Source organism: Triturus cristatus, chromosome 8 (genome assembly GCF_964204655.1).
Source record: "Triturus cristatus chromosome 8, aTriCri1.1, whole genome shotgun sequence".
Classification (NCBI taxonomy): Eukaryota; Metazoa; Chordata; class Amphibia; order Caudata; family Salamandridae; genus Triturus; species Triturus cristatus.
This window is the reverse complement of record NC_140591.1, coordinates 1,281,442,320-1,281,586,498: the sequence shown is the minus strand read 5'-3', so window position 1 is coordinate 1,281,586,498 and position 144,179 is coordinate 1,281,442,320. Positions and strand designations below refer to the sequence as shown.

The window sequence follows — 144,179 nt, the reverse complement described above, 5'->3', positions numbered from 1 at the left end:
TGTGCACAGCGCCCGTGCTTTAGGCGCCCAACTTCTCAAAACCATTCATTGTTCAGACAGACGCTGCAGAGCATGGTGTGGGGGCTGTTCTTTCACGGATGAATGAGGAGGGCCTAGACTAACCCGTAGCCTTCATCAGTAGGAGGTTACTTCCACAGGAACAGAGGTGGAGTGCAATTGAGCGTGAGGTATTTGCTGTGGTCTGGGCACTGAAGAAGTTGAGACCAAACTTGTTTGGCACTCACTTCCTGGTTCAGACCGACCACAGGCCCCTCAGATGGTTGATGCAGATGAGGGGTGAGAATCCAAAGTTGTTGAGGTGGTCCATTTCTCTACAGGGGATGGACTTCACGGTGGAACACCGCCCTGGTACAGAACACGCCAAGGCTGATGGTCTATCCAGATTGTTTCTCCTTAGTGAAGAGAACTCCCAAGGGGTTCTCCCCACACTTCAGCTGAAGGGGACACGTGTTAGACCTAGCACCATTGGCGTGGGTCTGCCTTCCATTTTTCGCTGTTGTCTCCTCTGTTTTTGATATGTTTTGCTGGTTTAGATGCGTTGGGCACTATGCCACTGCTATTCAGTGCCAAAGTGCAAGTGCTCCCTATTTTAAATTGTTGTAATGGATTAATGACTCCATGATTGGCTTATTTGATTTACTTGTCAGACCCCAGTACAGTGCACCATGTGTGCCCAGGGCCTGTAGATCAAATGCTGCTAGTGGGTTTGCAGCACTGATTGTGCCACCCACAGAAGCCACTTGTAAAGTGTGTCTCAGGCCTGCCTGTGTGCAGTCTAGTACTGCCATGTCAACTTGGTAAGTGCACCCACTTACCAGTCCCTAAACCTTCCCTTTTCTACATGTTAGCCACCACTAGTGTAAGCCCAAGGGTAGGGTCCATTGTAAGTAAAAGATAGGACATGCCCTGGTGTGTGTGGCATGTCCTGATAGTGAATTACAGCCAATTTCGTGTTTCACTATTGCAAGGCTACCTGTCCCCATAGGCAAGAATGGGCAGTTTGATTATAACATCTTATAATCCTAACAGACCCAGGAAACATGGTAGAAAAACAAATTTTGTATGCCTGAACTCAGAATGTTAAAATACATCTTTTAGTGCAGGTGATTTTTACATTCTGTGTTTGAAAATACCACTTTTAGAAAGTAGGTATTTTCTTACCTAACCATCCAGCCTGCCTCTGCTAGGTTGTGTATTGCATGTCTGGTTTGTGAATGACAGGAGGGCTTGGGCTCCAGCAGTCTGATGAGTCAGGGCTGGGCTGAATAATGACCTTGGCTGCATAGAGAGTGGGGGGTGGAGATTTCCTTTCACTCCCATGAGTCCTCATAGTATAGAGTGTAAGGGGAGGAGATTTCCTTTCAGCTACCTGGGCCAGGTCTCCTTTCAACAATGCTGTCTCCACCTCCTTCTAGGAAGCTGCACAGAACTGGTTTTGGCCAGGTACAGGCACCCTCTGCCTTCAGAGGACAAAGGATTTACTAGTATAAATATTGGGGCTCAGACCCCAAGACTTTAGATCACTTCTGGGATACAAGACAAACCTTTGCCAAGGAGAGGAACCAAAAGAAGCTGAAGGAGTTGACTGCCCCTGTGCCAGTGTGCTATTTTCTGGGGTTGCCCTGCAGTGGTTGCTTATTTGCCAAGGAAAGGAGAAGGAACTGTTATTGAACTTTCATCATCTTGAAGAAGAATCTCCAAGGGCTTGAATTTTGCTCGCCTCCTGCTGAAGTCTCAGGGATACAAGACTTCACCACCAGGTCCCCCTGAATTTCCTTGCTGGGAATTCTGTCTGCAGAAGCCTGCGTATTGTTGAGAGCTGGAAGTGCGGCTCAACGAGAAGAAGCGTGTCGCATACGCAGCTGTTGCCAACGCATCATCGGAGAAGCATGTCGCCACCGCATGGGTCGCCGTCACATCACCGGAGAGGCGTGTCTCCGTCGCAGCTGTTTGTCGTCGCATCACCAGAGAAGCGTGTTGCCACCGTAAGGGTCGCGGTTGCATCACCGGAGCACTGTTTCGCAGGGCCTGTCGTGGCTCAGAAGTTTCAGAGTCGCCGCGCGGCCGTCGGGCGTGCACGCATCACCTTCACGTCGTCGCATCACATCAAAGACGCCATCTTGTCGCATCGCACCAGATCTTTGAATCGCATCGAAGCGCCATCTTGTCGCATCGCATCCGTGAACAGACGCATCGCCTCCCCCCGAAGCAAGGAACCAATGCATCGTTCTCCCTGCGAACCTTTTGTTTAACTTGCGTGATGCAGCCAAAGGTACTTTGTGAGAAACGTGTCGCATTTACCATCATCTTTGAGCTAAGCTATTTCTACCATCTAAATGTAATTTTTCTCAATACTGTATTGTGGATTTTTGTCGTTTGGGTCTTGTGTTAAGTCTATATAAAGAATAATTATTATATAAAACCTGTGTGGTGTCCATCTGTAGTGTTTTCACTGTATTACTGTATGTGTTCACAAATGCTTTACACACTGCCTCTGAGATAAGCCTTCCTGCTCATGCCAATCTACCACAGGGTTGAGCAGGGGTTATTTTAGGAGTGTAGCCCCTTTACCCTGACTAGAAGCAAGGGTCCCTATTTGGTCAAAGGTGCAAACCATTTCCAACTAGGGACCCCCATTTCTAACAGGGGTCATATATCACCTATATAGACACTCTGTAGTTTCTGCCTCAGTTGTCTAACCAAATGTGTTTCAACTTTATTGCCACACAATTTCATGACTTTACATTTTAGAGTTCTGGTAGGGTTCTCCTAATGCCATTTTCAACTTGTTTGTGCTCTTCTTCTAACTGTTCTAGTTATTTGTCTCTTAATGCTGTAAGGTTTGCCATGATTCTTGTATTTAACTTCTTTTTATGGGCATTTAGTTAGAGCTGGGTGAAAAGCTTATGTATTTGGTTTCAAAACAATGTCATTAGGTGTATTAGCGGAGATTGCTATTTAGAGTATTTGGATGTTGTGGACTAATGACATAATGGCGTTATTCACCAGATTTTAATCTTTTCTAGAATATGTTCTTTGGGTGTCAAAGAAGAAGGAGAAGTCTATCAGGTGCACATGTTGTTCTCTCCAGGGGTGATTTAATCCCAATTCACACAGTGTGCATTTAGGGGCAGATTTGCAAGCCCCGTGCGCCTCTTTTCCGCCGCCGTTGCGTCACTTTTGTGACGCAGCGGCGGCGCAAAGCTAGCGCCATGCTGCGACAGATTTACAATGTGATGCATCTAGGGAGATGCGTCACGTTGTAAAAGCCCTGCGCCACATTAAACCTGCGTCAGGTTTAATGTGTGCAGGGTGGGCGCTACGTCGGAAAAAGCCTCGGAAAAGTGACGCAGTGAAATCTACAAGATTTCACTCAGTCACCTTTCCGACGCTAGTGCGTCAAATCCTTACGCCTGCTTCAAGCAGGCGTAAGGCGTGATGCACCATGTCAGGGATAGGGCAGGTTGGAACAGTGCTGGAGTTGCATCGCGCTTGCGACACAACTTCAGCACTGCGCCAAGCTTACGCCGGCAGATGCATCACGCATCTGCTTGTCCTTGCGCCATGATGCACCGCATTGTAAATGCGGCACATCTGCGGTGGCGCAAGGGCAAACTTGTGTGATGCATCTTCCCTGGCGCATCCCTGCTGATTTGCAGGGATGCGCCAGGGAACATAAATCTGCCCCAAAGTCTTGTGGAAGAAGGCTCGAGAGAGTGCTGTCTCTCTCCCCCACACCCGATCTGTCTTTAATATGATCACATATCATGTTCATATCACATGCAATTGTGTCTTTAATCGCAAAGGGCCCAATTCACAAAGGTAAACTGAGATGAAAGTATAACTGTTCGACTTTCCTTATTCACAAAGGGCATTTACGAGTAGTAAAGTTAGACTTTTGTCTCAGTTAAACTTAAGTTTTGTTCTTAAGAATAACTGAGATCTAAACTGAGACAGATGTCTAACTTTACTACTCGTAAATGCCTTTTGTGAATACCGAAAGTCTTAAAATTAGACTTTCATCTCAGTTTACTTTTGTGAATCGGGCCCAAAGTGTCCTAGCTTATTGCAAAAGGAGATTAAAAAAGAGTATTATCCTATGCCAAGCGTGTAGACCCAGGACAGTATCAGACAAGTAGATGACAATTAATTTTAATGTGCCTTCCTTTTTATCTGATTTCCAGGCAATAGGTTTAAAGACCAGTGACTGGTGGAACAATAGGGTTATCCCATTAACCTTTTCTTGCAGATGAGTAGAATATTTCAAGATAGTGTTTGTGTCATACCCTGCATTCACCTTGCAAGTACAAAAGAGTTTCCTGCAATGCTTGTCATGCTATTATATCATGTTTCTTTTGCAATAAGAACCGCCATATTTTAGTAGTCTTGTTGAGAAAATTAAGCCATTTAGTGCTAAGTGACGCTAATCTGAGATTCATGAGTACTTGCTTAATGTAAAAGGGTGATTAGTTACATCTACAGAAAATAAAGTTTCTCAACTTTTAATGTCATGTGGTTGAATAATAATACTTTCAATTAGCCATAGATCCCCTTTGTATATGTCATTCCTTTTTACCCGTTAACCAATATTCTATGGAAAAATGAACAGCATACTATATGAATCGATAAACATGAAGTGTAAGTGATTAGTGAGATCTGTAAACCTCCTTCCATCAGGGAGGAGCCATAGTGGGCCATTACAACAAGGAGGATCACTGGGGCCCCCAAGCTAGATACAAATACAGAGGGAACGCCTCTCTGTGGTGGTTGAACCTGGCTGAAAATATAATCTCACATATCAATTAGATTAGTTATGAATTTATTCATTTTTGTTGACTCTCCAGACAACTGATTAACTGTATGTTGTACACAAATTGTAGAGCAATTAAGAGTTTTCATTTTTATTTCCTGCTTGCCTCTCATGTTGTCTTTCTTCTTTTCATAATTGGGCTCTGGGTCTGAGCCAGGGTTAAGGAAATATTATCTCTTCAATGTTGTCTGTATTGTGGTGCTTTGACCCCAGGTGCTGTCTAATTCTTGTAGATGTGTGGTAAGCAGGTGTACTACTTTGTATGAGAAATGGTGCATTCCATGTTGATATGAGAAACTTATGTCAAAGGGACACGTCCTATTATATCTTATGCATTCTAATCTAAAATTGTTAGCGATAAACTGAAATTGCTGTTGTCACTGTAGGGTGGCAGACACAATGTCCTGAAATAATAAGCACTCATGGTTCCAAAACATGATATTATCTTTTCTCTTAGCTGCTTGCAGGGTTCTCCTTTTTGAGGTTGAATTTTGGTAGTACGTCTCTGGGCCTGCTCATGTGTCTTCCTTGTCTGGGTCCTACTCTGTGGATCATTTCAATCAAATTTCCATCTGTTCCTTTACTTGGGTGGGTGTTAAGAGACCTATAACAACATATTCTAGATCAGTTCTCTCTGCAACCTCAGTTAGACTCTTGATGCGGATATTGTCCCTTCTAGAACTCTTTTTAGGTCCTCCTATTTTACTATTTCTGCTTCCACTTGCGCTGTCAGGTCGACTATTTAGTATTGCAGAGATCCTGGCTTCTGTGTCTACAATCTTGCTCCTTGTTGAATCAAGTTCTTTTCTGAGGTCTGCTGGCTAAGTGCCAAGGTCTCCCTTCAGATCTGTCACTATCTTGACCAAATCTGTTTTTATTTTTTCCCTAAGTTTGAATTTAAGCCTTTGCTATGGAAGCAAGCCATATTGTTGACAATCCTGTTAGACCTGGAATCCTTGGTGTGGTTTTCCCCTTAACGTTTTACCTTCAGACCTCCTATTTTTGCTGACTTTGTTTTTGCTGGCCTTAGGACTCTGCACACTTTACTTCTGCTAAAGTGTTTGTGCTCTCTCGTTAAAACATGGTAGATCGGTTTATTTAATTTACTTGTACGTCTCTAGTAAAGTGGCACTAGCTGTGCTCATGGTCTGTAGATTAAATGCTTCTAGTGGGCTTTCAGCACTGATTGTGCCACCCACTTAAGTAGCACTTTAAACATGTCTCAGGACTGACATTGCAGTGTGTGGGTGTCTGTGTGTATGTGTGTGTGTAGTTTTAAACTGCCATTTTGACCTGGCAAAGTAAACATTTTGCGAGGCCCAAACCTTCTTTGTTAATACCTATAAGTCACCCCTAGGTCAGGCGTTAGACAGCTCAGGGGCAGACTAGAATGTGTTTAAAAATTGGGACACCTACTTTTAAGTTTTACATGTCCTGGTAATGAAAAGCTCTTCAATTTATGTTTTACTACTGCAAGGTCTACCTCTCGCATAGGACAACATTAGAGTTACCTTATTTTATTTTATAAATGTAATTTCCAAATGGAAACAGGTAATCAGCTTATGCTTGGTGTCTCTGAAATTGTATTAAAAAATCATAACTTCTGCTGAAGTCAGATTTTAAATTACAATTTTGAAAATGCATCTATTCCTCCTAGACAGCCACACATGATGGGGAGCTTAGGTGTGACTGTATGGGCCGTCACTATGAGGATGGGACGGAGAAACTGGGCCCAGCCCCACCTACACTTGAATGGGATATGTCCTGTAGCCACACAAAGGGCTGCATACCCCTTGTAGTTAGTCTGAAGCCAGGGCCAGGAAGTCTGGACACTAATGTACTTCAAAGGCATGCCTCTAGAAGCTTCTCCTCACTTCAAAGGACCAACTGGATATACATTTTTGACTTCATCAGTGGCCGCTTCTCCCCTATGGTGGAGGAGCATTGCCCCACTGCTTTTGAGCCCTGTAAAGGAAAGGAAATATAAAATGATAATAACTTTAAGGTATTATCATTTTATGTTTACTTTGCAGGTGGACGGGTGGGCGGGGCTGCTCTGCCAACATAGCAGGGCAGGGGAGGAGTGGTGTGCCCACTCCAAAGTGCGCAATGACTGTTTGGTTGGCCCTATCTGGCCACCCAAATCAGTCAGGTATTGTTTCCCCGTACTCCATTCAGGCTGCATTACAGCCTGCATGGAGAACAAGACCAGGCCCCCATTCCCTGGCTGAGTGTCGAACCAGGATGTTCAAAACCAATCACAACGCTGGATTGCAGTGTTGTGATTGGTCAGGGGAGCCTGGGTGCTTACCAATCACAATGCTGCATTGCAGCGTTTTGATCGGTCAGGGGAGCCTGGCTGTTTTTCCTGTCCCACGAGGAGAGCAGGAGCAAGAAGCAGACCTGGGACCCGGCGCAGGCAGAAAGGTAAGTATATAATAATATTTTTTTTGTTTTAAATTGTTCAACCTCACCCCATGCCTCTCCTCACCCCTGCCCCCGTGAGTCATGCTGGCCTCCGGTGGACTTTTGCCATCATTCAGTACACTTATGGACCTGTGGATACTCTACCAAGAAGAAGGATGGCTGTGCTGCTGAATGGACTTCCACTATGCTGGACTGCTGCTCTGAAGGACTGCTGACCTGCTCTGCTGACCTGCTGTCTCTTGCCTGGGTGAGAAGGACTGGACCTGCATCTCTTGTACCCAGAACCCAGGAGTGACTCCAAGGGATTGTTGGCTGATCTACTGATCTGAAGCTGCAGCGACTCAAAAGGCTTCCAACAAACATACACAAGGACTCTGCCATCTGTGAGTCTACCCTGCCAAGTGATGCCGCCCCAGTCCTGGACCCTTGGAAGTGGGATTATGGTGGTCTGCCAGCCGCTGTGGATCCAATGGAACTGTCCTATCACCTCTGCTGCGTGGCATAAACCTGAGTAGAAATGAAGCATCCCAGCTGCTTCGTGAATTGGACTTGTTGCAAAAATCTGCTTCGCAGCCCATCTGAACTGCCGCTGCATGACACATCATTGGTGCAGGCCCTCTCATCCCTGGTCGAATGCACCCTCGATAATGACGTCAGACTCTGCATCGCAGCCTCACAACTCTTTGGAACTGATGCCTCGCCCGACTGCATCTGCATCCTCGATGCCGGACTTCTCATCGCAAGCCTCATCGATGGGATTCTCAACAATGAGGCAGGGTCTTGTATTGTAGCCTCACCACCTCTTGGAATCGATGCATTGCTTCGGTTGCATGACGCATCTTTGATGCGGATCCTTGCAACACTCCTCAAACCAGGATTTATGGTAGTTTGTTCAGCGGGCCTAACTGGACCCCTGTAGCCGGCCGCACTCCATCGTTGTCGGCCTGTTAGTTTGTCCAAGCCGTGCAAGACCAGATGTTTGTCATTTTGGTCTTGTTTTATTTGTCAAAAGAAGTTCTGCTCTTCTAACTTGATGTGAGATCCTTTCGTGTGGTGTTTTCACTTTATTACTGTTTGAAATGTTGCAAAGCTACACTGCCTCTAAGTTAAGCCTTACTGCTCTGTGCCAAGCTACCAGAGGGTTGATAGCAGGTTAATTTAGGGTTGGCTTGTGCCTCACCCTGAAAAGATTGTGGTTGCTGCTTCCCCAGGGCTCACACCCCAATCAGCCAACAACCCAATTTCTTACACATCCCATTTAAACATTCATTATATTTGGAAGGATACAGTCCTCCTTGCACAATTGCCATGTTTCAGAGAATTGAGTTTCAAGGATGGACAGACTTTAAACCACACACCACATGCTTGTTAGTTGTTCCATGAAAAGATTTCACTTGTCTCTCAGAAGAATTGCTCCAGTAATGCCAACTCAACTAAGCACAGACCCCTCACAGGAGCGTCCTGTAGATTTCAGTCAAACAGCAGCTGCTCACATTCTGGTTGTTCACTCTGTTCCTGTGTACTTGCACTATATTTGTGTCATGAACAGCACATAAGTATGTGGTGTAATGACGGAATTTTGCTTAACATGAGTAACTCGAAATTACTCAACACCATCCCTATGTATTGGAAATCTGGCTTAGTCATAAACTTTAGTGCTAACACAAAATTGAAATGAAGGCTTCCGCTGACAGTATCCTTTCATCTACATGTCATGTTAGTGGTTACATCTCATGTGATTTTACCAGTTACGTCATTGATGATATATTTTGTGATGTGTGAGTTCAGTAGCAATGCATGGTGAAAGCTATTTTGTGTAGCTGAACATTGTTGGTGACTTTCATTGATTTTCAGGTTTTAAATTATAAACTAAGAGGAATATTTACAAAGAAATGTCAGAGCGCGGAGCTGCGCTAAATTTGGCAGTGCCATTCTCCGACATTTGCAAAATGCAGGGATGCACCGTATTTATAACAATATGGTGCATCCCTGTGTTTTCCCTAGAGCTGGTGCTAAAATTAGCTGCCTACCATCAAAGGAAGACTGCATACAAACAGTAACTTCCTGCAACATAGGCACCCTTGCACTATGGTGCAGGGGTGCCTGCGTTGAGGCTAGGCAGCTAATGGTAGCACCAGCAATAGGAAAACACAGGGCTGCACCATATTTTTATAAATTCGTTGCATCCCTGCATTTTGGAAATGTCAGAGCACGGCACTGCCAAATTTAGCGCAGCTCAGCACTTTGACACTTCTTTGTAAATATTCCTCTTAGTTTATTTAAAACCTGCAAATCAATTAAAGTCACCAGCAATGTTCAGCTACACAAAATAGCTTCCACCATGCATTGCTATTGAATGAACAATGAACATTTATGTGCAGGAAGGTGTCCCTTCCTGCACATAAACAATCCACAATGGCAATTTGCTACTTCTATGTGTGCTGCATTCTGCAGCGCACATAGAAGTAGCAAATCGTCATTATTTAATGATTGTTTATGTGCAGAAAAGAACACCTTCATGCACATAAACAATCATTAATGGCATTTTGCTCTATCCACACATAGAAAAAGCACAAATGATGAGAAATAAAAGTATTTCGCCTCATTGCTGCATTTTAACGCCTGCTATTTCATGGCATTCGTTTTTGGCACCTACTCAGATTTACACCTCCTTTTAAATCTGGGGCAGCGTCAAAAAGCAATGGGTGTTGCAGTGGAACACTCACAGCAACACCCATTGCACGCCCCTTTCATGCAGATACCTGTGTGAAAGGCTTGCATATTTATAAAGCGGCATTAAGCTACAAAAAGTGGTTTAACGCCACTTTTTAAATATGGTGGAGGGCATAGTGCTAAGCGATTGTACAGATGCCCCCTAATGTCTCTTTAACTTCATATGTTTCAGAGAATGTATTTTATTTCCTATAGTGTTTAGAATTTACAACTTATAGTATCTTGCCACAATGTTCTCTAAAATATGTTTTTTCGGTGTATTACCATATTGCTCTACGTATCTGCTTTGAGGCCCAGCATCCCTATTCCTAGTTTCCACTGGTCACAGGTTTAAAACATGTTGTTCGACTACTTGGTCCCAAAAGAGCATCTGATTCTAGCACATGGATCCAGTTGGATAATTCAATCAATGTACAAGATAAAACACTTTTGAATGATACAATGATTGGATCCTTGTCTTAGTGTCAGGTGCTCTTTTGTGATCATTGCATGCAAGGGATGGCATACCCTAACACTGCAAGGGTTTTACTCATCTCGTGCCCCACTTATGTTTCTGAATTTGGGTACTTGCCACAGAGTGTAGCCTCTCAGCCAGCCTTGCTCCCAATACCCAGTCAACTGAACACATTGAGCATGGTAATTGGCTATGACAAGCATATATAGCTCATATAGTGTGCTCTTTTGACATACCCAGTATGCACCTCCTTCCCCAGGACACTCTAGGAATGGGTTTTGGATTTGTACTAACTGCACAAGGTGTGGACTTAAACCATGACCTACATCCAACACTCTAACCCCAATGCCCAATGTAGACAACCTGATGTTGTGTTCTGCAGGTTGTAGGTGTGGGCATTGGCCGTAAGCTTTACACTATGCCACGTCATCTGTTAACAATTTCTACGGAGCACAACCTCCAGCTGTGCCAAATGGACACTTACTATAGGCCATGACATTTAGACTTTCCCAATTGAAAGGTAAAAAAAAATTGCAAACCTGCCAGGGTGAAAGGCAGTGTAAGTGTGGGTTCTTGTAGAAAATCTTTGGTCTAGGGGAGAGTTTTGTTAAAACTCTAGTCATTGGATGGAAAATGTTCAATGCTGTGGAGGGTGTTGCTCAAAAAAGAGGGTTTTGTTTTCCAAGTTAATGATGAATGTCTAATCATCCCTTGATTCTGATATGCAATCGAACTGGAAACTCATTAAGAATGTGTTACCCATGTTGACACAGTGAAGAATGGGGAAAAGAGAAGAAACTGAAACTTGTAATAATCATTGTATTCTATGGAGCCCAATTTATAAAGGTAAATATACCCATGTATATTTAGTGCTACAATAACTTGTAACTTTCCATTTTTTTGCTCTTCCCCATTTCCGAATTAAGATTTCCACCTATGTGAATAGTTGCATGTGTCTCCCCCCTCAAATGAAGTGTGGAGCCTCCTATAACATAATTTATTAGTGTAAAGGTACTACTAGTAACTTTTCATATGTTGGTGAAGCTCTCCATCACCAGAGCGGAGATCCCCTATGAGAAAGTATAGGTAAATGTAATACAAATATTTTAATGTGCAATATAAATGTAAAATTATTGAAAATATTGAACATTAACCTGGAAATACTACAATAAAAAATGACAGTACATTATCTCTGAAATGTGTATTAAATATTACAATATGTAATTATAATACATGGGGTTCTGTAATCCTTGTATAAACGCCTGTATCTATTTTCTTTATAAACGGCGATGTGTGATTCACCCAGCCGCTGATTATAAAGAAAAGATACTAGAACTTGACTATTATAAGTTATTACAGTTAAGTTCTGGTGTTACAATGCCTGCTGCCATCAGCTGAGGTGAAAGGCAGGTCAGGTCATGGATCATAATTGTAGCAGCTGTTTAAAGCAATGAAAAACTGAATGTTGCTTTTCATTCTTCTGCTCTCATTTTTAGTTTACAATGACAAGCGGAGAGAACATGTTTATTTTCTGTACTCCTTAGATAGTTGGAGAATAGCTAGAATCTTTCTGCATGTTTCTACACTTTCCGAGCTAATGCTGCTTCTGTTTGAAAAAGAAAAACTAACTTGTTTTGAACTGTTTCTAATATCTGTTTGCAATAAATAACTAACAGGTTTTTGATGTGTTTAATTTTGCACCAGAGGTTCTATTTTTGTTCTTCGTGTTTTCAAACATGCTGCTTTTTAATATGAAAGTGCTGAGGTCCAATGTTTTAAGTGGTTTGTGGGAAAGGTGATGGTGCAACCATGAGATAAAGTACCCACTGCCGTACATTATAAGGTTATTGTAAGTCACCTTGGAGTTCCATAACCTTATAAAGGAACTCTGCCTTCAGCCTTGTTCCTCATATGGGTATGGCAATTCTTGGTGACTTGGGGGTACTTTATCCCTTGTATACTAAGTTAATTTATAAATATTACATTTCAAATTATTTTTTAAAAAGATTACTCTCGCTAACGTTTTTATTTTTACTTTTTTTTCAAAATTATATATTTACCAATTTGTTCCTATAAAGATATTATTTTAATTCCCTGCCTCAATTGTTTTCTACGGGAGTGTTTCATACCCGGTGCTTTGCCATGACTTGTGCTTGATTTACTCCAACACTGGGCTGTGGTATATTTAAGCCTGTTTTATACATTTAAGGCTGCGGTGTATTTTTAGAAATACAATTATCTTATTCTTTTTGTGTGTGTATTTGGTATTAGCATGTCCCGCCCACCGCCCACCATATATTTCCCTGAACCACTCCCATTTAGTAGGAATAATTCTCCATTATCCAACAACTCTTTTGGTCCCTCCATATTTATGACTAATTTGCATACCTACATGTGCAGAGACATCACCACTACCATGGTGAAGATCACTGCACAGAAAATAACAGCAAGGCGGAGGCAGTGGAATATGTTTGCAGTGCCCCTGACCTTACTCGGGCACCACTTTCCTGAATATATATATATGTTTTTCGCTGCATAGTAGCCAGCTGAATCGTCTGCCACAAACTGGTGATTTTTTGCCTTTTTAGTTCTGTTTTAATATTTTTTTCATATATAACCCATTAACACATACTTTACATCTTATCAGGTATCTCTGCCTTTTCTGTGTGGCACACTGTTCTTTGGAGCACAAGTCTGCTTGGCTTGGCTGTTTTCCTATCCACCACACAGTGTTTGTGTTCTGGCACAGGCACTAGCTGCCTTCTAGTGGGAACCATTTGTAATGTGTGCTTCCCACTCCAAACAGGGAGTGGTAGTGGTGTTCAGCAGCCATAGCTCTCCCCAGGAGCTTTTCGAATATGAAATGTGGCAGCACTCCACAGTACCCTTGGGGCAATTGAATGGTTGGGGAATGGGGAGAGCTAAACAACTGGGTGTGTGTTTTACCCCTGGGGCCCAGGACCTCCCTGGGGATATCTAACCATCACAGGATGTACTTCCTAGGCCCGTCATCATGGAGAACACATCAGCAGGTACACAAATAAGGGACACAAAAGCTAGTTTTGCCAAACAATCTGCCTATTTCGATGTTGAGAAACTTCATTTTGCTCCTGGTAGTGTGCTCCATCCGCCACGAGTGTGTTATTTCAGCCTTCTATCCGCAACACATTTAGGTTTTCAGGTGGGGCTGAATTTGGACTGCCCTCCTGATGAATAGGTAGAACTCAGGCCCCGCCCTCCTATCTCAGCACAGCCTGCTGGTCAAGTACCCTTTACAACATCCACTGCTTGCTCCTTAGTCTGGGCTCCTAATAATCTCTTTTGTCTTAATTCTGTATCTTCCTCAGCAGCATCCTGTGGCCCTCACGGCAGGTTGCACTCCCTGACTGCACTCTCTACACACTACTTCACTGTTATTTCACTGGGAAGTGCATGCGCAGGCTTGTCAGGTAGTGTGAATGTATTTAGCCAATGCAGGTTCTCCGCCGTCTTCTCTCCAAGAGACAGGCATAATCCTCCCTCAAGGGAAACGGCCTTTATTACGCAGGCTGATCCACGCATGTCGTTTCCCCACAAGCTAAACCACGCTTGCCTTAACCATGCATATATGCGCAGTCTAGCTGACGGGATGGGTGGGGAGACCAAGAGTATGCGTCGGGAGAGGAAGCATTGGAACAGAAAGTTCCGGAAGCGGACAGGTCAGTGGGGCAGAGTCAGTTTTAAAGGGTAGGGGGTCGGTTGGAAAGGCTCAGGGTAATTTTTGGAAGGGTTTCAGGGCTCAGAGCGGGGGTGGGGGGTCGGGGAAATTTTTGGAAGGGTTTCAGGGCTTAGGGCCGGGGGGTGGGTCAATTTCTGAAAGGGTTTGGGGGCTCAGGGCAAGGGAGGGGGTCGGGGTAATTTTTGGAAGGGTTTTAGGGCTCAGGGAGGGGTTCGCAGTAATTTTTTAAAGGGTTTTAGGGCTCAGGGCAGGGAGAGGGGCTCAGGTAATTTTAAACGCTGGGGCTGGGTTTGGAGGGTTTAGGGGTAAGGGTAGGTTTTATGTCTCAGGGAGAGGGGGCTCGGTCGTTTTTTTAAAGGGGGAAGGTTTTCGGTCTCAGGGCGAGGGAGGGGTTGGGGTAATTTTTTTAATGGTTTTAGGGCTCAGGTAGGGGCAATTTCTGGAAGGGTTTTAGTGTTCAGGGCGTGGGTGGGGGTCAGGGTAGTTTTTGGAAGCGTTTTAGGCTTCAGGCTGGGGGGTCGGGGTAATTTTTGGAAGGGTTTAGGGGGTTTAGAGGTGAGGGTAGTTTTAGGGCACAGGGTGAGGGGGTTGGTTCATTTTTTTAAAGGGGGAAGGGTTTAAGGCCTCCGGGTGGGGGAAGGGGTGGGGTAATTAGGTTTTAGACCTCAGGAGGATGGGTGATAGAATTTTAGGGCTTAGGGCAGGAGGGGGGTAGGGGTAGTAGTAATCCCAAACACGCATATCTCCTTACCAATCATGCCTTAACCACAAAATTGCATGGTAAAGGCATGCGTGGTAAAGGAATGCGTGGTTAAGATGCATTCGTGGTTTGGGATGTGTTGTAGAGGCATGCGTGGTTTAGCCATGCCTGCCTCTGTCATACAACCCTCCCTCAAATGGGCCTATTTTATGGACGAAGGCTTTGATCTGCTTAATTAACTTAGCGGAGAAGGGTTGTTCAAAACCAGAATCTAATTTACTGCTAATTTATTGAAATATGATAAAAAATTAAAGGTATGAGAATGAGTGCAAATATGGCCAAATTAATATTATATTTCACTGGACCTTTATGAACCTAGGGAAACATATGTTAAAGTATACCTAGGTGGAGGCATATTGAAGCAATATGAAGCATTACAAACTCACACCATAGCCAAAGAGAACAGATATTTTCTTTTAGCATACTGAATTAAATGTTAAGCTCATAAGCTATTTATTAACAGCAATTTGATAAAGGTTCCATCTGTAACCTCTGCACAGGTACTGTGAGCTGTGTTAGACAGTAGTCGTATTCATTCAGTTTGCACAAATGGTGAAAACGTTATCATGTGTAATCTGAGCTGTGTTTTGGAGAGTCTGGAGTCTTTGCGTGAGTTTCTTGGAGATGCCAATGTGGAGCACGTTGCTGCAGTCGTGTCTGCTGGTTATGGGGGCATGGGTGACCATGTGTCTTGTGTGCGTTGGGAGCCATTTGAAATTCTTGAAAAGCATTCTAAGGATATGGCAGCAGCATGTGATCATAGCGTTGACCTGTATGCTCATCGCAAGTTTGTCATCTAGGATTATGCCGAGGTTTATGGTGAGGAATGTGAGTGTGGGTGTGGGACCCAGGTTGGGTGGCCACCAGGAGGAGTCCCAGGGGAAAATCTTACTTCTGAAGATAAGGATCTCCATTTTGTCCGTGTTGTGTTTGAGGCAGTTCTCATGCATCCAGTTGGCCATGCTGGACAAACAAGTGGTGAAATTGGTGTTGGTGGTGTTGTTCATGTCGGTGAGGGAGAGGATGGGCTGAGTGTCATCAGTGTATGAGGCAATGTTGATACCGTGAGTTCTAATGATGCAGGCAAGAGGTGCCATGTGCACGTTGAGCAGGGTTGGGCTGAGGGAGGAGCCCTCGGAGACTCCACAGATAATATTCTTGTGTTTGGAGGTGAAAGCGAAGCGTCTGATTCATTGTGTCCTGGTGGAGAAGATGGAGCCGATCAGACTCAGGGTGGGCCATTGGATACCTGAGTCCTGGAGTCTGGTGAGGAGGATTCAATGGGAGACGGTATTGAACGCCACGGAGGGGTTGAGCAGGATGAGAGACGTGGTTACTCCTCTGTCAATGATTGACTGGATGTCATCTGTTGCTGTCAGGATGGCAGTCTACATGCTGTGTTTGTTGCAGAACACTGACTGGGTGGAGTCCAGGAGGTGGTGCTGCTCAAGATAGGCAGAGAGCTGCTTTTTGATCTCTTTCTGGCCGGGGAGGTCAGAAGCAAGATGGGCCTTTAGTTGCTGAGATTTTTTGGGTTGGCTGAGGGTTTCTTCAGGAGAACTGTGATCTCTAACTGCTTCCAGCTGTCAAGGAAGATTCCACTGAGGATAGAAGAGTTGATGGTGATAGTGAGTTTGGCACTGATTCCAAGTTTTACATGTGGTGTGGGTAAGGGTCTGTGGGAGAACCTCATTGGATGGTCTACATGATCTCAGTGCTGTCTTCTGTGGTGAAGGGGCTCCAGTCCATTCGGAGGTGGGTGCTCCTGGTGGTGGTGTGGGTTGCTTGATGATGTCCTCTATGGTGGGTTGGGGTACAACGTTAATCTAGACCTTGAGTATTTTTGTTGTGGAAAAAGTCAGAAAGGTTGTTGCAGATGGTCTTTGGGGGAATGTTGCTGATGGATGTTGCTGTTTGGTTGGTGAATTCTTTGATGATGTTGAAGACTTATTTGCTGGAGTTGGAGCAGGATATGACTCTGAACACATGGGCCACTTTCCCGGCTTATTTGATCTGTCTGGGGTTCCTTTTAAGTGTGGATTTGTAGGGGTCTCTGGAAGTCTTGTTGCAGCTGGTTCTCCATCTTCTTTCCCGTTGTTTGTAATAGCGTTTGGAGTCTCTTAGGTCTTCTGTGTACAAACATGCTTGAACTTGAGTTCTTGTATGTTTGATCCTATTCATGAGGGCCAGGGTGTTGACACAATCTGCGATCCAATTGTTGAAGATGGGTAGGTTGTTTTGTAGGTTGCCGGTGAGAATAGGCGGGTTGGCTCTGAGGTGGTGTGTCCAGACAGCTTCTATTATGTTGTTCAAGTAACGGATGAAGTTGATGGTAGGTGTTGGCATGCTGGGGTGGGGTGTGATGATGTTAAAGTGTCCAATAGCGTGGTCTGTCCATGTGAACAGGGTGAAGTCACTGAAGGTAATCTTGTTGCTGGCTGTGAAGACTGGGTCAAGTCTGTGTCTAGGAATTTAAGTTGAGCCGTGTATGAACTGCTTAAGTCTGATGTTGTTGAGGCTCTATAGGAGGCTGGTGGGGGTGCGGTCTGTTTGGTGATCGAGATGACTGTTGAGTTCACCGAGCAGGGGAAGTTGGATCTAATGACGATGGGAGTGATGAAGTTGGAGAGGAGGTTGCTGAAGGAGGTGCTGGGTCCTGGCGGTTGACAAGCGAGAGTGCCTGAGAGGGTTGTGGAGTGGCTGAGACACAGTTGAAAGTGCAAGTGTTCCCTGAGCATGGTTGGTTCATCTGTTGAGGTAGTGCAGGTGATGGTGTATTTGTGGATGCTTGTGAGGCCTCCTCCAGGATTGTGGAGGCTGTCACAGCAGATGAACTTATAGCCGGGAGGATGGCCACTGCAATGGTGGGGGTACCGAATGGCCTGAGCCAGGTTTCGGAGAGGAAGAGGATGTCCAGGGAGTGAGTCTTGATCAGGTCCCAGACTTCGGTAGAGTGTTAGCAGAGAGACTCTGTGTTGAATAGCATGCAAACAATGTGGAGTGAGGTGTTTGTGGAGGGTGGCATGGGGAGAGGTTGCAGGAAAGCAGCAGTGAGTGCATGTAATGGGTCCAGCCATGTGAGATGGCATGGTGTGGGGACAGCAGTTGAGTTGGAGTCTGGTGTTGAATTCTAGCGGAGGTATAGTGTTGGCGGTCAGACAGACCGTGGACTGTGGCACTGGGCATGGTCCAGGCACTGATGTGCTTGCCTTTTGGGGCACCAGCGGCGTGGTTGTGCAGCGGCCACCATTAAGTTGGTCCTAGGAGGGGAGTAGCATAGGGGGCTGAGGTTAGGGAGAGGCAGGAAAACACAGCAGGCGAAGGCATGCAAGAGAAGCAGGTAAGGGGGGAGCCAGGAAAAGCCTGGGAGGGGGTGGGGGAGTCAGCAGAAATGAGTCGAACCAACAGAATTATGGGCACAAAGAGACAAGAGAGGGCAAAAAATGCAGGTACAGGGAAAGGGCACAGCAGACAAAATGGGCGCAAAAAGATTGAGCAGGGCAAACAAAATGGTCAACAGAGTACAAGCAACAAATGAATACAGAAGCCAAAGCAAATGGGCACAGAAGCCATGCACAAAAGACAGAGCACAGGTCAAAGCCAAGAGGAGGAGAGGAGGAGTGCAGCGAGGCAGGGCATGGAGGCAACGGTCAGGTCCAGAAGGCCCTTTGACTGGTCAGAGGACCAGTCCATGGTAAGTGGGAGTTGGGGCCTAGGCACTTGCTCAATGGGGTCACGCAGCAACTGCCATTAAGTATTTTCTAGAAGGGGGGAGTGCGAAGGGCAGGGCTAGGGAGAGACAGAAACCGCAGCAGGAGAAGCAGGTAAGAAGAGGGGAACGGGTGTGGAGGGAGGCGGGAAAAGCATGGGGCAGAGAAGTCAGCAGAAATTAATCAAACAAGCACGATTACGGGCACAAAGAGAGGAAAGAGGACACAAAAATTGGGCAAAAAGACAGGGCAGAGCAGACAAAAAGGGCACAGAAAGACTGGACAGAACAAAACAAACAGACACAAAAAGACTCAGCTGAGCAAAAAGTCAGGCACAAAATGACTGGGCAGAGCAAACAAACAAGCATAAAATTACGAGACAGAGCAAGCAAAAAGGGCAACAAAGTCCAAAAGACAAACGGATAGACAAGCCAAAATACAGGTCAAAACAGAGAGGAGGACCACAGCCAGGCCTTGAGGCAGACATCTGGGTCCAGAAGGACCTTAGACTAGTCAGAGGACCTGTCCAAGGTAAGTCAGAGCTGGGACCTAGGCACCTAATGTGCAGCAGTGAACATCTATTTTAATTCAAACACAAGGAGATGATGGACGGAGCGCTGAAACTTTTCAGACACTCTGTTGTATTTAGCTTCCTTGTTTTGGTTCCTTCCGCCCACCCCTCACCATTGGAACGCTAGTGGAATGTTGCGAGCGTTCTACGTGCACTCCCTGGAAATCAGTTGTTCTGTTACTGCTGTGGTAATGGATGTTTGTTTATGATCTGCTATTAAATTTCTTCACACATCAACGAGAGTGGATTATTTCATTGGCGACGAGTGTTCGTGAGGAGGACGAAGTACTTACATCCCCTCCGCGTGTGGCCGCAGCGGGAATAAAAGGAAGAAATAAAGGAAGAAATAATACGAAGTGATTGGAGTTTCGGAACAAGTTGATAAGGGGACTCACCGTAAACATAACTGAATGGTGACGCAAGGTACAGAGGTAATCTCGGAAGTATGTGCGGTGAGGAAGGCGCAGTGAATTCTGAGGTGAATCTTGGAGGAGGAGAGGAGAAATAACGAAGGAGAAATTGCCGGGACGTGAGTGCACAGAGAACTTCTCGGATGTGCAGCGCGTTTTGTGGTGACGGGAACTGAAGTGATCTCGTTGAAAGGCACGTAGGGAGGAAGTTGCGTGGAGAACAGTGTGAGGAGCGGGCACATGCACGGTGAAGTTGAGGAGAGGAATCAATTTCAGGCAGCCTTGCGCAGTGCATTAACGGAGCTGACTGGAAGGGGCGACTGCGCGTGAGGAACACGAAGAGAGTAGTGTATTTTTGTCAGCCATGCGCAGTGTGTGATACCCAGCTGACAGGGAAGACGGTTTACTACGTCTGTGCGAGGAGGAATCCAGGTGCGGACTGGAAGAGTGATGGCGTGAGGAGCGAGCAGTCAAAGGAAGCCTTGACGGAGACAGCGGGTGAATCTGGAATAAATAAAAACTCTGCCAGAAGAGGTCGTGGGTGCGAACTGAATTGGGAGGAAGTACGGTGAGACAGATTATCGCCGGTAGTGGGAAGAATAGTGGAGGATGTGTAGTTAGGACGGAATCTGTATTGACTGGAATCTAGTGACTGCAAAGTGACACTTATAACTTTGTGTGAAACAAATTGTGGAAAAGAAGCCAATTTCAAAATTACATTATAAAAGGAGTAAAGTGAGGTAATTGAGGTAGTGCATGGGGTTGGAGACCTTACGCGAGGAAAGAATAAAAGCAGTTATGGGGGATAAATCATTATGGCAGCGGCTAGTATGTTACAGCCTACACCCTTCCTATCTGAAGCAGGGGAACCCTTGGTCACATGGAAAGACTGGAAGAAAAGTTTTGAATCTTACCTCATCGCTATAGGGGCAAGTGGGTTTTCCGCAATAAGGAGACAGCATATTCTGCTTCATAATTTAGGGGCAGAGGGAAGGAAGATCTTTGCTAGCTTGCCAGAGGTAGAGGTTGAGGAGGCGGATGAAGAAGGGGGAGATGTGTATGATTGCAGTATGAAGAAATTAGAACTTCAATTTGCAGACAAAATTAATGTAGTTCTAGAAAGACATACATTTTTTGGAAGGGTTCAAGGGAAGAATGAGAAAGTAGGAAACTACATTGCTAGTTTAAGAGGGCTTGCAAACACGTGTGAGTTTAATGAGCTTACGGAATCCTTGATACGTGACCAACTTGTACGCTGTACGAATAATAAGAAAATTCAGGGAAAGTTACTAGTTGGGAATCCTGATTTAAAAATGGCAATTGATATTGCCAAGAGCGTTGAGCATATTGTGGAATGCATGAAGGAAATGAACACAACGGGTGATAACAGTGTGAGTGAGATAAGTGAAGAACTAAAAGAGGTTTGTGCTATAAAGAATGCAAGGAAAAAAGACGGAAAGGAAGTGGTTAACAAGGAGAGGATGTACAATAAAAACAGGTTGAAATGTTTCAGATGTGGGAGTAGTGTTCATTTGGCAAATAGTATCAATTGTTTAGCAAGAACAGCTACGTGCAGAAATTGCTATCGCAAGGGACATTTTGCGCGAGCGTGCAAAGATATGTCTGGTAGAACAGTGAACAGTGTAGAGAATGGTGAAGGATACAAAAGGAATTTTGTGTTACAAGTGAAGGCCTTGGGGGGAAGCAGTGTAAATCACATTGAGCTACCTAAATGTGAAATAGGGTTGGATGGAGAAAAACTGGAAATGTTTGCTGATTCCTGTTCACCATTTACTTTCATGAATAGTGAGACATTTTGGAAGAAATTCAAAGAGGGGAAAGTTGAACTACACACTCCAGATGTAATACCTGTAGGGTATAACAAGGATCCGATTCCTTTAGATGGAGTAGCCATTATGAGGATATCATTCAAGGATAGGAGCACAGTTGGAAAAGTTTATATTGCAAAGAAAGGGGCAAACCTGCTAGGATGGGGGCACCAGAGAGACCTTGGAATGAAATTGGATCCCAGTGCAGATACTCCTGTTATGTTGGTGGGAAGAGGTGTGTGCGGGGCAGAGATCTTTGATGAGTTCCCAGAAATTTTTACAGATAAACTGGGGTGCATGAAAGAATACCAACATAAAATAAAATTGAAGGTGGGGGCAAAGCCAGTAGCCCATAAATGTAGGAATATTCCAATCATGATGAGAGAACCTCTGAAGGCGGAACTCGACAGACTTCTTAGTCAAGGGGTCATAGAGTCGGTGGAGTGTGCTGAGTGGGTTGCACCCATTGTTATCACAGCTAAAGGGAATACAAACAGTATCAGATTGTGCATTGATTTAAGAGAGTTAAACAAGAACATATGGATTGATAGGCACCCTTTGCCTAACATCAATGATATGCTGAATCAGATATGTGGAGCTGAATTCTTCTCAGTAATAGATTTGTCATCAGCCTACTACCAAATAAGACTTCATCCGGAAAGTAAGGCATTGACAATGTTCATAACGCCGTTTGGTGCATTCAGATTTTGTAAAATGCCATTTGGTTTAGCCTCAGCTGCGGAAGTTTCCAAAGGGCAATGCAGAATATTTTAGAAGGGTTGGAACAAGTTTTATGTTTCCAGGATGACTTGTTAGTGTACGGTAAGAATGAAGATGATCATAATGGGAAGCTACGTTTGGTTCTGAGTAGTTTGAAGGAAGCTGGTCTTACTTTGAAGAAGAAAAGGTTCCAGATAGGAGTCCGTTCAGTTACTTACTTAGGGCATGTCATTTCCCAAGAGGGAATCAAGCCTAAAACGAATCTGGTAGATGCTATAAAGTTAGCGCCATGTCCCACCAACAAGGAAGAGATCAAGTCATTCTTGGGGCTGTCAGAGTATTACTCCAAATTTATAAAGAACTTTGCTGACTCTACTTACCCTTTGAGGTGCTTACTGAAGAAAGGTACAAAATTTGAATGGGATGAACAATGTAGCGAGGCATTCAGGATGATCAAAGACAGTATATCAGAGGCACCATTCCTAGGATGTTTTGACACTAGTAAACGCACCATCATTACAACAGATGCTAGTTTAAAAGGGATTGGAGCTACTCTCAGTCAAGTGACAGAAAATGGAGAAAGGATAGTGGCGTTTGCATCAAAAGCTCTGACTGCAGCTGAATCGCGCTATTCAGTAATTGAAAGGGAGGCATTAGCATGTTATTGGGCTACATTGCATTTCAGGACATTTGTGTGGGGCATACCCTTTATGGTAAGGACAGATCACAAGCCCTTAGTAAGCATTTTTTCATCAAAGAATCTAGGAAGGTCCACACCTAGGATATCAAGATGGTTTCTAGGTCTTCAAGGTTACAATTTTGAAGTGGTGTACATACCTGGACAAAAGAATCAGGCAGCTGATTGCTTGTAAAGGTTACCGCTAAGGAATCAGGAATTTGAGGAGGATCCTGGGGACGAAATTGTGGTGTCTACAGTTTTTGATGGGTTGGACAAACCAGAATGGGAAGAAGCATTATCTAACGATGAGTTGTTCCCAAGGGTGAAACAGCTTATTTGTGAGGGATGGCCGTGCAGTTCTAATTTGTTGAAAAATGGAGAGGAGGTGTTTTGGGAAGTGATAAATGAGTTACATGTACAAGGTAATAACCTATATCGAGGGAACAAGCTGGTACCTCCTGAGGGCATAAGAGAAAAGTTATTACATTTGGCACATGAGGGCCATTTAGGTTGCAGTAAGACCAAGAGTAAAATTCGGTTACATTATTGGTGGCCGAAAATGGACACCATGGTGGAGAGGGAAGTAAGAGAATGCATACCTTGTACCATGAGTGACAAGAGTAAGGTTGTGAGCAAAGGGAAAATCTCTCCAGTGGAAGTTCCTACTGCTCCTTGGGTCAAAGTGGCCATGGACATTGTCGGTCCTCTAAATGTAAGAGGACTGGGTGGGAGATTTATCATCACATTAGTAGATTATCATTCGAAATGGATAATCGTCAAGGTAGTAGAAACTACTGATAGTGTAATGAGTTTCCTTCAAGGGGTTTTCCGTACAGAAGGGGTACCACAGATTTTGGTCACGGATAATGGGGTCCAATTTACCTCTGCATGTATGAAAGAGTTCCTGCGCAAGTTTTCGGTTGAACATCAACTTACGCCACTGTATTGCCCTAGGGCAAATGGGTTGGTAGAGCGCTTAAATCGCATGATCAAGGACTGCATTCAGCTCAATGTACAAAACAGCAGCAACGTAGGGAAAGCACTGGAGGACATGGTTTGGTCCTATCTTATCCCTCCTCACTTAGTCACCGGCGTGTCACCATTTAAGTCTCTTAAAGGGAGAGAGCCGGGTACTAAGTTAAGCCCTTTGTGGCTTGTAGGTAGAAGAGAAGAGGAAGTGAATAGAGATATGATCATGGAAAAGATACACATAAACCAAAGGAAATATGTGGATAGGTACAATGAAAGAATACAGAGGTCGCCTAGAGTCTTTGAGGTAGGTGACGCAGTGAAAGTGAAATTACCTAATTTTGTAATGTCTGGCTGTTCCAAGTGAAAAAAGTGGTAAGCAAAGTATTTCAGAATGTTGTAAAGTTGGACGATGGCCAGTATTGGAGTGTTGACAGAATAGTTCATGATAGGAGTGATGTTTCTATCCAAAATGATTGTAATGTAAGACCTAGCAGCAACAACCAGGATACCAATCCTGATGGAAAGATGTACCTGAGGAAGGTGCACCTCAAACCGAGTTGGCAAAAAGACTATTTCACGTACTGACTTTATTGTGTTCCCAAAATTGTATTGGAAGGAAGATGTGTTGTATTTAGCTTCCTTGTTTTGGTTCCTTCCGCCCACCCCTCACCATTGGAACGCTCGTGGAATGTTGCGAGCGTTCTAACCTACACTCCCTGGAAATCAGTTGTTCTGTTACTGCTGTGGTAATGGATGTTTGTTTATGATCTGCTATTAAATTTCTTCACACATCAACGAGAGTGGATTATTTCACACTCACCCCCAGTCACAGATATGGGTTGAATCGATCATCGTTCTTTACTTCATTTCACCCCAGTTCAGACAGAGCTATATGCAATTCAGTCTTCTTGACCCTGTGCGTCATGGGAACAGTCCATCCCGAACTGCCAATCCATGTCTTTCCTGGACCGGAAACAAGCATCCTGGGATCGGTTTTGGGCTAACAGCCCTCAACAGCCAGGCTAGCTTGAATCCAGTGGCAAAGTGAGCAAAGGGACCCAAGTCTGGCAATACCCTGCCAACTTAGGGTGAAGTGGGCTAAAGAATGATGATGGATTCAACTTAGATCTGGGGGTGAGTGTCAGAAAAGTTTCAGCGCTCCGTCCATCATCTCCTTGTGTTTGCTTTGTTCGCCCTAAGTTGGCAGAGTATGCCCAGACGTGGGTCCCTTGCTTACTTTGCCACAGCACTGAAATAGCATTGGATTCTGTAACATGAAAGCCCTGATAATGTATGCAAATTGGATATGACAGGGCGGCAATCACTCAAACACCCCTATAATTGCACGCAAGCCAGCAGTAGTTCGATCTGACTTTGTATGGAATTTAGTGACAAATTAAACCAGGCCCTTCTGAAAATAGTGTGATATTTTGACTTGGAACATGTATTTCTGAATAATTACACATTTTACACATTTCACCTTTAAGCGGTTACCTACATATTAAAATGTGCACTGAAATACAACTCACACATGGAATGATTTACATTAGTAGCTAATACTCCTACAATGCCTTTCACTCAATATCCGTGCTCCAAGTAGTAGACTGGTACAAATACCCTGGGGCCAACTACTAAAAGTCACAATCCTGTTGTCTTGGCAGCAATACGCGTTCATTATTTATCCATTTTAGTTTGCACTTAGTATATTGGAAACAATTTTACAAATCACTCTTTCAAAAGAGACAAATCCTAAGTATTTGCAAGAATCTTTGTAAGAAGTGGGGTTATTGGTTGAGGGGGATGGAAGCCCCATTCAGTCAACAACCAAAATCCTAATCAGGGTGAACCACAAAAGTCACTACATTAAACTCTGCTTACATTTTTGGTAGCTTAGCACAAAGCAGCCAAGCTTAAATTAAAGACACAGTGTAAAGTATTTATGCAGCACACAGACAGTGATAACGTGAAAGTACAGCAAAAGAAGATTTCTAAATTGATTCAGAACAATAGAGTAAAAATTCATAAATAAAATGATACCAGGATGACAAAAATGCAGTCAGTAGAACCGGAAATAACCAATTTCAAAATTTTAGGTTGATATAGCGCCTAATGGCATAAAGTGCCACTCCTAGTCATCTGGTCATGCTACACTGTGGAAAAGTCACAAGTTCAGGCTGACCAAGGTGGAGCGTGAGCTGGATACAGGGATCAGGTTAGTCCTGCTGAAAAAGTTACCTTCTCAAAGACCAGCGCATTGGAGGAGGCCATAAGGATCAGGGAGAGCGTCACGTATGGTTGTTGCTGAAGTTTTGCGTTGATGGTTACCGCAAGCTGTCGTTTCTGTAGCTTGAATTGCAGATTTCACATTGCCCTTGGACGCTAGCGGTTACTATAACTTGAAGAGTTGGGATCAGCGGAGCTTCACGTTGGTGGTCTCAGCCCGAATGTGCCCACAACTTTAAGGTTTCACTCTTTCTTGTAGAGGAGGGCACTCTGATCCCAGCCAAGTGTCCCAGGCCCGGGGAGGCACCTCTTGTTGATCAAGGATTCACTCTAGCAGAGGGCAGCAGGGTTCAGGCAGGTCAAATTGCAGGTCCTGTGCAGCAGGTCAGCTGGGCATTTGTAGGGAGTCCTCTGGAGCTTGTTTTATCCCTGTAGCTCAGAACAAAAGGAGTCGCTCAGGTAGTCTGGGATGACCTTCTCAGAAATTTGGGCAGGCCTCAAGCAGCAGGACAGTCCTTTGGGAAACAAGGGAGGCCTCAAGCAGCAGGCGAGCCTCTAGGGAATAAGGCACTCCTTCCTCTTGTAATGTCTTCAGGTCCAGGAGTGTACTTATGAATGTCTCTTGAGGTCCAATATTTATACATGGTGTCAGAATCTTAAGTGGGGGAATTTCCTATACTGCCACCCCATCTGTTTCTGAAATGGTCTTCCCTTCCCTTATCAAGACTCCAAGATGTCTGAGGTAAAAAAAAGACTAGCTTCAGGTTCTTTTTTGTGTGTGCACCGGAGGCAAGCCCTCAGAAGTGTAATTGGGCATGGCACAGCTGCACCCTCGGCCACACTGGCAGGATGACCCATCCTCCCCACACCTAGTTCTCTTTTGTGTCACTCTCTGGGAGGAATACAAAACCTCAACAGCAGAGCCATTCACAGTCGTCAACCAGGACACTGACAGAAGGCACAAATATTTAGGGCAAAAGAATGCCAACTTTCTGAAAATGTCATTTTCAGAACTGTGACTTAAAAATCTATTTTACCATCACATAGGGATTCAAATTAGAATTAATTTGAGTAAACAACACACATCTATCGGCTCCCAATCAAATGTTATGACTTATTAAATGTAATAATTTAACCCAGTGTTAATTAATAGGACAGATGGGCCCTACAGCAGTGAAAAATAACTTTAGGAGTTTTTCACTACCAGGACATGTAAAACTTAACTACACATTTCCTCCTCTTTAAATACAAGGCACCCTGCCCTGTGAGCATTTCAAGCCTACATCGGGGATGACTAATAAGTATTAAAAAGGATTGGGCATGTCTGATTAATGTATGTATGGTGGAGAAGACCCCTTCCCAGAATCGTGCCACCCCGGCATACTCCCAAGAGAGATGTAAGAATGTGGCCTGGGGTGAGCTGCACCTCAGGCAATGGGCCTCTTCCACAAGTCCCATTTTAAAATTTGTTGTGATTGGGGTTCGGAGGTGCATAGAGGCAAGAGATCCCTGCACGCTTCTGCAAACCATCCCATGCCCAACGCAGACACTCTACCATGTCTATCTCCTTCACTGGCACCTTATATGGCAGGTAGACAGCAGTGGTTAAAGGCCAAGGCATGGCACGGTCCGCCACTTTGGCAACAAAGTCTGGTACAGTGTTGGATTTATCCAGTAATACAGGTATGTCGTCTGGGCACACATTGCGTATAATGGCATATCAGGCACACCCAAGCCACACTGGGAGAGTGGTAGAGTGAGGAATTCCCATTTGATTATGGGTCGTTTACCAGCCCAAGTCAGAGCTACAAGGTTGGAACTGAGACAGCGTAGGAAGTGTGCTGTGAAGGGAAGGGGCATGTTTAACAAGGGATATGAGAACTTTACTAAAACGACCATTTTTGCAATACTATCCATCAGAAAATGGACAGTGGATGCCGGGACCAAAACAGAATTCTGTCCTCCAGCCACGGAATGGAATGGCCGTATTTGGTCGCCCAAAGCTCGTCAAGATGTTGACTGAGCCTAATTACCAGTTAGCAAACCGGTTCACTGGCCCATTGGAATGGTTAATCCTGCGGAAATGGCTGAGTGACGTCCGTGAGAAAAGATAGGATGAATTTAAACCAGTTTACTTGTATGCCTAACAAAATGCCAAAACGGATGATCTCTCTGGTGAGTGGGGCAAGGTTTTCTTGGGGTTCCCTGATGTCAAGCATGACGCCGTCTACATATAAGGAGATAACCAGCCCCTGTGATGTAAAACGCAGACCATGGTGTGCGTAGTGATGCCAAAGGCATACCGCAGAGGGCTCCATCGTGATGGCGAAAAGAATGGGTGACAGTGGACACTCCTGGTGCGTCCTACCGGTAATAGAGAAGGGCTCGGATATCATACCATTGAGTTTAATGCGGGCAGTGGGCAGGGTGTAAGAAATTGTATCTGGTGAAGGAAAAGGGTGCTCAGGCCAATGCGCATAAGGAGTTGGAACAGATATGGCCACTCAAGAGAGCCAAATGCCTTGGTGGCATCCAAGAGGGTGGCCACCACTGAGCTCTGAGAGTGTAAATGGTGAATGATAGCAAATATGGTACAGAGGTTGTGGGATGAGGAGCGACCAATGATAAACCCCGGATTAGTCGGGCCACACTATCTTGGGTAACAATGGGAGAAGGCGGTTCACTAAAATTTTAGCGAAGATTTTGTTGTCCACGTTGATAATGGACAGCGGACGATAGGAGTCGCAGAGGTATGCAGGCTTGTCTGGCTTTAGAAACATCACTATGACTGTCCCTCTGAGAGATAGAGGGAGGGAGCCCTTGACAAAGAATTTCTTGAACTTCGATAACATGTGAGGAGCCACGAGAGAAGCAAATTCGTTCTAAAAAGCGGTAGTGAGGCCATCAAGACTGGGCACTTTATCACTTGGAAGACTGAGTATGACCTGAATGAGCTCCTCTGTATAAGAAACCCTTGGGTTGGCCGAGTGTTTCTTCAGGAGAACTGTGACCTCTACGTGTTTCCAGCTGTCTAGGAAGATTCCACTGAGTATAGAAGAGTTGATGGTGATGGTGAGTTTGGCACTGATCTCAAGTTTTACATGTGTTGTGGGTAAGGATCTTTCAGGGAACCTGATTAGATGGTCTACATGATCTCGGCAGTGTCTTCTGTGGTGAAAGGGCTCCATCCGTTAGGTGGTGGGTGCTCCTGGTAGTGGTGGGGGGTGCTTGATGATGTCCTCTACGGTGGGTTGGAGTACAACATTAATTTAGACCTTGAGCATTTTTGTTATGGAAAAAGTCCGAAAAGTTGTTGCAGAGGGTCTTTGAGGGGATGTTACTGTTGGATGTTGCCGTTTGATTGGTGAATTCTTTGATGATGTTGAAGACTTATTTGCCGGACCTGGAGCAGGATATGGCTCTGAACACAAAGGCCACTTTCTAGGCTTCTTTAATCTGTCTGTGGTTCCTTTTAAGTGTGGATTTGTAGGAGTCTCTAGAAGTGTTGTTGCAGCTGGTTCTCCGTCTTCTTTCCAGTTGTTTGTTATAGCATTTGGAGTCTCTTAGGTCTTCTGTGTACAAGCATGCTTGAGCTTGAGTTCTTGAATATCTGATCCTATTCATGAGGGCCAGAGTGTTGACACAAATCTTCGATCCAATTGTTGAAGGTGGGTAGGTTGTTCTGTAGGTTGCCGGTGAGAATAGGCGGGCTGGCTCTGAGGTGGTGTGTCCAGACAGCTTCTATTATGTTGTTCAAGTGACTGCTGAAGTTGATGGTAGGTGTTGGCATGCTGGGGTGGGGTGCAATGATGTAAAAGTGCACAATGGCGTGGTCTGTCCATGTGAACGGGGTGAGGTCACTGAAGGTAATCTTGTTGCTGGCTGTGAAGACTGGGTCGAGTCTGTGTCTAGGGATCTGAGTTGAGCCGTGTATGAGCTGCTTAAGTCTAATATTGTTGAGGCTCTATAGGAGGTTGGTGGGGGTGCGGTCTGTTTGGTGATCAAGATGACTGTTAAGTTTGCCGAGCAAGGGAAGTTGGATCTAATGTCGATGGGAGTGATGAAGTTGGTGAGGAGGTTGCTGAAGGAGGTGCTGGGTCCTGGCGGTCGATAAGCAAGAGTGCCTGAGATGGTTGTGGAGTGGCTGAGACACAGTTGAAACTGCAAGTGTTCCCTGAGCATGGTTGGTTCATCCATTGAGGTAGTGCAGGTGATGGTATCTTTGTGGATGATTGTGAGGCCTCCTCCAGGATTGTGTAGCCTGTCACAGTAGATGATCTTGTAGCCAGGGGATGGCCATTGCAATGGTGGGGGTGGTGAATGGCCTGAGCAAGGATTCAGGGAGGAAGAGGATGTCCGGGGAGTGAGTCTTGATCAGGTCCCAGACCTCGGTGGAGTGTTAGCAGAGAGATCTTGTGTTGAATAGCATGCAAACAATGTGGAGTGAGATGTTTGTTGAGGGTGACGTGGGGGAGAGGTTGCAGGAAAGCAGCAGTGAGCGCATGTAATGGGTCCAGCCATGTGAGACGGTTTGGTGTGGGGACAGAAGTTGTGTTGGTGTCTGGTGTTGAACTCTAGCAAGTTAGCAGAGGTATGGTGTTGGGGGTCAGACAGACCGGGGTCTGTGGTTCTGGACACGGTTCAGGCACAGATCTGCTTGCCTTTGGTCTACCAGCGGCGTGGTTGTGCAGCGGCCACCATTAAGTAGGTCCTAGGAGGGGAGTAGCATAGGGGGCTGAGGCTAGGGAGGGGCAGGAAAACATAGCAGGAGAAGCAGGTAATGGGGGGAGCCAGGAAAATCCTGGGAGGGGAAGACGGGGGAGTCAGCAGAAATGAGTCAAACTGACAGAATAATGGGCACAAAGAGACAAGAGATGGCACAAAAATAAGTCACAGGGACAGGGCACAGCAGACAAACCGGACACATAAAGATTGAGCAGGGCAAACAAAATGGGCAACAGAGTACAAACAACAAACGAATACAGAAGCCAAAGCACATAGACAAATGGACACAGAAGCCATGCACAAAAGACAGAGCACAGATCAAAGCCAAGAGGAGGCGAGGAGGCTAGCCTGGCTGATGAGGGCTGTTAGCCCAAAACCGGTCCCAGGATGCTTGTTTCAGGTCCAGGAAAGACATGGCTTGGCAGTTCGGACTGGACTGTTCCCATGAGGCACAGGGTCAAGACTGATTTGCATATAGCTGTGTCTGAACTGGGGTGGCAAAGTGAGCTAAAGAACGATGAAGGATTCAACCGAGATCTGTGACTGGGGGTGAGTGTATGAAAAGTTTCAGTGCTCCGTCCATCATCTCCTTGTGTTTGCTTCAACCTTATTTTAAATGTCAGGTTTTGGTAGTTAGCACTCAAATCCATTTTACCCTAACTTAGAGTGAGTGAAACTCACTCACAGAGAGATCCAAGAACTGGTTGTTCTACAATACAAAGTAATTGAGCAACTAAATTAGGGCAGAACAAGGGGTGGGCATAACTCTCGTAATTTTATGTTTTGTAATTATGCAGAATAACAGCAAAATGATGTGAGATTATGTGGAATTATGGGGCATATTTACAAGGCGGAGATAGAAAATTAATGCCGCTTTTGTGGCCGTTTTCGGCCGAAAAGCAGCGATAATTTTATTGCCTAATTAGCAAGGTCACGCTAGCGCTGACCTGACATGACAGGAGAAATGTCGCTAAGCGACATTTCTCCTATCATCAAGCCCCACGCTATAAAGCATAGCGGCAGGAAAAGTAGCGATAACCCCTGTTATCGCTACTTTCCTTACGCCTGCTTCAGGACTGACTTAGCCATGATATCCTATGGAAGGTGGATATCATGGCTAAGTTTGTGATTCCCTATTAAAAAGCTAACGCCACATTTCGTGAGATTATCGCTGGGTTTCCAGCGATAATCTCACGTTAGGCAGTTATCGCTAGGATTTTTTTCGCTTTTGAGATAAGCGTTGCTAATAGCACGCTATCTCAGCGATGAAAATCCACGCTAGCCGGCGATAATTATCCTATCGCTAAGTGCGCTCAGCGATAATTCTCACCAGTTGTTGCTGATATGCCCCTATGTGAGGAGTATAACCTGGCATTTAGCTCTATTTTCTTTGCGCTAAGAAAATACCACTAAATTCAACAGAACATGAACAGCAGCATTCAACCGCGGGTTGCACTCACTAAGTTTGTTGTTCCTGTTGTATGTTTTTTGCCACAAATTACTCTTAATTACGCGTGCAGGTGTAGCTGCATACTTTTTTTAAATTTCACATTATGAGCAATGTGGAATTACTGAAATGATTCCAGCATAATTTAAATTTCACTCAGGGCTATTCAGGACCCCATTCACCACATATACATAATCATTCATTTACTGTTCCTGTATGGCCATATTGGAGGGTAAATTAAGAAATTAATTATATGCTAGGATTCACACAAATACAGTGCAGCAAGTGGCCCAATAGGAGTGTGTAGAGGCTGGGTCCTCGCAACCATAATTTAAAAATGTGAAAAAAGGCTGGGGTGGAAATGGAATGTCAGCTGAACATGGAGCGAGTGGGGGAGCGAGGGGCCCGTAGCAAAACGCAGCTGCCAGGCACTCACAAAAGCAATTTTGAAAAAAACCCAAAAACAATTAAATAAGGGTGGAAATGTGAACGATGTAGTAGCAATACCTGAGAGAAAGGTCGTGAAGAGCAGCATGAAGAGAGCAAACTATAGAGAGGACCAGGAAAGAAATGTTCTTTCATGGAGTGTTAAAACAATGAAAACATAGTTTGCCCAGGAAAGCTCTGGAAGGATACAACTCCTTAAATTAAATATGGTTAAGAAGCTGTACTTCAGAGGCAGTGCGAAAACAAGAATAAGGAGGAAAGATATCAAATTGGATGCACTGACCTCATATAGACAAGGAAGCGATGCAATCATGAGCAAAGGGTTCATTCTACGTATTGTATTATAGACCAAATAGCTAACACAGACTAGAAGTGATATCTAATTAAATTAAATGATGACTCAGGAATCCACATCTTTTGCCAGCCAGTGGCTCAGTAAATCCACCAACACCTTCCCTTGTTACATGTGTTTAATTTATATTCTTACATACTACATATTGTTTTAACTTCAAATATAAAAGGGGGTCATTAGGCAGCATGATGCCATTCAACATCACACATATTGAGTAGAGGGGGGCTACAATACTTAACAGGGTGTAACTCTGTTAACTATTTCTAGGTACCGTGACTCTTTGCTACCTAGCCCAGGCCTGCAGCAACCTTCATTCACTGACCAGTGGGAGCCAGCAGAGTCATTCCTTCTTTTATTTCCATACACATACATAGAAATAAAAGGACAGTCATACCATCCAGTGCATTGGCAACTCTTCTTCTTTTCCATACACCACTCTAAAAATAAAAGGGCTATTGCTTACCCTCTAGGATGTGTGCATACTCCTATGTGGCTGGGTTGGCAGTACAGCTGAGGAGCAGACAGCTGTTGGAGAGTCCAGAGGATCTGGACTATAGTGGTCCGGTAATTGCTGTTGGAACCTGAGCTGGAAGTCTGAAAAGTAAAGCCGGCTTCCTTGCTGATATACCCTTCTCGCTCAAAAACAGTCTCTTCTTCATAGAGCCGAGAGTCCTACAAGAGTATCAGTCCACTGGAGTAGAAGCATGCTGAGTGGGCTCTGGGTCTGCAGATTAAAAAAATCTGGGACCTTACCCTTATATTGTTTACAAGTTTAGTACTGGGGTACTTGAGGATCCTGAGCAACTGTGATATTGGCCGAAGAATGCACCATCAAGAATTTGCCCGAAATGGAAAGATCCAGAGCAATGGCCTTTCACACTACATGGCTGAGTATCAACATCCTCTTTAATGACACAAAAAAGTGTCTTCCATCACAAAGAATATAGGGCCTCATTTATGAGAAGTTTCGCAGCGATGCGTCACTTCTCAGTGCGCCCTCCTTGTGACACCAATGATGCGTCATATTTATAATATGACGCATCATGTCGCAAGGAAGGACAGATACGTGACGTATCTGTCGGCGCAAAAAGTGGCTCATTGCTGGAGTTGTGTCGGAAGCCTGACGCAACTCCAGCAATGTTCCTTTCACATGGGACAAGCCCCATGTGAAAGGGCCTGCGTCACCCTTACGCCTGCCATGAGGCAAGCATAAGGTTTTGACGCATTGGCGTCCTAGAAGTGGCACAGCAAAATCTCATAGATTTCGCTGCGTCACTCCTACGACCCTTTCTTGCGGGGGTACGCCCACCCTGCATACATTATACCTGGCGCAGGTATAATGTTGCGCAGGGGTTTACGAAGTGACGCATCTACCTAGATGCATCACTTCGTAAATATGGCGCAACATGGCGCATGTTTTACGCCACTGGTGCGTCACAAAATGTGACGCACCGGTGGTGCAAAACTGACGCAGGGGCTCATAAATGAGCCCCATAGAGTCTAAGGGCCTGACTTAGATCTCGGCGGATGGGTTACTCCATCACAACAATGACGGATATCCCGTCCGCCGAAATATAAATCCCATTGGATATAATGGGATTTATTTATTTATAATAAATATATTTATATTTATATATATATATTTATCAGCAGACGGGGTATCCATCACCGTTGTAACAGAGTAACCCATCCACCGATATCTAAGTCAGGCCCTAAGTTACTGATTCACAAATTAGACAATGCAATTTGCTGTTTACATTAGCAGAACAACTGGGTTGATGAGTTTAAGAAACCCAAGTCCATTACATCTGCCTCAAAGAGTCTCTGACTCTACCCTGATGGTTCCACAAATCTTACTGCTCTGTGTGATTTGTAGGATTTTCAAATCTTTGCCCAGATTAACTAAACATTAGGGTGGATGATCATGCTACATAAAAGGTCATATGAGCACCTTTTGCACAAAGAGACGCAAAGGACAGTGTTGATAAACTTTGATGCACATATTTCTTTTGTGCTGAAAGGTGATGCAAGCACAGCACTGAAATAGCATTGGATTCTGTAACATGAAGCCCTGATAATGTATACAAATTGGATATAACAGGGTGGCAACCACTCAAACACCCTTATAATTGCTCGCAAGCCAGTAGTAGTCCGATCTGGCTTTGTGTGGAATGTAGTGACAAATGAAACCAGACCATTCTGAAAATAGTGTGATATTTTGACATGGAATAATTACACGTTACACCTTTTGCCTTTTAGCGGTTACTTGCATGTTAAAATGTGCACTGAAATACAACTCACACATGGAATGATTTACATTAGTAGCTAATACTCCTACATTGCCTTTCACTCAATATCAGTGCTCCAAGTAGTAGACTGGTGCAAATACCATGGGGCCAGCTACTAAAGGTCACAATCCTGTTGCCTTGGCAGCAATACACATTAATTATTCAACCACTTTAGTTTACACTTAGTATATTATAAAACAATTTTACAGATCACTCTTTCAAAAGAGACAAATATAGGGGCATATTATAAAGCACGGCATCACAATTATCGCCGCTTTAGCAGCAGAAAACTGCCGCTAAAGCGGCAATAATGGGCTTGATAATATGCCGCAGAGTATTCCCATAGAAGCCCATGTTGACACCAGAGCATGGGCTTCTATGGGAATTCTCCAGGGCATATTATCAAGCCCATTATCGCCGCTTTAGCGGCAGAAATCCGCCGGTAAAGCGGCGATAATTTTAACGCCGTTTGTTGATAATATGCCCCCAAGTATTTCCAAGAGTTCTTGTGAGAAAGCGGGTTATTGGTTGAGGGGGATGGAAGCCCCACTCAGTCAACAACCAAAATCCTTATCAGGGTGAACCACAAAAGCCACTACATGAAACTGTGCTTAAAACTCTGGTAGCTTAGCACAAAGCAGCAAGGCTTAAATTAAAGGCACTGTGTAAAGTATTTATGCAGCACATAAACAGTATTAACCTGAAAGCACAGCACAAGAAAAATCCCAAACTGTTCAGAACAATAGAGTAAATTTCCATAAATAAAATGATACCAGAATGACAAAAATGCAATGTGGCAAGCCCTTAGAAGTGTAAGTGGGCATGGCACAGCTCCACCCTCGGCCAAACTGGCAGGATGGCCCATTCTCCCCACACCCAGTTCCCTTTTGTGTCACTATCTGGGAGGAATACACAGACCTCAATAGCAGACCACAGCAGGACACTGGCATAAGGCACAAATATTTAGGACAAGAAAATACCAACTTTCTGAAAATGTCATTTTCAGAACTGTGACTTAAAATGCAACTTTACCATTACATAGGGATTTAAATTAGAATTCATTTGAGTAAACACCATACATTTATATGTTCCCAATCAAGTGTTATAACTTATCATATGTAATTATGTAACCAACCCAGTGTTAATCAATAGGGCGGATGGGATCTAGAGTGGTGAAAAATAACTTCAGGAGTTTTTTACTACCAGGAAATGTAAAACTTAACTGCACATGTCTTACTCTTTAAATACAATGCTCCCTGCCCTATGAGGTTTTAGGGCCTACCTTGGGGATGACTTGTAAATGTGTGTGTGCACGAATTTATATAGCGCAAATCACCAAGCGGTCTCTAAGCGCTTGCTTAGGGAACCCATCCTGGTATTCCCCTGTGAGATAACCCAGTAGGGCATCTGCAAGGTGAAAGCCAGGCATCCCGCCGCGAGGGGCCCATGTGGAGATTAAGCAAGCTATTGCCCAGAGTCGCAGAGTGTGAACCCATGAGTCGAGTATGCACTGGAGCTAGAATTATCGAGTCCATGGACATTTATGGACTCAAGACCCAGCCGAGCCAGGAATTGAACTCTGGTCCCGGGCTGACCTCTGCTTCCAGGTCTGCCTCCTCTAACCAGTGAGCCACACTTCTCCACTTGTAAGTATTCAAAAGAATTGGGCATGTCCGATTATTGTATGAATGATGGTGAAGACCCCTTCCCAGAATTGTGCCACCCTAGGACTCTCCCAAGAGAGATGTAAGAATGTGGCCTGTGGTGAGCTGCACCTCAAGTAATGGACCTCTTCTACTAGTCCCATTTTAAAGAGTTGTTGCGATTGGGATGGAAGGCACATAGAAGCAAGAGAACCCTACAAGCTTCTATAAACCCTCCCATGCCCAACGCAGACACTCCACCATGTCTATCTCCTTCCTTGGCACCTTATATGGCAGGTAGAGAGCAGTGGTTGAAGGCCAAGGCACGGCCTTGTCTACCTCTATGGCAACATGGGCTGGTACAGTGTTGGATATAGCCAGTAATGCAGGTATGTCGTCTGGGCACACATTGCGTATAATGGCATATCAGGTGCACCCAAGCCACCCTGGCACTGGGAGAGTGGTAGAGTGAGGAGTTCCCATTTGATTCTGAGTTGTTTACTAGCCCAGGTCAGTGTTACAATGTTGGAACTGAGACAGAGTAAGAAGTGTGCTGTGAGGGGAAGGGGCACGTTTAAGAAGAGATATAAGAACTTCGACAAGACTGCCATTTTTGCAATCGCTATCCATCTGAGGACGGACAGTCGAAGCCGGAACCAAAACGTAACTCTGTCCTCCAGCCAGGGAATGGCATGGCCATATTTGGCCGCCGAAAGCTTTCCAGGATTTTGACTGAGCCAAATTATCAGGTAGCGAACCAGTTCAGTGGCCCATTGGAATGGGTAATCCAGTGGAAATTGATGAGTGCCATCCGTGAGTGGAAATAGGATGGATTTAGACCAGTTGACTTGTATGCCTGAAAACAAGCCAAAATGGATGATCTCTCTGGTGAGTGAGGCAAGGTTTTCTTAATTATTTATTTAATTTGCCCTCTGCATCATCCCTCGAAATCCCCCCCCCCACCCGGCCCCACCGCTGTTACCTGCACGGACCGCGGCTGGCACTCAGGCCAATGCGCGTAAGAAATTGGAACAGATATGGCCACTCAAGGGAGTCGAATGTCTTGGTGGCATCCAAGAGGGTGGCCACCGCTGAGATCTGAGGGTGCAAATGGAGCATGACGGCAAATATGGTACGGAGGTTGTGGGATGTGAATCAACCAATGATAAACTCAGATTGGTCAGGCCTCACTATCTTGGGTAACAATGAAAGAAGGCGGATTGCTAAAATTTTACCGACAATTATGTTGCCAACGTTGATCATGGGCAACAGACGATAAGATTCACAGAGGTATGCAGGGTTGTCCGGCTTTGTAAGCATCACTATGACCGTGTCTCTGAGAGATGGAAGGAGAGAGCCCTTGACGAAGGATTCCTCGAACATCAATAACATGTGAGGAGCCAAGAGGGAAGCAGATTCATTATAAAGAGCGGTACTGAGGCCATCAAGACCAGGCACTTTATCACCTAGAAGACTGAGTATGGCTCTGTCATAATGGATGAGTCAAGGCAGGCATGGTGGGGGCGCTCGAGCCACATGAATTGAAGATCATAAAGATATGCATGAGTTGCATGTTGTCGGGTAGACCATGGTGGCGTGTGTATAATTTGGAATAAAAGGAGGTCATCATGCCCAGGAGCTATTTAGGGCAGAGTGGAGGATCTGGTTGTCATCCAACAGTTTCACTACATATGTGGAGGCTCGTGAGGGTCCTGCCTTGTCAGCCACCCTCACCATAGTGGCGAACTTGTGCATCCCAATCTAGGTAATTGACTTCCAAAGTAGCTTCTTTGGCGAATTCTGACAGTTTATCTCTGATTTTAGGCAGCGTGGTCGTGCTCTTAAACGTGAAGTATTCTGATTCGAGGGTTTGGATGACCTTCTCCAGAGGAGCCACATTCCCTTGTATGGACTTCAGGACACTGGATTGTTTTGCAATAAATGCGCCATGTTTAACAACCTTAGAAGACTACCTAAGCATGGACGGGGAGCTTACGAAGCCCTCATTATGAACAAAACATTCCTCCTGGCCAAACGCAGGTAACCCACTCCCCCTGTGGAGGCCTGGCTACAAGACGTCACATACTGCCAGGAACAATTATCCACTTTTTGTGAACAGATGCCAGTGCGCTTCCATCCCCAAGATATTTGAGAACCCTTATTACCCTTCATGTGCCAGGGGTAGGCCTTTGTATCCTCTCCAGACAGGATTGACCCCAGGGGTCAACCTGTGCCTGCTGGACCCCACCCACCTTCATTGTTGCCCTTGTAGATACCACCAGATGTTTAATACCCATTCACTCATTCTCCTGTCATCACGATCTACCACAAAGTACGCTACATTTTAATATTATCTAGGGGTTGCACATACTTGCTACCTTATCCTCTCTGGGCGCCCTGCAGCTGAGATTCGTCTAACTAATATCATTCAGTCAGATGCTGTTGTGAAACCGTGTACCCCCTCCCTCTTCTCTTCTTCACTCTCCCCCTCCCTATCCCCCCAAAGACCCTTTGCTTCCCCACTTCCCCCAGTTATCCTCGGTTCCATTACTTTTTCCTGTACCATTGTACTTTAAAAGCCAATAAAAATAATTTTAAAACAAAGCGTAAGGTTTAGTCCTGGGAAAAAGGTTTCTTTTGCCAGGTCCAAATTGCAGTTTAAAACTGCACTACAGGATGCATTGATAAGCCTGAGACATGCTTTAAAAGCTACTTTAGTGGGTGGCACTATGAGTGATGCAGGCCCATTAGTAACGTTTATTTACAAGATCTGGGCACATGTAGTACCATTTACTATGAACTTACAAGTAAATTAAATTTGCCCAATTAGGTGTAAGCCAATTTTACCATGTTTGAAGGAGAGAGCACGCGCACTTTAGCATTGGTTAGCAGTGGTTAATTGTACAGAGTCCTAATGCTAATGCAAAAGAAGGCAAAAACCAGGGGTGACCCTACAAAAAGGGCCAGGTCGAACAGTCCTGAATTGTTTTGATGTATTAACATTTTTTGCTCACATATATCCAGAAATGATAAATAAAATCATCCTTTGAGAACATTTCAAAAGCCAACGCCTTCATTCCAAAATTAATCCTCCCGGTTCAAGTCCTAATTATGTTTCTTATGGTCCATTAACAAACTCTTTCAGAGATACAGTTTATAGAAAGTTCATCCTCCTGCATACCTTGTTTGGTATGTACTTTCATGAAGGTTTAAAGGTGGTATTGTAGCCAATATGGAATTCCAAATTGTTAATTATGTTAGGTAGATCGTACGTTTTGATGTCTCACTAACATAAATGTTTTCCTTGAGCATCACCGAACACATCATCCATCACATGACTCATAGTAAATATAATGCTGTGCAAACTTCTGTTAGGTCAATGCAGTGCTGTGTAATTGCACTCAGGACTTTGCTGCTCAATATTCAGGAAGTCTGGGGCCCTGTTTGCTCTTTCTCCTCCAGTTTCACATCATTTGTATTTTCCAGACTTAACATCTAGATTCTGACAACGTTCCCGACCTTTCCCAAACACTGCACGCTAAAATACCTTACCGGCTGTGTGCGAGCAAGGGCATACCTGATATAAGAAAAATACCACTCAAACATTTTCCATTATTGGCCTTTTAGATGGAAGGATGTCTTATTTTTTACCAACCTGAGGACCGATAAATTCGCGCTTCGCCAGCTTGCACTGGAAATATTAAAAACATATCAAACGATTCATACGTTCCAAGGTCTCATTTAGTCGTCGAAATTGGAAATAAATCTGCAACGAACTAAAATTGCTTGGACAATACGTACTCAGGTAGATATACGAAAAATTCCCTTAGAAGAAGCTGCGTCGAATTCTGCCCTAGCTTATTCTGACAGTTCGACTGCATCATGCATGTGCTGACGTCAGGCAGCTGTCAGATAGCAACTAAATGCGTCCCAGATGATGGGGAAGCAGCTGTGGAGAGGGATGAGAGCAGCCAGAAAACGTACAATGCGGGCGCCTGTTTCTCCCAACTCCCACCCCGACCTGCATGTGTTGTGGCTATCAGTGTGGGTTCGACGGGTCCCGATTAATCGAGGTTTCCTCCGTGCATACATCAATGTGTCTGTCACTCGACCCCAGGACAGGAAGACGAGCCTTTCTCATACAGCAGGAAGTGAGGGGGCAGCTCGAGCTCGCAGGAAATGAAGCGTCCTCTTTTACAGTACATTAAAAACCTGGTGGGCGGGATCAGACCTGCTTTTACAGTTGCGCCCCCCATTGCTTGCAAAGCTGGAAAGGCAATCAATCACAGCGTGACGTCAGAGTTGCCTGCCATCAATAAACCTTTGTTGGGGCATTACTGAAGGGGGGCTTCTTCCGATGGTTCGTGGAGAGACACGACGTCAACATCTGCTTTAAATATGAAGTCATTTTAAAGGATGTTACATCTCGCAAAGCCAATGGCAAATACCTGGACTGAGCAAGAACTGCAACAGACATGTTGCATTTCCATTTTTACTCACCATAACCACGGTCTGGCTGACAGATCATGGCAGCTCGCGATCTTTATTTAAATACGAGCCTAATCTATTGCACCAATCCTAGTTAGAAATCCTACCCTCACCATGAGTTAGAGGAAGGGGATCCCACCGAAAGCATTGGATTTAGTGAGCATTTGTAAAGGCACTATGGGGCATATTTACAAGCCCCTATTCCACCACAATGTCACTTTCAGCGACGTTGTGATGGCGATAGGGGCCTCGCCTTATTTACAAGGCAGCGTTAAGCCACTTAACGTGCCTTAACGCTGCCTTGTAACTAAGGCACACAGCGTGAAAGGGGAGGGCAATGGGTGTTGTGGTGGGCGTTCCACCAATACACCCATTTATTTTGCCGCTACCCCCTATTTACTAGGGCAGCGTAAATAGGAGGCAGCGCTAAAATTAAGACCAGGGAAAACGTTTTTGCTGTTTCCATGTGTGCCGCCTGTGCAACACAAATAGAAACCGCAAAGTGCCTATGATTGTTCATGTGCAGGAAGGAGTCCCTTCCTTCACATAAACAATCAGTTCAAAAAATGCAGTTTTGCAACTTCATTGTGTGCTGCATTGAGCACATAAACAATCTTCCCCCAACACAGACACCCTTGCACTATGGTGCAAGGGTGCCTGCATTGGCGCTAGGCAGCTGAACTCAGTGCCAGTGATAGGGGAAACGCAAGGTTGCGCCACATTCTTGTGACTACGGCACATGAGAAGCGTGGCGTAAGCAATGTTGTTTCTATGTGAGCTGCACAATGCACCACACATAGAAAATCTAAAACGAGGAAAAATAAAGCATTTCTCCTTGTTTCACCATGTTAAGACCAGGTTTTCCCTGGTCTTAATTTTGGTGCTGCCTTCTCTTTACGCCACCCTTGTAAATAGTGGGCAGCTTCAAAATCAATGGGTGTTGTGGCGGAACGCCCACTGCACACCCCTTGCCCACACCTTTCACGGTAAGCATAGCATGAAAGGGTGCCTTATTTACAATGTGGCGCTAAGCCACGTTAAGAGGCTTAACGCCTCCTTGTAAATAAGGCAACACCCCTATCGCCACAAGAACGTTGTTAAAGTGGCAATTGTGTGGCAATAGGGGCTTGTAGATATGTCCCAATGTTTCTGAACCATTTGACTTCTGTGGATGCCCAATGATTACTACTAAAAGCCTGGGATCCTTACAACATTATAAAACAAGTACAGAAACGAGTTCAAATCAAACAAACACAGAAAATATGAAATATTTTAATATATTCAAATACAAAATTACATGAAACCCACATTTTTGATCTTAATGGGAAGGTTAAAGCTTTTCAAGTTTTAGTTTTGTTTCTAAAATATGAAGTAATAAGCTGTAGTCATTCTGCTCGCTGTACATGCACTGCTCCCACAAATCAAGAGAAGGATATGAATTTTTAGCCGCGAATTTCAAATGCATTTACGTTTACAGAGCGTTTAAACATATTTAACTTTCAATGTTGCTTTTTTAGTATATATACTTTACTAATCTGCTAATAATATTTAACAGTCGCAGCCCTCCCCGCAGGTATGCGTGGTGGACCCCAGGCATCCTCAGACCACAGAATGAGAACTGCTGTTCTAACACACAGACACCTGTGCATACAGACCAGCAACCACAGGTGCAGCAATGGACATAGACCAGGAGTTATACATAATCCTGTGATGCAGAAGATATAGGTTGATATGGATCAGTCAGACACAGTATGATGTCTATCAGCAGTCAGCTTGCGTCACCTCATAATATATTTAGCGTAAGACAGGGTGATGCCCATCAAGGAGTGCACGGTGGTATACACCATGAGAGCACCAAGGGTACACCTTTGAGGACTCTGTGATGCCCCTCAGAGGAACGCTGCCTGCTGTGCATCACAGTACCACTGTGTGATGTGCATCACAAAAGGTATGAAGGCATATTTCCTAAAATCATGTTATGCAATGCAAGTAGCAGCCCAAGTTGCTACATGCATTGCATGAGAGGTTGAGAACTGTACTAAAATTAAGCCTGGGTAAAGTGTTCGCAAACTACTCGTGTAGTTTGCGAAGTTTGCGCTACTTCGCACTACGCGAATTGCACGTAGCACAGTGCAAACACGCGTAGCGTAGCGTTGCGTAGTGCAGCGGTCATTTTTTGCTTGCTCGCGATCCTCAACGTCAAGTTGGCGACCGCGAGCAAGCAAAATGACATCCCGGCGAGACTTTTTCATAGTTCGCGATCAGCAACATCAAGTTGGCGCTCGCGAGCGTGGAAAATAAACCTCCTGGTGAGATTCTCAACGCGGGGAGGTCAGGTTTCTCATTGCGAGTGGTCGCGTATGCTTGCAACCGCTCGCGATGAGAAACTACCAGTTCGCGTTGAGAAAGCTGCCACTCGAGTAAAAATCTACTCGAGTGGCAGAAAACTACAGCTCGCACTGTGCAAGATGCCGTTGTCAATGATTGCACAGTGCCGGATGCTTGTCCGCACTGTGCAATCATTGAAAACGGCATCTGGCACAGTGCAAACAGGGTACTACGCAGTTCGCGAAGTGCTCACGTAGCTCACGTAGTGCGAAGTGCACTTTGCGTAGCTACGCGTAGCGCTACTTCGCGAACTACGCCCAGGGTTAACTAAAATATGGTGGTGGTTTTCTTTTCTAACATGCTGGTACACTTTTTGGCTGCCTTGCGCCAGGCACAGACTTTTCCCATTATAGTGTTAAGGTGTCTATGTGAGTCTAGCATAAAATAAATCTTTTTCTCCTTCTTTGTGCCTGCTTCTAGGAGTTATATGTTTTTGGTGCAAAATCCTGTCTACAAATGTTAATTGATTGGGCTTTGTATCAAAACACCGCGTGGTTGCATGAGATGACCGTGTTTCACCCACCATTCATCCCCTGGCATAAAGTGCTGCTTTGTGTTACATTTAGGCAACTTTCCAGCGCAAAACAAGTCTTGACCTAGAGAGTAAATCCCAAATCAGCACTTTACACTGGTTTATGTCACTTTTGATGACTTTGCACCTGCAAAAATTGTTGATAAATCTGCTTCTGGGTGTTGTGCATTAGGTGGTCACTAGGTGTTGTGCCCCAGACGAACACTGAGTAATGTTCATTGTGAGATCACATGGCTGTGTACATTATGGAAGCACCAAATGAAATGCATCAGGGACAGCAAGGTGAAATAACTTTGGGGCACAATCATATGTGCAATAGAGCACATCTTGTTGTGCAGTATGCGGACACAGGTTGATTTCAAAGATGTCTCTGCTTCTTCCATGAGAGGCTGAGCAGCTCTTCCAATCTTAGATGTTTTCTTGTTTGTATTCTTATGTTTCCAATTGTAAATCCATAATTATATGTATGAAAATGCAAAGCAAATTAATGGAAATAAGAAAGTGCTACTCACACCTGACAACCTGTTTAAACAAGCACTGGCATAGCCAATTGGTCTCGCCTTTGGGACCTTAAAAGTGTTTAGCCAAAGGCGAGACCTATTGGCTATGCCCTGCCCTCACTATTTATTTATTTAGGATTTGGTAATGCGCTGAACATGTTGCTTTTGGCCACTACTGGGAAGTGTTGCTGTGCGGCTTCTGGTTGGGGCTGGGGGGCATCTCTTGAGCATTGTCCGGCTTCTCAGTGCCTGCAGTCGGCAGGCTGCTCGCGCCACCCCTCCCGTCTGCCAGAGATAACCTCAGCTGCTGGGAATCTGCATACAGGAAGGAGGGGCGCATGCCGGGAGAGAAGATGCGCGAGAGAGGTGGCGAGAGTGAGAGACACAGAGAGGGAGTGACAAAGCAGAAGACGAGGAGAGATATCGGGACAGAGACGAAGAGCGCGAGAAATAGAGGGACACAGCAACAGAGTGAGAGGGTAGGGAGGACGACCTGCGGAGAGTAAGACAGAGAGGCAAAAGTGAAAAGAGAGGGAGACAGAATGAGAGATACAGAGTGTCAGGGATAGGGAGGAAAGGCAGAGGGGGGATACACATAATCGAAGCCATAGGGATGGTGAGAGGTACAATGAAAGAGAGAGGGGGTGACAGAGAGGTAAGAAGAACGGGGAGCCAGTGGATCGAGTGAGGAAAAGAGACGGAGAGACAAATAACAAGCACTAAAAGACAAGCAGGGCCCGCAGCCGCGAAAGTTAAAGCGACGTGCAGCCATGCACCAACAGTTGTCTATTGCCACTCGGGCACGTTTGGCGTTTACCTTATGGGAGAGAGCAGCGGCAGGGCGATAATTGCTAACAGATGGCGCCGCTGCTCGCTCCCGCAAGTGAAAAGCCCAACGTGCACGAGTCTCAATAGAAACCAATGGAAAACATGCACGCGTTTAGGCAAAAGTCCTGAGCGATGGCTAAAGGTCCCCTCCTATGAAGCGCTTGCGTGCTGCATAGGCGAGACCTAAAAAAGGGCACTGTACGCATGTTTTTTTACTTTGTTTACTCGTGCTGGGAGCTACTTGTGATTATAGATCATACTTAAACTGGACTGTTATCTGTAGTCACTAGAAAGACAGATGCCACAAATGGACAAACGGGCAGACATGAATAACTCACAAACAGGTACAGCAGTCTTGCTGCTAGTGGGCACACATTCAATCACTCCTGTGTTTTTGAAAAGTGGACATTGTTATACAGGATTTTTATACTATGCACTTATATTTCTGAAAGCAAAATGACAAGTGCCAGGGTCCAATTATTTTGATTCAAAAAAGCTAGACCTGAGTAATTGTTTTACACATGACATGGGCAACGTGGTAGCTAAATACATTGCTGGGTTTGTGGAAATTGTAAAAATTAGTCTCATCTTTACGAAGTGTGACAATATTATTTATATTGGTTTGCGGCCCTAAAAGTATTTTTCTTGCCAGTGTCTATTTTCAATCAAACTCGATCTAATAAGTCATTGCAGCGGGAGCTACGAAATACTACCAATATATAAACCCTAACTTGAATGATTTCTGTTGAGAAAAAAATTGCTTTCCACTGGCGCAGGACAATGGATAACAACATATCTTATTGAAAAAACCTTTTAAAAAGCAATGATCTGTTCGTTCAATATGACTCTGGTAAATTGACCAATAGCAAAGCCAGCAGTTCCCTTTCTTACACAACCTACATTTCCTCTGTTCCGCTTTGTCATTTAGATGCTACATCCAAACCTGAAAAGGAAGCCAAACAATGCCTTTCATAGCACAAGTTTCAAGTATCATGGAGAACATTTCAAACACTATTTTTTTAAACAAGCTGATTCCTCGGGGTTTACCTTTCTGAAGCTAGAGAAATGTAAAATCCTTGGTCTCCAAATACATTCTAACCGGCTGAAAAGATGGAAGGATAGTGGTTTTGAAGATCTGACTAATTTTTTGACTGCTAAGACAGTAATTACTTGGCAAGAGGTCCAAATTAGATTTGGCAATCAAAATAAACCCGGGTTTTGGGAGTTTTTGCAGATTGTAAACTTCATTAAAAAATACAATCTACCATCAAGTGGGGTGCCAATTAATCAGGTGAATGCCTTATATAAAATGAAATTAAAGGGGGTAGGAAACTGGTGCTCTCTATTGAACAGATGCAAGACGCTCCCCTTGGTTGAAGAATTTCTTGGTAAAGTAATTCGGGAAACTAATTGCTCCTTTTCCCACCAGAAATGGCAGTTAATAGCCCAGGTAGGAGGTAAGGTCCTAAGAGCAGCCAACTTTAAAAGGATGGCCTTTTTGTCCAGGTGGCTGGCCTATTATACCCCGAAAACTTTAAATAAACGTCATGCGGAAGTAGAAAATAAATGTTTTCGATGCCAGACCCAAGGCGAGGGAGACTGGCTACACATATTCTTCACGTGCCCACAGCTTGAAGCTTTCTGGTGCAAGATCTTTATCTCAATAGTCAGGCAATCAAAAAGAAGATTGACCCCGAGGCAGAAGTAGCTCTTTTTGGAATTTCTAAAGTGAGGGCAGACTTGACCAAAGCAGAAGAAACATACATAGCAATTTGCTCTATAGTGGCTCGTTCCTTAATTCTCCAAAATTGTAGATCTGTAAAAGTACCATGTTATTTTAAATGGTTAAATAAAATACAAAAGACAAGAAGGTTTGAAGAAGCATATGCCAGGAGGGCCGGTTCAATTAAGAAATTTACAGCTGTCTGTTTTTTTTTGGATCAATTGCGAGATAATGTCACAAGTGGAGCATTTTAGTACGTGGCATTTTTTGTCCCCATATTTACGGGAGCATTTTAATTCCACCATCTGCAGCATGGGTGTTAAGCTCGCAATGTCCGTTGCCGGTTTGGGTCATTGTTGCTCTTCAGCATTTCTGTGGATTATGGATAGAAGTGATCAAGGATTTTAGCCAGTAGTGATTTTTAGGTTGTAATAATGTTAATAGTGTTTAGTAACTATGTATATAGCACTTTATGTTCCCATAAATAAGGGAAGGCACGGTTGCACTTTAGCAGATTGCACTTTATGTCCCTAAATTTAAGGGAAGTAATTATAGCATGTGAGCACTTTAGGGAAAGAACTCTGTCGTTGGTACTAGGTCCTGGTCGCTTGGTTAAAAAACTATCATATGGCCCTGCCGGAATCTCGCTGTCCATTTTTTTTTAACTTTTTTTTTTTTTAAAGAAAAGAAAAAAATATTCTGATTCATTGATCTGTTTATGTATTTATATGGGTTCCAGCCGACAAATGAATAAGAATGTACATTAATATAAATTGCTATTTTTTTTTACTCCTGATGACAAATTAATTGTTGGTATTATTTTCCTGCTCTGCTCAATAAAAATAAAAAATAAAATTAAAAGAAAAGAACATTTCAAACATTTTACAGGCATTTATACAGAGGGACTCCAAAAATCCTCCACAATTCGGTCCCATTATTTTCCTAGAGCAGTAGGACGTGCATGCGCCTTTAAGAAACCAGTGTGCCCCGTTCTCATGGTTACTGTGATGGGGTAATGGTTCGAGAATACCTCAGCCTATCTGCTCCTGAAAACAACCTACCAAGGGTTTGCTTTGTGTTCTGTATGGCCGGGCCAGCCCTGAACAGAAGATGCTGACTGTTAAATGCTTCCCCACACCTTTGTTATTCTAAGAACTGAAAATAATCTCCAAATAATTCTAGATCAAATGAATATACATACTTCCCTGTACTTAAATATGCACAGCCTCACATACCTCTAAGATAATGCACACCAAAAAGAAGGGATCTTGACGATTCAATTACAGCATTTTAGCAAAAGCTGCACATCACTGTTAAAAACCTCTGCATAAAAAAATTGAAGAAAGGGAATAATACTCTTGAAAAACAACAAAAAATCGATTTGATCAAGGACCTCTGGACATTTATAAAATAAAATCAAAATCTGCTCAGAGTGAAATTTGATATTTCCAGAAGCAAATATTCATGACTAGACACTACCACGGGTATTTGCTTTGGTGCATGTTAAAGCAAATCTTTCTATTACATATGATGATAATTGTAAGACGTATTATTCAGTGTGGTAGTATAAAGTGTTCTCCAAATACCGCCCCCCTCTACATAAGAGATCGCATTTTATCATGGCAGGTTGCCAGAGGTACCAATAAGCATTTGTTCACGTTTCTTTGATTAGATATGTGGTATGTGCTCCCCACAGAAACGCCTCTTGACTCGATTTTGAGTCTAGGCATTGTATTCTGTATGTGGCTTTTACCCACACTTCCATCTCAACACCCACACCCAGGTGCAGCCACGCAAAATAGGATAACTTCCAAAACATGAAACTCATATTGGCAAACCTCAAATAAACTCCGTAATTCAATCATCCAACATTCTGCCTGCCTTCCTAGATTGCATCCCCTCAGCGGCCTGCCTCACTGTGCTGCTGTTTACAATTCCAATGGATTCATGCACTTATTGTCCTCAGTTTACATAGCAAATATGCCTGCATGACGTGTGTACACTTAACTGTTGCCTACATATCCCAATTCGTTGATTAGACCTTGAGTAATCCATACTCAGTCATGATGGGTGGCAAAATACCTTGGAAAGCAAACATTAGAAAAGCCAGTAGATCTGCCACTTGGATTCTCAATATTAAAATTAAAAATTGTCTGTCATGAAAACCCCCCACTAAACAATAAAACGATTGCTTTCTATATACAACGCATCTATGAGATAAAGAATGTAATATTATTCAGTGTAATTCCAGATGTAAAATAATCCCTCATGCATTGCAAGCACTCCATCGACAGTGGGAGGATACAATAAGTGGCCAATAGCAAGGGGGGAGAGAGAATCCTCCAAGGTGGAGCCAAACTTTACTTTATGTATATTTTAAAGAACTGATAGCAATACATTGTATAGACAGCTGTGCTGTCAAGCCAGACCTGAAAATAAGATGACACAATATTTCTTGTGATAACAACACAATATTTATTGTTGCAATATTGGACTCGAAGGCACCTTTAAGATTCATCGGAACAATTTAAACAGAAACATCTGAAAGGAGCAGGTCCTGGAAATATGGGCATTTTAGCATTAAGAAAGGCAGCTAAAAGGTGCAAACAATCATCATGTCACCATATATTTGAGATTTCCCAGCTGCAAATATTACAAACAACATAGAGAATGCAGCAATGGCTGGAAATAGTCAAATAAACTTTAGAGGCAGAGGCAGACCATGTCTAAAGTTCTCCTTTTGAACCTGCTCTTTTGCATAAATACTGTGGGGAAATGTCCTGTGTATTGGACCATTTCTATGAATCAGATGGGCTATTGGTCCAACTAGTGAAGGAATTGTAAAGAAGCGTTCTAGATTTGAAATGGTAATTGCACAAAAGTTATCCGCCTCAACCAATGGGCATCCAATTTCCCGCTCGCCCCTGAGCATGCGTGCCTGTGATGACTTTGCAGTCAAGGAGCCGGACATCCATCTCAATGCACTGAAGGATGTACAATGCCCCCATTGTGACTTCTGAGAATGTGAAGAGAACATATATTCTGTCCACAGTCAACCGATTGCATTGATGTCATTGCATGACTTCTCAGATCTGTAAAACATGGCAATACCATCAGTCTTAAACTTCAGCAGAGACCATTTTTTTCACAATGTGGAGAAGTTGGTATAAGAATAGGGGTGTATGTACTTTTTGAATACTCATATATTGTTTCATTTTCCTCTCAAAACAGTCTGTTTCTAGGTACTGAATGGTTTTTATCAAATGTATTCCTTACTGTTTCCTGGGTGTAATTTCTACTCTCTTTGTTTAACAGCGCATGATGTTCTTATCGTTTTTATAAGATCGGCGTTCATGACTTTTCTTTAAGTTTGGACATTGTGGAACTATGTCATCTCACCTTGCTAGTCTGGTATTGAATCCCATGATAACAATCTAGTGCTGTGAGCCTCTCGTTATGGTGGAGACCAAGAAAACCAAGAGAGGATCACAAAAGAAAACAATGCAGGTTTCTGAATCAGGCAAAAAACAAGTGCATCAAGATGGCTGCCTCTCTTGGCTTGTGTGCATGGCACTAGGGAAAGGACTGAAGAAGCTTCCCTGGAAACACTTTTTCTGTAGTCGATGCAGTTCCTTCCTGATTGTATGGTTTTGGTAACAATGCAAAAGAAGGTGATAATTGGTATTTTATTAATAGAGAACAGATGTAAATGAGTGCAGCAACATTTTGCTTTGGGGAGGTTTATTTTAAGTCAAGAGTAGGACTATATTATTGGAAAAGGAACAGTAGAGACTATTTATTCAGAAGTGCAATGCATTTGTGTAATAGTCGCAGTAAATGGACAATTCTGTAATTTTCATAGGCGTGTAGTACTGCTTTGTTTAAATAACATTTCTTAACATGTTGTCACTACAGGAGTAGCCAAACTTTCCTACATGACTCGTATTGCATCTAAACAACACCTAAGTGCATGATTAGGACTCAGCTCTCAGCCCCCCATCATTTTTGGGTGTTCCCTCCTAGTTGATATGCTTCTCTAGGGCAAGCAAAAATGTGAATTAATGGCAAAAAGGAGTCAAAAAGGCGCACTTAAATGAAAGTTTCAAAGTATATTTATTTCAATGGTCTTCTCGAAAAGTTAATAGACCACCAATATTATAGTGAACCATGCTTTGCGAGACACACTGCAAAAATACACTTTGAATGCTTGACTCAGTGCTCCACCAACCAAATTTTCAAATTCATATATGGCTGCTGTGTTTGCATAGGTGCTATTGCTACTCCTCAGTTATTAACTGACAATTTTCTCTATGGCAATTTGTATGGGACTATCATATTCAACTAGTGGAAAAGTACCACTTGTCTGAAGACCTGTTAAGTATATAATGGCTGAGTAAAGCACTCTCCCTCATAGATTTCGTACCTTTCATAGGCTGGATCTTAGACCTCCCTAAATTCCTGGCATCATTCACTTGGGTAAAATGTAGGATCAGGTCAATTTTAAATTATACTGTCGCAATTTGTGTAATTTTGGGAATTTTGCATTATGCTTGTTACAGGAAATTCCTGAAATTATGCAAGTATGCCAGTAATGGGATTACACTGCAGTTTGATAGCACAAGAGTCCAGGAAAAACGCGCTCAATCAGAACTCGAGTGGCTGTTGTTTGCGGCGATTGTGTATTTTTCACTTTTGTTTAGTGCAAACTATTCCCTTGTGTCAAAAATTGATGCCAGGATGTATTTCACACTAAAATATAGTGCAAAATGAAGGACTGTTATTTCACAAAATTTTCAGTCATTTTGAAAATGTTCCCAAAATTTTGCATAATGACACATAAAATTATGCGAATTTTGCACAACCCTTGTAAAGTGTGGCACTTCCATGCAGTGGAAGAACGAAATATATCGACAGAGGCAATACAGTCTGCAGAACTTTAGCAATCCAGATCCTGTAATTGCAGGACATTCTCTACATTTGAAGCTGTCCTTCTGGTTGATACTTTCATGATTCATATTACAAAGCAATAAAAATCACTCAGATTTTCAAAGGAAATAGACATTCTAAGGTGCATGCCAATGTGTTGTATCTGACCATTGCTATCGCACCAAAAGCTCAAACTGTAATACTCATAAGCATTGGAATGGTGTCACACCAATGAATTATAGAAAATATTCCACCAGCACCACATCTTTCAGATGAATATTGTTTCTGTCGACCAAAGTAAATCCCATGTTTTTTTAAGATGTAATATAACAATATGTGATGGTTTCATGTATATTTTGACACACTAACACAATATCAGGGTTCTAGAGAGATTTAAAAAAACAACTCTGTCTTCAGGTTTTTTGGTTTATCATCATGTTTCTAAAGCTTTCGCTGGGATTTAAATACACAGTCAACGCGTAGGTCTCCACTGCATATTTTGTGGTCAGGGCCTGTATGCTGCCAACATGTTCACTGCACAATGAAAAGATCCCTGAAGTAAGTGTAGAGATGCCAATATTTTCCTACACAGATTATGTGGGCCCTTCGATTTTCTTCAAAAGAAGAGATTATATAAAAACATCCACAGGTTGATTTATTAACAGAACACAAATATGCTGGTAGGCTGCAAAGTTTGGTTTTAGCTTACAAAAAGTATAAAACCTTCATTTCTAGGCAAAATAAAAATAAAATGGAACATATTTTCACCCTTTAAAAACATTTACGCACTTGAGGTAACAGGAAAAAGTAAAAAAATACAGAAAACTTCACGTGACCGATAACTAAAAAAAAAGCACTTCTTTATTTTTAAAAAAAATCATTTTTTTTCATAACCAGTGCTTGTCTGAGAGTAAGTTCTTTAAACAGAACTTTAGGATTTTACAAACGTTTAAAAAAAAAAAGAAAAAGATCCTTTTGAAAGCGGCCGCCACTGCTGAACTAAACTTTATGCATTTCTACAAAAGAAAAGATGCACAAAGGGTGGCAATACTTCATTGCAATTCCTTTTATGAAAGAAACAGAATGCGGGCCTTGGATCGCTCCAAAAACAGCTGTCAAGCTGAGGATAGTCAGAATGCACTGGTAAGGCAGGCTCAGGGGAGAAAAGGTAAGTTCCCTTCCATGTTCCACCGACCACAAATGGCTTCTTGAAGAAAGCATACAACGGTTTCAAAGCCTGGCAGATCCACCTCCATGCAATGGCACGGCCTTAATAGCAAGCGCAGGTCACGATCACTGCAACATCTCCAGTCTCGCCATGTTTATTATGTGTCAGACCACTTTGCAGGACATTCCCATGCTTCAAAACCAAGGGGAATCCTTGCTCTTGTCTTGCTGTTGTAGACCTAATAAAACATTAGAAACTTTTTTTAGTAAAAAATACAACACATACTGCATACACTATTTAACAAGACGCATCAAGACACACACACTGTATTTGATGTCTTATTATGGTTTTACATTTCTACTCAATTGTGACTTCACCATATTTTCTACCACTGTCCCTGATTAACGAAACACATTACTAGTTTAGTCTCAAGTGATGTTGTTGCTCTTACAGTATAGTTACAATGGAGTGGTGTGGAAAGGTCAAACTTCAAACACAACCCAGTGGTGGTAAATAGGGTGCAAGTTTCCTCAAGTCACTAAGTTGTATTTTCAGTAAATTGGTCAAACTCCTCACAGTGCTAATGTTTGTCTTTGTCTGAATGGCACTATAGAAATACAAGCATTGGACAAAGCCAATAGGTCTTGCTTAAGCAAGACCTATTTGCTCTGTCAATGATTTTAAGACATGTTGCACAGCAGTGTGTGCTGCTGTGCAACATGGCTTAAAGTCATGAAAAAAGTACTATGACGTGGCCATAAATCATACAGTTTTTTAAAAAAAGCCATATTGCACAGCAGCCCCCGCTGCTGTGCAATATGTTAAGAAAAAGCTGGGGAGGAAGCACCATGAGGGAGAGTGAGCAGCAATAACTGACAGTGGGAGGAGGGGGGTATAGGGAAAACAAAATGAAGGAGGCGGAGAGAGTACCAGATGAGGGCAAGGGCATTGGGGGGGGGGGAGAAGAAATAGTACCTCAATCATGTCAGGAGCAGTGGACAGGCAGTGATTAAAATGTTGAATCAATCTGTACTTGGTCCCTGCTCCACAGAAAGAACAGAAGTGATGCTTGGCCTGCACTTGCCAATTAGGAAGCTGCAAGGAAGAGTGACACTGAAGCCAAAAATGGTAAGCAATTGGCAGGCTCATAGCCCTTTTTGTAAACATTAGTGTCTTGTAAGCAAGAGCGCATGTAGCACATGTGCTGTCGCAGGCCTGACCTAACTAGACAAATAAATGAAAAAAACTATGCAGGGCCTGACTGGCCATTAACTCATCTGGCTAATGCACTTTCCTGTTCATTCAGGGCATCTTTATTACAGGTGCTTAAATATCTGTTGTAGTATCTACAGGTGTGATGGTTGCTGCCCATTTACAGGCACACCGCAGAAGACTGGGACATCATCTGAACTGCCAATTTTTCACAAATCTTGTCTGAAAATCTACTCCGAGCTCAACAAGTCTCTCGTCTCATATTGCCCTGGAAGATGAGCAAAGGGTGAGATATTATGCTTTTCTCACTAGGTTGGTGGGGACACACGGCAGACTCCTGAAATGCAGGGCAATCCTGCTAAAATCGAGAAAGTCATCCACACTAGCAGCATCCTCAGCAATAAAAGTCCTGGATATCGCACAGCGGGAAAATAATTTTATTAGGTACTCTCAGCCCAAATGGGAAAAAAGTATTCGCTCACAGTGAAAGGGGACGTGGACCCTCATTCCACTAGCCACATTAATCCCATAAATACTGCACATAGAAATGCTAATACAGCAGGATTTGTTTTTTTGCAAGCACAGTACTGGACCGCATTGCCGACTGGGATAAGGGACAACCCTGTAATACCATATTCTTCCCCTATCTTGACCAGTGAAACTAAGAATTTTAAAAGATTTGCCTGCCCAAATCTATTCAGAATTGGCATGGCAAAATTTGTCGAAATACGACTACAGGGTCTGTGCGATCAGTTTTTTCTATAACACATTTTTTTAGCTTTTTGTGCCAGACATTACAGTGGTTACAACTGTAAAGTATGAAAATACCAGTAGTCCAACATTCTCACCACATAGTAAAAAAATCACCTTTTTTCATATTTTCTTAGGTGGGAAACTCCATGAACCAGCTTACTTGCTCACTTTAGCTTGGGCGGCCTCCTAAGAAAGACTTTGGGCGCCTGCACTTATGTTTCCTTTCATTTTGTTATTTTTTTTAATAAATTGAGCACCGAGAAGTACTGCTGCTTGCTCTCTCTGCTGGTCCCATCCACATTTTCTTCACAAAATGTGAACTTGGTGTACAGGAGTGCAAGTATTTAAGGTAGATTTTACTCCGGAATAACCTCCCTGTCCATGTAGAGAAGAGTTTCTGGGAGCAAATGTTGCTTTTGTGAACCACTCCCTGTCTGGTTGCCTTACAAACTTTAACTCCTGCACCCTGCTCCACAGACCCCTCTCTTTTCCAGGCCTCTAAGTTGACAGGTTGACAGTTCAGTTTTGACCTCTCTGGGAGCCTCGTGGGGTCGGGGGCTGCAGAGCTGAGTGACTGAACGGAACAGTTGAGGGTGCCCCCTTCATACAGGATTTCAAGCGTCGTGAGATGTCAGAGCAAGGGCTGTGGGAGCTCAGGGCCCGGCTGCTGCGTTGTCCCAGAGAGCTGACATCTGCAACAGATGTTCTAGCTCCCTGAGCCAGTTGGAAGCGCCTGCGTCCCTCTCCCTTCCCCGTCTCACTTTCTTACACTTGTAATTGTGTCCGCAGTTACCACTGCGATCCCCATTGTTTTCTAAAATATTTTGACAGTCCTGAGGAAACCCATCATCGTGCCGTTCTCAACAGCTGTTTTTGCAATAATTAAGGAAGGAGCTGGAAGCTGCGTGGCTGTGCCGCAGAAACGCGAGGTTCAGCCGGAAGGACGTGGTGACACTGCGCACTAGTGAGGCCTACACACGTGTCTTGTCGGCCTCAACAAGGAGCATTGATACCCACGCCTGGACCTACTTTACACTTCTCACGACTATCACACCTAACATTTAAACATGTATTGTCACATGTAAGGCAGAACGTACCGATTATTATGCGGGTATTCCTAGTAGTGGTACTACTGCACTCCTGTTCTACAAGGCTTTGCTCTGTCCCACAACAGCAGAGAAAAATTAAATCTTTCTGAAAATAACACTTAATGGATAAAGGAAACCTTTCTGGCTAGAGCTTGGGCAGAGTGAGTTTTGTTGCCGCATTTTCAAGAGGGGGCCGCATAATTGCATGAGTTTGAACGTGCGCTGTTGAGCTGCGTATTTCACAGGAGAGAGATTTTAAAAAGCTGAGTCCCGCAGTACATTTAGGGTGAGTCTTTGTCAAATTACAAGACAATGGAAGCGAGCCTCTTTCACAGGTGCCTTGCACTGTGCACACAGCACACACTGAGATGAATGTGTAATGGGACATGTAGGAAGCACTGCATTAATGCCTAGGGACGACTATTTCGCTCAAAAATCAAAGTCCCCTCCTATGTTCATGATAATCAGCAGTGTAAGACCCACGTTCCTATGGGCCCCTGATCCTACTCAGGTTCAAGGACAAGGTTATATCTGAACCATGATTGTAACCTGTCAAAACTGAGCACACAGCGGGGGGAGGGGAGTTTGCAATCCTAGAAATTCCCAAGCATGCAAAGAGATGCATCCTGCTCTTACCACAGCAGATCTATTTTTTGTAACACCCTCACAACATGGGTGTCAAAGCTGGGGCTCAAGTGATGCAACAGACGGGTAACAGGCGGTCAAGTGGACTGGCAGGCCATCAGCCCTGCAACAAGGATAGGTGGCCCATCGCCTAGGCCTTCTGCCAGCTCTTACTCTGAGGGCTTCCGCTGCACTGGCGTCAGTCTGCCAGGGACAGTGCTTAATTTAAGCCGGTGGTTTCCAGGGCTCGGCACCGGCGCTTAATTGTCAGCTTCAGCTCTAGTGACAGTCCACCACATTGTGGCACTGACTGTGTAATTTTTAGATGAGCACAAGTGAGTTTAATAAGTCAACATACATTAAAAAAGAATAATACCTGCTGCTCACGCCATTAATGTACCTTTGCGTGGTCTGCAATAGTCTGAATTGTTTTACTGTTAGGAGTGCAATGGTTAGCATTTGTGTTGGTACTGGCATTGGCAACGCTGGCAAGGGCAGTGGGTGGTGCATGCTGCAGTGGGCATCCGAGAAGGGTCCTGGCACTTACTTATGTTTACAAATTGAGTACTGGGCAGGGACTATTATGGAGTCAGTCTAGAACCCGCCTGCCGCCTCACCTTCCTTGAAGAAAAGGCCTACTACACATCAGGTTACAGTGGCATGTAGGTGACCATGACATCACCACTAAGTGCCACCCCATACAACGTGCAAAGAAATGCCAGGACAAAACTCAAACCTGGTTACATGCAGCACAGACATGCATTTGAGCCAGTGACTGCCCAGTATGTTTTCGATTGAGCTGAGTGGACTTAGCTGCCGAGCAGTGTAAATGGTGCTCACGGAAGGGATAAAATAAGTTGGCAAAAGGATGGCACCCAAATGCACACATTTCGATTTGGCTGTAAACACTTCTTTACAGCTGAATGGCAGTGGCATAACAAACCTTGAGGGTGCCCCCCTGCAAAGTACATGGAGAGGCCCCCCCTAGACTCACTCAGGAGCTCTCAGGCCAGGGTACTGTGCTGAGGCCCCTCCCCCGCACTGTGTGGGCTAGGGGGAGCTTTGTTATGCCACTGCAGAATGGATTCTGAGTTCTGCGTGAACTTCTCAATTGAGAGTTCCTTTCCCCGCACACATTTTGCCAGGATAAATGTGGCTCAGTATGTGAGAAAAACTCGCAGCTGTGCGGGTGCAAACACCAGTTCCTGCTGTAGTTCCCCATTACTGAGTGAAAAATTCAGAAAGACAGTAATTCTTCCCCTCGGAAGTACTGTCCCCTGCAGTGTCAATGACTCTGGGTACAGGATTACTAATGCGGCTCTCTCTCATCCCTTGTAATGAGGGCTACAGTAGGAACAGTGCGAAGAAACAACACAACTATGAATGTATCCTTGTCTTTCTTAGTAGTAATATTGTACTACTGATTCACTCTGCTGTACTTCAAGAGTTTTAAATTGACACATTTGATGACATTGGACGATTTTTAAAAATGATTTTCCTTAAAGAGTAATCATCCTTCCACTTTAAAACAAAACACGTTTTTTTGAGACTTTGGGAAAATATACGCCTTTTCCAATTTTCACATTTGTGTAAGTTTGTAGAAAGTGCTTTCGGCAGGGCATGTGGAATGAAAGAGTCTGTTTCTATAAGTAATTTACCTACTCATGTACATTTTACAGCGTGTCTGATTGGCACAGGGAACTCAAAGAAATGTTTGAAAATTAATGAAAGTAAGTAAATGAAGCATATCTGAAGGTGTTAGTTATTGTGTCCACTTGGGCCTACGGCCCGCACGTGAAGGCATCAAAGTCCAGTCATTGGGCCCAGTAGATATTTATGGAAATGACTCTGAGATCCTTATATCTTGAAGTAACTCCTTGCTCATGAATGAGTATTGATTAAATGCGCCTGTTAGTTTTTAATTGAACATATTTACTCAACCCCAACCCTGAATGAAAAGTTATTAATAACTACTTATAATGAGTGGTGAAGAATGAGCGTCTGCATTAGCTCTTAGGGTGTTTCCTTGAGAGGCTGGAAGGACTTTGAAAGTGGATAGTCGACTGACAAGAAATATTCATCAACATTTAGACTGCAGGCTACCTTTCGGTTGGATAAAAAGTGAACTCATTGTCTTAATGTTATTGGAGCTATGGATGACGGCAAAGCACCATACAATCAAAAGCAGATGTCAAGATCAGGCCATAAGAAGCCTGGTGCTGACAGCTACACAGGGCGATTGGAGGCAACATGGAAGCAGGTTGACTTAAAGTGACTCGTACAGCCTAGACACCGCTTACATTATTTGAATTCACCTAAGGAGAAGTGCCAGTCAGGCGAAGCAGGACGATGATCACCCTTCAGAAACTACAAATTTAAGCTTCCACTCAAGTTGTTGTGGCCACTGGAGGTAGTTTCTGATACCCCTAGGCATGCCTGCATTTAAGAGACACAGCTTGTCATATTGTTAAACTTGAGGCTTGGGGTGACAAAGGCCAATATTATATGGAATTTAGGATTATGCTAATATAATGAAAGGATGAAGCTGACAAGATCTGGTAATAACTATAAGCCAAATCAACCATTCAGCAATGACCCATCACAATCAAATTAACACCCCTTTTAGAAAGTAGTGTAAGGAATCGCACCATTTTGTTTTTAGATACTGTTTGTACTCAGGGAGGAGGGAGTTGCCTCTAGTCCATAGTGCTTAATCAATTGTGAGGTTTGAATGGAGTCTTCCATAATCTTGAGTATAGGCAGATGACAAAGGCTACATTTTACTGACTTAATGTGCTGGGGAAAAGGTTAGGGTTCGGATAAAGAAAAAATCATGGAAAATGTTCATCTGTGTGGCAGTATTTTTAATCCAATAAAATATGAAAGATGATGCATTTACTTCACCAGAAAGTGAGATTGAATGGTGTCAGTTTTAAATAACTTTCTCCACTTTTTTAAATTTCCGTCATCAATAGGAGTTTAAGTTAGGATTGTTTGCTAAAAGTTTATAAACACAAACTATTTTATCTTCTAAAAAGGTGGGATTGGTTATTCAAAAAGTTAGACAAGTAATTTATAAGCTTGAAAAAGCAGACTGAGCTTTAAGCGTTTTAAAAATTTTGTCGTAAGTTGTTCAAATCTTTGTTAAAAATTAAAACAGGATTTAAAAATAATGGTAAGACGGTTTTCTAACAGTTTCCTACAATGTTCTAAATTTAGAAAGAAATGGGGATTGTTTAATAGCTAGTTTAATGACAAAAAGTGTGTAAGATTGTGAAAAAAAATTAAAGATATTTATAACATTTTAACAATCAAGTTCTCAGTTTTCAAAGCTAGAAAATGTAGGTAAGGTGGTTTTACCAATAATTCTCTGCATTTTTAAATCTCCTATTTAACGCTAATATTGTATTGCTTTGAGAGAAAACTACTACAGAAATTATTAATTCTTGTGTGTGGTGATGGACTATACCCACTTTTTAGGTCAAGCCTAGGGCAGCGCGCATGCGCTGCACTAGGAAAATGACTTCTTGGAATCGCTCTGGGCTTTTCACACGCTCGTGCATATGTTTTTTTTTGCTCGCACGCTATTGGCCTTTGCATGTGTCTTTCTAAAAAAGACAGCAAGCAATTGGGCAAAGGCGGGTGCATGTCCCCCCTTTGTATCTGCCCACGGCCCACGGCCTACGGCTTGCGAGAGCGAGCATCAGCGCCATCTGTTTCCAATTATTGCGCCCGCATCTTGTGTTTGTGTTAATTACAAACAGATGGCGGTCGCGCTGGCCCTGTTTCTTTTTCTCCTTTGTTATTTCTGCTTTTCTGTGCTTGTTTATCTGCTTGTTTAGCATGTTTTGTTCCCACACTGATTTCTCAGCCCTCGTGGGGTTCTGTCCCTTCTCCTGGTCGTTGCCCCCAGAGAAGGACCGATGCTCAGCCCTGGTTCGGGCGCTCTCTCGCCTGGTGATCCGCCATAAAGCACTTGCGGGCTGCGGGATGGCCCCAGCTGGGATCCTGTTAATTAAGACACAGCAGGTGAGGCCACGCTCCTTCGGGGCTGTAATTTCATCCCCCAGGCCCGTGTGATGTCAGGGGCAGCGCCGTGGGGAAGAAGAGAAGCGCTGATAAGGAATGAGCTGTCATAGCTCAGTCTGGGGCTGCGGAGATCCGCCGCAGTGTGGTCCGCTCTGGGTTAGACTGAGGACTCGCTCACATACGACATCTTAATCACTGGGCGAGAGCCGTTCCTCACGCTGGGGCGCCCTCAGTCCCTGCTCTCCATCCCTGACTTGTACTGCCAAAAGCTCACTCTCTGAACTTCTCATCATTGGGCAGGAGCCTTCTCTAAACCTGGGGCTGCTAATATCTGCTGCAAGGAGACCTCAGTCTTTGTCTGCTTCACTTATACTGCCAGGAACTCACCCCTACTCTTAAAAAAGTCATCATTGGACAGGAACCTTTCCTCACGCTGGGACTGATGAGATTGGCTGCACGGAGACCTCAGTCTCTGCTACACACCCCTCACTTACACTACCAGGAGGAACTCACTCACTTTGAGAAATCCTCAGCAGTGGGCAGCAGAATCCTCTATCCCGGTGCTTAAGAAGCACGCCACAGGGACACCTCAGTCCTTCCCTCACTTATGCAGACAAAGAGTCCCTCACTCCCTGAAATCTTTACCTCTGACAAGAAGCCTCCCCCTATCATGGAGCTGGTGGGGTGAGGGTCACACCAAAATGGCCTCAGATCCTGCTTCCCAACCTCTTACACATGCAGGGGGGCCTCATTCCCTGTGAAATCCCTCCCATGGACGTGCAGAAGGCTTCCCACGTCACGAGGCTGATGTGAGGTCTCACACCCCGCACTTCATAACTCTCCGATACCACACAGAGCTGCCACACTTCCCATGAGCCTCACACATCAATGGGGGATCTCACGTCCTCTTCTCATCCACATCTCACTCTGCAAAAGTCTCACTTTCTCTCAAACCACTGATCTCACTACAAACATTAACGGCCAGCCCCCCTCCCCCACCCGCATACACTGCACACACACCTGCTCTCGTGCTCCCTTCATCGCTGGCCTCTCACACATCAATGGAGGCTCATCAGCACCCTCTCAATCATTCTCTCCCACTACAAGGGATACCGCTCAGTCACCATGCCTCAGTGGCCTCACTCCTGACTGAAGTCCCCCTAGTGGCCCCCCTTAATTCCTCTCCTGTTCCATGTCTACGTGTCACACATCGAGTTTCATAAACATCTAGGGTTTTACAGTCACCAACACATCACAGCTAGGCCCACACTGATGGAGTCTCACCACTTCTTCCCAAGGACTCTCGCATCACCTTCTTCTGACCGTACAAAGGAGAGGGCCAGCTTCATCCACCCTGCACGTTACTCGGACAAGTGTAAACTCCTCACTCACTCTCACATCACTTGCTGGTGCACTTCATCGAAGACTCAAAGTTTCAACCCTTAACTGTAGTATGCCTCTTCCGATGGCGTCCTCCTTCCCCGCTCGCAAGTGCACTCTTCTGCGCACCCATAATGGTCACTTGTTGGCCGCTATTGGACAGGTAGACCACGTCTAGCTGCATAATGCTCGTTCTTATGAGTTTCTCCTCTGCTGCTCCTACGTGGGCTTGATAGGCATACATACTACGAGTAATGCAGGAGCTCATCTTCTTGAAGATGGCACTCTTTAGGCCCTTAGTCAATGCGGGACGATGCTCACCATTCCAAAGTTGGGGGGTACCCACATGCAAGACTAGTCTATTAAGAGCTACATGCTTATGGCAACACAGCGTTAGCAACAACTTTGAGCATTCATTGGCCAGACAGCACTGACACATTCACAATCCATCCATCTATCATTCCATCCATCCTGCCATCTGTTCTTAGCTAATGCTTAAGTATTGTAAAAACACAATAACAGCACAACTCTGGTCCTCATGCATAACATGCAAACACTGCATAGGCAAGACGACAGCCCCACACATCCATGGCTCCCCATGGAGCGACGTGCTACCCATCTGCAAGTCAGGAGCATAAAGCATCCCAGAAAGGCACCTTCAATGCAGTGCAAAGTCCATACCCGCTGTGCACAGCACTAACCTCCCTCTCATGTACCTTTTCATGCTATTGCACATGTAGCCCACCCTGAACATCTTTCTGAAATGCGTGAAACCCCATCACATAATTCCAATTCCCAGCTCAGATCTCTGTCAGAATTATACAAAAGAGCCACGGATATTAGAAAATACACCATTTCACAGGGCTGACTGAGTTTTCAAGCAACAAAACATGTATGCCGCACGCTCTGTAGCATTATCCTCTCACATGTTAACATACATAGAAAAAAGGTCTCGCCTTTGGGACCTTATAAGTATTTAGTTATGCAGCACAATATCCTTGGTACAACAACATCAACTGTTGCATGGGTAAACACGTCTAAGGTCCCAAAGGCGAGACCTATTGGCTATGCCAATGCTTGTTTCAGATGTGGTTAGTGCCATAAGTGTAAGAAACTTCTTTTGTTCAAGAGATTTGCTAAATGACTGATATTTAGAATCTGACTATACCTCTGGAAATGAGTACATGTGGTAAGTAGTCAGTATCGCGAGCCTGTTCCCTCGATACAAAAAGAAGAGTTTATACCATAGTACAAGCATAGTTTTTATGCCTAGCTTAATCTAAGATGTAGTATATAGTCTAATAACCATGCCTAACTATTTATGTAAAATGTATTTGCGACACGTTTCCCAGCAACATGGTTATACTGTCTTCTTCAACCCCACTAAAAACCCAGCTCAAGCGCGTGCACAGCAATCCTACAGAGAATAATGGTCAGTAGTATGTGTGAACTGGACATGTGTTGGATGTAACATTGAGAAGAAATTGCTAGGAAGGCCATCAACGAATGCTTTAAATTATCTGAGCAATGGGTGGGCACACAATTGTGCACATTTCCTTCACCTCTCTAGCGTTTTACTCTTCACCTGTCATCAGTGGGATTAAACTGTAGAGCTGGCCCAGCTTTCTTGTTGTAAGAGACAACCAGTTCTCTAAACAATATATTTTTCCGATGTCCCCACACTCTCTTCCACTGCGTGAAGTCTTAGGAATCTGATAGCTGACTACAGTCACTTCCAAGTGTGTATAATCTGAGAGAGGTCAGCTGATATTGTTGTCTGACGAGACACCACGTGTAGTGGACAAGGTTGTGGTTCAATTTAAGAAAATGACTGGTGGTGGTACAACAAATATCATCATTACATTGAGGATGGAGCACTGAAAGGAAGACCCGCATCAACCATTGAAGGGGCAGTCAAGTTGGTTTCTTTCACAATCAAACATGTTTAAGAAGCCGCTGTGAAGAATAGCATCAGATATTCCCTTGCTACACTAGAGCACCTCACGTTGGTTTCTATAGAAAGTTAGAAACAACACAGTGCCCTGTATCCAACAAAAAAGCTGGAAACTTGAAGTACCTCAACTCTGGGGATTAAGACAGAAACATTTGTGTTGGCTCATTTCACACTACCCAGTTATTCTGCCACCATTAATTACACTTCTACATAAGGACAAGGGATGTGCAAATGTTATTCCTAGAGCAAAGTCAATCTCATACCCCAGTTACTTGCCTCCCTGTGGTTTGTGTAGTTTCCCACTTTGACTGCATCTACAACCTGGAGTATATTTTTTGCTGCAAACTGGTAATATTTTCTCTTGACTGCTACTCAGTACTGAAACTGGATGTGCTGCTGTCTTGTAAGTTAACTTTAAAACTGTTTCTCTCAGTACTTCAAAACTGGCTAGATATTTACAATCTTCATTGTTTTCTAGCTACTCAAAAACACCTGCAAATCCTGGTTTTAACATGAAAAGAAACATTCAGAAAAGTTGCAACCACCAGATAGTAATCCTAGTAGTTGTGAGCATTTTAGGAAATATGTGAAAGAGAAACTGCAACTCCGAACACCCCAATAAGAATTCTCCCCCCACCCTCACACCCCGTGTAAACAGAATAGTGAATCCGTGGACTACACTGCAGGTGACACACTTTACTATCCCAGACTATTACAGAAAAAAGGCCTGCAACTAACATCTGCGAATTGAGCAATCCATGTGGTTTTTCCTTTGTAAAAATATCTCTGCTATTGTTGTGTGACTCAGTTTTTCCACATTTGCAGAATCTTGCCATTCTAAGAAATGCCAGTTCTGCAACTTATTACCGCAGTAGTGGTCAGCTGTTCTGGGGTAATGGGAAATGAGCATGCTGGGGTCCTGGTAGGATACAGAGCCGGCACGCGAACTGATTTTTCCATTGGAACATTTGGGAGCAGATGGAAGCAGTGTGCTGCATGCTGCAAATATGTGATCCTTTGCTCGGAGTAAGTTTCAGAATTCCCTCTGCGCCAGTCAATGTGCAATGAAAGTGCATTTACTTCTCCAAAGGTTGACATGTACTGTCTTTCAGATATTCACCCACATGTTAAATAGGCAAGTTGGAAAACACTATTTTATGCCAGAAGATGCTATCAGATTAATTTCACTATTGCAAATGCAGAATCACATTTGCAAAGTCTCCTGATTTTTCAAAAATGTGAATTAGGAGTTTGTCCACCAAATTACAATTTCAAATCCCCTTTTTTCACAAAATGGTCAATTAAAGAAACTGGTTTTGTTTTCTCCACAGAGTACTTTATTTTTGTCATGAATGCATTGTTTTTTGATGGTTTTTTGTTGTTGCAGAAATGGGTGTTTTGTCACAATTTGCTGATTTCAATTTTGGATTCCAACTCTGCTTCATTCACATTCCAGTAAACTTCCCCATTTCTGCTCTGTCTAGCAGTGTACTGCCTATACCAAAAACAATGTAAGATATTCTATTTAGCACATGCTGTGCTCAGCTTCACCAAAGATTGATAGTTTGCCCAGTATTAGAGAAGAAAGGATCATGAAAAAAATCTGCTTCAGTGGGTTGCACGGCTGGTGGTACTTGAGCTAACGGTTGTGTATAACTGTAACCACAATGATGGCTTGCATTACTAGAGATATAGTTTCACCTATTTCGGAAATAAACTTGTTAGTTTATAAAATCCTCCCCTCTAACTACGATCAACTTTTCACCCAAATCCTCCCTTCTACCTATGAACTCCTTTTCATCCATGGTACTGCACTGATACAATTAAAATTTATGAACCACTGAGATAAATTTGGCATGTATTAAACCGTGTACTAAAGCTGTTGAATATTCTGCCACCTAAGTGCTATAAGCCAAGTCGGTAAAATGGTAAAGTGCTTTTCAGGGTCGGACTGGCCTTTAGGGAAATCGGGCCGTGGCAGAAGATCTGGTCTGAAGGTCAGTCTGTGTCCTGTGTTTATCTCTTTGTGGGTCTGTTTAATGGTCTGGAGGGCTGGTTTTTACCGTTGATTTTCCTGATATTACCACAAACATTGCCTGCAGCAAGCACAAATGCATTAAGTCTCCCATACCTTTCAGAACACCTATACAGCGAGTCTGTACAAGTTGATAATTGCCCCAATTTGGGGCTGACTCTTCCCCCTCCTCCTCCCCTTTACTCATCTCAAATCTCCTCCTACTGCTATGAACTCCCCCCCAAAAAAACTTTCTAGACCCTTCCCTCTTCTATCCCTTGACTATTCCTTTTCAATCCAGTTAACAGACTAACATGTCCGTCACTCAAATTAATTTCATAATTTCCTATACTAATTCCCCACTAATCCTGTTTGGGTTCTGAAGTAGCATGCTACCGACCGAAAAGCACCTCAGCATCTCATCAGGGGTAGCAACAGCTTTATAAATGCAAACCCTTCACTCTTCTATCCCTCCACTATCCTTTTTTTTCAATACAAATAACAAACTCACATGTCCACTGCTCAAACTAATTTCATATTCCAATATCCTAATTCCCCACTAATCCTGTTTGGGATCCGGAGTAGCGTGCTACCTGCTAAAAAGTGGTTCATCACCTGATATGGGGTAGCAAGCGCTATATAAATGCAAACCCTTCCCTCTTCGAGTCATCCACTATCCTTTTTCGATCCAAATAACAGACTAACATGTCCACTGCTCAAATTAATTTCATATTTCCCTATACTAATTGATCACTAATCCTTTTTGAGTTCCGGAGCAGCGTGCTACTTGCCGAACAGCGCTTCAACACCTCATCAGGGTTTGGAGGTAGTAGAGACAGGGCAGATGTTTTCATATTTTTAACACCTGGAACATGGTATTCATTGTACTGCTGGAGAAGAATGACTCAAGACGCAAGCAAGAGTTTGAGCAGGACGAGATTGCTGGAAAGGAGATGGGAGCAGCAATAGCTGAGAAATAAGATTTCAGTTTTTCAATCCAAACAGACTAACACGTCCACCGCTCAAATTTATTTAATTTCTCACTATACTAATTCACCACTACTCCTTTTTGGGTTCCGGAGTAGCATGCTACTCACCAAAAAAGAGCTTCGCCGCCTTGTCAGGGGTAGTAAGTGCTATATAAATGCAATTACAATTACAATATAAATGCAATTACAATTCACTTTGGTCCTGGAGCCTATTTTATGTTTCAGTTCAACCCTGGTGGACCGACGAGGGACAAAGCATACATTATGTATCTACAGTGACGGCTTAACTGTTGAGTGACCTAAATTAACAATTGCAAATCATGAACGGCTTGCCAGCATACCATGACTACATACAAAGTAAGGTTCACCAAGCACATTCGATTCATCATTCAATGTTTCATTTGAAGAAATACATTTGTACAATACGCAGCAGTAAACCAACATGCAGTGCAAACATGTCCAAGTGATATCCAGAGATGTACTTGCACTTGCTTATTGCTATGGTCCCATTGTATCTTCTGGTCACATAATTAACCTGGAAGTAGCCATGTTTATTAAAAATGGCTACATATGTAGAGGACACCACAAATTGAATAGTTGCAGGGGCTTAAATAACAGATGTTATTAATACCCTATGCTTCTTTCATTACCAAAGGGAAATGAAACAGTGATTTAGCTCTGCTAATACTAGCATGCAACATTTCCTTTTATTTTTTATATATGTTTTAGGACTTGCTATTAAAACATGGAGGAGATCCAATAAACTATAAGAAGTAAAACCTATGCTAGTTGATATCGTCAAATCTGTTGTGAGTCATAAAAACTTATCACGCTTGGTTTATATTTATGTTGCTTCTGCTGAATCTTCAACTCTTTGCATCGCCGGACCTACTCTGGATTTATTCTTTTCTGGCATTTCCTACTGCTTTTTTTCCTATCTTACACCCCAGCCCGTTTACCTTTACTTGGGTCTCATGGCTCTGTCACGGGTCTGTTTAATTTCTCTCTTTAAACTGCCTCCTTTGATGATATTACCTAATTATTTGGGTTCTCCAACCACCTTTAAATGGATGATATTCACATATTTTTCTCATTTACAACCTTCAACCCCACCATCAAATGTGTATCTTTAACAGTCTTCTGTCAGTGGATCTCTTTAGTCCATCATGCAAATTTCCTCAAAACTGAAGTCTTTTTTCCCAACTACTGCTCCTCCCATCTCCTTCCCAGAAATCATGTCCTTCTCAAACTCTTGCTTGCGTCTTGAGTCATTCTTCTCCAGCAGTACAATGAATATCATGTTCCAGGTGTTAAAAATATGAAAACATCTGCCCTGTCTCTGCTACCTCCACATTACTAAAGCCTCAATCAATACATGCAGGATTTGTAAATTAATCACTACACAGACGTTTAGTTGTTCTTCAGCTTTACCCCCACCTCATTATTAAAGAAAGTTATAAATGTAGCCCTCACCACCCTATTTAATTTCCCAAGGCACAAGCAGTCTTCTTCTTACTGTTGACAGTTTGGCTGGACATCTATCTAAATATATTGCTCTCTTTAAGCTTCTGCCCCTAGGCTTCAAGGAGCTCATAGGAACCTCTCCCAGACACCTCTTCCACACACCCAGCTGATATGTCTTTATAATAAAGCCAATCTACCCATCCTTGCTGTCCCCAAGCCTCCAAGTGCTACATCAAGAATCCGGTCCTTCAAAATCCTGGAACACTTCATCAGGAGCCTAGTTCCAACTTACCTGCATTTAGTTTTTTGCTAGTTTTATTTTAAAAGTAACTCCCCTTGTATATGGAGTGAAATTTTACTCATTGATCATGCTACTTCAAATATTCTATTTGTTTATTTATGTATTTTAGAGTTTTATATAGCGCGAACAAGACCATTTTGGGTGAAAGAGCGTTTTGCAAGAATAGTAATGGCAGGTATGCTACAAAAGTATAGGCAGTATACAAAAGCACAGTATAAGTCACCTAAGCAAATGGTGAGAAAACAAAACACAGGCAGATATTGGCATGGGCAGACCCCTACAGGAGATAGAACAGTGTATAGATGGCTGGGGAGCACAGGAGAAACAACATGGATTACGGTGGTGGGGATAAGGGTGCTGCAAAAAGCTGCAACACACAAGCAGGAAAGAGTCATTCATGAGGAGAGAGAGAGGATTGTTCTCAGTGTGAGAGGAATTTGCTCGCTAGTAGAGTTTTTGCTTCTTCCCTGAAGGTGGAAAGGGGTTGCACCTGTTCTCGGAGGGAGAGAGTTCCAGATTTTGGGGGCAATTCCTTTGTTATAGGCTTACTTTTAGTTAATTTTTGTGGTTTAAGAAGGGAGCGTGTGCTTCTGGAATGTCTTTTTCCACCTGAGAGGGTCAGTGTCTGGGCCTGGTAAGAGGTGGTATTGTGGAGCAGAGATTTTATGAGTCAGACATGCCATTTTGAGATGGATCCTGGCCCATATAGGGTAGTTATTTCACTGACTGGAGGTCAGGGGTGATATGATCACTTTTTCTGATCCAGTGATGAGGTCTGCCAAGGGGAGGAAAGGTTTTACTTTCCTTGGTGCTTGCAGTTGAAGGTTGGATCCTCTGATGTGCTTTTGCATGGAAAGGGCATTGTCCAAGGTAATACCTAAGGATTTTGCAAAGTCAGTGACGAATGGGGTACAGTTCAAGGCAGTGGGATGTGAGAGGCAGTCTTTGATACTAGGGGCAATGGTGGGCAGTGAAATCAATAGGAATTCTATTTTGAGGACATTGAGTTTGAGGTGGTAAAGAGTCAACCAATGTTGTGTTTTTATCAAGATGTTGAGGATATTGATGGTGTCTGGTGAGGCAATTTTCATGTATAGCTGGGTGTCATCCACATACATGTGGTAGGAGATATGTCAAAGTTTGAGGATTTCGGTTAGGTTCTCCATGTATAGAAACAATGTCGGGAACAGAATAGAACCTTGGGGTACACCCAGGGACACTGGCCACTGATCGTCAAAGAGCTTGGTCGATTAGAAAACACTGAGATCTATTGTGAAGGGAAGAGGAGAACCATTTTAGCACAGAATCAAAGAGGCCCATCCTGTGATCGAAAAGGTTCAACTGGGTATCATGACTGACCATGTAAAACTCTCATGACAGGTCAAGTAAGATTAGTAAGCAAGATTTGTTCTAGTCGAGTGGGTGTAGGGCATCACCAACAATGTGGATCAGGGCCATTACGGTGCTATGACTCGGTCGGAAGCCAGATTGACATTGGTTGAGGAGTTGGGCCTAAACTGGACACTTCTGCTAGTCTCTCTCTTAAGCAGCAACATTAGACATCTCTTGACCTAATTTGCAGTATGATGCAACCATAAAACTGAAAATAGGGTTGGTTTCCAAAACAGGTGAAACTCCCATATTTATATCTAGTCTGTGCTTTTCTAGCCACTATAACATCCAAAATCAACTGATTAAGAAGTGGTGTAGAAGCCTAAGGCACTCGTTAAAAAAAGTCACCTGGTTAATTCCAGTACCAGTTTTGTAGCAACTACTGCATCTCCCACAGTTTTTCTCGGGCCAAGCCTAAGGAATACATGCTCATTACATTTCTGGCATGTGGATTTGGTGAAAAGAGCATTATTTTGCAAGTCATTCAAAATTATCAGTCCTGATACTTGAATTAAAGATAAATATCACACCCAGTACATTCTTAACCCAGGGCTATCGAATTTCACCTGGTGAGATATTTAGCGCAACTTCCTGTGGGTCACTGGAAATAAAATCCTATAGTGTTTACCAGCATTGATCTAATAGTCAAATTGAAAACATGTTTTTTATTGCACTTTCTACTGCAATTTTGCCATCTCAAAGGGATGGGAACATCATATTGAAAGTATCCAATTTAATGAACTTCACTTATGAATTTAAGAGGAATGACAGACTTCGGTGGTTTTGCTGGGATTCGAACTTGCCACCTGCATGTGACCCCAGTAGTCCGCACAAAGCACTTATCATTCTCAGTAACATTACCACCAAACTATCTATTTCGAACATATCTTAGATATAACCTTTACCCATCATTATTTATTGAAAGAGTATAGAATAGGGGATCCTAAAATGCGGAGAAGATTTGGTTTAATGGCCAGAGCTGCCGACTTTAGAACTAGGGAACTAGGTTCGGCTCTTGGCATTGGCTCAAAATCATGTGATTTTCGGCAAATGTTAAAGGTGATGAAAATTATAGAGCGCACTGTTACACTGGGGTGTCCTGGCGCTAGCTCCCTGATCTGGGCCTACTAGGTGCCTAGTAAAAACCGTGGTGCCTAATTACAGAAAAACCTGGTTTGTAAAGCCTTTCTGAAGGCCAGCCAGTTTGGGGCAGCATGGATTGTCATAAGTAGTTCATTCCATGGTGTAATCATGCCTGTGAAGAAGCTTCTGCATCACCATGTCATATTTTTACACCTAGATACCAACAAAGATTTGACACTAGCTGATCTGAATGTCCTATTGGGTACATAGCATTTGAACTCCTGAGTAAAGTAAGAAGGTCCTATGTTATGAAGTGCCTTTTACGCAATGCGGAGTGATTTAAATTTTACCCTATCCCTCACTGGCAGCCGTGGAGTTTTTGAATGACATTTCCCACAGAACCAAATTTGGGCATGCAAGACAGAAGTCTTGCAGCAGCATTTTTCAGCACCTGTAGCATCTTCAGGTGTTGTTGCTGTAAATTCATGTATCGACTGTTGCAATAATCTAACCTGCCCAAAATCAAGGCCGATATTACAGTTCTTTGAGAGTTTGGGAGAATTAAATCTAGAATCCTTTTAATCTTTCTAAGAATGAAGAAGGTTGATGAAGTTAAGGCGTTCACCTGACTGGCAAAGGAGAGCTTATTATCTACAATCAATCCCCCATTTTTGGCTTTATCGTCTACCCTAGGTAGGCAACCCAACTCCTCCGGCCACCAACTCGGAAACCAGAAGGAGGGGTTATTTCCAAATAGTACTACCTCCATTTTATTTGAGTTAAGTTTTAGGTAGTTACTACTCATCCATGTGCCAACAGCTAACATGCAATCATGACATTTTTTGCCAATGGTACTATACTGTTTTATGGTTGCAACGACGATCTGAGTATCGTCGGCATACGAGGGCAGAGCAAAACCGAAGAATTTGAGGCTTGGCGCCAGGGCTGCTACATATACATTGAAAAGGGTAGGACTAATGGAACAAGCCCTGGGGCACTCCACACGGAAGTTTAAAGGGTTCAGACTTAAAATGAATCTTAGGCTACAAATTGCTTTCTATCTGCTAGGAAAGATCTCAAGAAATTAAGGGCTGACCCCAGGACACCTGCAGTTGCTAGCCGCTTCACCAAAATGTTGTGGTAGACGGTATCAAGGGCCGTTGAGAGATCCAACAGGATCAGTGCGGCCTTACCTCAGTGGCTAGCACCACTGATTTCTTCCACAGATTTAATCAGCGCTGATTCTGTGCTATGACAGCCTCTAAATCCGTATTGTGTGTCATCCAGCAAGCTATGCTCAGTGATGAAAGCGGAGGGTTGGTGATGCATGGCTTTCTCTAAATATTTTGCAGGCAGCGGAAGATGAAAAATAGGGTGGTAGTTGTTGGGGTCATTAGGATTCAGGTTATATTTCCTTAGGATAGGTAGAATGGAGGCTACTTCCCAAATCTTGGGAAACGGCCTGAGCCGAATGCAGTATTAAACACTGTAGTAAGATTATCTGCAATGACGTTCAGTGCCGGTTCTAAAACTGCCACTGGGCAAGGATCCAGATGGGAGCCTGAATTTGCTTTAGCAATGAGCTCTCCCACCTGCCTAACGTCAAGGTCAGCGAATCTAAAAAACAGAGGCCGATCCGACTTGACCATAGTTTCTCGACTGAATTGAATGGCAGAGCCCTCCAATAGTATCCGAGGTTGATAAACATCATGAAAGATATATTCTACTTTACTCTGAAAATGTAAAGCAACATTGTCTCACAGTTGCTGTGTGCAAACAATTTTGGGTGTGCGCTGTGATTTAAGAGTCATGACTGTCTGAAAGAGCTCGGAAGAAGAATTGTTTGCACTCTCGATTTTCTGGGTGTAGTACTTTGTTTTTTTCTTAAGCAGAAGGGATTTGTACGTGTTGGGACAAGATTTATACTTTTCCTTCTCCTTATTGTCATACGCTGATCTCCATATGCATGCTTGTTTTTTACAGGTTAATGTAAGTTTTTTTAGCACTTCCGAGTACCAGGGGGCAAAAGGGCCTCTCCGTCCTACCATGATGGTTAATTCTGGGGTGACTGAGGTTAATGCCACATCCAACCATTCGTGTTTCTGTTCACCTCTTCAGTGTGGGCTAGTTGAGAGGCCGTAAGAAGCTGCTGATCTCACTGTGGGATCATTTTTTTCCAACCACAAGTTTTCCTTGGGTTATTTTTTGTCTTTAGCATGTCAAGACTGCAGAGTGTTCGGACCAGGTCAAAGGCAAAATGTCCTTAAATGAAAGACAATGATGGTTTGAAAAAATGCCATCCAGCGCATGGCCGGCGACATGCGTGGGTCCTACCACAAGTTGAGGTGAGCCAAAACCATTCATGACGTCACTAAATCATGCTGACTCTCCATCAGACGAGCTTCAGTGCAGGGGTTGCGGGGACTTGGCGGAGTCTTTGGAGCACGTTGTAGGCCTCTGCCCAGCACTGCTGGCCCAGCACAGACTAAAACTGAGGCCAGAGTGGAACAGACTGGGAGTCCGGTCTTGTAGGCAGGCAATCAATGCGGCATTGAGTCCAGAGAACACTACTTTAAACATAAGCTTCACAATCTTAATTCACCGTGCATATCGCAAGCTCAACCAGCAAATTCCAGGCCCTGTACCAACCTCGAGGAATGTGCAAAGGTGACTAAAACAACGCCATATCCACAAAGCCGAATTCCAGCAAAATCCGTGTACTCTACCCCTGCAATAATATGGAACACGATCCTGATGACCTGACATCGACTACCGACAACTGACAGCTACCACATCGATCTGTACCTAGTTTTTGGGACACTTTACAACTTAATGTCTTACCTGTGGCTTTTAGCAGCAACTTTTATTTTCTTTTTATATTATTACCTGTTATTCAATGGCATTATGCTGCTATGCGGTTTTACGCAAGTGATGGTTATTTTGCATTGGAAGAAACTCTAAATCAATCACTTTACAACTTGAAGATAACCAATGTTTGTGTGGTGTCTTCCACTTCTATATGCTATGAGGAGCTTGGTTTTCTATAACCAAAGATTTCATTAAACAAACCCCATTATCACCCAGGTTTTCAGTCCGGCCCAATCTTCTTGTTACCTTCAATCAATCCCAGTTTGATCCAATCCTTTTGTTACTTAATCAATCTGTTATCAAGGATTGTCCAGGCTGCAAGGAGTGTCTAAAAATTCCCTGGTTGCCTTATATTAAAGATGTTTTAAAGATCCTGGGGAAAGCTAGTCCACCCACAGTTCCAGCTAATATTTGTAAATATGACATGTATAATTTAACGGCTCGGTTCTTGAACAATAGATATCTGGAAAATGAAGATGCAGAACTATTCAAACCATTCTTTAGACCTTATATCATGCTGCAGTCATGCCTTATAACTGAATCTGATTCACCAAAGGTGGCTGGGTGTGTGAATAGGACACTCCCTATTTGTTGTCAGACGGATATTACTCATTCCTAAGTCTGTTTCCCACTGGGTCGGTGTAGGAGAGTAGGGTCTGCAATCCTATGATCACCCAGATTTTTTGCTTTTGCTTCATTGGTTTACGACTTTCCCCGGCTGTGGGCCTGCCAATCAGACCCACAGCCTAGCTGTTCTCTCTCGAAATTAACACACATGTACATTAGGTGCATCCACCAATTGGAACTGGGCCGCCTTGTCAGTCCCTGTCTCAGCATACCACAGGTATCCAGGGCATCGGTGTACCCAGGGCCTACCAGGGGCTGCAGCATGTATTATGCCACCCCTGGAATGGCCGCCCAAATCTGACACAACTGGCTGCACGACAGCTGGGGCAACGTGGTGTAATCACCCGTTGCTGTAGGTGTAGTATTCCTACACCTAACCCTAAAATGGACACATGGATTCCTATCAGTCACTCCTATGGCAGGCCTTATCAATCCTGAAGGCAGAGTGCAGGGAATCATGTGGGACGGTGCTCTGGCGCGAGCTGAGCCCGTCGACGGCTTGCGGAACCAAGTCCTAATAGCCGTTCCATGGTGACGCGGGCCAACTACTTTTAAATGCATTATAATCCTTGCGGTTATTTGCTAACTTTGGCATCGCATCACCTACACATGTCGAGTAAGGTGTCATACGAATTGGAATACGAACCCCTCGCCAGTTCTGGCGACGGGGTTAGAATTCCCCCCTTTTAGAGGGGCACGACATGGAAGTAACCTTGAACCCCGGTTAAAGTTGACTCAAGCCTCAGCATCACAAAATGGATGCTGCCACCAGACACAAGTCTGACCTCCTGCTGCTGGGAGACCTTCCAGCGAGGGGAGCTTGGACAAAGGGTTTCCTGTCGAGGGCGGTGTTAGCACCATCCCAGACAGGGTTTGTGTATCCCAGGTAGGCAGGGCTGAAAGGAAGGTGATTGCCAGTGGCACCCCGGTGCTCACTGTGCATAGCCCGGCTCAAACCAGTTTCGGGGGCACACCAGCCCCTGAGCTGGGGCGAAGCCGGACAAAGGATAGGGGTGTAACCACCCCCCTCCTGGCTCCACCCATAGGTAGAACCTAGTCACGGGCCAGCCCCTTTTCTTAGAATAAAGGTAGGAGCGAGTCCCCTTCCCAAATTGGATAATTCTGAATCTTGAACTACTTTCCACGAAAGGAACTCTTGACTATTTCTGAAGACTCTCCCTTGTGGCTAAGGAGTAGCCACCCTGCACCAGCAGGCACCACCTAAGCGCTTGCGGTTTGCTGTAAGTCTCTCCTACGGATCAAGACTGCCCAGCTCGACGAGACCCGAGTTCCCTGCCATCTCTGACCTTTTACCTACCTCTTCAGCCCAGCTGAGAGCCGTAGGTGTGACGAGACTTGCGGGACCGGCCATCTTCAGAACCTGCACGACGCTTATCTAGCACGCCCCCCGAGGGACCCTCGAGTGAGTGCACCTAGGGTTTGAGGAGCCCTAACCTTGAGCAGCTCCAGCACCGAAGTCTGCCTCCCCAGCATCCACGAGATCTGCGTGGGGGCCCTTCCGCTCCTTGCTGTTCACCGCGTTGTTGGACCACTTGCCGACCGGCTTGTGGCCCTCTTCACGACGCACCACGATTGTTTCATCACTAGTCTGGTTGCTCCAGACTGGCTCTTGCTCCCCTTCAACAGAGGAGTACCACGGACCCTCCTGGTCCACTCCAGACGCCATCTTGACTCCACCGCGTGGGTTTGCCACTGCCAAGATCCGCTGCCCCATTCCTGGGCCCAGCATCATCAACAGCAGATACCTTCGTGGGACAGCTCGCCTTCCATCCTGGTCGCCGCCGCGCCTCCTGGTCCGAGGAACAGCCGAGTCCGACGTCATCCACTCACCTGGTCGAGGTGACTTCAGCCGGTACCCTCCTGGTGCCCACACGATCGCTGGCTAGCGGTTGAGAACTGAGTCCCCTCTGCTTTCAGGTTTCCTTCAACACCGATCCAGGCTTGGATCTCGCTGAACATCGACACTGGTCGCCTGCCAGCAACTCTTCTTTCAGGCTCCTGAGACTACAACGAGGACTTCCGACATCTTGCCGAACCTTCCACCGCCGCAGCCTCTGGGCTAGGTAACTCGAGCTTCGGTGCTCCATCGCAGGTTCGCTTTACAAGTGTCCAGTTCCTTTTTCGTTTAGTCCCACTGATCGGATCACTCCGGAATCAGTAACTTTAGACTTTCTAACTTCTCCCCTTCCACTTGCAGCGTAATGGTTTCGTGCCCTCGGGCATTTGTGTAAATTGTGCAACCAGAAGTATTTTCCTAAGAGTTTTGTATTGTGCTTAGCTCCCTGACTCATAAAGAGCCAGGGTAGTCTTGTTATAAATAAATATCCTTTATTTTCATAACAACTTGTGTGGTGTCCTTTCACTTGGTGTTCAAGGGGTATATGTGATGGTAAACAGCTGGCTTAGCACGCCCTCTAGAGTTTAGCCTAAGACTGCTCGTATCCACGCTACTAGGATAGCTGGTCTATAAGGTTGACTTACAACCAATCATCAATAAGGGTTGTTTGGAATGATACACAGTGATCACTAGAATAGTGAGCACTACATATCAGGCCAACTTCTCACAGTCGGTATTACCACTTCGCGTGTTTGTCACTGTGATGGGGTATCTGTCCCGGCATTTTTACATTCTGAATCTTTCAGCAAATTGCACTGTATTTATTCACAATGTTTTTTTAACTCCTACATGGAAAATATACAACATTGTTCAGCATAGAACAGTTTTTCGCTTTTTACCTTTACTAAAGGGGGATGTTGCTTGTTTTGCTGTAAGTTCTTTTTTAAGTCTGTCTTGACATGCCGAAAAACAATGTGTTTTTTTCTTTAAAAATGTTGTAGTCTTATTACAATTTGGTCATCTTAACCTCTCAGTTTTGTATATGTATTGTATGTATGTTTTACTTTTATGAATATATTTTTAATCAAATAAAGTAACAATTATTATTAAATAAAAAGACTCTGTATCAGAGACCGTTCCCAAGTGGAAGTCAAAATCTCCCAGCCGGGTCAAATTGGGGGAGGCTAGTACGTCTTCTAAAAGGCTGCTAACATTATCAATGAAGGATACTCTGGAGCCAGGGTATTTATATACTAGGACTCCTTTGAAGCTATGTTGTGTGGTGAGTTGGATGCTAAACTCAAGTGTTTCACACTCCTTTGATGGTACGGCTAAAAAAAGAAATTGAGCCTGTCTCTCTATATATGATGGGGATGCCCCCTCCCCTCCTGCCTGTCTGTCCAAGGTGTATATTTCGAAACCCGTGGCTTCTAATACACAAACACTATGTCCATCTGATGGTTTTCTAGACTATGCTCTACAGTGGATCTTGCATTAAACAGGGGAAACTGAGGGGGCTTGTCTCGCTCCTTCTCAGCTTTGTTTGAAAAGGTGGCCGAATTGGTAGGCCCCTCAAAGTCAATTTGGGAAAGGTGGTCTGGCAAAAGGAGCACAACCTGGGTGGAGATTTAATATAAAAATCAATCATTGGGCAAGCACAGACTGTCCTGCCCACCTTATTTAGTGTCATTTGTTCTCTCTTAGAGTCCTGTATCCATTTGTTGTCATAAGAGGTAATGAGCAATCAATTAATTTCCCCATGCCTAAACAGAAAACGAAAAAATGAACTTGACTTCGTGTGATGTAACTGGTGCTCATGTAATGCGGCCCAATACTTGAGGTTAGAGTTTGCGCAATATATAAAAAAACACCTTTAGGAAAATGATACTGCATGATGAGCTTTCTTGTGCTTGGAAAACCTTTCACCCCATGTTACTTGTCTCACTAAATAGATTATCTTCGAATCCAGCCTCAAATGTTGTCACCTGTTAGCTTTAACGTTGATGAAAAAAATAGATAATTTCATGTGTCTGTAAACAAAGCCATCAGGTATAAGTCAAGTTTATTTGAAGCACTTTGCAAAATTTGAATTTGAGGGGGAACCCAACAAGAACGCCAGGAAATCTAATAGTGCAGCAAAGGCGAAAGTTGTCTCCAGTACTCCTGGATTGTCGATTTGATTTACAACCCTCTACATATACCGCTTTTCTTGTTCATAGGCAGGCAGTGCATGTAGCAAACAAAGACCAAGAAGATGTAGCTGAGGACCATTCAATGTCTTTGATGTTGGGCAGGAGGAGAATTTGACAGACTAGCTGGGATTGAGCAACTATGACCTGTTGACATCTGCTGTTGGTGAATGGATCATTTATTGTGTCTCAACTGCAGGTTCCTACGTTTTTAACTAAGTCAATGATTTAAGCAAATACAGTCACAGAAAACATGATATGCACATAGAATCTAGAATACCACTATAATACATGGGTTATATCATGTTGCAATAATATTGCCTCTGCTACATTGACCCCGACAACCACATCTCATGGTAAGTATAGCTAAGCAGATGTGCTGTTAAGAATAGTATGTATATACTTAGCTTGACCAGTGCTCGATATGGAAATATAGAAGAGCAGATGCTCGCCATGTCATAGTGCCTGCTTGCTTCTGAGATTTGTCAGTACACACTCATTATGGGAACTACCCTTTATAATGATGCCTTTACCATGCAACAGCTTTACCACACAGGTGAATATTTGTGCCTTTATGCAACATTCCTTTACCATGGTAGGTGGGTAGACGCAAAAGGGTGGTAAGGATAGTTTTAGGGTTTAGGAGTGGGAAGTGATTAAGGGTGGTAAGAGTAGTTTCAGAGCTTAGGGGTGGGTAGTGGTAAAGGGTGTTAAGGGTTTAGGAGTGGGTATTTGTAAAGGAAGGTAAGGGTAATTTTGGGGTTTATGGTTGGGTAGAGGTAAAAGGTGGTAAGGGTAATTATAGAGTTTAGTGGTGGGTCGAGGTAAGGATAATTTTAGGAGTGGGTAGGGGTAAAGAAAGTTTAAAAGTACATTTAAAAGGGGTTGGTTGGAGAGTTTGCCACAAAAAGAAAATAAATGAATTATAAAATAAATGATATATTAAGTTCAGAGGTGGGTAGTGGTAAAGGGAGGTATGGATAATTTTAGCGTTTAGGGGTGTGGATGCATGGTAATAGTCTCTCTTTTAAAAGCATTGTGCAAATGCCAAGAGGTAATGGTACTCTCCCTATCAAATTAAAGAAGTGTAGATACTCAGTACCCGGCACTACCTGCCCATTTAAAGCCCTGACCATGTCAATGAAGCGGTGGACAATAGATAGTATGCAACTGTACTATAGGATGACATTATCAACCTCAAAATAATGTTGTATAACCACACAGAGAGGCTCAAAATTGTAAAACATGGACAGGTCATATGTTTAATTTGAAACCTAATAAATGTGTTTTGCTCTGCGAAAGGTTCTGCACAGCGAGGTCTCCTACATATTCTTTCACAGAATTGTGTTACACAGTGTGTTAAATATGCCATCTATTCATCTAGGACACTTGCTCCCGGTTGATCTCAGTGACTTTTAAGTATTACTCAGCGGGATGGTTGGTTGCCCTGAGAATAGGATTTTATTGGGCTGATATTGTGTGCTCCCACTGAAAGGTCGATTGTATTGCTCTTTTCAACTTGTGGCAAAGTTTATACTCAATATCTCAGAACTGAGTTGGTTATGGTGGCAAGCCTGTAATCATGGCTATTGGACTGATGTGTTTATTTTGAAATGTTATGATAAAGACACTATGCCAGAAGGATTTATTCTGAAAACCATAAGCTAAAGTTGATAGGCATTTAAGTGTAGATTATCAGTACCCTATATTATGACACTTGCTCACTGTTGATTTGAATATCATTTAAGTATTACTCCACGGAATGGGTCCACTAAAATGTAAGGAAAGGCATTCCTGAGAAGTAAGTAATTTCTTAGAATGTGGTTCAGGGATATAGGCCATGGGAAAAGACCATCAAATATGACTTAACCTGTTTAAGATGTTTTATTGGGAGGCAACATACAGATGTAACAGGTTATCCTTTATTTAAAAGATAATCTACAATGAAGGGCCTAAGAAGGGCTGGAATTAACTCTGATCCAAGACTGCTCAGAGACCTTGCAAATGGGTTCATGTCCATTCAAACTAGCATTGGTCTGCATCCTATATGAATATTATAGCAAAGTTTGCTGATTGACTGACTGCAGTGTGTGTACATCCAAAAGAACTGATGTTATGATGCACATGTATAAAATCTGATTTTTTATATATATATTTTTCCATTGCTGACTCCAAATCATTTAATCACCTAAAACATCTGTCTAGCTCATTGATAATCTGAAGAAACCTTCTGGCAGATAGACTGCAACAGTTTAATCTATTTCCAAAGTTATGCTTCTGTGATATGCTTGATAGATGGGGCTCCTTTATCAGGGGCAGGGATAATTAATTCCCGTCAAGATAGATTGGGAGAGGTAGAGAAGCATCATTTTAGCTTCCTGAAATACTACTGTTTATATATGTTATGACTGAGTATTCATGCATGACCCTAGTGTGGAATACCCTATAAACAAGAAAATCCGCGGGTCTACGGCACTCCCACAAAGGAGAAAATAGAAGCACCTGACATCACGTAGGTTGGAGACACGTACTATCTCGGGTGCGACCTGCCAGCGATATCTCATTTTATAAATAGTATCCAATATATGTTGGCAAAGTTCTATGGACTGACAGCTGGTCCTCATTGTTAGGATCTTTCCAAACAGTTTAAAGATTCTGCAGCAGTAAGAGAGGACTCTTTTACTCGTGTGCCTATCAATATATCAAGATTAACTGGATGATGTTCATGAACTTACATCTAACTGATGATTTTAAAATGCTAATTGGCGTGTGCAGAATGCAATTTGAGTAACAACTGGCATCATCCACAGTTGTTACATGCATCCTACTGAAAATAGAACACAGTCTTTTTCATGTCTCCGTGTTGTGGTCATTTTCAAATACAGTCACTGAGCACAACAATCGGTGGTGGAACTCCTGAGGAAGGCATAGGTCTGCCGAAGCGCGCATAGAGCTACATTGGAAACCACCTTAATAATAACGATGTGTTCATAGTACTATCTTGCCACATCAATTGCAATCTAAAAACAAATTTTGTTTCGCTATAGATCATGTACATTAAATTGAACAATAGAATGCAGTATGAATGTGTGATGTATGATTGCTAGCTAGAATGTTGTGTTTTTGTTCATCTCTGTAACATTAGTTCTCTTTTTATATATTTTTTATAATAAATATTTCATTCTAATAAATTGCTTTTTGTATTTTTCTATATTCCAGTGTCACTAGTGTCTATTTGCGACATGTTTTGAGATTTGTATTAATTTTTGAAGTTGTCCTAGATTATTTACATTAAGAAAACAGAAGCACCTACAGTACAAACAGGCAATCTTGTGTGTTATGGGTGAAGTCCTATTTAAGAGGATGGAATTCCATCACCCACCGAGGTGGCATGCTTCATCATTTGCTCCTCTTGTTTGCAAAACCTAGTGCAACCAAGGGCTGCGACCCCCTCACTGAGAGGGAGGAGCTCACGGATGTTTTCAAATAGGTCAGTTGGTCTGATCTTCTAAGATCTGTGAAGCATGAAGGGTATTAATAAAGGTGAGTATCTGCAGTGCAAAAAAGATAATATGTGTAGTGATATTAAAATTGACTACCAGGTGAAAAAAGAAACTTTAATGGTTAACGCTTAGTGTCAAATATTAAAAGACAGTGCAGGCGCGCCCTAAATGAATTGGCGAGCGTGCTGGTCTAAATGGAGGGTCCACATGTTTCAGCCATATTGATCAACCTTCGATCTTGGCCTTCCTCAGGACCTAGATGGTGATGCTACTGCAAGTTTTAAGATTGCCTGTTTGGACTGTAGGTGCTTCTGTTTTCTCTTTTGTGGGAGTGCCGTAGACCCGCAGATTTGCTTGTTTATAGTGTATTGGATTGAGGATTGTGTCCGTGCAGGTCTCTAAACTTATCCCTGAGACCCCTTACCCACTTTTTGTTTTGTATGGCCTAGTGTGGAATACTCAATATATATGATTTAACACATTATGGTGGAGCAATTTGTTTTTCAAAAGTCAATCTCCACCAATAAACTATATTGTATCTGAAGAAACAAATGGACTTTATTAGAAAATCAACAACCTACTTGCTAGTCTTTAACATCCACCACTCCTAGAAATACCATCGTGCTAACAACAACCAGAGATGCAGGTACTAATCTTTGAGAATGCATGCCTGACAGGTCACGCTTCAAGAAATGCCAGAAAACACAAATAATATAAACTGCATATTCCTATGATTGCTTACAGTTTATTTGGAGAGATGTTGTCCGTCCATTTACCACTTCACTGACTTTGTCAAAGCCAGTTGTATCCATTGACTATCATTTTTGACAGTGTGAATATGGAGCAGGATGGTTACTTTAATATGGATGCCTGGACCTTCAGCTCTGTGTCTGTTTTCCAGAATTTAGCAAGATATTCTGAAACGAGTACCACTTTATGAAATATAGTGACTTACCTATTAATGGAAAACATTGTTACAATTTTAAAAAGAGAACATTAACAGGAAAACATCTTGCCTGATTGTGGTTTCTAGCACAATATATTTTCTTACCAAACTGCCTGATGGAGATGGCCTACCTGGTTGAACAAAACTGTTTCAATTTGAATCAAAACTAGACACAATAACAGCAGAATTTGAGCACCATTTTTTACTAGGGCAGTGGGTGCTTGGCATTCCACTTACAAATCTTGTCCACAAAATGCTTGTATTAAAGAGTAACCTCTGTGGTACATCATTCGACAGTAGCATTCCTATAGAATCTCAGATCCTGATGGTTGTTGTGATCAGCCCTTAGTTATGTGAGTTGTAAACACTTTTGTTGCTCCTGATCCTAAATCAATGGTCTTTGCCTTTTCATGGTAATAACGTCGGACAGTGGGATAATATTAAATACACTGCTTCCTTTGTAGATTGGTGTAAGATTTAAATTTCATTCAAAGTGTTGCAACTTATCTGTTAGCACAAACCCCACTTCAAACACTTTCTATATTTGTCAAAGCTCCAAATCTAATTTAATATACTTTCATTTAAAGCTCTTCATAAGTCAGATCTAGAGTGTCTTGCAGAGAATGTTCACTAGTAATGCAACACCAAGACATGGCCTTAAGTAAACCAACATGGGCAGGCTTTTCTCACCATGTGTTTCCTAATTTATATTAAGATAACAGCCTTCCGAGTGGGACACACAGAGTATTGCTAACTGCCCCAGTGCCCTTAGGTACTGCTAAATCCTTAGACTATTTGAAGACTTTGAAACAAATGTTTTGCTCAGCATCCCAAACCCAGACTCCAATCTTTAAAGCTGAGTGTTTGGTATTTTCAAAGTTTTATTAATTATACAGTGTCATGGGGACCTACATGAAAAGGTGAATGATGAGGTCTGGATATACATGATTACATCACAAGCAACATGCGGCAGGCTATATAGGAAATACATGCAACTCTAGAGACTTACTTGTGTCAAAGCTAAAATTGGGAACAATGTCCACTGTGCCATGAAATGCTCCAGCCCAGGTGGAGGTAGCAGTGGTAGCAGTAGTAGGGTCAGTCTTTGCAATGTCGCATTGTGGAGCAGGAATCCTGGCTGCTCGTACAGAAGGCATCAATAAGGATCCATATCGTGGGTCAAGGTGTGAGCTGGGATGGTGATGATGGTGCATATGTGGGTGAGAGTGGTGATGATGCATGTACACATCATGCATGTGAGCATACGAAGGGCTTGCCTGAGATGTCAATGGATAATGCCATGTTTCAGATACAGCAGGAGGATGCGATGGTGCAGTCTGATGAAGGCTGTGTCCAGGCCAGCTGCTAAGATCTGCTGATGAGAAGGTACATCCTACAGTCACTGGTAAGTCAGGGTGTACTGCACCCAAACACGGTGGTGGTGGAGGCTGGTAGGAACTGGTCCAAAATGAAGAAGGAAAACTGCTACGTTGACTTGACAAGGTTGAGCTCTCTGATAAACAGATTAAAAAAACAAAGATTATTCCAGATATAGGTATGTTTTACAATCAAATCAGCTTTTCAGCATTATTTGAACTGCCCAGGTCCCTTCACAATGACCAATAAAGCACTACATTACATTTCATTCAATAGCCGCAGCAGGAACCATTTTTTTTCACTGAGGTTATAGGGGGGAGAGGCTTGCTGTTGTATTCCAAGATTCTAGAAGATTCTGACTGTCACCAGCATGTTTGGCATCCGCACATGAAGGCATGTAAAACATGACATTGGCGTAGATAACCAAGGAATGTTGGGAGAAGGTATCAAAAGAAAATTGGATGCAGTGGCTTAGTTTGGCACGCCCACCTCAAGAAAGACATCTTTCTGGGTAGAAAGAGTGTATTTAGAGAACTGAGTCTGTATTAGTGTGTTGTGTGGTTAAGAAAACCCATTGCAAAAGTAAACATAAAACAAAAACAATAATCCCAACAGTAAAACTAAGCGGTAAATATCATCAATGACGTCTGAAGAAAGTTAAAACAAAGGCTCTTTTTTAACTTTTATGTTTCACTTTTTACTGAATATGTTGGCATGAGCAAATATTCTTGGCACTTCAGCTGTTTTTGTGATTGAAGTACTTGCCCCCCCCCCCCTCAATAACATCTTAAGAAGTGGACAATTCACTCAGATGTCCACTGCTAGAACAGTAGTATGGACAGTGGCAGCAGGAAATTGGATTTTTAGAGACAATGTCTTCATAAAGTAAATGAGAACATATGCATAAATACTTGGCAGAAACAGAATGAGTAGAAAGACTGGATCTTGTAAGAATGAACAATCCCACAGGTTGAGCTGTAACAGTTTGCTTGAAGACAAGATAATTTATGCTATCATACCACATCTCTAAAAAGATTTAAAGGTGACAGAAACCCAGGCAGGTGATTACTCCAGGGTCAAGAAGAGGAAGCTACAGAGCTTTCCTTAATCATACCCCAGACCAATGCTTTATTACACTGAGCAGGGCCAGATCTTGCACTGTGGTAATACTTTACAAAGCTTCATATCGCTGCAAGTGTTTGCGTGATCAAAACAAATTCTAGTCTGATCCTACATTGCCTCATAGAGGAAGGGAGAGCAAACAGGCACCCGAATAAAGCAGATTGTATTAAGTCCAGCCATTTGGTAAATCTTCCCAGAAAGCCTTAAAGTGCTAAAGTAATAGCATGGAAGGAATTTTGCCTCAATGATTTTATGGATACTATCAGAGGGCTGAATTAGGAGCTGAGAGCATACTCTGTGCATGGTGAAATTCAAAGTTAAAACTGTTTGGATGGAGGTGAAATGTCGGGCTGCTGTCTTGGTCTTGCAAGACTCCAAGAAAATTAAACATGTTTAATACCTCTGTTACCTAGAAATCATGAGTAGCTTTTTAAGATCCTTTCAGAGAAGACCATTAACTTCCAGACTGGAGAACTATTGCCAGTACAACTATCAATTAACATCATGGCCCTTTGAAGCTCTATTGCAGTAAGACCAAATTAGACCATGTTGTCCAAATACTGCAGAAATTTGAAGCATGTGTTTTGTGATTTTGTGGGATATTTATTTAAATGTAAGTGACAAAGTCAGCTAAATTTAGGCTAAATAGCGGGGAGCGATCGCTGCATTAAGCAGAGATTGATGGCTATCTGAGGTGTTACATGATAGTATGCTTGATCTAAATTTAATTTGCGACCAAGTGTTCTTGCAAAGGCCCATGAGTTACTTATCTGGCTTAGAACAAATAAGGATCCTGCAGACACCATTAAAATTGTACATAAAATAGATAAGTCAAGCAATAAACTGAACCTGTTTACAATTGATATACCAGTGTACTAGCATGTTCAAATCAACTATATGTCTAAAGTCAAAAGTCACAGAAGAAAAGAAAAACCAGTCTGAAGTGGTGGAATTAAATGTCTGTCTGATCAATACTGGATCTTCTTCAGCAACAGCAAAGCATAAACGTTTGCCTGGACGTTCAAAAGAGGGAAGTTAGTAAAATAGATTATCCCTAGATGAAATAAGATAAGGCAATTGCTTGACATAATGTGTTATGTAAGTCAATCGAGGTTTAAAATGCAGAGAAGAAAAGGATAACCTCTCAATAGAATGATGTGTGCAGACCTTATTATATCAGCCTTCATAAAAGGTGGCCCAATACTGCTCAGTGATGCAAATATAGGTGTTAGCTTTCCTTTCTGGAGAGCTGTACCAGGTTTTTACGATTTCACCTAGAGGGTAGTAAGGTCTCACAATGCCACACACCCACAGACTGACAGATCTAGATTTAGTTCAGTGGGTTATGTGCCCTACTGCAATTTCTCAATTTTAGTGGAAAAATGTGTGAATCGAAAAAGGGTGATACCTTAAATTCAATCCTACTTTCAATGGTCCCCCATGCAGATTTTCCAAATTATCTAGAATTATATGGTCAAAAAACCTGAAATCGAGGACAATTTGGCTGCATTAATTTGAATGTCCTTTAGACAGCAAACAAGATATGCCCTCAGGATGAGTAAACACTTCAAACATTGTCAGCTCTGGAAATTGGAACACTGGCATTTCCTGTGCATTAAAATGTTAATAAATAAATATAAGGTGTCCATGAAAATGAGGTCTGCACAAAGTAAGTGAATCTTGGCAATGGAATGCAGTGTCCCAGGTTTCAAAGGCAAAAAAACTGTCTTTTCAACTAAATCAGTTTTGCACAACTTGTTAGTCAATATCCACCAAAAACGCCTATGTTGCTTACCACTTAAAATGGAACAAATACATTTACCAGTGCTTGTCTCTAGATCTCTCCATGATTGGGGCAGGTTGGGCTCCTTGTTTTTGGGCCCTCATGCCACTGTGCTTCTTGATCGCTACACCCCTAGGTGTGGCTTCTAGCATCAACGTGTTTGTGTTACCAAATGCCAGCCAGTGTTTTGATAGGAGCAACAAACAGTCTACAGGAGGTATAATGTCAAGCGACGATTTACCGAGCCTATTCCACACACCCACAAATTAAGAAGAATTGTTCGGTGAATCAATCTACTGCCTTCACCTGATATTTAGTTTTCCAATGTATTGCTAAAATAATATGGGAAGTTTTGCATTTTCTGTCTGTGACAGGGATTTCACACTGATTCACAATTAATGATCACGAGACCTATTTATGTGGTTTGAATTGAATTCTGCTGTCAGGAGATCTCAAATATTCCAACGTGAAATATTCCCTAAGGACACAACTGGTTGCCTACCACAGATCAGAGTGCCCCTTTAAACTTAATACAGTTTGTGGCAAGATGAGCTGTAATTTAATATAACTACTTGAGCTGACCCCTCGAACATCCCAATGAGACAGAATGCCAGGGTAATGTTGCCATTGACATACAACGGTACAAAACTATTCATCTAAATAACTTGCAAAAACACATGTCAATGTCTTTCACTGTATGCCTTTTAAGGCATCCGAGAAAAGAGACAGAAGGAAACATGCACATATTAGCAGAGTCTTGTCTGATACATGTAAACCAACGTTTGTTGAAATTCGTTTTTGTTCTTGTTTACAAGACTTATGATGCATCGTTATCTCGTATATAAATACAGCATAACCGCAGTTTATTTTAGAAATTATTTGCCATGGGTTGGGCATTTCGTGTCAGTAACATCCTGGCAGCCCAGAAAAGCCTGCCAAGTGGCAATGTGGTGGGTCTACAAGTTTCACTCTCCTTTCATATATAGATAATGGAAAGGCGAGTATGCAAAGAATGTACGTACGCGCACTTAGGGCTCCTCAAAGTTCAAGGCCAGCGTTTTAGGGAATAGGCAACCAACTATTTATTTGTGTGGGTGGCGGGAACCACCACTATTTGTCTGGGTCTGGGGCTTATTTGTGGACATCACACTTAAAGACAAAACAAGGATGAGAAAGGTAAAGAAAGGAGGAGGAAGACATGAAATAATGAGAAAGGGAGAGAACAGAATTGAAAACGAACCCTTCAAAAATTAGTTTAAAAGACAGAAAGTGTTGTGTGGTGGAAGGAAGAGGCATTACGTGGACTCAAGACTCAACCCAGGTAATTGGAAGTGTCCACAACGGCAGCCTTAGAAAGTTATGAAACACTACATTTTTTCCCCCAAAATTAAGTACTGCGGGCAAGTAACAAATGAAACAGTGGAGTACTTATTTGTACTTATTTCAAGACTCAATAATAATCAATTGAGCAATCTGGCTATGCTTTGACTCACTTCCGTGGGTATATCTGAATTCCAGTACTCTGAAACGACTGCCGAAACAACCAGTTTAGAACTTTCTAAAATTCTGCTTCTTCGTAGCCTCTGACAATAATATTTGGTGCAACCTCCCTTAACTAAATTATGCAGTCACTCCCTGTCCATTTGACGCAAGCTTGGTGCAAGATCAAGACTGCAACACTGGTCATACACATGGAATAATTCCTAGCTGTTTCTCCAGATCTTCAACTTCCAATTAAACTCCATTACCCCTACTTATCTCACTCTGCTTCTATGCATGTGAATGGTAGTTTTAGCAACAATGCAATAGCTGACCTCTCCACAGTGGGCTGGTCCCCATCTTGGTCTTCGAACCGGCACTCTCTGGGTTGAAGCTGCTGGCTTGACTCAGGGCCCTTGAGAAGTGTTCATCCACCACCGACCCAATGTCTCCTTGGAAATAGGTGAAGAGGACGCAGCGGGAGTTTAGGTACTCCATCTCTGCTGGCTGCTCTTTCTCATCCTCTTCTTGCTTGGTGGTGGCATGTGTTGCTTCCAGAGCTTCTTGCATCTTGGTGTGCGCAGCTAGCTTCTTCTGAAAGGAGAAGGGAAGTATAATATCACTGTTGAGCAGTCTGAAAAGTGTTGTATGCTGCCATGATGCATCATTTACTAAGGATGGGTGAAATGTGGGTCATTTCTGCATTTTGGACACAAGGATACATTTTGCACTTTAAAAAGAAATCACAAAATCGCGTATGACGTGAACAACAGCCGCTTGCGATCAGTTCATTTGTATTTTTTGCTCCTGCGATAGGATTTTTACGCAAAACAATTTTTCAATTACATGATGCGACATAATGGCATAATCTCGGCATTTTGTGCATCAATCACAACATGAAATAACATAAATTAAGCAAATTACGCCAGCGTAAATGAAATCCTGCCCGTGTTCAGTCCTCATTAACATGAGCCTAGAGGTCTCAAGCAATCCCGCATCCACACACTCACATCATATAATTGCATGCATCTGGTTGGCTGTTCGCCTGGGCACAACACTAAAGGAGATCGTGGATGCGTGCATTCAGCAACAACATACTTCCATGGTTTGTTAGTACTAATAACCATGCACTCTTACACCCAACCCACTTCTCCTCATTGTAGACTAACAGACGAATGATCTCATCCTGAAACAGTCGAACTGTAAACCTATGATTTTCCCTTGCCAGAAAGAATGCGTTATCTTTTAAGACACACACAAAATATTAGACCAGCCCGCAGTGCTGGTCTGTATTTCAGTTTGTGACGTCAGTAGGCGTGATAGCTCTCAAATGTTGAATGTTGAAGGCATTCCTCTATCCACAATACAGGCGCAGCACCAAAACTGTGTTGCATTCTCCACATTACAAGTGGATAAGAGGTGGCAAGCTGACTCTTTCAGTATTTGACATCTCCAAAAACAACATGCAGAGAAAGGGATCAATTATTATCATCTAGGAATTAGACACATGACCATGGAGATCTGGATGGAAATCACGAGTTTGTTACAATGGCCTTTAGAAAAATGTCAAACCTAGGTAAAATGTTAGCTGTGGCAAGCAATTGAGCTAGCCAAGCACTGGAGAACACAAGCAAGGTGGCAATCTAACAACATCATTGTTTTCTGCCCATGCTTCCAAATCACAACAGGCAGAGATTAAGAATGTTGCAGGGAACACACATAACATTTGGAGATGGAGAATGTGGTGGAATTCCTCCACTATAATTTTAGAAATGTAAACCCAAACTTCTCATATCGAAAATCACACGCAAATACTTAGACTGCAATTTTCCAAATTCACCGAGGGGATGATTGTGAGCATTGCACAGAAGCCTAAAGTGTATTTTGATTCTTGAAAATTAGAGTGCCTTAGTCATTGCTCCGATCATTACACTTAGTTATTCTCTATACTTTTGTTTAAATGATTGTTGTTCTTAATTTTAGAATTGTTACTAGATATTAAATCACAACACGAGTGGACAAGAACCCTGATGGAGCCCTAAAAGGCAAGCCTGGTGTTGTTTTAGAGCTTGGTTCATAGACATTCTGAAAACATGTTTTAAAGTATACATCACAGAATTATGACGAAATTTCACATAGAGTTATGCATATTAGAGAATTTACAAATTATAAACTGGATTGCACCCGTAAATCTAGCCTCATTGTAATGTTCCTGCCTTACTCCTTTTACTTACTTCACTGGATTATCAGCAGCATGGGCAGTAGTGTAAACGTGCATATGCAACTTTTCTTTTTTTCCTATTTTATTCCACATGAAGAAAATGCACATGTAGATAAAAGCCACCCCACAGAATATGTGTGCTTGTATTGTTTTCAAATCCAAGTTATATATTAATAGCCTAATTATAAGTGGCCCTTGAATCCCTGCCCACACAACAGTTTGTACAGGTATTACAATTTCAAGTCGTGTGATATGTATTGCACTTGGTAATTGCCTAGTGTGATAAAGATATCACCCTTTGTTAACTCTGGGCAAGTTAAATCTGCCAGAATTTAACACGGCAAGGGAAAAAAACTAGCATTCATGCAAACATGCGGATTTTGGTGCAGCGAGCACCAAAATCGACATTTTATTCCCCAGAATTTCGGAATATGTGATAATTATTTCACTCTATAAATTCCGAATGTCCCAGTGTCATATTTTTTATCGGAAACAATGATTAACATTCCCAACAGAGCCTACTAGTAACTAGGGGTGTGCAGACCTCACAGAATGTCGCTCTCCGGAGTTACTTAAAAACTCGGGAAGATTCCACCGAGATCCACCAATGAATGGAAATCTGCAAGTCAAGCTGCTCACATTGTGATTCAGTGCTACTAGCGTCTTCTACCCGGAAAAGTTTGCACAAACGGCACTACGCAGTGTGCAAAGGCATGTGGCTATTTGAGTTGATATTGCTGCTGCTCGAGTACAAAAATCTACTGGAGAAGTGTGCCTATGACCGCGCCCGCTAGCGACTGCCCACATTAGAAAATCTCGCCGGAAGTCCTCCTAGTGACTGGAAATTGTGCTAAGGGGTGCCAAATCTCACTCGAGCTAGCCAGCTCACATTTCTGGTGCCCCGTGGGAGAGAAATTTCAGCTACACAGTGATTTACGGATTTATGCCGGAACTCCATGTTACAAGTGTAACCCAGAGTTGCTCAAATTCTGCCAATTCCCCAAGCAAAATGGAATTTCATACCCGGGCCTACTAGCAATCAGACACTTAGTTGTGCATTTTGAGCACTAAAGTTAAACATGCATATTGGAAGTAAGCAGGCAAACCATGAGTGTGCATACCATAAAGGTAGAGCATTGTGTTTTGACCTCATTCACAGTGGTCAGTACCGCACCTATGAAAACACACGTCGTCTCACCTACATGTAAAATATGGCCTGGGGAAGTCTTCGATACTGCAGTATTTTTTTCTGCGTCATGATTTTTTTTAGGATGGTCTAGAAATCCTGATTCATGTTTTTGGAATTCTGACATTAAATCCTACTTTTTGGGACAGTAAGTTAAATGTTTTATGACGTCGGCTATTAGGCCATTGTGGAAGGATATTAAAGCATGCCTATGAAGCCTGTTAATAATTGTTTGGTGGAAGTGAAATTTATGGGCATGTGAGTTGAAGATTGAGTAGAAGTGAGACCAAGGAATGGCCTAATATAAGAGTAAAAGAATATGCTAACTCTGTATTGATGGAGACAAGATTTCAGTATTCAGTAACCACTTTAGATACTAATCTGCAGTTCTAAGCTGAACCCCTTTAATGAATTCTTCTGTTTGGGTATGAGGTTATCAGTGAATGCTGATATTTGTTCTCTCAGCACCTTTCCCTAATAAGCAGGCGCACTGGCATAAAGAGCTAAGCAGAATCAAATTGTGTAAGAAACAGACTGAAAGCTCACAAGTTACTTGCATCAAATATTGAGTCACCAGACTGAATGCATTGGCCAAACAGTATAGGTCATACTGCCTACCTTCATGGTTGCTTTGGGCCATAAGGAGCAGCACGGCCCACATTCCACGGCTTTGGAAAGCAGCACATGTCACACCAATCTTGAAAACAACTATGCAGATCCTAACTATCGCCCCATATCTCTCCTCCTTATGTTGGGCAAAGTTCTGGAGACTTACGTCAAAAAACAACCCTCAGACCTCCAGGTTGTTGGATGCCTCTCAATTGGGCTTGAGACCTTCCCACGGTACAGAGATTGCCCTACTTGCAGTAGGAGATACCATCAGGCTATCTCTTGATGCTGGAAATCCTACCATGCTGGTTCTGCTTGACCTGTCAGTGGCACTTGATACCATTTCTCATTCCATTTTGACACAAAGTCTTCATCAGACAGGTATCCAGGTCGCTACCCTTAACTGGTTCAAGGACTTTCTAATAGACAGGATTCAGACTGTCTATATTGGCACCTAACAGTCATAAACCATCCTTCTGGACATGGGGGTCCCTCAGGGCTCCTCCTTGAGCCCCACGCTTTTCAATAACTATGTGACCCCCCAGTCCAATTGGTCAAGCCCTGTGGGTTTGAAATACTTTCCTATGCTGACGACACCCAACTGGTTATCTCACGTTGGCATGACAATGAGAACGTCAAACAGCAATTTGTCGCATGAACGACGAAAATTGCCATTTGGATGTCCCACAATTGTCTTCAAATGAATGGTAGCAAAACAGAGATTCTTCTGTTTGGTAAAGCCCAGCTATATTTTTTGAATGACTGGTAGCCAGCTGAACCTGGCTCTGCCGTGTGCCCAGCAGAACAGCCAGGAATATGGGTATACTTCTGGGTGACACTCTGTCTATTAACAACCAGATCCTTTCCACCTGCTGCACTTGGTTTGGCATACTGCACCTTCTTAGGACAGTCTTTCAGTAGCTTCCTTTGAGTTCTCTGAAGACACTTATCCAGTCGCTAATCATCAGCTGCTTGGATTACAACAATGCGCTGTTACTCACCATAAATAAATCCCTTGTAGCCAAAATACAGGCAGTTCAAAACCATGCCTCCCACATGGTCAACAACCTGCCTCTGCTGACACCATCAGCTCCCACACTTCGAGCTATCCTCTGGCTCTGAATTAAAAAGAGAGCACTGTTTAAACTCCTTTGTCTCACTTACAAATCTTTGTCAGGCTAGGTCCAACATATCACCAGGACAGACTTACTCCATACCTCCCTGATAGGAGTCTAAGATCTAAAAGTCAACTCCTGCAACGTCCTTGGCGCATTTGTATGTCAAAATATGGTGGCCGGGCATTTTCCTCTCTCACCCTGCACCACTGGAATAGGCTCCGTCTGTCTATTCATGAATGTCCCAGTTTCTTTGGTTTAAAAAAAATATATATATATGGCTATTGTAATTAGCTGCCTCTTTCGTCTCCTGCCTGTCAGAGTGCTGAGATGTCCCTTCGGGGTCGAGTCGCACACTATACTAAGAGCCAATTAACATACTCACTTCTAGTGTGAAAAAAGCTGCTTTATTGAAGACAGGTGCGAATCACATACATTTTACCGTAGGCTTTGCCTCCCAAAACTAGACCTCACTGTACATTACTTCACATAATTCCCCCTACCCCACCCCTAAATTTACAGCTCCCGTTTCCATCATCTTAATGTATAACCAAGTCAACTGCAATGCATAGCGCTACCCCTGCTTAAAGAGTCAACACATTTTAAAAATAAACACTTTTTTGTGCACCTGTGCTCCACCAAAACAACTAGCAATTTCTTTAAAGTCCAAAGGCACCCTTCTTTTAATATAACCATAATCCTAAACTCCCCCCTCTAGGGAACGGTGGGTGGGGCAATTTTTCTAACAGCTATTGACGACCACCGTGTCACCACAAAATAGTGTCAAGAAATATAAAATGGCTATTTTTTTATCAGCATATACTGCCCAACACAGCCCAAAAAAAGTCAGATGCAGCCTGGGCTGCTCTATGTCCCAAACTCCCCAAAGGCTGACACCTCCCTTCGGTTGGCTGCTCACCAAAGCCTAATGACACGAAGAAAATGTGAAGGATATGTAAAGCCTGCTCTCCAAGTCAAACAAGTCATACTTTGCTATTTCATCCTTCCATGCTGCAGCCAATCAATCCTTGATAATCTTTCATCTCAGCATGTATGCTCGCTGGTAAAATAACTTCACCATCCCTGGACGTGACTGAATTCTTGCATGTTGACTGGACCATGCCTCAGGCACTTTGAATTCACTGTTTATTAGGTCGAGCCTGGCAGCGCATGCACTGCTCTGCGAGGCATGCTGTATTGAGATAGGGACTTGAAGCCCCGCCCACTCTCTGCCACATTTTTCATTGACTCGTGCCATTGTCAACTGCACACTGTGGCTGTTCATTGGTCAAAAGGCTTAAGAGTCCCTCCTTGGCACCGCCTTGTCTCATTTTGTAACATCCCATGGTGACACCCCCTGTTATGTGTGTTGTTGCTCGGTAGGCTTTAATTAAAGCCTCGGAGCACTTTTCTCTCAAATAGCGTCGTCCTGCCTGCTGTTGCAGACAGGACACACTCTCTCATAACGTTTTATTTTTATAGCACGCATTTGCAATGCAATAGAACTTGCATTTGCGAGAGTTTACGCTACTGGCATTGCAAAAGAAAAAGCCTTTTATTTATCTGTTTTAAGAACAACACATAAATAAAAGGCTTTGTAATTTACAATGCCAATAGGTCAAACTCTCACATATGTGAAACGTATTGCATTGCAAATGCTTGTTCTCTGAGCTACTGCGAGTGTTCTAGTGGCCAGAATCACAGGACAGATGGTGGTTTGGTAGCAATAAAACATCTTCACTAATTGAAGTTCCTTCTCCATGCACATATTCATTCCCTCTCTCCCTCTCTCTGTATGTGTGTGTGTGTGTGTGTGTGTGTATATATATATATACACATGCATACATATATAATCCACTTTTCCAATGACAGATTCATGAGAGGTGGATTTGCAGGAAAGCCAATCATTTTCAACACTTTTCCCACAACGGTGTAAATATTCTGTAGGTTCCTCCTAAAAGTTTGTTTAATAAATCTGTAGAGCTCCAGTTATTTTTAATTACTCATTAAAAATGTAATTTTGAATCTAATATTGTCTATTACCTTTTTGGAGCGCTTTAGAAATACTTTCACCGTGCTACAAGAAAGCACAATGTTCCACTTATCCTGCTGTTGAAGTAGACAAGGTCATTGGCGCTTCAACTGCTGTAAATGTCTCTTGTTAAGTGAATTAAAGAGTGGCGCTTGTCTCGGATGCTCTCTGCGCACGGAATAATAGAGTCAATCCACGGGCTCTCGTGGAAAATCCAGAAATGCCAACACGTGCAAGGGTTTTGGCAGAACCCTCTGGACGAATAGCCCAATTCCATTCCTTCGAATCAAGCCGGAACGCTGGAACGAGATGCGCTTTTCACGGAAGATATTTTTCAGATGTTCCACTTTGGGCCCTGTCAGGGCGGAAGAAAGCGCATCACACATGGAGGAAAACTGCACGAACTTGCAAAGCCGAATTCACAAAGGTTCCTTGCACTCTTGAGCAGCTGAGGCGCTAAGAAACACTTGTCAAACGAGGCCTTTGTAACTCGCTGAACGATTTATTTACTGAGATAGGTGCTTGTCTCGAAATATGTGGTGGGACTTCCATCCTCGATTTTTGTCTTCACTCTGATAGAAGAGGGCGGAAGTCCGTGTAACTTTCACAATGGATGAGGTATGGTTGTGTGCGTGACTTGTTTAGGCGTTTAGATGTTGTTGTTTTTTGCCAGGGATTACGAGTTTAGCTTTAGAACAGGTTTAAATTTCGCATAAGAGGCCAGTGCCTGACTTTATCTCGTAAAGAATTACATCGAAAAACTCTCGTATTTAAAGACGCTGCGGCCCCCTGCGCTAGGCCATGGCAGAAGAAGGGCAGTGACAATTTGAATCATGTGATCTGAGTGCTCTCACACTTAGAGAAATCTGATTTACAAATGAGTTGGGCTGGAGATAAGATGCTATGAATTGCATTTCGTATGGACCTCAATTTATAAGCGATGCCTAATCCTCATGGGTCCTAGAGGAGTTCCCCACTTACTTAAACCATGAATTAATGGAACTGCAGAATTCTGGGATATCCGCGGAATTTAGACAATTTTTTGACGCCCTTTGTGAAGGAGATTAAATAGTCCAAACCTGAGTTTTACCAGAGACCCCTCCCACGAGTCGTGTCCCTTGAGCAGAAATAAGTGGGAAATATCCTTTGGACAAAATTATTGAAACACTATGTGATGGGTTTCTGAATTGTGAGCGGTGCCACATATCACAAAATGGCTGAACATTTTACAATGCAGCAGGCCACTCATTGGCAGAACTGCGCATACACTTATATATGTTTATTGCATATTTACTATTGTGCTAACATACCTACCTGGGACCACTTCATTGAAACACTGTAGATATGAAGGGCCTCAGTACCAAAGCTCTTCGGAAATAGGCTGAGGCTGCTAAACCTGAGGTATACGAGAGAGCTCTAAAGGGCGCAACCAGAGGCGCTGCTACTCTAAGGTAGTACTAGGAAGTCACCAGTGCAGGCTTGACTCCTGAGGGTGGGGGCGGCTCATATCACTTCCTTTAGGATACCGTAGATCCTGGCACTGGTCTTTTTAGTAGCCGCACTACCTTAATCACAACAGCTGTGATGCGCACAGAACGAAGGCTCCCCGGACCATCTAGTTGTACATGTTCTTCCCTATTGAGAGGCATATAGAGTTTACTTGGTTGCTAAATTAATCCGTTCATCAACACTACAAATTTCACAATGAAATTTGCTCATGGATCCATTTTAGCGCTAGTCCTCCTTGGTGGAAATTTCAGATGATAAATGGTCCCCAATCAATAAAGTCACTGGCATGTGGCATTAATTGACTCCTAAGACTGGTTATTGGTTTCTAGTTGTGTGTTTTTTAAATTTCAAAATGCATAAAAAACAGTAGAGTTTTCTTTGTTTTTTTCCCTGTGGACATGGTGGTTAATTAATGTCCAAAGATCTGTAAACTGCAACTAGGTTCATGAGAAACTATTTGTAAATGGTCGACTAGAATTTTGCCCTGGGCGATCTTCATCCTCTCCGGTGTTTGCACTTTTCTTACTATTTATTGCCAGCTCTTAGCGATTGCATGGACCTCCTAGGTGTACAACTTGCAAGAATCAGGTGTGTTGCCCTCCTGGATGGAAACTGATCAGCAATCGATCATTTTACAAGGTACAGTTTCAACATAATGAACGATACATTTCGTGAATAGGGTCATTAAAATATCTTGGTTTTATCTGACTCTCTGCAAATTGCTGCTTTGTTTGGCTGTTTTTATTGGTCCTCTAGGAAATGATCTTGCCCTAAACACAATGCTGCACACAGACTTTCTGCCTCACTTACAGGCACAATTTGCAACACAGTTCATGTTCCTATGGTGCAAGCTGTAGGCAAATTCTGTAGTACAGCCTCATAGACGAAGAACACTTACACCGACGTCCATTTTGGACTTCAGCAGGCAACACAGGTTAGTTTCCATGGCCCTTAATTTCGCACGTCTCTATTACCATTAGGCCTGGGCTAAAAATCCGTTCGCGGAAATAGCGATAATTTGACATTTTCGCGTTCCGCGGAAAGCGGGAAAATGTCAAGATTTCCGCATTCCGCAGCTTAGCGATAATTTCTTGCTCGCGCTGTAAAATAATACATTCTCGCGTGCGCGCGATCGCCTTACCTGAATCCCCGCTTTCGCCTACAAGTTTTCCCGATCCGGTCGCGTTCTCCACGAGACGTTGGATTATTGGTAGCCATTTGCGCTGTCTCGCGACAGTTCGCACCCGCAGTAACGTCATGCGTCACGCGATCACGTCTTTCTTCTCGCGATCATGCACCGCAAGACAAGTGAAAACAAGATGGCCGCGCCCGCGAGCAACCGCATGGGTAAGTTGGCGAGCCGCGACCGTGCAGAAAATACAGCGAACGGGCGGGGTAAAAACTTCCGCATCTTCGCGATATTTCCACGTGTTTGCGGAGATTTTTAACATTTTCGCGATAATTTGCGAAAGTGAATTTCGCAAATTCCGCCCACCCCTAATTACCATTCACCGTAAATCACTGTTATTATTGTTACCCAGTTTAATGGTGCTCAATTTTCTGACCTCAGAACGATAGAAGGCTGAGTCCACCCTGCTGCTGATCAATGTATGTTTAAGGGGTGAGCATTCAGCAAACTGAGCTATGCGGACAGTTTGATTTTAAGTCTTATGCTAGGACATTGCTTAAAGAATCTTAGTTTATGATGACCAAACCCCTTATAGACGGTGCCCATGCAATAAAGTGTTATGTCACTGCCTCCACTTAGCCCATCCTGATAGAGTTCTACATACAACAGATTATTATATGACACTGTTTCTCGTGGACATTTAGTGAGAATGTTTTCGCATATTAGACCTGGCTGTTGGCACACAATTGCAAACTGTGGACGTTATGTTATAGTTTGCCTTAAGTGGGTTTCAGTAAAGATCTACACATCACAAGGCCTCATAGATGTTTTTTATAACTACAAGAAAAAAAGTCTACATCACACTCAAGTGCCACCTTTGCCAAAGCAACTCCTCAATAATTGTGGAGCAGGCAACCAATGTTTACGACTATTCTTCTTTAAATGATAAAACACATTCATCAAGTTTGTTATAAGTGATCCTCACTGCTGAGATGTTATATGTTTCTATTGACAGCTGCGGCCATAAGGCGGCTCTGTGAGTAAACGACCCATTGCTAAAGTCTGCTGTGATTTGCAGGTCACCAGTTCAAATTACAGCCAGGCTCACTCAACAATCCATCCTTCCAAGGTCTGATTAAATGCTATTAAATTGAATAACAGAGCATGTTATTTTCATTACTTTTCAACCGTACAAAATGTGCTATTTAAAAATAAGAAATACAAGCTTAGCAATTATAAAAAAAATGTTGTACCTCTGTTGTGCACCACCCCTCCCACCCTCTCGGTGAGATAACTATTTATTTATTTATTTATATATAAAATGAACTGATGGTTTTATCATGAGTCATCCACAGGCCATCATGTACTACAATACCTGTTTTTAAAAAAATCAATTAATCAGGGGTTGATAAAGAGCGCTACTCGCCCGTGAGGATCTCAAGGCGCTGGAAAAAATGGATGTCTACCCCAGTTTGTGAGTATTATTAACCACAATGAGCATTGCTTAAGTACTTTTTCAACCTTCAAAAAATAAACATAGAAATCTTACCCTTAGAAGAATTAAAATTAGCCAACTTCCTATATGAAAAAGCCCTGTCTAAAGGATGCTATTTAATCTGTAAAATCAAAGTAGGGTTCCACTTTGTAAGCACAAAATTCCAGGCCCTAAACTGAAATTCATATTAAATGTCGGAAATCTTAAATAAACACATGGTAAAACGAACACCATTAAAACAATACGACACAAGGTACACTGTAAAGGAACATGTGAGAAGGAGACTTCTATTTTATTAATAAAAGGATCCCATTTTCCCTGACCCTTGGTACAGGATCGTACGGCGTCAGAAAGCTCCGTCTAGTTTAGCATACGACCAGCTGAACAGACCTCTCTCTGTCAGGTTACGCCGGACCGATGAACCATTGTGGAAGCACGTGCTTTCCTGTCCCCCCGAATAGATTTGTTTAACCTTCTTTAAGCCCCTATGCAACTCCACAGGCAGTCCCACACACTTTTTAAAGCACCACCATGGATCTTTAACTCCACCTCATACATGAACATAATAAAAACGAATTCTGATCGTACTTACGCCTTTCCAGAACATTGGTCGTCCAGACAGCATGAGTGTTTGTTCACTGCAGACCCTCTGCGAAGCACATATAGACATGTGCAGGCTGCGGGTACACTTGCCCTAGCAGAAGTGCCCGGCACATAGCAGCTCTCCTGAGTTCATTGTCAGAGCCAGCATCTCTGGGTGATTCTGCAGCGCACTGAAGACACAAGGCAGGCGCTAAACCCCGCCGAACCTTCCGAGAAGCGTCTCCGCGCTGGAATGTTCTCGCGTCCAGCCCGAGTGAAAGTGATTCATTTTTCCAGCTCAGCCCTTCCCACCGGAGAAAGGAGTTATCATTTCACGTTACAAGGCTGCCCCGGCAGATGTTGGACCCGCTGACAGCCGTTGTGTAATCGCAAGGCCAGGGTGCGCTGATACAGTGCGTTCCTCTCTGCGCGCACGCACGTGGCCGGCCGCGAGGCTCCGGTGCGCAGAGTGTCGCTGGAGCACCACTTTTATAAAAGCTTTTTTCAAAAGCATGACGACGCCGCCGTGAGAGCTTTGTTTTTCGAGGTCTCTTTGCAGATGGCAAAGTAGTGTTTGAAGGTTGTGTCCTTTACCAGTCGTCAGCAGCTTGCACGTTTAATGCGCGTGCCTCTCTTTACATGAATAAAATCTGTCATAGGAAGAAAAGCGCGTTGGCAACGGCACAGCCTTGGTTACTGCTGAAGGCATTCATGGCACAGGCCTGAGGAGGTGAAGAGGGGGCAGACATGGGCGTGGTGGGTTCTCGACGACCAGTTGTTAATAGAAGGGTATAGATAGGTTTTAAGGGGAGCCTATGCCTGCGCCGTCTTAGTGGGGAGGGAAAATTATATAGCTGCATCACCTTTTTGGTTAAGGTAATTAAAATTAAAATACAACTGTTTAGTTTGCGCTTCTTAAAACGCCCTGGTTAGAGTCAAATATTACACTCCAGCACTTAAGTTTTGCACAGGCAATCCCATGATGCAATGCGACACACGACGTGGCATGATGTTATGTTGCGTCGCGCGAGCGACCTCACAACCACCAGTGAATACGGCCTCTCTCTTCTATCACAAAAAATGGGAAGACTCACAAGGGAGGTGAGGAAACTTGAGGTTTTTAATAGGGTCTCTAAAATCTTGAGATTGCTTCATAACTTGTAGGTGGATAATTATCTAACATTACTCTCCAGCTGGTTTTAGAGACGTGGCTGAAATACCGTCTGTGGTCTTGGCTCATGGACGCATTGAGCTATTTACACTCTTTTTGAATGACCCTATAAAACAAACTTGTGTCGTGGCTAATGGACTACTTCACCCGGTACTCAGTTATTTTTTGGGAAATTGCTAATATTTCACGTCAATGAACTGGCAATATTTTCCATCCCAGATTCAATTTCTTAAGCAAGGTAGGGCAAGTCCATGTTGTAGTTTTAATCCCACTAAAAGTAATTGACGTCACAAAGCTGTTTCATACAGATAACGGTTTAATAGAAAATGAATTCTCTAAGGTGATGATCACTCAGATCAGATTAAACACTTTAAAATTAGGCAGACAGTTCTTTACGCTGTCTTCCGGAACTTGACCAGGAAATTTGCCCAATCTGATCCTTTTATGATTCTGACTTCCATGAAGATATGTTAGTGATTTCCTGTAACAATCATCCATAGCAACATACACAAAAGATACTGACCACTGTCAATACAAATATAATCAAATATTGGAATGCTAACACCCGAGTCCCAGCTATGACGTCACTTCATTTTCATGCAATCAACATTCAGACTCCGACTATGTGACCACATATGATGAGTTTCGGCTCATAATTTTTCCTGTTTCACATGTCTTTAGTAAGCAGCAAACAATACAACGACAGCTGGTATCTTTGATGACAGATATATTTACAATCGCAGGCCCTACCCATGGTCTATGGATTACAACTCGCGACCATCTAAATATACCATCACATACATGCTTTGTCATTGCAGTGAGTGACCAAGGCTTTAGGGCCCCTGTAACTCACGGGTATAAAAAGTAAACTGATTTACACCAAAATCGTATATGCAGCACAGTCAAGGCCTATGGTTGCCTGTTCCATATCTAAGTGTCTCGCCAGATTTCAGTGATGCGTGTGTTATAGTATCAATAGGGAGCCTACTAAAACATAACGCTTTTGCTGATAATGATTCCTTTACACGCTGCAATAGAGATCGAGTCAGATTTTCCTCGACCACAGTACACTGCATTGCTTCAACAAGTAGAAAAACAAATAAAGATTCAAAATTGAAGTGGAAAACAATACTGGAAGTAGACAATTCCCGAAAGGCCTTCCAATGCAGTGCACAACCCAGAAATGGACGTCAATATTTTTTCTTGGTCTTAGTGAGCTTGTGTCAACTATCTTCATTGCCTTATTCCTTATTCTCCATTCCATATTATTTCCTATTCGGTGTCACAGGAGAAACCTCTGGTGTACCTAAATTCATGGTTTTACTCCTCTGCCCTCTACCTGGGACTTTACCAAATTTTAAAGAAGAACCTCAACTAGAACAACTTTGTAAGATAAAAACGTGATATTTCCCGTAAAAAGAGGTGCAAATTACATTAGTTTTCTACTTGGCAAACTGTGAACGTGGGGGTAGGCTCTGCATCCTTATAATTGTCTTCACTGTCATCAGGAGGCGACTTCCATGATATTAATATGTTTATTTATAAGCCTATGGAATTCATTGGTTTTACGCCATACTCTGTTAATGTTGAAATTCAAAATGTTAATTGTTGTGACCTCTATGAGTGTCTCTCTATTAACATGCTATTAATGCTTAACTACACTTAAGGCTACTGAGCAAATACTTACATTTTTACTTCTATGAAAGGCCACATGATTTTAGATACTGAAAATAGCAAGCTGAAGGGAATGTAATTAGGTCATAGACAGAATGTAGAGTCCTTCTTCTGCTCTTGTAAACCCATGGGCTAGTCAGCAGCTTGCCATCAGGTGATCTTAACTAATAGCCATGAATTAAAAGATCAAATCTGGACCAGGGCAGGAAAAAACTGTGCCAAGCATGCAGTGTCTTAACCCTAATATGGCCAGCCACAAACGCCACTGCCAAAGTGATAGGTATCTTATATAAGTGATTCTCACCAGGCATGCTACTGCATTTTGATCTATATTGAGGCCAGTGAATCAGATAACCTTTTATTCCAAGCTAAAACCTGTTTGCCACAGTAAAATCATGAAGAGAGTATAGTGATAGGTCCATAATTTGATATGAACCATCATCAAGAAAATTAGGTATTGTCTTTAGAATCTTTAGGAGAACAAAGTGGGAGGTAGTCAAAGTTATTATTTCAGTCAGTGTTCTGCTAACAAGGAATTCCACATATTTAACCATCAAATATGGTCAGAGTCAAAACAATCAATATTGTCCTTCTTTGGTTCAAACTATTGTGCAACCTATCCTCCCACGAGTATGGCAAACTGGACCATCAGCTTCAAAGGTCATATGTTACTGCTGCACTAGAACTGGCATTATGATTTATGACAATTGGCCTTCATATACAGGGCTTAATACTAACCAGCCGATGATATGACCAAGGGAATTAGGCTAGGACTACGTAAATGTTCCTGCAATGATTTTGCTTAATAGACTACATTGAGTGGTACAACGGTATATCCTCTAAATTTGCAATTTAAATACCTCAGATAAATCACTGACACAATGTCTGAACAATTAATAACCTAGAAAATCAATGTTTCATGTGGACTTTTGTGGAGGAGAACAGCCAGTTCATATTATGATCTTACAGGTTCAAATTTGGAGCCAACAATGTAACAATTCAGCTAACATGCCACACAAGGACAGTGTATGCTTTATTCCAATTGGTGGTCATCTGATGTATTTCACAAAATCTATGTGAGCTCTATAGAAACAATTGGCTGTTAATTCCAGTGTGATGCAGCAGTTCTATGTCATCTACATAAAGGAGTACATGAATAAGTTTTCTCCAACATAGGACCAAGGGTTTTGCATTTGACAGTATCATAAACTAATCTAAAATCTTTAATTTAAATAGAAGAGGGGTGTGAACACACTTGTTTTACTCTCCTTGAATCTGATACTGACATATTCAATTGAAGAGTGCCATGTTTAGTACGTGGATAGCAAAGTAAAAAACTTTCACCATGCAGAAGGTATTTTTTTCACAAGCAGGCCCCTTTTACATGGTCATCTGCTGTGGAAAAGCCAATAAAGTACTATGAAATTATGCTGGCAATTTATGCAAAGCACTTTTAGCAACCATCAGCCCTACTAAGGGATTATGAATTGTTAACATTTTTTCATGAACTTATTCTCCTACATGTTACCAATTAGCTAACAGAAGTGAGATGTTTTCAGTGGAGTATGAGGTATGAGAGCAGTGGAATGTTGAGCGCTCCATTGATGAGAATGGAGTGCTACAGGCTTCTAATGGCTGGTAGAAGCCCGGAGTATCAACATTCCAATGTTTGTTTCCAACTATTGCTGTAAACAAAGGCCTCACGGAGACTGAGGGGATTTCATCCCCCTCAGGCTCCGTGAGGTCTTTGTTTTACAAAACAGAACATTCTGTCCTCTAGGGGCGGAATGTTCTAATAGCCGTAGAGCCCTCCATTGAAAAAGGCCAGCTCCATTGAAAAAGGCCCGAGCCTAGAACGGGCCTTTAATGTCTGGTAGAGCCCGCTACGTCGGACTCTAAGGCTATATGAGAGCACTGGAATGTTGAGAGCACCGTTGAAGACAATGGAGAGGAAGTGGGCTATAAACACTGGTATAAGCCTGCTATCACTAACATTCCAATCCAATAATCTGCAGTCTTTGTCTCTCCGTAGTCTCAGAATGCCTATTTGTGAAGTGCAGTATGAGAGGCAGAAGCTGTGGGCAACAACAGAGCACGGACTCGGCAGAATGTTTTCAGGACATCACTATTTTCAAATATCAAGCCCCACCCACATGGGCGTTATGAGGTTTACACCAAGGCTCTCTGGTTCAAGTAGTCCAACAATATAAGCCAGGCTTGAGTCCCCATTAAAAAACAAGCATTTGAAATGCAACAGGTCTCGCATTTACGCGAGTTTGAGCTATTGACATGTAAATGACAATGCCTTTTATTTATGTTTTGGTTTTTAAAACATAAAAGGCATTGTCATTTACAATGCTAATAGCTTAAACTCTCACAAAAGCGAGACCTATTGCATTGCAAATGCTTGTTTTATATGGGGCAGACTTATTACGGGTGTTTGTAGTGAAAAACGATGACACGACTGACCGAAGCATGCTATCCTTGTATTCTTTACGCGTATTCCATAGTAAGAAACGGGAGAAACTGATTTTGCCTGACACATACTTTTATTATAAATGTGGAGAAAATTACATCCGTTCAATTTCTTTTTATACACAATCCCCAAAAATGGAGCTCTATTGAGTTTTGCCTGCTTCGAATTGGTATGAGCATACCCTGTTTGCTCCACTCTTGCTAAGCATGCTGAAAAACTGTGGAAAGGGCATTTTTTTTCTCCCAAAACGTTTATTCTGTTTTACGCAGAGTGGCCAATGAACGTTGTCTGCCTAAACTTTTTGAAGCTAATATTTGAATAATCGTTTTTTGTGTTGTTTAAATAAAAAAGTACAATTTGACGTTCACTGCGGGGGTAAATAATATGTAGACCTATTATCCAGTTTCTAAGCGCTTATTTTTAGCAACCACCTAAGGAAAGACAGTTGAGTTTGCCCTTGGCAGAACTTGACCTCATGTCCAGGAGGTTACAGTAACAGAAGATGTCAGCAGTGAGTGTTGAACTCTGTGCTACGAGTCCCCGTCTGCTGCCAGCTACTTTCAGAAGCAAACATACCTGTTCACACTTTAGGTGCTGACAGGGGTCAGCTACGGTTAATGGCTGCGTCCTGGGCGCCAGAATATTTCACAAGAGGTGGTGAAACTTGCTTTTTGCTAACCGCAGTGTGAATTCCCCTGCGTGAAAAAAACAGATCTTGCAATGTTGTCATTAGGACCTGTTAAGGTTTCTGTGCCCATAATGCTCAGATGCAAAGAAATGCATTTTCCCACTTAAACTCCGTTGGCACGCGCGTGCCAGATGTCAGGAGCTCAAATGATTAGCAGAGAAATGTTTTCATATCTCGGAAAATAACTTAATTACACAACGTGGGCGTGAGAGTAAAACGTCTAACCATCCTTAGCCGTGACAGCGGGGTTTCAGTCAGCGCAGTAAATACAGAGTTGGACATAAAAACAAGGAGCGAGGGGCGGGTGATGGTGGGGGGGTGACCACCGAGGAAAGCGGCCGTGCATATATTAAGCGTATGCGCGAACCAGGCGTCATGGCGAAAACATAACGAAGTAGTCCTTTAATTAAAAGATACAGCCCTGTAGCGTAACTTAACAGTAGTTGGTCGGTGCTGCTTCCTCCAAAAACGGAAGTGACCTATGGCATCCAGAGCCAACCATAAGCCTGCTAACTGAAGCAATGCCACAGTTAACCAATGGCAGGCGGGAGGAGAAATTACCATCAATATTGTATTTACTGGAGGTCTTGCGACAGCGCATGCGCTGTCTAGGCTCGACCTAAAAACCAGTGGGTCTCTGCATTGTCCATAATGTTCAAGGCACCATTATTCCAACAGTACTACTAAAATAGTTGAAAGCGGTAGACAGGCTTACTGCAGTGCGACCAATATCTACCTGAGGCTCAGGTCCCCCTCGTTCCATAACAAGCCCACATTTGCGGGACTTGAGGATCCGCCATTTGCAGCGGCGGAAGAGCTTCGCGGCTGGACAAGCCGCATTACACAAAAACAGAGAGTTGCCCCACTGAAGCCATCTCACACGGGGGGGTTAACACACAGCTGCCTCAGGTGGTTGCAGGCACAGCTCTCCTGTCGCGCTTCGTCTTCTCATGCCAAACGCGTTTCGAGTAAAAAACCCTTGATCACTGGAAGGCAATTCATCACAACAGAGTACGGACTCGGCAGAAAGTTTTCAGGACATCACTTTATTTAAATATCAAGCCCCACTCACATGGGCGTTACGAGGTTTACACCATGGCTCTCTGGTTACAGTAGTCCAACAATATAAGCTTATGTGTATATATATATATATATATATATTCGGAGAGTTGCCGCTTAGCTAGGCAGCACACTTGGGTGCAAGTTGGGATCTGTGACGGCGGACTGAGGGACATGTTAAACTGTTATACCGCCCCCCTGCAAGAACTCGGTGAGCACTGTTGTGATAAGGGCAGACACCGCCCACTTGGGACTCCACTGGCTCTTAGGTGTCTGCTCTACGAGAATCCATTCTGGGTTTTCGTTTTCACAGTGTTTTGATCACCTGGAGTGTCCTGACCTGTCATAGAAGGACAACTGACTTAAAACGAAGGCGGGAGACCCACTTGAGTCAAATCCTAGCAGCATTGATAAAGTTTGGATAAAACGAAAAGCGTCTGCACAAATGCCGGAAATAAATGGATTATTAGCAGCTTTCCCTGTAGTCTCGTTGGTGTCCCTCTCCTTGTTAACTCAGGGGAATTGGTGCAGATATTTGAGGTACTGCCACAAATACCCCTTGGAACACCCACTCCAAAAGGCGTCCTGTTTCTTTGGTGGCAACTTTTGGACTTCACTACAGAACTCAGTGGTAAAAGCAGGACACGCCGCCCGCCCGCAACTTGTCCCGACATGAAGAGGGCCCTGCGATACTAAGGGGAGGAGTGCCACTTACCTAGGCAGCACACTTGGGTGCAAGTTGGGATCTGAGATGGCGGAGTGAGGGACACGTTAAACTGCTATACCGCACCCCCGCAAAACTCAGTGAGCACTGTTGTGATAAGGGCAGAAACAGCCCACTTGGGACTGCACTGGCTCTTAGGTGTCTGCTCTACGAGAATCCATTCTGGGTTTTCGTTTTCACAGTGCTTTGATCACCTGGAGTGTCCTGACCTATCATAGCAGGACAACTGACTTAAAACGAGGGCGGGAGACCCACTTGAGTCAAATCCTGGCAGCATTGATAAAGTTTGGATAAAACGAAACGCGTTTGCACAAATGCCGGAAATAAATGGATTATTAGCAGTTTTCCCTGGAGTCTCGTTGGCGTTCCTCTCCTTGTTAACTCAGGGGGATTGGTGCAGATATATATATATATATATATATATATATATATATATATATATATATATATATATTACCTACTGGCGGTCGCCAGTAGGTAGTTATAGTTAGGACCACGTTTCCATAGGAAAACCTCAACATTCTATTTTGAATAACTTTGGCGCCGGTCGACGAATCCTCGCGAATTTCTCAAAATAGGTGGGGCGCTACGCTCCGCTCCTACCCTGAAAGTCTCGGGGGGATTCGTCAAGCGGGGGCTGAGATAAAAGGGGGGTCCCAAAACGCGTTTTTCCCATGCATTTTTCCATAGGACCTTTAGAACGAGCTACAGCCCGAACGGCTGAACAGAATTACTAGAAATTTGGCAGAGAGGTAGTCCCTAGGTCAAGGAAGTGCCTTTTGTAGGTTTGGTGTAAATCTGTTCAGTAGATTCTGAGAAAATAGCCTTTAAATCAATATATATATCTGAGCCCGCTTACGGTACGCTTACCGTACGCTTACCGTACGCTTACCGTAAGCTTACGGTGGCGTGCGCGAGCGCGATTCTGATTGGCTCTTAGATCTTAGTAAACATTCGAATCGGCCGAAACCAGGAAGCGGCGTCCGCCATTTTGTCTCTCGCACTGAGTGTTGTTTATCAAACATGATGGCCAAAAACATGTTACGGGGCTGTTTTGACAACTCCCTCCCACATAGTCATGTTGAGGGAGTCCCCAAACATCCCCCAAGAGCAAAAACGGTTTTATTTTTTTTTCGGCAATTTCGCGGGGTACGCTTACCGTACGCTTACCGTACGCTTACCGTAAGCTTACCGTACGCTTACGGTAAAAAAATAAAAATAAAAAAAACACTATCCACACTTACCCCACCCCCTGTGCTTTTGGTGGCCGCAGGCCACCAAATGTGCAGGGCTTATTAATAGAGAAAAAAAACGTAATTTTGGCAACATGAAATTATAAAATCGAAATAAAAAAAACACTATCCACATTGACCTCACCCCCTGTGCTTTTGGTGGCCGAAGGCCACCAAATGTACAGGGCTTATTAAAGTTGATAAAAACCGTGCACGGAACGAACTGCGTTAAGTGGGCGCGCACGCCACAAATGGCGTAAAGTAACTTAGCATTTAAAAAACCGTACAAATTCACTGAAAAAACCATAGGTTTCACACACGTTATAGTTAGGAAATAGCATTTAAAAAACCTTGCTAATTCACTGAAAAAACCATAGGTTTCACACATGTTATAGTTAGCTGGACATTTTACTGATAAAAAACCAATGAAATTCCCCCGTTATAGTTACTGTAGGCAACTATAACTCACGCGACCATAATCCTCTGCTGATGACATATGTGTCTTTATGAAAAAAAAATATTTGTAATATATGTATAGCTAAAATTTAATGGAAGAAGATATGGGCAAATAAGTGTCTAAATACAGTATTAGCATCAGCAGAGGATTGCGGTCGCGTGAGTTATAGTTGCCTACAGTAACTATAACGGGGGAATTTCATTGGTTTTTTATCAGTAAAATGTCCAGCTAACTATAACATGTGTGAAACTTATGGTTTTTTCAGTGAATTAGCAAGGTTTTTTAAATGCTATTTCCTAACTATAACGTGTGTGAAACCTATGGTTTTTTCAGTGAATATATATATATATATATATATATATATATATATATATATATATATATATATATATATATCAGTGAATAAATCAATGGCTAAACTAATGTTATAGTTAGCTGAGAATTTCATTGACAATGTAACATTTCAGTTGTACAAAATCACTGAAATTTACCAGTTATAGTTAGCCCTGGTAACTATAAATCACGTCCTAAGGTAACTATATCTCGTGCCCCCACCATGCACAATTTTATCATCAATAATTTCATGACAAATGTTGCAGTGATATTATCAATGGGTCATAGAACACCTCATGAGTGAAAGTAAAATGTGGGGTAATTATCAGTGTATGGTGAGGGTGCGAGTTATTTTTATCTTAGGGCAAGAGTTATATTTACAAGAGCTAACTATAACTGGTGAATTCAGTGGTTTTGTACGTTTAAAACGTAATGTTGTCAATAAAATGCATACCTAACTATAATGTTACTTTAACCTTTGTTTTTTTCAGTGAATTTATAGGGTTTTTGTAACGTGAAATAATATTTTGCTGCCATACGTGAAGTCAACACTTCCTGCGCACGGCCATTCTCTGTGGGAATGGCATTGAATGGCATTGGAAAAGGTGTACCCTCGCCAAAATGTGTCTGCCTGATGCAACAAATGGATTTCTTTTAAACCCACTGAGTGCTCCTGATGTTCTTTTGAGCATAGTTGGTGGTAATATTAACTAGTGCACAGTGGTGGCTGGCCCAGGTAAAAGCAGTGGGATGGGCTGGGCTGGGGTGGGAGGGGAATGGAAGTTGACAGACAATAGGCTAGGTAATATTAAATAAAAAATCAAATAAAAACCACTTACCTTGCACTCGTGGCATCGCCAAGTTGGTGCACACTTTCAAGGTGATCTATGAAGCAGGGGCCAAAAATTAGGAAAGTTTGCCAAAACACACTTTCCACCATTCATTTTTCCTTAGGAACTTTAGACACAGCTAAAGCCCAAACCTCTGAATGAATTTACACCAAATTTAGCAGAAAGCTAGATCTTGGTCCGGAAATAGAGCTTTTTGTGTTTTAGTGCAAATCCATTCAGTAGTTTTGGAGAAATTAAGGTTAACAATCTTTGTATATATCACACTGTGGAGGATCCGTGAACCCGACAGATCTATTCTCAAGCTCTGATCTGATTGGCTGCCACCACATCAACTAGGAAGTTGCAGAAGCCATCTTAGGACTAGGGACTCAGTGCTGAATCCAAAAAAAACACAAACAAAGACATAGGGGCTGGTAGGGTACCCTAGGCTGGGGGGTGGGCTCCCAGTGGGACCCCGCTTAGGGCCAAAAATGTTTTTTCTTTCATTTTGCTAGAAATTTGTGGGAGATCTATGAATCTGCAGTAAAAGTTTTCCAAAAAGTGTGGGCTCCTGCCCTTTTCTTTAAATCCCCCTTTGCGGGCCAGGACCCTGTGCTCAGTGCAGCATATAGGTTAGGTGGAGAAGGGTGCATGGCCCCCCTCCCTAAGCCTTAAAGAGTCCCGGGAACCCTATTCCCCTGGGCCATGGATTAAAAAAAATGGGGGAGGCCACGGGGTCCCCTTCCTGAGCCATAAAGTGGCCTCGTGGACCCCATTCCCCCGGGTCCGGCTCAGTGACGGTTTCCCAGGGGTATCTATTTCCCTGCCCATGGACAGAAAAAGAGCAACAGTTCTTCAGCAAGGCGAGAGCACAAAGCTGTTCCGCCTGGTGGGAGAACAAAACACTTTCCTGCCCACACTTTCGGCCAGGTAAATGCACTGAATTGCTTCCACCCCACGGGAGCAAAAGAAAACTACTCCTGCAGGGTAGCAGCAATGCCAGCTCCTACTACACCTACCATGGGTGTAATCAGGGGATTCGGCAGTACTGCGGAGGCCCTGGGCCTCCCTCCGAGACCCCAATATGGGACGAACTGTGGCATGCCCAGGAAGGGCACCAGCACATGCCACATAAAAATATAGATATATTAATGCCGGATCCTGCAGTAGGAGGAAGCCAGCAGGGTCACAGGAGCACTAGGGCTGTCCTCGCGTCTCCCAAAAGAATAATGGCCTGAGGTGACCTGGGTGGGCTCCGAGGCATCCCAAAAATGTTTTAAAAGGAAAAGTCGGCTCCTGCAGGGCCCCATAGGGCAACTTAAAAGGAGCCGGTGGAGCTGCGGGGCCCATAGGCTCCCCCATGGCCCTCTATAGAAAAAAACAGTTGGTGTCCTGAGTGACACTAGTATACCCAGAAAAATATTTGAATAAATAAAAAAGTGAATAATAAATGAGTGGCCAAAGCTACTCTTTTATTATTCACTGCTCCTTCAAGGAGCGCTCCATACTGACCTAGGAGGGCTCTTCACATATATTTTGTTTTAGGTGATGTCCCTGAAAGAGGCAGTGACATCACCAAAAAATTGTTTTAATATTGTGGGGGAGCTACAGGGAGTTCTGCACCCCCCGGCAACACTAGAAAACAAACTTAAGTCTCCTGGCTCATTGAAACCATGGCCCCAGGAGAACTTACCATATTTTTGTAAATCATTTCTCAGCTGGGGCTTTTGCATTTCAGCTGGGACTGCAGTGCTACCTAGAAGCTGGTTGTATGGTTGCATTTTATATGACCTGAAGGCCTGGCCTGTATGTGGTAATTCTTATGATTACATTTAGGAGGGTGTAAAATGTTAAAAGGTAGACTCAGAGACATTTTTGTTTTATTTTTTTCTTAAAGAAGAAACAATATATCTCTCACTATTTATGTTCGCAATATCACCCCCAAAATGTAATAATAAAAACGATGTAAAAAAGTCACAGACATAGAATATAGTTTAATAAAACTTTATAAAATATTTTTCAGGTATTCAATAAACATTGGTGTGTGCATTATTGAAATATAGATTTGAATAATGTTATTGGTAATTTTTGGAGAAACATAATAGATCTGAGTTAAATTTAGGGTGCTGGCTGCAAAGGGTGGATGGGGGAGTGGGGAAGTATGGGTGGGGGTTTGACTTCATGTGGGGAAAGGGTTTGGCCTGCGGACAGCCTCTGTGGCCACTCCGTGCCACGCATGGACTAAGGCTGTGTGCAGCAAGGGGTTGACGAGATGTATGGTAATAAAATAGTACTTGAAAAAATGTTTTTAAAAGAAATGTACGGAAAAAAACAAAGGTTAAAGTAACATTATAATTAGGTGAAATGTTCAGTAACAATGTACCATTTGAACTCTAAAAACCATAGAAATTCACCACTTATAGTTCTGTCAATTAACTATAACTTGCTCTCTATGGTAACCATAACTCTTGCCACGCACTGCTAATTACCTCATATTTTACATCGCTCATGACATCTATGACATCATTGATGAGAAAACTGTGTATGACGGAGGCACAAGTTATAGTTACCTTAGGACACAAGTTATAGTTACTTGAGATAACTTTAACTATAACTAGTGAATTTCGATGGTGTTTAGAGTTTAAAACGTTACGTTGTTGCTGAACATTTCATCTAACTATAACGTTATTTTAACTTTTGGTATATTTTTGGAAATTTTTTTTATATATATATATATATTCTTAATCCAAGAAGCTCCTCCCGGGAAATCCGCCCGTAGTTTGGTGGCGCATTGTGCCGAATCTGCTCAAACCCGCGATAATGTTCCACAACACAAGCCAGTAAAGCGAGCTCTCAGAAGAAGTTGGGAAAAGTCGTATTTATTTTCTCAGAATGTTACGCGTTTCGAAAGATAAACTTTCTTGATCTGTGATGAAGAAAGTTTATCTTTCAAAACGCGTAACATTCTGAGAAAATAAATACGACTTTTTCCAACTTCTTCTGAGAGTGCACTTTACTGGCTTGTGTTGTGGACTATATATATATATATTTATACACACACACACACACACACTTAGAGGGGCTTTCAGTCAGCCCTTTTCATCCAATTGTCTGTTGTTGTCTCATTCTATATTTCTCCTGTCAACTACACCATGTGCAAAAGGGTTAGAGCCCACTCAGCCATTGGCTAATTTCACTGTGATTGATGGCACTCTGCTCTTTCACTAGGAGTATATCCGTACACAACGTAGTTTTATTCCGTGCCAATGACTGCTGTGGAAATGTGTGTTTTTATAGATTAAAAAAATATTTTTGCTTTTAGCCAATGTTTTTATTTTTTATAATGGTAAGGCTCCATCAGTTCTTCCAACAACAAAGTTTTACAAAATACAGGACACAGCAAAACAAGCAATGACAACGCCAAAAGACTGGCACCCAACACCAGACCTTTTGGGTTTGCCAATATGTGTTTACTCTTTCTAATGGGAATTTTCCTAAAAGGATGTAACCTTGAAGCCTCACCCAGATGTTGACTAGTCTTCACAAACCTTTTTACGTCGCTGAACTTTGTCAAACAGCTCCTTAGTTATAAAGAATAGAAAACTATTTTTTTAAGGATTAACTTTAATTAGCTAAATGCGGAACAGCCAGATGCTTAAATTGACAGGAAACAGCTGCGCAACACCCGAACATTTGTTTTTCCTGCATTTTGATTTCCCAGCAGGTGCAATGTCTCTCCCTTGAAAACGCTGGATTTTCACCACAGTTTGTTTCTAATTTGTCAGCGAGCTGAGAATTCTGGATTCATGTGGGTGGCAGGAAGTGAATGGGGTGGAATGGAAATGCAAACTGAAACCAGTAATGGCGTGGGCTCCTATAATGACTATTGCGTATATATTTATCTAAATTTTAGTGGAAATGAAACTCTCCACAGGATGTTGTAAATGATGTATGCAGATGTATCTTCTCGCAAAAGTTAGCGGCCCTCGCCGCGTCCAACACTGAATTAAATTATGACAATACTTATTGCTAGATACCCTTTATACAATTAGTTTGTAGTATTCTGCATTTGTATTTTTTATGGTTGATATTATGAATAATACTACTACTAATAGTAAGTCAGTTAAACGAGGAGGCTTTGTTATTATTGATTGCATAAGTGGTTTTGGCTGCATAATTTGTGCATCAGTGTTAATAACTGTAGATAAAAATGTTGAGAGCTCTATGTCAGCTCATGCATGTGTCTGCAGAAGATGAGTTCAGGGTAGTGTTAGACAGGCTTGACGCCCCTTATGTAACCTATCTCTCTAGTTTTGCCCTGAGTGCCTGATTCAGAGTTGGGTGGTAGCTGGAGATTCTGTGATATTTAGGGTAAGTGCTAAGTCACACAGGAAATCCACCTGTAGATTTTCTCCTCCATTTAAGTATCATAGAGGAAATCCCAATGATGGATTCTCGTCCATATTTAGCACTTACTGGAGGAATCCCTGTACTTTTTGTTGCCACCCAAATTTTAGTTAGGTCCTTAGTGAAAGTTGGACATTGATCTACTTTGACATCAAGCTGGCTGCGGGGTAAGCATAGTTTTCTCAGTGTCACCAGGGCAGTGCTTAATTTGAGCCGGTAGTTTCCGGTGCTGCTACTGGCACTTAACTGTTGGCACCGGCACTTAATCTTCGACACTGGCACTTATGACAGATGCCACATGGTGGCTGGCATTGTGGCTATAATTTAGAGATGAGCAGAACTGCAATTGTTTAATTCAGTAATCATTCAAAACAACTAATACCTGCCGGCGAAGATATATTTATAGCTATAGGGACCGGGAATAGGCTGAATTGTCTCACTTGTAGATGTGTGCTGGTTAGTAGTTGTGTAGGTTTGTTATTGGCAACGCTGGCAGTGGCAATGGGTGGTGCAAGCTGCAGAGGCCTCCTGGCTAGAGCCCTGGCACACAAATGAAGCACTGCAGCAGGGCCTGGATCCATTTTACAGCACCATAGCAAAGTATTTCTTCAAACCACTACCATGCTGTCTATATTCTATCAGAGATTGATCTGGAAACTTATGTTTTGAAAATCAACGATTTTGAACATATTCCTTATTTATTGATGGAGTTAGCAGATGGGTTACAAAAATATTCTTATTGCTGAATAATTAATATTATAGGTTTTTCCAGCAGCAATATAGGGCTGCCGCTATTGAGGTGTGTAATATATTTATGAGTTCCCTTAATTAGGATGGTATTTTGATGGAAATGCCACTGGTAGATTTTTGCTCCAAATGTACTATTGCCCCCATAAACTGAAGGATTTCATTTACCACCAATGCAGGTCCTAAAAGTGTTCATTTTCAAAGCCTGTGTCAGCAGGGACTTCAACATGTATGAGTCCCTACACATCCTTCTAGCAGACAGTGAGAGGCTGATACATAGACTACTGCCCACCAAGTAGGCCTTCCAACTTGAAAGCAGGAGTAAATATTCTAAAGGTGGACACATTTGCACATTTTATCCTGTGCATAACATGCGTTAATTCTCATGAGAATTATAAGTGGTATGCACTTTTGCTTGTGTGGTCATTGGGGGAGATTCATCACAAGGAATGCCTTTGTTGTGTACTAAAGTAATGCCAGCGAAATGTCTTTTTATGCGGTTCCGAAGGTCCTGCGTGGACGTTTTTTAGTTATAGTTCACATTAAGCGTCACAGTTCCTGAAAGACATTTACTTTTCAAATAATTTCTCCTGCAAGTGCAAATGATGTCACCAGTAAAAGAAAAACAAAATTGCACAGCATACAAGAAAGCCAAAAATCGACGTTTACATGAGAAAATAACAATTATTGGCAGTGAGTAATGCAATTTTGCAAAGCCCCAGAGGACATTCCCAAATACCATAAAAAAAATAATGGCGTCGACTCTCCGAAATGTGTGGATATTTACTTTCGCAGGATAGTTTGTATAAGTGTGCTGTGGTGTCAGTACCACAAGTGTTAACAACGCAAGGAGTTGTAACCTTTCAGGAATGCATCTGAAGTTGTTGATTACATTGTTTGAGCGGCAGCTGGTATGTGACAACTTTGTGGCTCAGAATAAAAAAATGCAAGATTAAAACAAAAACATCTGTACTGTGAGCGCGCCCGGGTGTCTGTATACACATACCAGGCAGAGTAGTTTGAATTAACTGCTTAGACTAAGGAAAGAAGAGGGCTCCTGACAACTTCATATTCACATCCCCTCGACTATGTGTGTTTTCGCTATTTAATAATACAGTTATTGTGTGCATCAAGCCGAAGGGTTGACAGCTGCGCCTCTAATGTCCCCTTTTCCTGCTTATGCAGACTTGCATACTTTTACTCTTTCATCGCACTTTTAATTGTCGGGAACCGCAACATACCACTGAGGAGATGTGTGAGTTAAACAAAACGTTGCGCTACGAGGGACATCTTGCACTTGGAATAGTGCAGTGGAAATTTGCAAACTATGTGAGCGTCATGGCCAAAACATCTCGGATCCCGGAGAGCCGGAGGCGCGCCAGCCCTCACCGCAGAAAGGGTGACACGGCAGAAACGAGCGCACGAAAGTGCAGTGTAACTAACAGCATTCAATCTCGGAGGAATGTGTCTGCGAGGGGCTGGGAGCAGCGTGTGTGAGCGCCTGCCAAGGGCCGGGAATGCGTCCGCCCACACGCATACTTAGCATACGTGAGCGCGGCCTCGGGGGGGAGCCGAGACTTCTCTTCCAGCTCTCGCTGCGGACTTTTCGCGTAGCCCCTAGTGGCGCGTTTACTATGGCTTTCTCCTTTGGCACCATACACCTAGCATTGTTTGCTGGCTGACTTTACACAGAAGCCTTTGCAATAATATAGGGACGAGTTTTCCGGGGTGAAGCGTCTGTGCCGAGGAAAATTGGGTGGCTTGAGTAAAGCGTGCCCCTCTATGTTCTGGCTAAATATTGTTTTTCCCGCCATCCTTAAAAATGTAAGACGGAAAAACAGGCAGACATAATTCTCACAATCTCTCTTTTGCAAGTTTCCATAACACTGCAAACTAACTAATGTTGTTTACAGGCCGATTGATACAGAGCCATCCATGTGTATTAGTCAGTTAAGCCCCATGCGCTTTTGTTTTGATATCTAAACGCGCACAGTTCACTGAGAATATAGTTACTTGCCCAAGATCACACGCAGAATACATTGAGCCGACAAGACACTCGAACCGAGGGCCTCCAGGTGCCACGAGCATTTGGCTTGCAGGTGCACTCAATCCGGCCCGCTCACCAGCACGTGCCTGTGAATTACGAACAGGAAACTCTGCCCCTTCCTCCAGAGACGGTTATTTGGGGCTGCCTCCCATGTATGGTGAAACGGTCTTCATAGAGAGTTATGATAAAACCGCATGGAATGCAGCCGCCACAGGAAGCCTTCATCCTTGGCTGTAAACGGCGAGGCAATGTCAGTCCCGCTTCACCCCTCCAAACACACTCCCCAAAATGGCACCGAGCCCATAGCACTTCTTAGAAGTTTTCAGAAGTCCAGTGGAGGCACACACAAAATCACATACATGTTTTCTGTTAAGGACGGAGATTACATCTGTTAAAGTTTTCAGTAGCTCTATTTTCGGACAACATTTGTGCATGTTTAAAACTTTAATCTCACTATTTCCAAATGTTTTAGCTCCATTTTCAATCAAGTCCCTATGTATATACATACCTGCTTCAGACTATCCATATATGCAGTTTCAATCAACGTATGAAACTTGTGGGGTGGCGGGGACAGGAGGGGTGTCTGAAGTGTTCACACACAATTACGACCTGCTGTAATCCCTACACTCCCACGCGTGGGTTTACTGTCACACACACACACACACGGGCGCGCGCTTGCAACAGTTCACCGATGGTGATAGTGCCACAATGCTAACACATGCACACTTTTTTTTGCTTTGTGGTTCAAACACACACAGAGCCTTACATAGAGTAGTCCTTCAGATAACGGATTTGAAAGTAGACATATTATTTAAAGCGCTACGAAACAGCTAGAATGCTATGACAGTGTCTTTATTGAAGGACAATGTATAATAATTAAACTCCCTAGTCATCACACACCCGTTCCCCCGCCCCTATAATGTATTCTCTCAGTAAGTCATACTGCAGACTTCTTTAAGATAGGTCCACTGGGCAGAGGCATTTTAATGCATGGGCAGAATGGGTACTTGCCAGGGCCCCCACTTTCTACGGAAAGTGAACGCTCTATGTCTACAATACAAATTCTCCCCTCTCTGACTACCTCAGGCTCTGTCTCTCTTTAGCCATTGCCATCTCAAGGATGTCTATGGTCCCAGAAATACATATTTCGTCTGTTTTTTTGCGTGACCCCATTTCTGAAAGATTGCTTGGCGTCATTCCATCTTTAATTAGCAGAAAACGCACACACAAAAAAACAGGAGCCTCAGAAATATATGTTGCACGGCGCCCCATAAATCCAAGAAGACAACCTTGCCGATAGGCTACTTGTAGCATCTCACCTTCCTCCCCCCGCCCCTTCCGCCCGCGCTCAGTGACAGGCTCTCACCTGCTGGCTCTGGTGCGGCTGATGACAGTAAGCGGCGGAACACGCTGACGCTGACGTCGGGGCAGGCAGGTACTGGCGCACTCCATAAGTTTGGTGGTACATAACATCCAGACAACTCATGGCAGGTCCTGAGACTCCCAAGCATAAACTTTCCCCGTCCTGCTTTCTGTCCTGTGTTAATGCTCGGAGCAAGCTTCCACTTTGAGTAAACGAGCCAGCTAGCGGGGTTCCGCCTCCTTTCACCTCCTCTTCCACTTGTTCCCCGTCCCCCGTCTCCCCCTCTTATATAGAGGAGCCTTTGAGAGGCTCACTCTTGACAGCTCCCGCTGCACATGGAGCGGCTGCAGAGACAGAGGCAAAGGGCTGCAGTTATTGCTATTTACATACGGACAATGGGAGCGCCCGTCCTGGCCAATGGCAGCTCCGCCCCTGTAGAATCACAGAGCAGACTTGTCCAATCACCGCAGACCATAGGCACACCCCTGAGGCGATGGATCGAGCCCTGATTAGAGTGCCCTCATCTCCAGCACTTAGAGCATCCTCGAGACTTCGCAAGCTAGAGGTCTCACCTCCTTTAACCACACTCCGAATTTGCCCCCCTCCCCAAGATTTTTGTCCCTTGAGCACTTTGTCCACGCTGAATGCACTACCCGAATCCTGTGTTTCCTACTTTTCCATTACATTAACTCCATATAGCTACCAACCATGGATTGCCCGTCTGAATGTTTCCTCGCCCTTAGGCAGGGCTTTAAGTAGACCGGGTCCTGCTGGTACTGAGCACCGACAGTTCTAAAAAGCAAGTGCAGAGAGGAGACCCTATCGGGCTGTCCGTTTTTGCTGTCAACTTCCGTAAAAAAATATTTTTTAACTCTGGATCGATGCCACCCTTCACTGCTTGTGATGTAACTTCAAAGAGACTCGTTATAGTACTTTCACAGTATCATCTTTATAGAACTGAGGCATTTTCAATATTATATACAACGAAGCCATAGTTGCTGCTTATTTATTTTACGCAACTAACAACCATTGACAAAGCCAATAGCCTAGCTTGCTGTAGGTGTAATGTTGCTTGTTCTATTATATACCTGGATGCAGAGGCAGCAAAATGCCAGCAGGCAGCACTCTATGCGAAGCACAGATTTTATTTTCAATTCAATTAAATTCTTTATTCGATAAAAAAAATTCATCATAAAAGAAAACAGTTTACAGTACAATAAAAATATGAAGCAAAAATCACAGACCTAAAATACATCTAACAACTCCTGTTTCACCATTAAAATAAGAGGTACAAAGGGAAAAAAATGTCAAACAGGGTGGGGGCAACCAGCCCAGGGCCTTTCCGCAATTAGGTGGAATGGGGGGGGGGCCTTGATACGCCTCATACGTAACCGCCAAGCAATTCCCAAAAATGTGGCTACTCCGCATAGCATAGCAATAGAAGATGTGTCAGTGCAGAGAATCCGCAGGGCCATTTTATGGCATCTAAGGCCCAACCCCTTGCATAGCGGCTTCAGCCATGTCCTCCTGGATACCCTATATGCTGGGCAGGCAAAAAAGAAATGTGCCACGGACTCTGTAGGAGCTGCGCACCCTGGGCATGAATTCAGTGAATCACCCTGCTTTTTCCACCCCAAAGTGAAATCATTAACCGGGAGAATCCCAAACCTAACCTTTAGGTAAAGTGCTCTATCCAGGGGTATCTCTATAAAGTCCAGAAACGGTTCGAAGCTCCTGGCCCATTTAAACGACAAGAACCTCTCAGTTAGGGAGCCCCCTAGATTTCTACTAAGGGACTCTTTCTGAACCCAATCCCAGTACAACTGCTTTATCACTAACTTAGGTGGTGGTGTTGGACTTTTCCAAGTATCACTCAGACCCAATAGAACAACCATCTGCCTCAGGTTGCTCAACCACTTAATCCTGTTGTTAGTGTTGAGCAAGATTAGTTCATCTAGGGCAGCGGCATACTTTTGAAGCTCCCTAGTCCTACGCAAGCGAACCCAAAAAAGTAGAGGGCGCAGGCGCACTAGGTCTTTAAGAGGACGCCTGCCCATGTCTGCCCATAAAGGGATTAGCGGAGTAGAAACAGGGAGGGCAACCAGATCTCTCAAGAACTTGTTTTCAGACTTTACTATCTCTGGGATATTTTCGAACCCCCATAGTTCAGAGCCGTAAAGGGCAGATGGTAGAACTTGGCCCTCATAAATAGCAAGGAGCGGTGCCACAGGCTTGCTTTTGGACTCCCGATGTTCTCTCAAGACCACCCCTGAGACTCTTTTGAAATTTAGCAACATTTTGGCCAAGTGATCTTTCCAGCTCATCCGGTTATTAACCCTGATGCCCAAGTAATCAAAAGAGTCTACCAGCTCCAAAGGCTCACCATTGAGCAAGAAATTATTTCTGAATCTGGTAGAGGGTGCTAGGGCCATGAGCTTTGTTTTAGAGGTATTGATAGTGAGACCTCTCTCAGTACAAAAGGTGCTAAAGCGATTCAAAAGCTTTTGGAGGCCTGACGGGGTCTTGGAGATCAGAATAGTGTCATCCGCGAAGAGGAGTGTAGGGATTTTTTCGCCTGCCAGGGATGGAGCATCGGCCGGAACCTCTCTCAGGTGGTCCACCACTCCATTCACAAAGAGAGAAAACAGCGTTGGAGCCATAACACATCCCTGGCGTACACCCCTCCTCACGGGTATCCTCTCGGTCAGTTGACCTTGAGTACCCCATCTGATCCTCGCATAGTTCCCCTCATGGAGTTGCACAATAAAGCCTAGAAGAGAGCTTGGAAAGCCCATCTTCTCTAAAACTTCCCACAGCCTGTCACGAGGGACCAGGTCGAACACCATCCTGAGATCTATGAAAGCCAGGTATAAGCTACCTTTGTTGATGGTGACTGTCTTCCAATAGATTGCAAAGAAGCGGAAGACCTGGTCCATCGTGCCCACCCTTTGGCGGAACCCAGCTTGGAGGTGTGACAAAACATGCTTCTCTTCCATCCAGATGCCTACCCTCATAATAATGACCCTGCCAACCACCTTCTGAATCACGTCGATCAAACTGATCGGTCTGTAGTTGGCAGGATCTTCTCTGGCACCCTTCTTGAACACAGTGATCACCTCCGCTCCCTTCCATGAATCTGGGACGGGGAATCCCTTGGAGATCAGATTCATTCTTTGGGCAATAAGTTTAGCCCATATTTCCGGATCTTCCAATAGGAGGTCTCCTGGTATCCCGTCTGGGCCGGCAGCTTTCTTCGGGGTCAGGTGTCTGATAGCCAGCACCACCTCAGAAGACAGGAAGGGATCCTCGACCGGCAATAAGGGGGGAACCCTAGCAGCATGATCAGGGGGGAGAGAGCCACTTCTGACCCACCATACACTACTGAGAAATGGGAAAACCATTGCTGGCTGGTTATGTGATTGACTAGTGGAGGAGAGTTACACAACCTGGCTTTATTAATCAGTTCCCAAAACAGTCGTGGGTTCTTCCTGTTGGAAGCTGCTTTGAGATCCTGCCAGTATTGTTCCTCCCACTCTCGTTTGGCCTGCCCCAAAGCCTTTGCATATTCTTTCCTGGCTATACTAACTAGAGGTTGACTCTTTTTACGCAGGGCAGCTCTGATCTCGTTTCTTTTTGCCTTGCACTGGGCCGAGTACCAGTGATTACTTTGTTTTGTCATATTAATTTTTTTATTGCCCCCCTACCTCCTCTACTACATTTTAATATGCCTGTGCAAAGGACTTACCCTGGGCACTCCCTGGACCCTGATCGAGGGCCACCAATTCTGTGGTCAGATCTACTACGAACGCCCTAATCCTTGCTAAGTTGTCAACCTGGGTTTGAACTTTTTCCCATTTCAACCTACGGTTACCTTGGAATGGTACCACCTCATTGGTGGACCGCAGATGGGATAACCTCTTGCCGTCATTTCGCTTCCCCCATCGCATCTTCATACATGAAGAATTGTGATTACTGTCCTGCGAAGGTATCACCTCCATGTCTATTAGGTCACACCACAGTGACACATCTATTAAAATATAATCAATTCTCGACAGGCTACTGAGCCTGTTAAAGGTCATCGCACCGTCGGGATCAGAGGGAGTCCTGCCATTAAGAGCTCTAATATTATGTTCCACAGTAAGGGCATTGATCTGAATTACCTTTGATGACCACTTTTTAATTGGGGCCAAGGACAGGGCCGGGATAGACCATCTAGAGTCCACCTCCTCGGTACCCAAGGGGTCATCACCACCAAGGGGCTCAAAGGTACAGTTAAAGTCCCCCCCCCACGATGATTTTAGATGAGGGGGGAAAGGTGGTTAATGCCTGATCTAAAATGGTTACTGTGCTTGAGGTTATATCTACCGTAGACCCTCTTAAATAGATGTTAAATAAATCAATCCTACTGGCCTTGTTTGGTCCCACAAAGGATATGTGTTGAATGTCCCAACTCCCAGAGTCATGATTAGTAACACCCCAGTTCAGAGAAATTTTTATCCAAACGTGTAGGCCCCCGGCTGGTCTACCCCTTCCACAGCCTTGAGCTGGCAGGAAGAAGGTAGTATAACCTGATTTGTGAACTGGGAGCATACTCCAGGTTTCTTGGAACATACAAACATCGAACTTCTCGATGAAGGAGTTCCAATCAGGAAGAGCCAACTTTCTTTGCAAACCAGCCACATTCCATGAGACCAAGTGGATAACCATATTGTCTTCTACATATAGGTCAGAAGTGACCCCCACGTTCTCATCCAACACTTGTGGATTGAAGACATTTATGGAATCTATTTGATGTAGTGAGTTTGACGATGGAGAACCTACAACACTGCAACCCGTGGTCACGGGTACAGAGGTGGTTACAATCCCTCCAGTATCGAATCCAGTTGGCAGGGTTAAACCCTTGTGCCCAAAGGCAACACCAGTGGCCTCTGTATACATCTCACATGCACTGGCCTCGGGGCTAGCTGAGCCTAGTCGTCCCTCTGAGCCCTGGGAGGTCTGTAATCTTCAGTCGCAGTCTTCCATGTTAGTAAGCACATCAAACCGGTTCACTGCCTCCAAGGGAGTGAAGGGCCTCGAGAGGTCCCATCCCCTATTGAAGTTTCTATTAGATCTTGGGGGAACAAAGTCCCACCTTGGAATATCAGCAGCAAAAGCTGTGTAAGGGTCGTGTGCTTGATGACTAGGAATGGATACTGTCGGGGTGTTTAGATGAGATAAAGCCTGCTTGCTTATAGAGGATGAGGGGAACACCAAAGATCTAGGATAAAAATAAGTGCGCGTGGAGTGATGCAGTTGTTGACACTTCCTGAGTGCCAATTCAAAATATAGTCAACTGCACGAGGGTCTCTGAAATTTACTACAACAATGTCTCCCTCGATGTTTTTGCTTCTGCCACCCAACCAGGAAAGGCGCCTAACATGTAGTATCTCACCGTTAATATTCTCCTCGATTGGTCTGTGAGTACTAAGCCAATGCATGATTTTGTTTTTCAGCTGGGTGTACCCTTCTCTTTTGTTATTGGACAAAGGCGGCACCCCCGTCAAAACAACCACCAAGGGCACAGCTTCAGGGGGCAGATCAACTTGCGGCATGTTATTTGTTAAAGAACTGCTATAACTGGGTCTTTCCCTCTCTTCCCACGAGGTCCCTTTGGGTGCATTTGCTCTTCCCCCCCCCAGGTCACTAGATGTAGTCTCAACCAGAGTACTCACGATTGTGGGGGGCAATAACCTATGGTGGTTGGAAACTATCTGGTTAGTGGGCTGGGATATGATCTTAGTAGAATGGGGGTTAGATTTAAGTACCACGGTAATAGGTACTAAGTCAATGGGTACAGCCACATTCGCCTGATCTATAATCGGATCCACCTTTCTGCTTATGGCGGATTCTATATCCGCAAGTCTTTTCTCCAATCTCACTAAACTTTCAATAATGGGAGTGATGAGAGACTTGATCAGATGGGCCAGAGCTTCTTGTTGGACAGCAGAAGGGGCAGCTAATAGCAATGGATCAGCAAGGGTAAGGGTTAACTCTGTGGGGCTCACCTCGGGTTCTAAGATAGCAGTTGAAGAAGGGAGCAGTTTAAGCGTGGAGATCTCTTCGGCTGCCTTCCCTTGTGACGAACTAACAGCCTTCAATGAGTACTTCCCAAACTCAGAGTGGCTAAGCTTAGGTTTTGCCGAGTCCCCCCTTTCTTACGTCTTCTTTTATTCGGTGGAGAGCCTTGAGTCTTAACTACTTTGGAGATCTTGGTGTTTTTCTTAGCCTGTTTACCGCAAAGGGGGGTGGGTATGTTTAAAACTTCGGATATACTAAGGAGACTATGGGGGGTAATTTCACTACTATCCTGAACCGTATGGGCACTAAGTGTAGGAGTGCACTCCACTGGCAAGAGAGGGTCATTCACCTGTATGGGGGGATCACCCAAAGCAATAGGACTAGCTCCGACGCAAAGAGGGACCTGGGAAATGAGGCCGTCAGGAGCCCTAAGCTTTAAATTTTTGACTGAGCGGCGACGTTCAGTCCTTCATTTGGCCAGAGTATTATCCTTGTCCTCATCGGGCACTACCCTTTTGAAGTAAGTGTCCAGCGGACCAGTTGACATAACCCCTGGCATTTCATTAGCATTTTTAACAGTGCTTGGGGCCATAATGGACGTATAACCAGAGAAGTACAATGCAAAAATCACTAACCAGGGTATAACGCGTAAATAACTGGGCCCTGCCCGGCCTCACTCGGCCTTTGAGGGCCTAAGAGGGCCCGCCCTTTGCCCGGGCTTCGCCCCGGTCTGCGCCCCGCTCGTGTCCCGCTAACGCGTGAAGGGGCTATCAGATATAACAATTAGGGGGCGGGGTCGGGAAGAGGCACCAGCTGCAGTCAATGTCAGGAGAGGCGCAAGGCCCGCTGGTCCTCGCAGTCCCGTGAGTAGAGTGGAAAAAAAAAAAATATAGCTCTCGGCCCTCTGGCACCCCACTGCAAGCTTCTCCAGGCAAACACGATGATACGGGCAAGGTCAGCAGAATATCCAGCCTCCGAGCGGCACCGTTTACATGCCAAACATTGCCACGGCTCGAGCATGGACTACTAGAGCCCAGCAAGACGCTCGGCTCTCGCTGTTCATTTGATGGCTCGCCCGCCACTTCAATGTGTACCGCAGACCCCTGTAGTCTGACAAACCACGTCTTTTTAGGGCTTAGTTCACTTTAAGGGCACGGAATATACAGGAATTTGTGCTGGCGGCCAACAGCTGTCTTCTTGCGTTCATCTATTTTATAAAAAGAAAAGCACGTGTCTGTTTTGTAAAACCAGTGTCCCCCCTCACCTGTGATGGGCGCTCGGGGGGGGGCGTCATTTGCTCCGCTGTAGAGGGTTGAAGCGAAGGGGCGGCCGGCGTAAGACCCGCAGAGAGGGGAAACAATCCAGAAGCGAAACCCGGCAGACGTGCGCCTTCTCCGGCCCGGGCAGCGAGCTCCTGCGGGGGCAGCCAGACAGACGTGAAGTTGCTAGGCCCGGACCGGAGGGCGTTCCCGGAGAGGAGCCGCTGCTATGGTCCAATGAGGGCCGTCCTTGTTGCACAGATTTTAAGTTTACGTGTTTTTAAGCTGGGGCCTCAATTACGTTGGCCATGCCCTTTTGAGAGAACCCCCCCCAGTTTTTTCACCCCCCCTTAAAGCCCTGCCCTTAGGGGTAACCCGCCCTGTGTGTCTCCCCGAGGGCCACTCACACTAATATCTCCTTTTCCCCAGAAGTCACCGGTCGCCCACCGCTGCCAGTTTCCTGAGTTTGTGAGTGTGACATTGTAGTCATTCCTAGCGATTAGAGGTAGACGTTTCACCACCTAGGCTGAAACCCTAATAGCAGACGTGCTTCATCTGAGTTCTTCCCTCGTGACCTGCCCCAGCTAGATGTCTCTGGCACTAGTGCTTCCCTGTAATAATTGTGCCATTTTCTCTCACACACGGAAGCTCAAAATAATCCAATAACATCCGCCGTACATCTTCACAGTCCTGTTCAACTTCCACCGAGGTGTCGCACCCTGCTTCGTATGTGCATTGCATGTACCCCTTGTTTTCACCTTGATATTCACTCCTCCTCACTGAGTAATAATGATTGCCATAACTTCTTTTGTCAGCGTTTCTGTCCCATAGCGCTCTAATAGATTCCACCCATCCCATGGTGCTCGTGTTAAAACTAAAAGGATGAAAGGCTGTGTTGTCCCTGCTGAGATTCAAGCCTTTGATGTATTGATGATACATAGAGTTTAAGAGTGAGGCTTCATTGGATGATCTGGCTTATCCTTGCGTGTTACCTGCTGCCGGGAAGTTTCCCCACGGTTTAAGTGGGCTAAAAAATATGGGGGGCTCTAAAGGGGCTCTGACTGAATAACCTTTGCAACAGGAGTGACCTCTAACTAAAAGCCTGCACTGATATAGGAGCTGCTGACACTTCAGGTGCAGATGTGGTCCACTGGCTATGGAGGAGCAGGGCTTCCATATGTGCCTGTGAAAATGTAGCTCATGAAGTGATGACACACTGATCCTGTTGCTCCACAGCAGCTGCTTCTTCAGAAGTTGTCCTCTTGCTCATTGGGTGTTGTCCCTCAAGTTGTGGTTCTCAGGCTTCTGACCCTCCAGATGGGGTCCTATGGCTCTGGTGGTGCTAAACTTCCAGATGTGGTCCTCTAACTTCAGAGGCGCTGACCTCCAGATGTGGTCCTCTTACTCCAGAGGAGCTGGACTTCCAGATGTGGTCCTCTGACTCCAGAGGTGCTGGATTTCCAGATGTGGTCCTCTGACTCCAGAGGTGCTGGACCTCCAGATGTGGTCCTCTGACTCCAGAGGTGCTGGACCTCCAGATGTGGTCCTCTGGCTCTGGGGTGCAGGACCTCCAGATGTGGTCCTCTGACTCTAGAAGCCCTGGACCTCTGACTCCAGAGGCGCTGGATTTCCAGATGTGGTCCTCTGACTACAGAGGTGCTGGACCTCCAGATGTGGTCCTTTGACTCCAGAAGCGCTGGACCTCCAAATGTGGTCCTCTGACTCCAGAGGTGCTGGACCTCCAGATGTGGTCCTCTGACTCCAGAGGCGCTGGACCTCCAGATGTGGTCCTCTGGCTCTGGGGTGCTGGACCTCCAGATGTGGTCCTCTGACTCTAGAAGCCCTGGACCTCCAGATGTGGTCCTCTGGGGTGCTGGACCCCCAGATGTGGTCCTCTGACTTCAGAGGTGCTGGACCTCCAAATGTGGCCACCTGGCTCCGAGGCGCAGGACCTCCAGATGTACCTGTAGTAATCTGGCTCTTGACATAATGACCAACACATGTGATCCTGTTGCTTCCCAACAGCTAGCACTTCAGAAGTTACCCTCTTGCTCATTGAGTGTTATCCCTTCAGATAAGGCCCTCAGGTTCTGGAGATCCTGGCCCTCCAAATATGGTCGCCTTACTTGTGTTGTGCCAAATGTCCAAAAATGGTCCGCTGGTTATGTCACTGATGCTTGAAATGTGGGCATTGCTCTCTGCGTTCTTAGGTGCTGCCTCTCCACATTTTCCATCTGGCTCTGAAGGTGCTGGAGTCACAGCAGCGGCTAGCTTACTGCTCTCTCCCTTAACATCTTATGCATGGCCACAGTCCATGGCCTTCTCTGCAAGAGAGTCCTGCAGTGACCATTGTCTTTGGTTGTGACCACAGCCATGAACTGCTTTCAGTTTCTCACTTTCATTCCTCTTTTTGTCAGTCTCAGGCTCATGATGGCAACATCCTGCCAGCCTGCTTGGAACTGGCAATGCGTCAACCTGGGCATACCATGCCTGGAGGAAGGGATGAGCCACGCCAGGGGATGTGCAGATCACAGCTCGATGTTCCCATGCACCTGACGACCTCAAAAAGCTGCAACTTCCGATACAGGCTGTATACGTAACGTGCCCCCACAGGGCTGGAACTAGGCATGGGGAGAGATGGGCAGATGTCCATGGCACCCACACTTAGTCCACCAACATACGCCCGGGACCAGTGCAGCAGCCAGGCCGTGGCACACTGGTCGTCTTGTGAGCCATGCCCATCCATTTAAGACACAAGTGTCTCACTGCAATTATGCCCATTGGAGGTACCTACCCTTCTCCTGGGCCAACTCCTACCCTGGGTCTCGCAGCACTTCCCTTCCCTTGGCCCCACAGCCATGGTGTAAGGTGAGACCTTGGGGAATGGGGGCCCTCCGTTGGGCCCATTTTCAAGGATGGGGAGAGGATGTAGCCTTACAGCTAGAGCGGTCTACCCTGAAACTGGGGAACCGGTTTCGAGTCTCGGCAACGACGCTCAACATCCTGTGATTCTCTGCAAATCACTTAATCTTCCCATGCCTAACAAAAATTAATGTGTCCATCTGTAACAAAACTGGTGCTCATGTAAAGTGCTCTGATACCCGATGTCTTGGGTTTAGTAGGTATATATAAAACTCTAAAAACTAAAATAAAAATAAATAAAAAAGAGACACATTCTGCATGTTTTTCTTGCAATCAAGACCATGAAGAGGCCCCAGGGATGCCCATTGTCATGCAGTTTAGTTCTCTAGCTTGAAATGTATTCTCTTTGGGTATAAAAAAAATCAATCCATGATGGCCGCCATGCTAGGCCATGCATACACAGCACCAACATTGTGTTTTATTTTAGTTTGTTTTTATTTCACTGTTCCAAGATAGTGAACATTCATCTTGGAAAAGGTAAAAAAACAAGCTTTGGTGAAGCCCATAGATTGCACTGGATGACCCAACGGCTTTGTAATTGTTTATTTTCATCTTGCAAGTGCTAGGAACTGACATGACCAAGCCCACAGCACTGTGTTAACCCACGTATATGTCCCCATGAGTTCTTTTCTTACATGTTCAATATGTTTAAGTTGCATAAGATAAAGGGGTGGGGGTTCTCCTACTGAACAGCATGCTCATCCTAGTACTCCCCAGTGCATTCTAAGAAGTGGTAATTTCAACATTTAAATTAAGCCAGTGATGTGGACTTTGATATTTGTTCCCTACTCCCGAGTTATACGAAGTGCAGAGGCTCTAGGGGCTCAATTCACAAAGGTAAACTTAGACCAGAAGTCTAAGTTTAGACTAGAAGTCTAAGTTTAGACCTAAGGTCTAACTTTACCAATAGTAAAGTTAGACTTTTGGTCTAAGCTCAGACCAAAAGTCTGATTTAGGCTAAAAGTCTCACTTTACTACTAGAAACAGTTAGACCTGAAGTCTAAGTTTAGACCTAAAGTCTAACTTTACCAATAGTAAAGTTAGACTTTTAGTCTAGGTTTAAACCAAAAGTCCAACTTATTCTAACTTGTCTAACATATTCTAACTTTACTATTAGTAGAGTTAGACTTTAGATCTAAACTTAGACTTCAGGTCAAAACTTTGACTTTTGGTTTAAGTTTACCTTTGTAAATTGGGCCCTGGGATGGTATGATTAGCAGCTGCAGTTTCCTCTATTAATTGTGAGCTAGCCGGCTCCCCAAGTGCGAAGTGCAATCTACAGGAACCAGTCACCATCTTCCCTAATAAGCAGGAGTTCATATAGGAGGGATCCACATTGGGTAATATCACTGTCCCAATCCACCATTGCATCCTGCTAAATGTAGTACACTGTAGTTCTTACCCTTACAGTAAGTAGTGGTCACTTGAATGTTCAAATATAGTCAATTCTGTGGCCATTGATGTATGAGTTGTGTGCTCCTGTGTTTTCACCAGAAAGTCAGAGAGAGAGAGAGAAAAAGAAAGAGAGAGAGAGAGAGAGAGAGAGTGTGTGTGTGTGTGTGTGTGTGGCACAAGACTTGTCACTACAGTATTGACAGTTAAGGGCTAGAAGTTCCGGAAACTAGTCAGCAGCACACCAGCCCCTCTAATGAGCAGTAGCTTGTATAAACATAAGAGAGCTGCAGGGGTCGCACACAGAATTACTGGTATGCCCTGCCTATCTCCCAGGTGCAGATTGCCGACTACAGAAACCATTCATTAGCTCCCCCATAGAGCAAAGGCTTGCATAACAAGCATTTGCAAGGCAATAGGTCTCACATATGAGAGAGTTTAGGCTATTGGATTGAAATGACAATGTTTTTTATTTATGTGTTTTAATAATTAACACATAAATAAAAGGCACTGTCACTTACAATGCCAATAGCTTAAACTATTGCAAATGTGAGACCTATTTCATTTCAAAGAAACGTCCGCCATTGTCCTGAGCTGCTTGGAAAGTGAAAGCGTGCATGGTGAGCTGAATGTTGCAGGAAAGCATGTCGTGCCTGCAGTAGGAGAAACTCATTAAAGAAAATTGTGTTTACAGACTAAATAAGACGTACCGTCTAACAACCAAAGTAAAATGGCCAAACCTCATGGGAGGTTACAAATGAAGACAAGGCGGTACTAAGGAGGGACTGACAAGCCTATTAATGAATCAGAAGCCAGCATATACAAAGGACAATGACACAAGCCACTGAAAAGTATGGGCGGAAAGTGAGTGGAGCTTCAAGTCCATACTCTAATACAGCATGCCTCGCAGAGCAGTGCATGTGCTGCCCAGGCTCGACCTAAAAAGGATGAACGGGGTCGGCTCACACTTTGATTGAAATGTAGCTTGGTTGCCCAAGCCAGAGGGTTGCACCCAGGAGCTGTGACTACATCAACCAGAATGCACTGAAGGGGTTTGGAACAGTCTTGTAAGTCAGCATGCAGCCCTGAATTTTGGATAAATTCTTTTAGGCCCCAGCCTAAGAGAGGGCATTGTGGCTTGGCTCCTACAGAGAGGAGTGCTGAGCTGGCACATATCCATTAATATTACAGCAGCAAGGCAGGTCCCCTCCATCAAGAACTCACCTTTCTGATGATTATCAAAGCATGAAACACGTGTGATGGTTTACGTAGCTGTGGGCTATTTGTGAACATTCAAGTGACCACTATTTACTGTAACTAAAGATTATCTGTGATTGCCTCTACCGGCATGCACTGGAGATAATTGGGACAAGTCACAACTTGAATACATGTTTGCATGCTTCTTCTCATTACGGATGTTTGTAACTTGGTTTCCATATGCCAAGGCTTGCACCGGAGAGCTCTGCTGGCACTTATCATTAAATAATACTGCAGTACAATATATCCACCTACCAATGATTATGGAAGTATGAAACCTGTATCAAAAGTTACAAAACACTGAATTGCATGTGAACAACTCAGCAACCCATCACATCTAGCTGCAGATAGACACCACTGGGACATTCCAGTCCACACACAACAGGAACATCATTAGCTAACCACCCATCCTCTTTACAATCTTATCCAATGCCACATCCCACCCACCATTGCTAGTGTGTACATTTGATGTAACAATATATCCATATTTGGAAGTCATCAGATTCACGCCCAGACCTTAAATCCTCAAATTGTCTTTCATGATCCTGAGGAGTAATGACACCTACTTGTAGTGCCTGTAACTTTTCTCTAGTTCTGTAAAAAGATAATAATACCCTGCATACAAACTGCTCATTTTGTTTGATTTTGTAAAATCCCCCAAAATGGGTTAAAAAACATTCAAGCAACCACTTTTTACTGAGAGAAGACTGGTCCTGCATCTACTAGCACACATTGGGGAGGACTGGGGCAGTCTTGCCTGCCAGGGTACAACCCCATTGCTCTGATTAATTCTTTGATCTTGTTAATTTATTCAGACAGTTTTATTTTTGAACAGCTGTACCAATCAGTATTATGGGGTTTAAAAATTCAACAACCAAATACAATTACCTATTCAGTGACAATTTGGAACAGAGGAGAGAGTCCAAGGCAGGGTAGACAAAAAGCAAGAACTGAAGGTGTGGAGATGATAGAGAACAACTCCGGTCAACTACTAAATTTAGGAATGGTAATCCTGTTCAGTGAAGAAGGGGGTGTAATGCAGTAGAAAGATAATAGCTGTAGTTTGGTCAGAATTTCAGTACAATTAAACATTGAATGTCCTGGAGGGTGCAGGAAGGATGCTTGGAAGGCACACAGAAAATGATGATCATCATTGCTGAGTCATGCCACAAAAAGTTTGCCCTCTGGCTCTCAATATTGATCAAATTTTTATAATTTGGAGGTATGTTGCTTTTTTGAACAATACAATGCAGAGTGTGTGCCATTAGCTGCATCGGTAGAGAGTTGCAGACGTGGTTGCTGGTTTGAAGGATTGTTTCAATACATGGGTAGTTTTGAAACTTGGTCATTTTCAGGTGTAAAGCGTCTGGCCTGCTGTCCACTTAATGGTCAATACATTGGCTAAGTATCTTAGGGATCTTGTGGTACTTTGAAATTTGGGACCGCGTGGGAGGCAGGGCCCTACCCCGCCTATTCCGGTATTAGCGAACCGCGAATGGCCAATGCGGTATGTACAAGTGCTTTGCATAACATTTCATCGATAAATGCACTATGTATACGATGTTACACATTGACTTCGTGGGTTCCATCTTGGAGCGGTGGCCATCTTATGGTTGCCCTCACATAGGCTACACATTACGAACAAGTACGGGCCTTTAGAACACATGTGCCTTCCTTTGACTTCTCTGTGACCTATGCGACTTGGCTCCACCGCCCCAGGTCAGTCCGGTCCCACGAGCTCCCCGTCCTACGGCCACCTGTGATTAGCATCAGGGTTTGACACACCATAAAGCCTCTTCATGCACACAAGTCTCCGGCTAATCTCTTTCACACCTGACTCTTCCTGCTTTATGGCTTGTTTTACAAACAGGAGATGCCCATGTTTATTGGGGTCTGTTGATATCTGATGTGGATCTGATGTGGGATCTGAGCCTCGCTGGGTAAATAATTGTGGGCTGGCTTAACTGGAATGTGGGATGGTCATCATGACTCTGCCTTTTTCGTTTGTAATGAATACATGTGAATGACCATATCGTAAAACGAGGAATGTGTGCCTGAAGCATGATATTTTGTATATAAGGAGAAGGCCGTTTCTGTAAGCTTAAGCAGTCTCCTGAGAACATACATTGTGTTGTACTTCTCGGACACCTGTAATTGGTCTGCAGCCAATAAACAAGATCTTTGACTTCACCTAGAAGACTCTGTGTTTCTGTGGGTCTGAAACAGGAAGAACTCGAAGTCTTAGGGTGTGTTCCCCTGCACCGCTGGGTTCTAAAAACCCAGTACTTCAGTTGGCGCCCAACTCGGGGCGATTTTAGCGGTACCGGCCCAAGCCAGAGGTTCGTGAGGAGCTTCGTGTGGAAATTCCGGAGGAAGGCCGCCACTTCATCGACCCCTGCATGTCGACGTGGTCTGAAAGTCTTTTCTGCGAGGTTCTCCGCGTCCCGACGGCTACGAAGGACTGCTGCCCTGATTAATCGCCCTGTTTTGGACCCTTGACGATTTGGTAGAGCGAAACAATCGAGAGAGTCTTCTGGTGACGCCATCGATCATCGATATTCAGTTAAGTATAAGTGGAGCGTCTCCCAGTTTGTTTGGTATCCTTCGGGAATTTGGTATTTTTCGGGATCGCTTTGATTTGGAACTTGCAAGTGCCAAAGCCAGAGGACTCATGTATTCACGAGACTATCGTATTCGATAATCCTTTGAAGTTTGAAACTAGACTAGTGAGCGAAGATGCCTGGTTCTAGTGTATTTGGAAGATTGTTTTGTTTGGGTTGTAGAAGGGATTCCCAATTAGAGGATTCATGTCCGGTTCCTCCAATTGGGACTCCAACTTATGAGCTTTATGTCAAACATGGCGTGGGCCCCATTGCATATAATGAAGTATGGATCCGATACACCAGAAAGGACGGTGTTTTAAAATGGCCCCAATATGGTAGTTTCGATACAGATATCTTAGATAATTTGGAAGTTAAATTGTTTAAAAAGAAAGCCCGGCCGGCGATGTTTGATTCTTTCCGCCTATGGCGAAAGGAAGCCAAACAGAAGGAAATTAAGCGAGCAAAAAGGAATAAGAGAGAAAAAGGTATATCAATGATGCAAGCAGCTGTGCAATTTAAAGATAATGAGGAGGAACAAATGAATGAACAGTTACATAGACAGCGCAAACTAGGGATCGATAAATGTTACCCAGTTTTGTCACCCCTTGTACAAGATGAGACAAAAGAGAAAGAAAAGGATTCCCTAATGTCCCATTTGCTAAGTTCACCACCCCCGTATGCGCAAAAGGCCACAGCGCCTCCACAGCTCGTGAATGTGCAGCCTCCAGTTAATGTGCCGCAAGCCTTCCCACAGCCGCCAGCTCCTCCTCAGCTGGCTCCTATCCCTACAGTACAGCCCTCTCAAGGGCCGCCAGTTTTGTTACCTGTTGCCCCCGCGCTTCCTGCGACTTTGCCTAGCACATCAGCTGCCTCCCCTGGCGCTCTTTCTTACACTACCCAGGTACCTGTATCTGCATCCTCTTTTCTTCCCTCTGTCTTTCCCCCCGTTTTCGCCTCAACTTCTCCTTCAGCACGACAACGTCTAGCTAATGTAGTTACTAGTTTAATGTCGCCTCTCTTTGGGTCATCTAGTGTGACTCCTGGTTTACAATGTAAGCAATTGCGTAGTCAGCTGCCTGGTCCTGAAGAGAAAGAGGTGTTAGATCATCTGGCGCGTAGGTGGATTGGTTTCCCTTCACTCTATGAGGTGGAATCAGTTGTTAACGTTTTTCACCAATGGGATGCCCCGAAACAGAGGTATGTGTTTGACAAAATGTTTGAATTCCTCTCTGAGGAATTGTAGGATCATGGTTCAAACACAATCCCGCAGGAATTGTGTCGAATGCGATTTGATTTTGAAACAGGTAGCAGAACTCCCTGGTAGAATTATTACATACATGAAAACTTTAATGCCCGCGATGCGCGTGAATTGGGATAAACTATCTGCATGCAAGCAGAAGAAAGATGAGACAGTGTCCGATTTCTTTACAAGGTTTGAAGAAACGTTTATCGACCACAGTGGTCAAGACATGAGTACTGAAGGTGGCCAACGGTTATTTGTTGATAAATTTGTGCAGAATCTACTTCCCGAGTTGTGTAAGAAATTAAAAGATTCAGAAAGTTCTTGGGCTGTTTCCTCTTCAGCGCAAATACTGGCTACTGCACAGTATTACGAAAATAGAGATAAAGACGAGAAGGATAGAACAGACAAGAAAACGAAAGAATTGAAAACGAAGGTCCTTTTACAGCAGGCTTATCCGCCACATGGAGGACAGAATAATTATAGGCAAACCCAAGGTATCTATCAGCAACCCCAACAGCTTTAGAATAACCAGCAAATGAATGGGTATTATCAACCACGTATTCCTATAGGTCCCAATCAATGTTCATATTGCAGAGAGGAAGGTCATTTCAAGTATAGTTGTCCTAAATTAATGCAGCGTACTAATAATGCGTATGGCGCAAGAGGTAGAGGTGGTCAGCAAGCTCCTAGAGGTAGAGGGCATGGAAATGTTCCCCAGAACACGCGTCCTCTTCCGCCTCAAAATACGATAAATAGCTTTGATCAGCAAGCCAATGCAACTGGTAATACAGCTCAGTACTATAATAATGACTATTATGCAGAAGATGACAATGTGGAAGGTAATGATTACTAGGACAGCCATAGACAGAGAGAGGGAGTTGTTTTAGTACCAGTGGATCAGAGTGGACCGTATGTTAAGGTAACTACAGCGGGTGTAACAGAGCCCTTTCTGCTGGACACTGGTGCTGCAAAGAGTTCAATTATGCATTCAAAACTCCCTGGCGCGCCTTTGTCTGGCGAAATGAATGTTTCAGTAGGTTTTTCTGGCGCCCCAGTTAAGAACCCGATTTCTAGTCCTATGCCACTTTCTGTTGGACCTTGTGAGTTAAAAGCACCCCTCATCCTAACGACAGGTTGTGGTGAAAATCTGCTAGGGTTGGATTTGTTAAAAAGATTGCATGCAACGCTATATTGTTCTCGTTCAGGAGTACAACTTACATTAGGTAAGGAAGTGATTTCCCCGATGTACTTGTCAAAGAATACATTGCCGCCTGAATTGTCATCCCTTCCGGATGTCCTTTGGGCTACTGGTCCCAATGATGTAGGTCTCTTGGAAATACCGCCATACGTGGTCACTTTAAAAGCCAATGTCAGATTGCCACGCATTCCCCAGTACAAGATCTCCAATGAAGGTCAGAGAGCGTTGTTAGCAATTGTCAGCGATTTGATTAAAAAGGGTGTAATTGAAGAAACAAGAGGCAACATTTGCAATAGTCCGGTTTTACCTGTCTTAAAACGAACGGACCCTTCACAGCCACCTGTTTACAGATTTGTGATTGATCTTAGAGAGGTTAATAAGATTGTTGTGCCACAGTTTCCAGTTGTCCCTGATATAACTGCCTTGTTAACTATGATTCCAGCCTCCGCTGCATGGTTCTCAGTGATCGATTTAAAGAATGCTTTCTTTAGCATCCCAATTGCAGAGGAGAGTAGGGACATTTTTGGCTTCAGTTTAGGAGGTCAAAGCTTCCGTTTTAAACGCACTCCACAGGGCTACTGTGAAAGTCCATCAATATACAGTCAAGCTTTAAAAGCGCAGCTTGATGCACTTGTTTTACCTAGTGGCGCTATCCTTATTCAGTACGTTGACGATTTACTAATCGCCGCGGATACTGAAAAGATTTGCAAAGAAGCTACATTGTCATTGTTGCGTCATTTGTCTGCCTTTCATCACAAAGTGTCTCTCTCAAAAATGCAATATTGTCGACAAGAAGTGACCTACTTAGGTCATCTCTTATCGAAGGAGGGAAGGAAACTGACCCCAGAAAGAATTCAAGCCATTGCACAATTAAGTGTGCCAAGAACACAGAGAGAAGTGCGTGCTTTCTTGGGCATTACTTCATACTGTAGGCATTGGATACCGAATTTCTCTTTGCTGGCAAAACCCTTGTTAGCATTAACATGTAAAGACACACCGAATCCTGTCCCATGGTCTGAGGAGTGTCAGAAAAGTTTTTGGGAATTGCGTGATGCATTATGTTCAGCTCCTGTGTTGAGTACCCCTGACTACAGCAAGCCTTTTACATTGTATGTTCATGAAAAAGATGGTTGCGCATTATCAGTGTTAACACAGCCTTTTGGCGACAGACCGCGTCCATGCGCATATTTTTCGTCAACCTTGGACCCAGTAGCGAGGGCATTGCCAAGTTGTCTGAGAGCTACAGCCGCAGCAGCTATGTCTATTCGACAGTCTGCTGGACTGGTAATGGATAACACATTGATTGTTATGGTTCCACATGCTGTGGACACATTGTTAAACCGGACCAAGACACAGCACTTGACTAGTGCTCGATTGTCAGGATATGAATTGACACTGTTGGCAAACCATATACACATAAAGAGATGCAACACGTTGAACCCAGCTACATTATTGCCGATTCCAGCAGACATAGATGAGATTGAGCAACATGATTGTCTGTTTAGAACAGAAGAAGAGACGAAAGGGAGAGTGGATCTTAAAGATACTCCCCTGACTGAGTGTGATGGTACCTTATGGGTGGATGGTTCGTGCTTCAAGCTTCCGAATGGTGATACGACTGCTGCATATGCTATCACGACTTTGCACACGATAGTTGAAACTGCACGTGTGCCACATAATTTGGCTCAAGCAGCAGAATTAATCGCCCTTACAAGAGCATGCGTGTTGTCTGAAGGAATGAAAGTGAACATATATACTGACAGCCAGTACGCCTTTGGCGTGGCTCATAGTTTTGGGCGATTGTGGAAAGAACGTGGGTTCCTGACTTCGCATGAGCTAAAATTCAGAATGGCAAGTTGGTGAATGATCTCCTTGAGTCACTGACCCTACCGTTACAATTTGCGATTATGAAATGCAGTGCGCACAAGAAAGTCACTGATGATGTTGGTCGTGGTAATGCATTTGCTGACAAAATCGCGAAAGAAACAGCAAAAGATGTGAAGACTCGAATGTATGTTGCAGGCCCTGCAAGATGGGTTGGTGATGTTGGAATGTGTGAAGACACGATAGAGAGTGTGAAGTCCCTTCAAGCTGAAGCCACAGAGAAAGAGTTGAGCAAGTGGAGAGAAAGTGCGGGTAAATTGGATGAGAATGGTTGTTGGATTGATTTGTCAGAAGATCGGCGATGGTTGCTACCTGATGCATATGTGCTTCCAGTGGTTACTATGGCACATATCAGTGTGAAAGTGTTAGACCTGACATCCTTGGCGTGGGTTTTTCCCCTATCTTTTGCCTCTGCTACCTGGATTTTGATGCTATGCTGGATTTCGTTTTTGCTGGTTTAGATGCTTTGGACATTCTGCCACTGCTAATCAGTGCCAGAGTGTAAGTGCTCCCTGTGTAAAATATCATATTGATTGGATATACCTGATTGGCATATCTGTATCACCATGAAGTCCCTAGTAAAGTGCACTGTGTGTGCCAGGGCTGGTGATGACAGATGCTACTAGTGGGTCTGCAGCGCTGATTGCGCCACCCACCTGTGTAGCCCTAAAATGGTGTCTCAGGCCTGCCACCGCAGGCCTGCCTGCAGTCCCCGGACTGCCATGTCCTCCTGGCCAGTGTCCACACTGACCGGGCCTAACCCTTCCCTTTTTATACACGTCAGTCATCCCTATGGAAGGCCCAAGGTACCCCCCTGGGCAGGGTGCAGTGTATGTAAAAGGTAGTGCATGTACTAGTGCAGGTAACATGTTCTGGTAGTGAACAACGGCCATTTTGTGTGTTCACTGCTGCAAGGTTATCTTGCTCCATAGGCTAACATGGGGGTGGCCGGTGCCAATGGCTATCGGCCTATCTTCTCATAGGAACAAGATAAGACATGAGTATTTGATATCCCTGAGCTCAGCATTTAATAACACATCTTGTAGGAGAGGTTGTTTCTAAATCCTGAGTTGGAGGACAGTACTTTTTAGAGAGTGGCTGTTCTCTTGTCTGACCCTTCTGTGTGCATGGGCGCGCTTGTGGATTGACTGTCTGGCTTGCGAGTGACAGGGGCTGTGGATTCCCCGGGAGGTTGGCTGAGTCAGCCCTCTGCTGAATGGCGACATTTGCAAGGAGAGTGGAGGGAGGAGATAGCACCTGGGAGTGAATAGGGCTGTGCCTGCCTGCCACACTGCTGGCTCCACCTCCTGCTGGGCGGCTGACGACTCTGCCCCTCACTCTGAAAAGAAAGCAGAAGCCAGGAAAACAAAGTGCTCCAGCAACACCCAGAACTGGATCAGACCGGGCTCAGGACCCACTTGCACAAAGACTTCAAAGACTTTTAGGGGTATAAGTACAAGACCCCTGACAACAGATTTTTAGATTCTACCATCAAGAGGAACCTCTGCTGAAAGACGGACCGCTGAAGAACTAAAGGAAGATTGCCGTGCTGTGTGCTCTAAGGGCTGACCTGTTCTGCTGGACAACTGAAGCTGAGGAGGAGAAGGGGTCTTGCTGTGTGCTGACCCTACCCACTTGACTAAACAAGACTTTGCTGTGTGCTGTGTCTTAAACCGAATCTCCAAGGGCCTGAGAAGAGCTGGCCTCCTGTTTCGCAACCCAGGGATAGAAAGGTTGCCAAGAAACTCAAGACTCTGCTGTGTCCCCCCTGCGCTGCTGTGTGCCGCAGGGACCGGGGACTGTTCTACCAAGCTTCTCAACATCTGCCTGTGAAGTGGGCTGGCTGCTCTCTGTCTTGCTGGAGAGTGCCGCGCTGATCCAGGCCTGACACCGGTTGCCGCATCAAGAAGACCGACGTGCTCATCGGCACGTGCCTTGCCGCGACCCGGAGGCCTGAAGCAGATCAAGAGTCGTACTTCCCTGCTCTACGAAGCAGCGCTGTGAGTGGCTGACTCCGGTGACGTCGACATCGTCACTGGGGGCTCGTCGAGGGAGTTGTGGAAACCTTGCACCGAACAGCCCGAGGAGCGTTTTTTACAACGAGTGCAGCGACACCGCCGGAGCAACGTAGCTGCCTAACCATCAAGAGCCCACAAACTGATTCATTCTCAGTGAGTATCGAATCACACAAGAGACTAGAGACTATCGTCTTACGATCCCGACCAAACCAAGAAAGCGAATATTGTGTAAACCTGTGATGCTTGGTTTCAACTGCGGAAACTAGATAAAGATATATTCATTTTGATATAACTCTCCTGTGTGGTCTAAGTTTGTGGTGTACGGAAGGGGGATCATCGTGGTGTCTACGTGCAAATACCTTACACATTGCCTTGGGGATAAGCCTGTCTGCTCGAGCCAAGCTACCTAGAGGGTGAGCAGGGGTTATCTACCGTGTGTGTCCCTGTACCCTGACTAGAAGCAAGGGTCCCTATTTGGTCTAAGGTGTATACCTCTGCCAACTAGAGACCCCCAGATCTAACAGAAAGGAATCTGTAAGTTGTTGGCTCCAGTATGGCAGAACGCTGGAATTCCCAAGTGTGCAGAGAATGTGGTCAAGAATTGTATGATATGTTTGAAATACAACCCTGGTAGGGGAACCCCAACTCCAGCTGGTCATTTTGCGCCTCCATCATATCCATTTGAGGTTTTGCAGCTAGATTTTATCCACATGGAAAGGTGCAACAACTTGAAATATGTACTGGTTGTTGTTTGTGCTTTTTCAAAATGGATAGAAGCATATCCCCTAAAAGACAACACTGCTTTATCCACAGCCAAAGCCCTTGTGAAAGAATTTTTCCCTAGGTTTGGAATGCCAAGAATGGTGTGGAGTGATAATGGGAGTGAATTTGTGGGTCGAGTGATGAAGAATGTGTGTGAGGGATTAGGTAGAAAGCAGAAATTTCACGCTGCAAATCACCCCCAATCAGCTGGATTAGTAGAGTGCTACAACGGCACTCTAAAGCTCAAGCTGGCCAAAATCCAGGCGAGCTCCGGTCTTAAATGGCCTGACGCTCTGCCTTTAGCACTCCTATCCACCAGAATGACCGTGCACTCACGAGTGGGACTTAGCCCATATGAGATCATTTTTGGCCGCCCGGCCAATATATGGGGTGTGCCAAGACCGACAAAATTCAGCGAAATCGAACATCCAGTACTGCTTGACTATCTGTACGAATTGACGGCTAAATTGCGTGTTTTACACCAACAGGTGCATGATACTCTCCCCCAGGCCTCTGAAGCTCCAGGACACCATATCGACCCTGGCACGTGGGTTCTCGTGAAGAACTTTCAGCGAAAGAACAACGATGAGCCCCGTTGGATTGGCCCTCACCTCGTACTTCTATCGACAAGATCAGCGGTTCGAGTAAAAGGGAAAAAGAATTGGATTTACGGCGCCCACTGCAAACGGATCCCTTTGCCCCTATCATATGACCGGTGGGTCCAGGAGGGTATCGCTGATTCTGAAACAGACACTGTGCCTCGTTTTGTACCATTTAGTGATGCACGCATAAGAGGCACAACTTCAGAACAAGAAAGTGACGATATTTTGCAAGAAGCTGTGCCACCGTCAATTCGATTGGACACCACAGAGCCTGAACTCTTGTTTCAAGACCAGACAGTACCTGGCAGAAACCGATACAACTTGAGACCAAGGCCTATGGACAAATATAGATTCTTTTCCCTTACT

The 144,179-nt window shown here is 43.8% G+C and overlaps 1 protein-coding gene across 2 annotated transcripts; it reads right to left on the bottom strand.

Annotated features, from left to right (window-relative positions):
• Positions 1 to 49,849: 49,849 nt before the first annotated feature.
• On the bottom strand, positions 49,850 to 120,983 carry VGLL3 (vestigial like family member 3). 2 transcript variants are annotated; one of them, XM_085623017.1, is made up of 4 exons: positions 120,617 to 120,983; positions 89,863 to 90,121; positions 84,776 to 85,279; positions 49,850 to 53,730 (listed from the first exon to the last, which is right to left on the bottom strand). In XM_085623017.1, the coding sequence occupies exons 1-4, from the start codon at positions 120,734 to 120,736 to the stop codon at positions 53,687 to 53,689; spliced, it is 927 nt and encodes a 308-aa protein (XP_085479143.1). In that variant the 5' UTR covers positions 120,737 to 120,983; the 3' UTR covers positions 49,850 to 53,686. The 2 variants fall into 2 exon arrangements, with proteins under 2 accessions (XP_085479143.1, XP_085479144.1); XM_085623018.1 differs by lacking the exon at positions 120,617 to 120,983 and adding an exon at positions 101,416 to 101,798.
• Between the last annotated feature and the right edge of the window lie 23,196 nt (positions 120,984 to 144,179).

Coding starts and splice junctions, on each gene's coding strand:
- VGLL3 (XM_085623017.1), bottom strand. CDS start 120,736: ATGAGTTGTCTGGATGTTATGTACCACCAAACTTATGGAGTGCGCCAG. Junction 85,280..89,862: donor GACCAGCCCACTGTGGAGAG/GTCAGCTATTGC, acceptor TCTGTTTATCAG/AGAGCTCAACCTTGTCAAGT. Junction 53,731..84,775: donor CAATTTTAGCTTTGACACAA/GTAAGTCTCTAG, acceptor ATGTTTTATTAG/GTCTACAACAGCAAGACAAG.